Consider the following 144,179-nt stretch of genomic DNA (forward strand, 5'->3'; position numbering starts at 1 on the left):
TGGAATTTGTCCTCTGCATTTAACCCATCCAAGTTAGTACACACACATAGGAGCGGTGAGTAGTGAACACACACTGCAAACCGTGGACACACACCTGGAGCAGTGGGCAGCCATTTTTGCTGCTGTGCTCGGAGAGCGATTGGTGGTTAGGTCAAGGGTCAAGGGCACCTCAGTTATTTCCTGCCAGTATTGAGACTTGAACCTACAACGTTCAGGTTAAAAGTCTGACTATCTAACATTAGACTGCCACAATACTTTCCAACTTGATCTTTATGAGAAAACATAACATTAAAATTGTACAAAGTAGCAATTTCATATGAATGTGTATGGAAATGTGATTTTAAACCTAACCGCCAATGAGCCGTAAGCAGATCGTACATAAACATAGCCTATGAATTGAACAAATTAACCACCAATTTGCCAAAACGTAAGAGTTTGTTGGTAGCATACCTTCACACCAATAATTTGATGATTACCAATAACAAGAATGAGAAATTACTTGTTTCATTCAACCTATAAAATCTAGGCTATAAAGTTGTAGCCCAACCTAGTAAAACAACACAAATGTTCAATTCAAATGCTATGACGTTGTTTATTGCTGCTTTTTATTTGTCTGGCTCATGTGATTAAAACCTGTATGGTGTGATTAAAACCATGGTACACCACTCCACGTAATCACATTCTGTTGAGTTTTTTAAATAAATAACATCCGTTCTTCACCATTCGATTTCTGATACTGCGATTGAGTTCCCTGTGCAGTCTGCTATAGTAGAAGAGACCTGGGCGGCCAGCCTGCGGAGAAAGTGTAGCATAGGGAGCTGCTTGGAAAAAGTTACCCGCTAAGACACAAATCATTTTTAATGAGAGGAACGAGCGGAACATCGAGCACTGAGGCAATCCTAAAGCGGTATGGATGTGCGATAGATGAGTGGTGAATGTCTGAGCACTGCAGGGCCGCACTCAGTGTTTCTCTACAGAACATTGCCTAAATTGCTTGCATACACTAGGATTCATGAATTAAACTGAGCCATTATGTTGTACACTATACTGTTCAAAAGTTTTGGGTCAGTAAAAAATACCCTATATATCAAGGTTTCCACATAAATGTAAGAAATTATAATAGTCAGAAATGTTTCTTGAGCGTCAAATCAGCATATTAGAATGATTTCTGAAGGATCATGTGACAGTGAAAAATTGTAATAATATTTCACATTTGATTAAATAAGTACAGCCTTGATGACTTGTTTCAAAAACATAAAAAAACATTGACACAAAACTTGCCTTTGGTTTTGACACTTGGCCCACTGGGAAATGTCCCAGTGCTCTTATGGTTAGTCCATTGCTTTACATTGTAAAATAATACTGCATTTCTCATCTGAAAATGACTGGTATCACCAGGCCAACATCAATAAATTGAACTTATATGTGCATGTATGAGATGAGAGATTTGTTTGCCTTTGTCCCACTAATTATTGCTGATCCTCTTCAACTGTATTGAGGAAAATACCTGGAGGAGTTCATTTAAGATGTCTACACAATATCTGCAATTTTCCTTGTAACCTACTTGTTAAATTGTGTTTTTCCATCTAAAATCGATGTGCGCATCTCTGAAAATCCCCTAGTACATTTGTTTTTGTGTCCTGAATGTTATTTTCTGATGTTCAAGAGCTTTCACTACCCACAGTTGTTGATAGTGGTGATTCCCCAGCATTTAACCTCGAAACACACAAGGATGTCACAAGACTCATTCATTGCTGGAGTCGTTCAAGGGATTGAGATCGTGGGTGTGAATTGGTGTGAAAAGTAGCCGGCAAATGGCGTCACAGGCCTCAAAGATGGCTATTCCACTTTTTTTTTCCACAAATGTTCTCCTTCCTCTCACAAACCATTCCTGTTTCTCCAAAACTTTGACTTGAATATCCCTGGCCTGCATGTGTGAACCTCATCTTTTAGTCTTGTCCAGAGGTGTCCCGTCCGCTCTGTGCTGTGACAGCTATGACGTTCCTCATTACCGCAAATAATACTCTGCTTTCCCCTCAGGGTCCTGTACTTTAGGTACTGCAGGTCCCCGACCTTCTCTGCTAAGTCCTGGGAGTTCTGGATGTGACGTTCCACATTGCCAACTAATGGTGACAGGAGTGTGGCCAAGTGTCTCGCAGTGTTGTACGTGTAGGAGTTTCGGATACTGCTGACAGTCTGAGTTGAGCTCCCTCTTTATTTTTTGGGAGCCTGTGAACACTAAGAAGATTCCCTAGGGTAGAAAAAGAAGTGGAAGTTGCAGTCAGTAGATTTTTATTACTCAGGTAGCACTTCAGTAAACGCACACAGCCTCCTGAAGACCTCCTGAATTGTATATTATGAGCTGTGTATTCACTGAGAGGGAACGGTGAGCCCAGGGGCACTTGTGATATTGTGACGTGGCCCCATGAGGGCCACAGGCATTACTAGACCCAGTTTCAACTCAGCTCATGTGTGAATGTGAATTCTCTGTGGAATGTTCAACTTCTTGCCTAAAAAATGTGTGTGATATTGACATTTCAGTCTGAAAGTGTAAAGGGGTAAAAGTAAGTCACACGTCTATAGTGAATAACTTCTTTTTTCATTTGTGCTAAGACTCTTAAAGAGTCAAGAGTTATAATTTTCCTTTTTGCCTGTGGAGAGGAGAGACAGTTTTACAATTTTTCACATTATCCCCCAGACACAGGAATATGTCTTCTGGATTGGGTATAAAATTTCCTCTCATAAACTTCTGTATATACACATTCAGACTATTTTATTAAATGGTGGTCAGTAGAATTTGCTCAAAGACAAAAATCAGCTATGTAGTTTAATGATTATCAGTGCCAAAACAAATACTGAAACAAGATCCAAGTTTAATACAAGACCAAACAAAAGCATCTGTCCAAATAAAAATTGAAGTAAAGTTTTTCTCTGTGATCACGGCACGTGTTTATGTTGTATTCTGTTATTATATGAATTTATGCACATTACTCAATAGGTTTTAAGCAAATTTCCAGATCTTGAGTTGTGGTTTTCTGTAACGAAGACCACTGGAGGCAAGTTGCAGAACCCAAGTGCAATTTATTTAAATACAAACATGAACAAACTAAACAATGACTTGACCTTAACTTGACAACATGAACTAAAACATAAACTTGGACCAAACATGGACTCACCAACATTGGGTTACAACATCAATACTAGACAAAGACGCATGGCAACATGCCTCATCGGGGTCTCGACCTGACTTGAAATGCTCACAAAAGTGGGCAAAAACAAAAGTGTTTGGTTTATAATTTTGTTCAGTGTATATATATATATATATATATATATATATATATAGAGAACATTTGAAGAGTTCAGATGCAAAAGCCTCTAAAAGCCACTTCGGTCAAAAATTAGATAAATTAGTAAATGCTCTCCGCATATAGTATACGTTCATAAAATACTTTCACTTCAAACCCACTAAATCCCAGCCTCAGCTCATTCAGAAGTACCAGTACTTAGGTAGAAACCTATACATAGAAGCCTGACAAAAATACTTTTTTTTTTTTAAATGAAAAACATCAGACAGACTTAGAGGCTTTTGCATCTGAAGTCTTCATTTCTAATTTTTTTGTATCTAATTTTTTTAATCTTATATTTTATTTCAGCTATATTTCAATCACTGAATTTTTTTTTTAATATCTTTAATTTAAGTTAACAATAACAACACTGATATTTGCATGTTTGCATCGTGTGAAACCTCCTCTTGTGAGCTCTGGAGTGGAGATGATGGAGAGCCAAATGGCAGATGTGCATGGAGGCAAATCCATTGGCGTTGTGACATCTGTGTTTGGGAAGCTGCCAAATGATCCTAGAGACACATGTTTTTCCCAAGAGGAGCTCAATGTAGATGCTAATTTTCTCCTCCAGGGACAATCGCTCTCTTTGATCAGGTTATTATCAACCACTCTGTCTCACAGGGCATTTTGACTGACTCTAAGGAGTTGCTTTTGCATGGATACTGGCCAAATCTGTGGAAATCGAAACACAACACATGCCCAAAACACTCATAAATGTGAGCGAAACATGTTGCTTATGAATGAAAGAGACATTTATATACCACTTTACTATGTATTACTGTAAACCCAAAGTGGTTACAATCATTTCAGATGGTCTCTCCACACCCACCTCCAGTGTGCAGCATCCACCTGGATGATGGGACTGCAGCCACAGTACAACAGTGCCAGTGCGCTCACCACACACTGGCTAGGTGGAGAGGAGAGCGAGTGATGGAGCCAATTCAGTGAATGGGGTTTATTAGGAGGCTATGACCAGGACACCAGGGTTACACCCCTCTTTATGAGAAGTGCCATGGGATTTTGAATGACCACAGAGAGCTGGATCTAGGTTTAATGTCTCATCTGAAGGATGGTGCTTTCTGACAGTATAGTGTCCCCATCAGTACTGGGGCGCTAGGACCCACACAGACCACAGGGTGAGCGCCCCCTGCTGGCCTCACTAACACCCTCTTCCAGCAGCTACATAGCTTTCCTAGGTGTCCCATCCAGGTACTGACCATTAGCTTCAGTGTGCAACCATGCACTCTTGGGCTACAGGTGATATGGCTGTGGTACGCTGTGAAATGATAAAACAGTGACTCAAAGTTTTTAATGCAAACTTAATTTCTAGACTATGACATTTAAAAGTATGCATTTAGCAGACTTTTTTATTCAAAGTGATATATAAAACAGCAGTCACAAGATCAGCCTCACAATCGTACTTATTTACAGAACAGAAATCATAATTCCAATCGTCTTGGAATTACACAGATGTATAATCTTTTTCGGTTACTGGTTAGTGTGGTTATCATTAACCAAAACTTTTATAAAACTATTAAATAAAATTGTCAACTGAAATAAAACAAAACGTATATTTATTAAATAATAAAAAAAAAAAAACTATGAACGTACAGTTGCAAGAAAAAGAATGTGAACCGCTTGCAGAATCTGAAAATGGGAATAATTTTTACAAAATAAGAGAGATCATACAAAATGCATGTTATTTTTTATTTAGTACTGTCCTGAATAAGATATTTTACATAAAATATGTTTACATATAGTCCACAAGACAAAAAAATAGCTGAATTTATTCAAATGACCCTGTTCAAAAGTTTATGAACCATTGATTCTCAATACTGTTTGTTGTTCCCTGGATGATCCACGGCTGTTTTTGTGTTTTGTGATGGTTGTTCTTGAGTCCTTTGTTTGTCCTGATCAGTTAAACGGACCGTTCTTCAGAGAAATCCTCCAGGTCCTGCAAATTTTTCAGTTTTCCAGCATCTTTCGCACATTTGAACCCTCTCCAGCAGGGACTGTATGACTTTGAGATCCAGCACTGAGGACAATTGAGGGACTCAAACACCCCCCAGCTCTTAATGCATCGTGTTTCCTTCTGGAGCATCAGTGAATGTTTGAACCTTTTTTAATAGTTGTGTTTGAGACTTGTGGACTAAACATGTTTTTAATGTAAAATATCTTATTCAGGACAGTACTAAATAAAAAATAACATGCATTTTGTATGATCTCTCTTAAATTATTCCCATTTTCACAGATTCTGCAAGTGGTTCATACTTTTTCTTGCAACTAGGCCTACGATAAAATAAATAATATATATAATTTTGCTTTGGCAACTAGCTGAAATATTAAACTAAAATATATAAGAAATAGAAGCTAATTATACATCTTAATAGTGTGTAAATAATAATAAAATAACACTGTAGCTGAAATGCGCTATTCACATAGCAACGCTTATCCGTGTTAAATAATGAGCATTGAGTAAAAGTAGTATTCAATTGGTCATGTGATCTCAAGAGGGCAGCCTGGTTATACTTTTCAGAGCTTCTCACTGTGGCCAAATACATCCATTATGAACTCAACTTGTGTTAAAGCACACAGAAGCATGCTGGGAGAATGTGATGTGTCGACTCCCACACTGTTATTCAAGGAACTTGACCAGGTGCTTCAGTTCAACCGCTCAGAGAGAAACAGTGAGATGAGACGCCGGACAAGCAGTCCACTTGAATTTATATGTAACCTCTATGGTGGGCGTTCGGTCACTGGACGGCAGAACTCTCCTGCTGGAGCTTCAGTCTCTTTCCAGGTGAGTCTGGGACTACAGACAATGATTTTACTTGACTACAGCAATTTTAGAAACAACAGAAAAATGTTTTATAGAATCAGAAATCTAGATTATGCGCTAGCGTTAATAATAATGTTGTCTTCATAACATGGTTGGATTTGAATAGTCTCTTGTTCACGAAGGCAGCATTTATTTGACATAAAATATAGTAAACATTTTAAAAATGTATATTTTAAAACGTAATTTACTTCTGTGATGCAAACAGAATTTTCAACATCATTCAGTGTCACGTGACCCTTCAGAAATCATTCTAATATGCTGATTTGGTAAACATTTCGTATTATTATCAATGTTGAAAACAGTTGTGCTACTGTTTTGTGAAAGCTGCGATACATTTGATATTTTATTTGATAGGCTAAATATACATTTTAAAATAACAATTTATTTGAAATAGAAATATTTTGTAACATTATCTTTAGTAATTTTTTTAATCAACTTGGCTGAAGATAAATATTTTTTTCAGGAAAATTTTTTTTAACCCCAAACTTTTTCCAATGAGGAGCATCAGTTACATCAGAACCAAAATGAGTGCATGAGCTGAAATGCTGACATCTAGTGGTGTATTCATGGAATACCTGTCAGGCCGGGCGGTACTTATCCTAGCTTTGAGAAAATGTCAAATTGCCAATATTACAATCAGTAACGTTAAGAAAAATATATTTTTTGTAATGCGATCTACACGTGATCTCAGATGCAGTGTTTGTGCTTAAACATTTACAGGGGAAATCGTCACCTCTGCCTTTAAAAGCAGACTGAAATACACGTGACTTTTCAGATGATTTGAGGAATTGAGACGCAGTACACATTTGAGAGCAGTCACTATACTTTATTTGAGGGGAGTAGTAGCATAAAATTTAATCTGTACAGTATGTAACAATTACGTCTGATCAGGCCCTGAATGCGTTAAATACTCAAGAGTAAGGTGGACAAAAATGGCATGTCCAGCACAACAGTAATACAGCTGCTCGCACCTAAAATGGAGAGTTTTGGTAAAGTGGAGACATTCACTCAATGAGAAGAAACATTGTCACTGAAGTGTGTCAGAGAAAAGACTGCTGGTCGAATCCCAGGAGCAATACTTGCAACGCTGCACCATGTTGTCTGTCGTGCTACACTGTTAGTTCAATCTTTTGAACGCTGTGAGTGGAAGTCTGAGGTAAAGGATTGATTCTTTTGTAGTGTTTTATCTGACAAGTTTTAAATATAGAGAAAGCGTCACTTGTCGTTTATCCAGAAAAGAAGAATGACAGTTGGGCCATGATATAAATTAATAAAACTAAGATACAGATGTACAAAATTAACATTAAAATATTTAATAATAATAATAATAATATCAATAAAGGATTTCTTTCTTTGAGACATTAAAAAACCAACAAAAAAAAAAAAACCTCATGCTCTTTTCACAATCTAAAACAACATTCATATGTACATACGGTGCGTTTACAATTGAGTCTTCTACTAAACGGGGTTTTTAAAGTTTGGCTTTTCATCTTATTCAACCTTCTTCCCAGATTCCCCAAATAAAACACCAAAAAACAGACAAGGGTACAGGGCAGCACCTGGTGAAAACACTCTACAGGCCAGCAGCAGTCGCAGCACATTTAGCGAATCTTCTGTAGTGTTTACAGTCAAAAGGGAAATCGCAAGAACCTCACAGGAGATGCTCTTGGACCAAGAGCATTCGTCCTAACCCTAACCTGCAAATTAGAACTTCTGCTTGGTCTTATAACCACCTGGCCTTCGGTTTTGCACCTACAGAGTCCAACTGAGGGCCTTTGAAAGATGGCATGGGCCTTTATTACTTTATCATTCTGACAGCAGTCAAACAGAATGAGCTGGCTGAGAATGCTACAGTAAAGAGAGAGAGAGAGAGAGAGAGAGAGAGAGAGAGAGAGAGAGAGAGAGAGCTTTCATTGAAAGGGCTTGATTGCATACGGTTGTATGAACCTGAACATTGTCAAATGCATCAAATGGGGTATCACGAAAGCGAAATTAACCAAAAATGAGCCACTTAATTATATTTCGGAATTTGTTCAGACACGCAACAGAAACCCCATTTTGTATCATACTAAAATCAATTTAGATGTCCGTAGTCTGAATGGATGAAACAAACACACAAAGGTCAAAAATGCGGGTTACAAACCGGATTCAAACCACATCCATGTGTGGTTTGAAATCAGATTAAAATCAGATTTTTTTGGGTGTCAAATCTGAATGGTCAGATCAGATCTCAATTTTTTCACCATTCAGGATTTGACGCGAGTAATATCAAAAGCAAAATGAACAAAATCACTGAGCCACTGAATCATATTTCATGTTTTGTTCAGACAGCAGAAATCTGAAGAAAAAAAAAAAACCCACATAAAAATAAGATTTTTACAAACCCGATTCAAATCACATTCATATGAGGTTTGAAATCAGATTAAAATCAGTTTAACTGCAGATCATTCATCATCTGGGATAGGTATTGACTACACTGTCTGAACAAATGGATCCGATTTCTTGCAAAATGATTGGATTTGAGAATCAAAAATGGATTTAAGCGCAGTGTGAACAAAGCCTAAGAGCAGCAGCAGAGAAGCTGTTCATTTGAAAGACTGTCAGCCAGTCGGCAGAGAGTTACTGCATGTGTTCGGTCCCCATTACAGCATATTATTAGCTTAATACTCTCAGTCAACCGGGCATCATAACATATGCATAGCATGTTGTAAGCTTGACGTCAGCTTCAGTTCATGATGTAGATTATGGTCTAAGCAATCCATTAGGCGCTTGTATTTTTTACCACACTGGAAGTGGCCTGTGAGCTGTGAAACAGTCCCTGCTTAGGATGTTATTGCACATAATATGACCACACTAATAAGGTGTTATATATATCAAGGGCCCTTGCATACATAATACAACAAGGGTCACCAGAATGGCACCAGAGGGCTCAAAGCAAAGGGAAACGCTTCCTGAGACATACTGAGAGATACAGTTCTTGTAGAAGTGTGTAGAAGGTCGCCTGGCTGCTGATCTGAAACCAGTTTGACATGACAGACAATGATCATAGAAGACCAGGATTGGACGATTCCAAATGAAAACGAAAAAAACAAAACAAAAAAAGAGTGACGCCCTGAAGACAGGAAATACTTCAGATTAACAAATAATGAAGGGGTTTCCATGACTGCTTATGGGATCTCATGCACAAGCTCCACGTGATAACAAAGGTTTGAAAAACAAAAGGAAAAAGAAAAAAAAGAAAAGAACACAAGGCATGCACATATACGTGGACACCGCAAACCTATATTGGTAAGTGCTTCTGTATTATTTTCACAAAATTCATATTTTCAGGGATTTTTTTCTTCTCAACAGGTCTTGATAAAGGTCAAAAATTGTTTCAACAAACAAACGGTATCACATTTTAAACAGCAGGGCAACACAGAGAACAACTAAAAGAAAGAAGGCAGAACACTGGTTTATGAATGGCCATCGTTTCTTGGCATAATCTGTCATATAAAAAAAACTTTTCCCCGTATTTAAAAAGCTTCCGTGCCAAATGGAGGTCATCGAAAAGCCTCTTTTTTTTTTGTATCATATAGTGTTACAAAACAAACGTATTATTAGGATGAGAAACTGAGGTATACCTTGTCGAGAGGTTGGTGGTTATCTGACAGAAACTCTGAAAGCTTTCAGAGAAAACACGTGTTGATTTGGGTTGTATCGTCACCCTTTCTGTTGATATCTGTACAGCAGCGTCACACTACACATTCAAAAAGCTGTTTCTTATTGGCATTACAATAGTCATTCATATGAACACATTAAATGTGTTTTTTTACATGGACGTTGCCCTTTTTTATACTGAAATGACACGAGCGCCGTGCGGAGGAGTCTCGTTTACTCCTTGAACGGGAAAGTTTCTTCTCCAAGCAGAGAAAGGGCAACAACGTTTTTGATTCCGGCATATAATCTTCCGTCCTTACCGGAGTGCCCCGTGGTACTAGTTTATATATACACACACATACATTAACATAGCTGGCTCCAGGTATACCTGTATTAAACCCAGATTCGGCGCAAAATGTAGAGTCAGCATTTGCTCCAGCCGTAAAGTATAGGACAATCATCCAGCATGTCTGAAGCCGGCTGTCAGAAAAGCTGTCCACCACCATTCCCGACGCGTGTTTTCTGTTCGGTCAGCCCGCAATTCACATGCTGATATCCTCTAGTCATAGACTGGACTCCTTGGGGGGATAGTCCACGTTGGTCACCATGGTTACCACGGTGACTATTTCCTCTGGGGCAGAGACGCTGGTCTGCCGCTGCATTTGGACCACACGTTCCTCGACACATCCCGCGGAGAGACGCGCCTCGGCCTCATGGTCCCAACACTCCTCTATAGTCTCGCACAACATGGCCAGACCCTGTAAAACAAACGGATGCGTTTCACATCTAGCATAATATTCACTTCATTGAAATATTTGGCGAGGTTTAACGATGGACATTGTGTACCGGATGTTTCTGCCAGCACTCCCTGAGAGTGGGCCGAAGCTTTTTGTGGACCACCACCTCCTGCATGTCCTCTAGAGTGGGATGTTGGCCCACCTCCTCCTCAAACGGAAGCATGTACTCGTCAACTGGACCTTCAGAAAAAATGAACAAACATCTGCTCAGATCAGGAAGTCCAACCATTGAGGGTGCTTTCAAACTGGGTTCAGGGAGCTACAAGGGGTACACAAAACATTTGCAAGACAAAAACAAAAAATGAATTTATTGTAGGTATGTCAGAATAATTTTTTTTGCATTTACTAAATTCTGCTTTCTAAAGACAGAAATTCTGAGATTAATTGTGGTTATTTTATTCTATTGACAGCCCTAGTTTTTAACTATTCTGAAAAGCATTTTGTAGGAAATATAGTTTTTTGGGGGGAAAATGTGTTCAGCTCTCCTTCCCTGCAATGTACATTTGTTTAAGAATTGTTTGTTTCTTTCTAGATAGTTGAACAACACTGTCGACTTTATCTTTCTAACTGAGGGTTGTACTGCAACTCTGTAAAGAAGCCTTTGAACAATATGCATCGTGAAAAGTGCTATACAAGTAAATTTAAAATTTCATTGAAAACCTTTTTTTTTTCAGGTTTATTCATTATACATTATTTTATTATTAACATAGTAGGTAGATTTTTTTTTTATCATACTATTTTATAATATATTTGTTAATATTTAAATAATTTGCTTTGGCTTTACTACATTAACAACATTAAAGGCAATTATTTAATAATTAACCCTTACAGTATAAATGCGTCTGTATACACAAACATATATAGCCGCCATTCAATTTTAGAGAAGGGATAGCGGACACAGTATTAACTTGGGCGAGGAGAAAGTATTTTAATATCAAATGAACATTCTTTTTTGTTATCAACAGAAACGCAAAATAAACAAGGGAAGAGAAGCTTTGGACAGAATGACATTTAACCACCTGATCTGCCATCACACTCTATCATCCATTTAATCCCATCATGCACTGAAGTCAATGAGGTCATCACACATGACGACCACTGTCACAACAGCCCCAGTCTGCTTCACTGTCCACACCTGATCAATACTGTTCCATTAGACCAGACAGCAATAATCAATAATGGCGAGCATACTGCACTTACAGTGACAGGCTTATTCAGGAGCTCGAGTGGCAGTAAAACATACAGAAAATGTGTGTGTGTGTGTGTGTGTGTGCGAGAGAACGGGGAGTGCTGCCAGACATCAATCAAATATCTAATATCAATCAAATTTCTACTCTATATGTAAGGGATAATACACAGCTAGGTGTGCATAACAAGATTTTAATGGAGGCAAAGAATCACCCCAAGGGAAGTTAAAAAATGTTAGTTATTTTCGTCAGCTATGATTCATAGATCTATCGTTCTGCACAGACATAGAGAGAAAATAATGCAGTAAGATTACATTTATTTCAATGAATTGACATTGATTTGAAAAAAAATATTGAGAGTGAGCGAGAGTGAGAGACTGTGTGTTTGTGAACTTCCTGCATCTGTGCAGCGTCTTTCTACTAATAGTGAAGCTTTGAGTTTAATTACTTCTAAAAAATTGACGTTACCACCTTTTGTAGCTGAGAAATATAATGTAGAAATTCAGTAGCAAAACTAATTTATTAATAAAAATCGCAAGGCAGCTTTGACAAGTTTCCGTGCACCTGAATGTTTCTGTGCGATTGATGTGCCTGCTTGCTTCAATTAAGGCAGTGTGTTAATAAAGAATGTGTTTGAACGCACATCTTCCAGCAAAAAAGACCGTAGTATAATAACTGATATAACTGTAGAGTGTGTGGTCAAAATGCTCTTAGAAGAACAGCAGCTCACGCACTCGTACCATCAGAGGCAGTGCAGCGGGCCGCCAGCTCCCACAGCACCAGCCCGACTGCATACATGTCTATCCTGAGGAAAGAGTCTCGCTGGAAGTTGATGGCCCCCTCCAACACCTCCGGGGCCATGTAACGTCTGGTTCCCACCTGGAGCACACAGAGAGACCAACATCTGATTAGCACAACAGTAAAAACGGTAATGTAAGATGTAAATGCATATAGTCTGCCTTGATGAGTATGGCGTCAGTGAATCATGGGCCAGGATACAGTTGCCAGAGCAACTTTTACATTTAAGTATCTGAGAATGTTTTAATGATCAAGATACACTCTAACGCTTGAACATATTTTTATTATGCAGTATATGTAATGGGTAATTAACGGTACTTCGGTACCAAGTCATTACAATAAAAGCAGTATTAATACAAGTCCTTCTACAATCTTTCTGCCATCACTGCAGTCAATTCAGTCATGGCTTCAATATGGATGGTCCAGACAGCTGTTATTTATAGCATAAAAACACTAGTGAATATCTTAAGTATTGTACGTCTTGTATAACACAATAGGACAAGAAAGTTGTTTTTTACATTTGATTACTTTTGTATTTTATTCAATTATTGAATATTTACTTCAGGCTGTTCTTAAAAACCAGAAAAACCTCAAGCTTTGTTTAATTAATTTGTATGCATTTTCTATTGTTTTTAAATGTTCTCTTTGTTCATGATTTTATTACCACCTGTTTACTTGAATCATTTCTTGGAGAGACTTCAAGATGTGTTTACTTCATCGAGAAACATTTGAAGGCTAAGTGCCATGGCCATAATTGAATTTGTTAGCATTTATATTAACATTTATTTATCATATTATAGCTGAACTTTTTACATAAAAGAGTGTGTTCAATAGCATATGTTTTGGTATTGAGAATGAAAATTCACTGCTCATATGGTATCGACAGCTGAAATTTTGGTTTCATGACAAGTCTATTATGTGGACAGCACATTAGGATTTGAGGTACAGCCTGTGATACACCTCCACAGAATCATATTCATATTTAAACACACTTAACACATCCAACCCTCGCACAAAGGGCGGCATTTTACAATCAGCACCAGCTCCAACACTTACCTGCCCATGCGTGTCCCCAGCTGACTTCCCTGCCTCAAACCTCAGAGCCAGACCAAAGTCAGCTACACAGGCCGTCAGGTTTGTCTTCAGCAGCACGTTCTTGCTCTTAATATCCCTGTGGATGTTTAATACAAGTTTAAATGTAAAAATTCTTAAATTGATCACAAACAAATATATTTTAAAAACATGTGAGACAAGATTTAGACCAAGTGTCCACTGTTCAATATATCCAAGAACCACAAATGTTTTTAGATAGCTGTATATTTCTAACCTGTGTGCGACGGCCGGTTTGTGGCCATCTCTGTGTCCAGGGAAGTCAGAGTGCAAGTAAGCCAGTCCTCGAGCCATGGTCTGAGCGATGTGACACAGCTCATTCCACGTCACTACGTTGGCCTTCAGGTAGTCCGTCAGGGAGCCCTGCACACAGACAGCAGAGACATGTGGCTGTGATCAATCATGGCTGTGTATCAGCCTGCAGTATAAACAACCAAAACCTTTTAAGTCACAATAAAAAGTAAAAGCTCAGCAATAACACACAGACTGACTGGCGATGAAGTAAATCGCTGTAAGAACTACTGTAGCACATATTGACTCAAATAACTTCAATCATCTTTTTATAGAAAGAATTTCTTTTGTATATTTGGATCCTACCGGGCATCAACCTGACCTATGAAAAACGTTTCTTTTGCAGTGCATCTTTTGTCACTTCATTATTTCTGTCCCTTAAGAACATCTCGAACAGAAGACCTTCATAACAAAATGTTTTATAGACGACACTGCAAATTTATGGATAGATGCATTACACTACATCAAAACTAGCCATGCAATGTGATGTATTAATTCTCTCTTTCTCATTTCTCATCACTTATTTGAGTGTTCAGATCATTTCAATGAGCAAAACTGAAGAACTAAAGTTCAAAGTCTTAATAAAAATTGATATATCAAATAAATAAAAGACTTTAAAATTTCATTAGCAACACTGCAAAAGAGAATATAAAATATAATCCCTGCTGATAATGAAGGCAGATAGATTTATTTGTAAGCTTTTGAGAAACTAAAATATGGATCTAGAAATGTTCCTCCTTTTAAGTGCAAGCTAATGCTGTTCAGCCCCCCTTCAGTTCCAGACCTTCTCATGGTAAGCTGTGATGAGCCACAACTCAATGTCCAGGTTGCTTCCTCTCTTTTCGGCCCCGATGAAGTGCAGAATGTTTTCATGCCTCATGCCGGGGAGATTGTAAATGTCATACTCATTCTGCCAAGACAGCTTGTCCTGAGAAAGACAAAGCACACAGTTATTACAGCATACTGGCAAGATGGGCAAACCACTGAACACTGATCCACTGGTAAGTGGACATCAGCAGGGCTGCTAACTGACCATTAAAACAATTGATACATCGAGTCTTAGCTGACATTCACAATCAACTCAGACTATGTAAGTAAGCAGTCATTTACCAGAGCAAATTATTACATGGGTGATTGATAGATGAAACAAATGATTTCACCAAACTCTAAGCTGTGGAGCGAGACAGGTTTGTTTCCACTAAGGATGATACTTTTCAGGAATTTTCATCTAATTTCAAGAAATACATATTTATCTTTATACAATTTTTATTTAAATGTGGGCGTAAACTAAACTTTATATAATATATATTTAATATTGTATCTATTGTCATATATTGTAAGAATTTTCAGCAGTCATTTCTCCAGTCTTCAGTGTCCCATGATCCTTCAGAAATCATTCTAATATGCTCAACTTTTTCCAGATAATTTTCCCAGCATTTATTTGAAATAGAAATGTTTTGTAACAATGTAATGTTTATGTGCGTCACAGGCTGACACATGGCTCAGCTCCACGTTTGGCTGTGTAATTGGTTAAGCAGGTTAGATTAACTCATCAGCTTTAGAAGTTGATTCCCTGGCCTTGGGTCCGCGTGGTACCTGAATGGGGAAGATCTTCACTGCCACATAGTCATTGAGCAGCTGAGCCTTCCACACACAGCCAAAACGCCCCCTAGCTTTGATTTCCAACAACTGCAGAGGCTTCTGGACCAGGGTGGGAGATGGCGGCATGGGTCCAGGGTCCTGCAAGACAACAAATAAGGAAGTGTAAGCTATAGAGTTGGTTGAAAAGACCATCTGTAGTTATAACTGCTCACTATGGTGACCATCGTCAAACAGCACATTTCACGGTCACTCTCTAAATAATATGCTGGCTGTGCTGATTTCTAAACACCCTATGCAGGGTTATTAGTGACATCATTAACCACCATAAGGTCATTTCAATAAGATGTGTATACAAGGAAGGGCCATTTAAAATTACCTTTACAGAAGGACACTTTCCGAAATTCAAACCCTGACTCATAAATAAAAGAATCTCAATTTTGTTTATTACTGGTTCCACATGTGAATTGTGATCCCCACTTTAAAAGAGTTAAGGGTCGGTTCATGCTAGATTTTATTTTTAATTTCATATACATGCAAACGCAAGAGAATGGGTACACAAGCACATGCACATATTTTGTCTTCATTAAACTCTTAATTGGCATAGAGAAAATTTGTTTGATCAATACAGGAATAAAACATTCATATTCTTGGATTAACTCTTTTCCCGCCAGCGTAAAAAAAAAAAAAAAGTTGCCAGCCACCGCCAGGGTTTTTGATCATTTTCACAAAAATGTAATGGCCCAGAGAATATTTTGTTGTATGAATATCTGAGCATGCCATATATCAAAAGAATATTTAAAAATGTAGTATGTATAATAAAAGTCTTATTCTAGCTTCATGCATTCCTTTTTTTATCAACACTTAAATATGGGTAAGTTTCATAAAAAAAGCAACATTTTGAACAAAAAGCTGAGAAAATCTTTGTCGAAGACTACATCCAGATCAGATTCAAAACGATGCTCAAAACACAGATGGAGTAGACTGAGTCCATCAACACCCCTAATGCTTGCACAGTCCTATAGCTCATCCTGGGTCGACATTTCATTCAGTAACATTAGGCAGTTTTGATTTATATGATGTTTAATGTTGATGATCACGATATTTTACATATGCATCTGCTTACATACAATCGCTTGTTTTTTTGCGTCTTCTTCATCTTTGTTTTGATCAGGAGATTCTGTACTCCTTCAGAAGATGCGATAGCGGCCCCTAGCATATAACAGTGAAAACACCGAAAATTCTGTGTTTGGCAGGGAAGTGTTTTCTCACAAATAATGAAAAGTTCTGTGTTTGGCGGGTAAACTCAAGCAAGGAGGAAACTCTCATTTTGATAGTTTTAGGTCCTCCTGTTTTACCTACACTACCATTCGAACAATAGGGGTCAGTACGATTTTTTAAATGTTTTTGAAAGTAGTCTAAAAACTATTTTTTAAAGATATTGTAAAAACTATAATATTTTAAAATATTACAATTTAAATTTAAATATAATTTATTCCTGTAATCTAAAAGCTAAACTTTTGATCAATTTAATGTCCTTCCTGAATAAAGGTATTAATTTCTTTAAAAACATTTTTTTAGCTAAACTTTTCAGCGTTTATGCAAGAGAAGTTCAAAAGAACACAAGCTACAGTTAAGAAGAGAAACTGCATGAATTTATAGTGCTAAAGTAATCACCAATAAATTGTTAATCAAATCGTGATATTCCAAAAGATTCCCACCCCTAATATTGTGCCAGATACCTTATATGAAATAACATGCAAATAATACTAACTGAATGTGGTGATGTGGTGGGGTAAAGGTGGACTCATGTCATGCAGCTGAGCTGCATAAAGCTTTGACAGAAGGGGCTTATGGGAGTTCAGAGCTTGTTAAACAATCCACAGCTTCTGTAAGTGGACCACAGATTTAATAATCAGCTGACCTAGTTTGTGGGTGCCGTGAAATGCACTGACATGCCATTACACCTTTAAGGCGTGAACCTTTCTGAGCATGCCTTATGTAAGCAGAGACCATTTAGAAGTTCATCTAAATGCATGAGTGTGCCCTCAAATCCTGTCTACAGCCGACATGACCTTTTCTGACCAATTACCCTTTGTCAGCAAAACACAATAGGCTGTTTCCCGCTTATCAAATAAGCTAATCCCAGTTATTCAAGTGAATCAGTGTCGGAAAGCTATATAGATGGTATCCTGTCGGCACAAATCCAAACCCTGCCGCTGTGCTGGCTGAGCCTGGCATACTGCTCACCTAATTCTCAACGCAAAACAAATCTGAATCTACAAATTTCACGCTGAATTTGTTCCCCCAGAATATAAATATAAAAATATATAACTGATTAAATAATATAAATATAATTTAACTGAATAAGGTGTATACATAAACGTGGTTTTTTTTTTCAGCATTGATTACTGCTTAACTTAATGTTGCAATGCAAACATACAGCCTCCGTTTTCTTTAAGAAAATATAATTTTGTATTATTTTTTTTTAAATTCTGGGAATAAAAATGACCCAGGTACATTCTTTACAGGTCTTGTGAGTTTCACTTTAAAAACTCTTGAACAACCTACTTCCCATTGTTAGTCTTAAGTGCTCGAATAGGGAAAAACAGCTTAATTTGGCCTCCATTAGAAACAAATGCTCAATAAGTAGGTATGATGAAGAAATGCTGTCCACAGAGCACCTGCTGAATTGTGGTTTGGAGTTCAGGCAAAAGTAGGACAAACCGAGAACAGGCATGTTTTTTTATGTGGCCTACATTCCCACCAACTGAACATGGGGGGGGGAGAAGGCACCGATTGTTCTGAACCGAGACTTCTTAGCATATGGATCTGGGTTGTTAACTAACTTTTTTTCCAAGTCCTCAAGGAAACAAATGCCGAAGAAAAGTACATTGCATGACTGTGGGTGGGAGGAGACGAGGTTAAAGAACAGAACATCCATCATACAGAGAAGAAAAACACGAAACGGTTAGGACGCAGGCGAGAAAGCGAATACTTCTGAGATGGCAATGCTTTGCTGTTACACAAACCGAGAGACCCGACACGTAATGAGGGAGGATGGAGGTACGGGAGGGACTGAGCTCCTCAGGGGGGATGTAAAGAAAACAACCCTCACCTTGACCTCACACACCTACACCCACACAGGTCAGGGTCATGTTTACTTTTCCATTTGCCCAAACGTCAGTCACTAAATAGACACCACTCATAAAAATGATGACAATAGGTCTTAAGGGAAGTGTTTGCCCCTGGGGCAGCAGCCGTGGATGGAGGCAAAGGCTGACATTTTTAAAGCATTCCTTTTCCAAAATAGAATAAAAGAAAGAACAACACAGGTAATTTAAGAGGGCTATCCATCTACCCAGATGCCTGTGGCAGATATAGTATTTCAGTGAGCAGGTTACTGGAGTTGTTTGTGTTGTTCAATGTCTGAAAATAAAGAGACCAGTGGAAAAAGTCCAAGGAACATTTGTTGTACGTGTGAAGCATTCATAAATGTATTTAGTGTCATATTGTGACCACAGATGTCCTTGATTTTAATTTCTCAACTTATAATTTGTATAACCGGTTTTAAAAAGATAATAAAAGCAATACATTTTCAGATATACAGTATTTCGTTCTCATTTGCTTTCTTATTTAATACTAGGGGTGGGAATCTCTAGGCACCTCAAGATTCAATTACGATTCAGAGGGCTCCAATGCGATGATAAAACGATTATCGATGCATCTTTTTCTCTATACAGATTTTCTTTTTTCTCTCTTGGTAATTTTAAAGCAAAATATTTGTAATGACCCATAATGAATTTACTTCCAATATCTTTTATTAAAAGAACAAATGGAAGTGTTTTACAAGTGTTTTTTTTACAAGTCAAAAGAAAGGTTACATTTGCCAGAATATGTCCCAACATTGCAAAGAACCAACAGGAAAAGTGTCTGTAGCAGCATACTTGTAGTTAATTATTACAGACTTTAGCATATTCTGAATCACTAACATAAAGTAATAACCAACACCCTCCTGTTATGTGGAATGAGCAATATAATCCTTCAGACAAAAGAATAAAATAAAAATGTTGCTGTACCAAAATCACAGCTTTTAAACGAAAATATAGAATTCTGTACCAGCAGCTCTCATACAAAAGTAATGCTTATGGACTTCAGCATATTCTGAATAACTAGTAACATACATCTGTTCTTATACACAAATAAATAATAGAGTCTAGCTCAGACAATTTTTTTGCTGTATACCACAATCAAAAAATCTTTTATGAAATGAACATCTGAACACTAAATTAACATCTGCAGAGAATACGGACGCAAATCCTTTACCATAAAATTTGCGATAGAGTTTGTGGCCCTCTGGTTGGCAGCAACTAACGTTAACGGTACAACCGTGCGTTGGAAACATGTAATATGGTTTCTCATGTTTCGAAAATATTTTAGTTTAGTTTGACACAACTTGCATATAGTGTGGCTCTTGTCCAGGTAATTTTCCCCTTCAACTTCATAGAAGCCAAAATGCTTCCCACGCTTCAGAGTTGCGCCTTTTGCGTTCAGTCAACATTACGTTATCAACATTTAGAAAATCGATTTTTTGACATTTGTGAATCGATTCAGAATCGTCCACATCCACATCGCGATGCATCTAAGAATCAAATTTTCCCCCAACCCTATTTAATACACATACATTCTGTAAAAATCGGATCACATTCAGTTTGTTTTTGCATTCAGCCCACAAGGACAGGTCACAGAAACGCTTGCTTTCATTATTTTGTGGTACATCACATTCAATTCAGATGTATTAGCTTGAATGTTTTGATTGCTACACTTTTGATGATGCATGTCTGAATAGTTTTTCATGGATCAAACTAATCTGATGCAAATAATGGTTTTATTGCACTCAAGGCTTTAAGGATTGTTATTAAGTCTACTGTAAATTTCTGTATGAAAAATTCTATACCAAAAAGCCATCCATAAGGTCCATGACTGTTTACCAAGACAATACTTTTTTAAGAACGCAAGTGTATTTGGGGGCTTTTGATCTCTTGTGAATTATTTACATACAGTTGTTCATTTAGAAGACACATTTAGACCAAAGCAATACACAGTGGTTTGCTTAGGCAGCATATATACAATGTAATGCAAAGCTAAATCCTCACAGAACTGAACAGAGTGCATCTTATAAGTATTGACACAAGGATGGATAAAAGCATCAATGTGATGTTTTGTAATAAACCTTCAGGATGAACTAAATCTCTCCAGCAAATTGAGCAACAATCTTTGGATCCAGAATCACAGAATGACCACTTGATTTCCTTTACTTGTTCTTGGACTGCCCAACATTACTGTTCAAGAACCATCTGGGAACACAAGGCGACTAAAAAAGGTTTTAAAAGGGCAATATCTTACACTTTTGCAGCATTTTATTTCCCCCCTGAGGTCCACTTATAATGTTAATCAAGGTTTCCTGGATCAAAAGTTAAATATCCTAATAATATCATAATTCAGTTTTTCCTGACCATTTTAAACTTTTTTTTTTCTGGCCCCAGGAATAAAACAGAACGTTTTGCTGTTAGGGTGATATGGTAAATGATTGCTGAAAAAACATAATATAATCAATACAATCTATAAATATAACTATAGGACTGCATTTCTTGCTGGGATGGGAAGAAAAAAAATCCAGTTTTATATAACATGACCCCTAAAACTAGCAGGGCATTTTAAATATTTTGCTGTTGCAGATTTATTTAGCTCATGGACGAACATCTGTCATGAAGCACATTCATGCAAATGTAAATAAAGCTCAAGACTCACTAGGGAATAATCTTAGTTCATTCCAGTTTTTAAGAGTTTTGCCTCTCTGGCAAAAAAATACCACACAGATTGGCAAATGAGTGCTGGACAGACCCACAGCTTCACATCCATTAAACTGATCAAACCACTGATTTTTCATGTGCATTTTGTGTGCTGAAATGGAGAATGTCCAAGGAGTGACACTGATGCAATATGCCAGTTTGCTATGAATCTTTCAATATGACTGCAAATGTTTCATATGTTAAGTACAATAAAAGCACTTTAAGCTGTTCCCACATTCCCACATTCATAACATTCATCTTTGCATACATTTACTGCATGCTTGGAGACGTGCATTTATCAATCTCAGTATTGCCGTTTTACCATGCACCTAAATCAAGGGATCTCTGCCTGAATCCCCTGAATCAGAGGGGATTTCGTTTTTGTTATCCGTGCACTGAAATTCAGAACATCACAGATTGATGAGGCAATGTGCAGGGATAAACGCAAAATAAAACCAGTGGGATATTATAGGAAAATGTGCTAACGAAAACAAAGGGGTGCTTTTGATAGCAATGAAAAAAAGGTTTAAAATGAGGTTCCAACATAATCTTGAAAAAAAAGATGAATGAATCAGGCTTCTCTTACCTCTATCATTATATGAAAGGCGTGCTAGTTGAGGAAGGAAAGAGGAAATCAAGCGTTAGTTTTAGTTTAACGTATATGAGATGGAAAGACGAGATAGGGAATTTCATGGTTTCTGGAAGAACGAGTAAATCCCTTTCACTTTCAGTAGGAACTTTTACTTGCTGTCCAACAAACACATATCAGGTTAACACATATACAGGTTAACCCAATTTTGTCAGTCCAAAATATCGAAGATTTATGTCAAGCCAAAAGACAGGAACAGGATTCTATTATAGTGTAAAATGCATAAAAAATTAGGTGTCATTCGGCTGGTAAACACCTTTGTACTACCATTGGTGTATGGCGATTACGTAATAGGTGGGTGTGCACAGAGGCTCTGCCTTCTTTCACAATGAAATATTTTCTGGTTAATTTCTCCTGTTCAGTCTGTCAATGTCAGACATCCGCGAGTGAAAACATGAAGACACTGGAGAGCTGCTTTATAGTAGAAAATTAAGTTGTACTTCCGATGAAACGAGAAACTGACACTGTTTTTCATGTGTAATACGGTAACGCTTCTTGATTTTAAGCCATCTGTTGTATAAGGCGTTATATAAATAAACGTAACATGACTTTACTAGAGTGCCGAATTGCAGAGCTTGTGCAAACATATCCATGTTGATCAGATGCTTTTCTTATGCTTTATTAAAATGCTTGCTGTTTTCTCAATTTTGTTGTGTGTTTATTTTGTTATTGAGAGAGGAAAGCGTGCAGCACATTTACATATTCATCTAAACGCCACTCTCAACAGTTTGGGCGTCGTCGGATGTTCGCTAACATTATATCGCTGGTCACGCATTTCAAACTTCGTTTTACCTCCAAGCGAACAACAAAAAGTATAGCGGGGTCTTAAAAGTAAGCCATTCAGAAGTTGACTTGCCCGAAAACAAACCAACATAGCAACACTGACTGAACCAATGTCTTATGTTTGGGATGGGACAATCTGTTTGTCCAACCAATGATTTGGGGATTTTGTATTTTTGGAATTCTTTTTGGTGTAGCTTGTGCTGCAAAAAGCATGTTTCATCTTTAAGATGAAAAAGGAATATATGGGTGCAGGCGTGGGCCTTAAGTAGATATTCTGATTAAAAATCTTGCCTTATGTGGGTGAATTTCTGGCTTGTGTGCAATTTTAACTATGCAAGTGAATATAACTGGAAAGAATGAACCTTCTGCCCCAAGGACACCACTCAACGGTTGATGCTCTAACCTGAGGCCAAATCTGCATGTTACAGCAACTGCCAGACTTCCACAAGATAGTGAGAGAATTCACTAAATAAAACGGAAAACTAGGAACATTTTAGAATCTCAAAAAAGAAAACACAAAAGATATAAAAATGGTGATTTAGATGAAGACAGAAGTGGCACATGTAAAATATTATTTACTGCCATAAACAACACCAAAATAAGTTTGTTGAACTGAGCATGTGAATGCATAAGAGCTAAAACCTCAATATAAAGAAATGGAACAAGGCAATGAGTTGCAGATGAATGCAGGAGCTGACCTCATGGCCTTAAACACTGCAAAATGCGTGCAGTTGCCTGAATGGCCGTTCTTTCCTGAAACAAAGAATTCCCTTCCTCGCCGTGAAGCTAAGCACTTAATGCGGTTAAAGCACACTGTGCTCTCTCCTGAGGGGCATGTTGGGTCTTGGGCCCTTGAAAGAAAACTGTTAAATAATCAAGAAGCGTCTCTCTGCCTTTTAAATGGTATGAGACTCTAAAGTGGAGGCTGGGGGCCAAATATTTCACATTATTTTTAACTACATGCTTTAAAATGGCCTGAGAATTGATGGAGGAACGTTTCAGTCAGAGCTATTCAAAACGATGTTGATGACAACTGCTAAGGGCATCATAAAATGATTCTTATTTATGTTGATAAAATGCCCAACCACCAACAGGCTTCCATACACATTTAAAGATGGACCCATTTAAATGGGATTTACAGTGCATTTCGGAGTAGCAGTGTAGTTATAGAGATAATATCAGTGAGTAAATGAACTAACTGACCAAGTAACAGGGAGACAAGAGAGTCTTTAACCAAACAAAAATACCGAACAAATAGTGATAAAGTCAGGCAAATCTTGCATTACTTGTATTTAGCTTTGGTTACACAATAAAAATTGTGAAAGTTAAATTCAAAGCTTAGTATAAAATGCTAGAAAGTAGGAATGCTTCGATCAATTGGCCGCAGATTGGTTTCGGTCGACAATCACATTCTTTGACTCGACCAGTAGTCACTAAATTTTGGCGATTTCACAAACCGATTCCAATTTGATGACATAAAACACGTGATGACATCAAACTTTAGTGCCGCAGTCAACTGTCATGTTGTAAAGAAAAATCATGTGGAGGAACAGTGGCTAAAGGATTTAATACAACGAACCTGATTCGCTGCCTCTGTCATCTGCTCTCTGTGTCTGAGGTGGAGCTCAGGCAGCTCTCACACACACACACACACACACACACACACACACACACACACACACACACACACACACACACACACACACACACACACACACACACACACAAGCACGCGCACACACACGCACCTTTGTTCATTCACGTATGAATCAGCATTTTTAAGTGTGTTAGTTGAATTAATGGTTTATTGATTACTCATTAATAGAGACAGGTCCTTGGTATCCTAATATGGGTAGTGTTTTGTGTAAGCTCTTATTTTTAAGGCCTATTAAAATTTTCATTGTAAAATGAATATTTTCTTTGCTTATTTATTTGATTTTCAATTGACACAACATTTACAACATTACTATAAATAATATAACCAAGGCAACATCTGTGGTATTACTTTATCTTAAAAAAAGTTAACAGTGATAGTCAACATCACATCACTTATATAAAGCTTGAATGATCTGGATTGAGATCAGTATTGTGATCATGATGACCAGAAATCAGTAGTCGGTATCGGCTGCAAAAATCCTGAGGAGTATCCCTACTAGAAAGGGAGGTTATATCAGGAATATAATGCAGCAATATTAGCTCTTCTGAAAGGCAGGATAAAGCAAAACAAAAAAAGCAATATTTATTAACAGACATTGAGCAAGCTCTTGGAAGGTAATGGTTTCGCCATTGAAGAAGAAAGAGAACTATAAAGCCTTTTTCTGCACTCAAATGTCTAATTCACTGAAACAGATTTTTAAAGAAATAACATTTCTAAGCAATTCAAAACAAGCTGATTTCTTTGTGGCATCTTGCGAAATGTCACACCTCTCGTTACCACGTTACAAAATCAAGGCAGAAGAGCTTCTAAGCTTGAGAGACAAAATTCTGGAGGAAATGATCGATCAAAACAAAAAGTAAATTAATATACTACCATTCAAAATTGCGGGGTAAGATTTATTTGCTTACAAAGGCTGCATTTGTTTAATCAAACATTCAGTTAAAATGGAAATATTTTGAAATAAATATAAAATACCTGTTATCTATTTTAACGTATTTTAAAATGCAATTTATTCCTGTGATGGTAAAGTATATGCTCAATATTTTCAGGTTTCGTTTGATGAATAGAAAGTTTTAAAAGAACAGCATTAATTTTAATTAGAAATAATTTGTAAGCATGTCAAATGTTTAAAGGGGTTGTATGTAATTTTTTTACTCTACTAAAGCATAAAAATAACATAATATCTTGTAGAGATTTAGGAAACACGACACCCCGGGTTGCCAGTTGGCACAAAACACAGCGTATTGCAATCATGGAAGCCAGCAAAAAAAAAAAAAAACTGGGTCAGAGATCGTAGATTCTACCCGACCTAAAGAGCCTCCATCTTAAAATCTCTATGAACAGGAGTATTCTCCTTGCCTTCCATTGTCAATTGTGCTCACTCAATATTTTGAATTTGGACTGCAGTACCCATTTCAACAACAAGCTGTCAATATTACATACTACACCTTAAATGTGTCCTTTCTTAAAAAAAAACAAAAACAAAATCTTACTGACCTCATAAACCTTTGAACGGAAGTGTAAATAAATAAATACGAAAAAAAACTTTCTCCACCTCCAAAACGAATTTCCTTCGACATCACCAAGCCTTATTTTCAGACACGTTCCCGGCCACCTATCATATAGAGACTGCTTTTCACAATCCAATTAAGAATAAAATTCCTACAATTTATGTAGTCACAGAAAGGTTACGGTAAGAATATACCGTTACGGATGTTGCAAACACAGTTTTATATTGACTAAGTGTTGTAATAGTCCCAGAAGACTATTGACTGCTGCTGCATTAAGAACTAATAAAGCTTCCAACATATCAAAAACAAGTTTGGGCTGATTATGATATGTGATATCAGCAGTGCTGTGGGGATGGTTTATCCGTCAGATCTGCCCTACATAACACTGAAACTCAATCGGGGAATTCCAAATGCTCACCTGACACAAAGGTAACCCTTTGTGCTACCACATCGTCCCATATATCATCCCAGCACACGCGCTTGTAAATGCATTTATTCTGAGCTGCCAAAGATGTCCTGCAAAGCTCAACAGTAAGGATTTTTACCCCCCAATGGCCCAGTAGTTCAGATTTTCACTTCACTGGCTGAATCTCCAAAGATCTATTGTGTAGTTCAGAAGTAGATTCTTAACACTAGTCACACACAGGGGGTAAAGGTCACTTGATTGCTCGTGTCTTGTGTTATGTCAGTTTTGTTATCTCGTGTTTATTGTGGGAGAAGAGGGCATCAAAACACAACAGTGTCCTGACAGATCTCATTTGATTTCAGCTGACAGTGTGTTTGAGCTTGACTGAGTGTGACATTGAGCACATTAGATCCCTGAATTCACTGTTATTCCCGTCAACAGGAGGTTTTGCCCAAGGGAAATAACAGCTCCCAACAGCACAGTTTCTAGTGACATGAAGAAGTCCGGATACACCGAAATTCAAGAGCTACACTGATAAGAGCAGATGGATTTTACAACATTTTGTTGCATGCGATACATTTACATTAGCGTTTCACACACATACACACTAAAAACCTCATAGAAATTAGACTTTTATTCCCATTTTACTCAAATTGAATCAAAATACATGCATAATATATACGAAAGGTATCAAGTTACCTGGGTAGGCACCAGAACAGGTGGATATGCCAGCTTGTGATGGCGATACATCCAGAAAGAGAGCAGGACAATGGCAGCGATGCCCATGATGGGCACAATGGAGTACAGGAGGGTGCTGAACAGTGGTGGCTTCTGGGTGAAGGGGTTGGATGTTGCTGGGGAGATAAAAAGAACGAGAGAGATCAGTACCAATCAATACTTTTTATTAGGTGCACAATGTACTCTACTGTTCAAAAGTTTGAGGTCGGTAATATTTTAAAAAACGTCTCTTATGCCCATCAAGGCTTCATTTATTTGATCAAAATACAGTAAAACAGTAATGTTGTGATCTGCCAGCGATTTGATTTCGCCCGGCAACTCAGTCTGGAAACCCGTATATTCACTTCTAATTCTTCTGTTACACTTTTACGGGAACCAATCACAGACTGGCTTATCCACCTGGCCCGCTATTGGAGGGATTATCACAATGACGGATAGAGAAGCGATGGGTCGTTGCCCGTTGATCACGCCTCTTGTGGTCTGATTGGTTGAAGGACTATCCAATTGCTTACAGAGTCATTTAATTTATGCGCGTTTATGCTCACGCGTGCAGTAGAAAATACAGCAGACTCCCCAGACCAATGTTCAAACTTAAATTGAGCTTGGTCTGGTGATAGCCAGACAAGTTGTGAAACATTATTACAATTTAAAATGTATATTTAAATATAAATATTTTTTAAAATATAATTTATTTCTGTGATGGCAAAGCTGACTTTTCAGCATCATTACTCCAGTCTTCAGTGTCACATGATCCTTCAGAAATCATTCTAATATGCTGATTTGGTGCTCAAGAAAGATTTCTTATTATTATTAATGTTGAAAATAGTTGGGCTGATTAATATTTTTATGGATGACCATGATACCAACTATAATTTTTCAGTAAATAAGTCAAGAGGTTCAAAAGTTTTTACTGTCACCTTTGATCAATTTAATCCTTGTCCTTGCTGAAAAAAATATTAATTTCTAAAATAAATAAATACATAATTTTTTTTTTCCAAAACTTACTGACCCCAAACTTTTGAACATTAGTGTATCTGTGACCAAAATATTACTAACTAGGAAATGACTATTCACACACACAGCAGACATTTTAGCCATTATGACTTAACAATAAAACACAAACGTACAAAAAAATATATAAGGAAAATATAAGGAAAAATATGAAACATTAAAAATTCTCAAGACCCCTGTGTTTGATTCAATGTGCTTGTGTAAAGGTCTCCAAATGTTACACTTTATTACAATTTATTTATACAAATAGGGTTACAATTTATTTTAACCTTTTACAGACATATCAACTGTACGGTCACGCATACTTTTGGAAAATTATGGCAAAAAAACAAACAGGGGGGTGGAGCAATAGAGCGGTAGAAGATTTTTTCCTCATCTCCTTTTGACTGAATTTGTTCACACTCAAAGTAAGATCTACCGTACAGTTGAGAAATCAGTTAAACGGTTAGGGTGACCTTGTTACAGTGTAATTATACATTGAAGTACGAAGTAATATTAATTAACCACATATACTTAATATAGTGTTAGGATTACATTTGGTTTAGGGTTAGATACATTTAGATACATGAATAAATTAGTTATTACTATAGTAACTATATGTAACGTGTACATGACACTGTAAAATAAAGTGTTACCACAAATACTTATGAGAAAGAAATATGCTGGCCCTACTTTATATTAGGTGGTCTAAACAACTATATACTTACATCAAAAAATATGTACAATGTACTTATATTGTATTGCAAAACACTTTTACTGATATTGAGGTAGGATACGGGTAAAGTTAGGGACAGGTGTGGTGGTATGAGTAAGTTTAAGGGTAGGGTTAGGTGTAAGGGAAGTGTCAACAGTGTAATTACAAATGTAACTACAGAACTTATTAACAGATGTAATTACATGTTGGTAGTTTCAAAAATGTAAGTACAATGTAAAAACATGTATGTACACAATTAGTGCATTGTATCAAATTATTAATTAAAATGTTAGTACACTGTAGTTAAGGCCACCAAATATAAAGTGGGTCCAATATGCTTGTTGTACTAGTTAAGACTGTTACAATATACTGATGTGATATAGGTCATTATATTTTTACACATACCAATTATGATCATTATAATCATATTTCATAAATTATGAAAGTGAACATTTCTAATTTGTCTGTAAATAAAAAAGCAAATAGGAAAAGGATCTCCTAAATGCATTTAGGAGTCCACATTTTAAGCTTTTATTATTTTTTTACATTTTCAGTCAAATTAGCGGTTTTTAAATTTAGTAAACTGCTCCATCTGAAAGGGCTAAAATAAAATAAATAAATACAAATGAATAATACAATTAATTAAATAAGTAAATAAAATAAATATAAAGAAATATCAGTATTTCCCTCCTTTTTAATACATATATGCTCTTTGGAAACAGCTGAAACTCACACGTTATTATTATTGGTTTAATAGAAGATATGAATGTGAAAAGGGATGATATCAGCATTACTAAGCAGAACCTAAGATGAGAGTTTGCTCCCAATTCCCTCAAGAGGTAAAGCACATGAACATAAGACGGATGTGAAGTCTAGCATACACCTTCTATACGTCGCATTAGCGAGATACATGGTGTGTGCTGAGAATCTCTCACTGCATACTTATCTTACACACCTTTTGAACTCGCTAATTACAATTCTTACATGCTAGCCTTGAAATTCAAGGTTGGTTTGATTCCCTAAAGGCTGTTGACAGATCCTGCCTTTTGCAAACAGTTTTATTCCAATGCAAATGCGTCTATGCAAATGCACATTCCCGTTAAGAGTGGTTCAACAGAACTGCAAGAGTGTGTGCTTGAGGGAGAATGGTGTGTATACTTAGAGCACGCGGTGGCCTTTGGTTTCACTGCATCTAGTGCCAGAGATTGGACTGGGCCGTGGCTGTTTGCCAGAGATGCAGTGATCCCTCACTCTTGTGTTATGGCAGAGCATTTCCCATTCACCTGGGTTGACTGCGGGACCATGTGCGCAACCCACCCGGTCGAACTTCGGCTGAACCCGTATTAGCGTTGGTCCAGCAGAGATCCCATTCGTGATGCCATTTCTTCCCTCTCGTGCCAGCTATGGACTTGGAAGTGGGTTAAGGACTTTGGATTAATCCACAAGCAGAGGAAAATACACATCCACCCCCAACAAACCCACTCTCATCCGACCCTACTTCACCCTTCCCCCACTCAACGGGCAGAATGGCCACATGCAGCCGCAGGGCAAAAAAGTACCCAGTCACAAGGTCATGAAAAGCACACAGCTCTATGCTTGCAGAAAGAGAGTTCTGAGAAACTCCAGTGTGCTTTGTGCAACTCTCTGCGTCCCTGTGGGTTTTTGTATTTCATATCAAGATCATTCCATATGGAGTGAGTCAGTGCTGGAAATAGACCCATTACATAAGCACGAGTGAGACCCCCCCCAACCCACCTCCTCTGCTACTGAAGTACTAAAGGCTCTACCCACCACATTTGCACTGATACAGACAGTTGTAGTGTCAAAACTCATCAGGCGGAGCCCAACCAGCACTGTACACAACTAAATCGGGCATCTTTTAAAGCGGCCGCGGGCAGATGATAAATCACGATTGCTGAAACGTACAACAGCCCTCCTGCAGGGAGCTGAGAGCAGTGGCTCGCTGACATGCCTCCATCCCTCATTTAGTTAAGAGGATGTTGATGTCAGTGTTTACTCAGAAGAGATAAAGCAACCAGATCAGCCTCTGTAATCTAAAAGACACGTCATCTCTGGGGCTGCGAGAGCACGTTATGCTGTTAAAAGCCCAAAGACAGCAAAGCAAACTGGTGCAACGAAAGCTCTGATGTCTTCAATATGATATGCTAGACGATCATCATTTTTGGATGGATGGATGGATGGATGAAAGCAGCACTGAATTGCCAAATTACAGAATCGCTCAAAAAATGGTTGTTCAGAAGCCATGCTCATTTCACTTCATGTATTTTGAGGATTTACTGCAGTGGATGAAGACCTACACAGGCTCAAACTCTAAAAAAATTGAAGTACTGCTATTTATTTAATGTATTTCCAATGATTTTAATAAAACAACTTTTCAAGTTGTATTCAGCACCAATTTGTGTTCCAATGTGATGCTAAACAGTACCAAGTACTATTTTTGTAACATGAATGTTGCTTTTCTTTTTTCTTTACAACAAAAAACTGTTGTTAATGTGTATCCTAGCTATTGTTCATTTGACAATGTGAAGTTAATTAGACTGATGCAATTCTCACAAACACCAACTCGCCAGATCTGATCTAATCTGAATCTTACACAACAACATAGACACACAAAGTTTTCCAATTGTTACCAATAGCAACTATAACTAAATGACAGTCACTATTGTTTTTGTCACATCTGTGTGGTAAACCGCGCTTCTACGGCATTCAATCGCACAGAAACACGCAGGATTCGTATTTAAATAGTCTTTTTGCGGTTTAATATTCACAGACACTAGTCTATATCACCAGATGCGGTCTCAGGTACAAAATTTGGTACCGATTGATTATAATGTGAATCGGAGTACCGACGTAATTCGGTCGGTGCCCTTAAAAGTAGAGTTCGGTACCCAACCCTAGTATTAAATGGATCAAAAGTGTCAGTAAAGTTACTTTAACGTACAAAACTTTTACATTTCATATAAATGCTCCTAAGTCCTGAACAAAAATATTATCATGGTTCCCACAAAAAAATAGAAATGATTACTGTGCACCAAATCAGCATATGATTTCTGAAGGAACATGTGACACAAGACTGGAGAATTCAACTTTGCTTTCACAGGAATGTATTACTTTTTCAAATGTATTAAAATGGAAAAAAATATTTTGAATTGTGATCATTCACAATATTCAATTTTTACTGTATTTTAAACAACTGCAGAAATTGGTGAGCATAAGAGATTACTTTCAAAAACATTTTGAAAAATCTATACCATAGCAAGTATACCATATAATAATAATAATATCTATATAAATCTTTAGATACAAGGCCAATGCAATCATTCTGCCTCTAAAACAGATTTTGATAAGTTTTACAGCTACTTCATTATTATTTTCAAAATGAGACAAGAAAAAAGCTTAAGCCAGAAATTGAATGTTCATCTCTTGCCCCTACTTCAGCTCCATCCATTGTGTCTGAGCTTAGTTTCTTTTTTTGCGTTTCCGATGTCAAAAAGCACCTGAATTTATAAAAGCCTCTGGTAGCAGCAACATCACAACAACCAATTTCGATTCTACAGAGGAACCTGCCGCTCTGAAAAGAACTTCAACCGCACTAAAGTAAAGCAAAGGTTATGAAAGATGAAGTCTAATGAGCTGTATCAATAAGGTAACATAGGAGACAGACAACAAGTTCTTCATTCAAAAGCGGAATAATCCACAGCCATTGAGCTGTGCAGTGGTCACGAGAAATGCAGATGTGTATAAGAGCCAAGACATGCAGAAACTAACAGAGATTTTCTCAGTGGCGATTTGTTGGCTTGGTCAATAAGCATATCAAAGCGTACCTTCTGATCAAAGAAATAGAGTATTATCTGAACAAATGAATAAGGCAACTTTCAACCAACTTGTGCATGAAATGTAGTGTGTAACAGTTCTAAGAGAATGAAAACATCAATAATGAAATATCTGAAACAATTCCAATACAAAATTTTTGCTGAATTTCTCACTGCGCTTTCTCATTCTCTCATGATCTCTCCGACAGCGAGTTGACACACAAACCCGCCTCCCCTTACTCATTTGTTTCATTGCTCCGGATGAATATTTTTGGTGTTACAGGTCTTGAATTTCGCCGTGGGATTGCGTGTAACTTTACTAATTTCTGCAGATTTTGTAACTCACACCAAGTGTGCGCACAGAAAGCTGCCTCTCAGTACCAAATTGAGTTCTTTTTCGCTGCTCTTTGACCTTAAACAGTCAAATACACACAAAATAATGTCAAAATTCAGTTATGTTTTATGATATGTAAACATTTGAGAAAGAAAACGCATGTGTAACAGTATAATGGATCCATGCGTCAGGTCTTAAAGTGACAGCAGCCTAATATACCCTGCTGCCAAATTATGAGATAATATTAAAAATATCTATTTACTCATAGTTATTATTGCTGTTTGAGCTGCATGTGCTGAAGCGCTAAATGAACTCCGGTAAACTGATGCCCTTTGCTAGCGGGTTATTTAAATCAATGAGATCCTATATGAGATTAATCAGATATATAAAAAATAAAAAATATTACAAATTATATCTGCACAAAATGAAGAAAATGCACAAGTGAATTTGAACTAAGTTACGGGCTATTCAGAATGTGTAAGTCCTGCAATGGGTGCGCTCTTCCTGGAGCTACGCGATGAAACATGGCAACTAAACCCAAATAATTCACAATGTTACAAAGACACATTTGTTACAAGGCAGGTATGAATTGGATTGTGGTGCTAAAACGTGGCTACACAAATACAAATTTGGGATATGAAAAAAATGAAAAACTAAAATGGATTGTAAGAGGATATGAAAAACACAGTGAGTGTGTTAAGACTTTTGACATGAATAGTCATAAAAAACACCTGAGGTGCTTTGAGATAATCTGATGATTTTGGTTATGAGGGAATATAGGCTATGATGATACAAAGACAGAAAGGAGAGTTTCACACTGACAGAATCAAACACCAGCACAATTGACCTATCGGTAAACCCCGCCCCTCAAACGCAGATGAGCCAATGGCAGTTGAGTATCAGTTGCGCTGGGACCTGAACTCGGACATCTTTAGGTTTAGGGTTGGGCATCGAGAACCGGTTCCAACTTGGAACCGTTTAAAAAATAACGATGCCATTGGAATCGTTTAGAAATTTTGTTTTCGATTCCGATCATCGGTTCCAAACGCGCAAGTTCTCGGAAGTGCTTGCCGCGCCCGTTTGTTCTGTTGCAGCCATGGAGCACGGTAAGTGGCGCTCAAAAGTGTGGCTTTATTTCACAAAAAAAAAAAAAACCTGGGTCGGCACAGTGCAACACATGACAAACTTATTTCTTGCACGGGAGGATGCACTACAAATATGTGGTGTAGCTATAAATTAACGAGTGTAGCGTGTTTGAAATGCTGCGCAGGTCTGTCCCTCGGGCAACCCTGCGCTAACCAACGTTATTAACGGGATAGTTCACCCTGAAATGAAAATAAAGCCTTCTTTTACTTACCCTGATGTTGTCCCAGTGCCCTATGTCCTATGACATTTAAAATACTGTTCCTGCACGCGCTCCTTCCTATTATGGCAGTGAATGGCGATCAGCTAAAACATTACAAAAAGTAAACAAATGTATCACGCAACGATACAGGGAGACGCGCGCCATATGGAAAGTGTTCAGTGGGCACACTATAGGTTTTGCGAGAAAGAAACCGTATTATTCAGTCAAAACACTGAGCTCGGCCGTTATTCTGAGCGCGCTCCTCTGTGTACAGAGCCGTCAGCAGCCGCCGGCGCTCATGCCTACTATAATAACTCGCACTGTTGTCATTGCACCCACGATAAGCACACACACACACACACACACGCGCGCGCACCATTTTGAGAAATCAAGCTCAATAGAAAAAAACGCGATTCTCGTCTTTTCTATAACGTATATGATAAGAAATAATACTAATAATATAACCTCCTTAAGTGAATATTGTGTACCGGTTGTCATGACAATATTGCACGAGGCAACTGCGGCTTGGAGTGCGCACACACTGGAACACGCGCATTTGAACAACAGCTGGGTGAGTAAAAGATGGCTTTATTTTCATTTCAGGGTGAACTAACATTATCCCACCTCATCATAATCAGGTAAGTGATTGTAGTGTAAACCCCTTGACCAAATTGCGAATTGTGGTGAACAACAACGTTACTGAAATTATTTTCCCCCCTCGTAGATAAATGTAGCTATACGCAAATTGCCCACGCTAGTAGCAGTCCTAATGACTGCTGTTAATGCTATTGTTAAACCGGGACTCGGTGAGGAACTCCATTCACCTTTGCAGCAAAGCAAGTGAAAATGCCAGCGGAGAAAGTCCCAAAACTAAAACTCATTATTGAATCAAAATACAATTTTCCTCTGTGAAATGAGCCTGTGACATGTTGTGACTCCACCCCTCAAAGAATCGGAATCGAGAATCGAAAAGAACCGTAATCGAAACTAAGAATCGGAATCGGAATCAGAATCGTTCAAATCAAAACGATGCCCAACCCTATTTAGGTTTCAGCGCCATAGAGAAACATTGGAAAATCCGAAGCTCTCATGGTTTGATAGTGTTAATGCTACAAAAATGGTAAAATGATGTGTCTGGGGTACTGTAACCCTGATTCCAGGTATCCTGAGAGGATTTTATGGTTGGCATACTCTCATTAAGTTACGATTAAAGTTAGTGAGTCCCTGCTAACATACAAACTGTTCTCACGTCATGTAACGTTAACAGTGTAGTTCAAAAACACATAAACGAAGGTCTACATTTCAGTGCCTCTTGAATGCTCCTCGACGAGAAGGTGGTCCTTCTGTGTCACAGACTTTATTGTGGTTCATTGTCTAATTGTATTTTTTTATATTTCTGTGAGTTTAGATATACGTTTAATGTCTACATTATCTGTCTAACTAAGGAGGACTCCTATTTTGATTGGTATTATAGTCTACGGGTAGTGAAATGGAGAGCTCGCAGTTAATCAGAGTTGTTTTCAGATACAAAGTTTACAGTTTATTAGCACCCCCGAAAAGGCATTTGGTTGGTATATGTTTGTTTACTGTTAGTTGTATGAGTGTTTTGTATAATTTGCAGTGCATGTTAATGATAATGCAACGGAGAGAGAGAGAGAGAGAGAGAGAGTTTGTGAATGAGACGTTAATGCACACTTCTGCTTTGTTTGTTCAACTCTTACAGCGATTTTTTTGTAGTGAAAAACAATGTAATAAACTTCATAAACCATCAGTAAAGTTTGGCCATCATTCGGACAGGATCCGCTACATTCTGTGTCCAAAAACATCTTGGGATAAGGTTTTCACACTGGCAGCTGTCATTGTAAGACTGTTAGCAACTCTAGTTTGTTTGTCCGAGTTAGCAACAGTAACTAAGGGGGGCGGGGCTTACTGATAGGTCAATTACATCAAAGGAAGAGGTATAACTAAAGAACTTCCAATACCCTTAAAGACTTTGCTGTTTGTGTCGCTGAAGGGAGCCTTACTCTGAACTGGCTGCGTGTCAGGGTTGTAGAAGAACTTCTCGTTGCACATGTTGCCCTCACAGCAGCAGAAGAACACGTCTGGGTCCTCCTTCTTCTCCACACACTCAGTGCTTTAAGATAAAGAACAAGCAGAGCTGTAAGTCATCAACTGGTGTTCATTCTTTTTAACCACTGAAAGAATGAAAATTTTCAATATTTCATCCGTTCACCAAATAACATTACATACTGATCACATACAATTCATTTGATTAGTTAAATTTAATGTAATGTTTTTTTTTTTTAATTGTCAGCACTCTTTTTTGCTGAATCATAAAAATAATTTGTGCTGCAAGGTTTATTTGGAATTTGCTCAGGTTAGAGCAAACAAACGAATAAATGCACATGGGCGGAAAAATGCCTGTGCCAAAGAGATACTTTTTCAAATCTGGCAGCCCACATCAAAGCACAGCTCTCAGGTTGGCTTAAAGAAGATAAACAAAGCTTAGCAGCACACCAATAATCCTTAAGATACACACACAGGTGCAAATGAAAAAATAAGAGGGGAATGGATGACATTCCAGAGGCATTTAGTCAGAAAAGTGAGTCGGTTACTGTCTTGCGACGCACACGCGCCATTAAGAGGTCGCAAAACTTGCTCATCTACCTAAGAAATTGACATGGCAGAGAAAAAAAACAAAACATAAATCCTTCCAGCGAGGGAGGTAAACAGGTTCAGCAGCATGTTAGGACAGGAGAAGTGCAGCTGCCTTTGCACGCAATCAAAACACCTTCGTTCAGGAGAAGCACTTCCTGATCTGCCGGCAGTGCTACCTGTTACATAGGGGCAGATGCATTGATAAACCTGTTTTTAATATCTCCCCTTTTATGGCCGGAGGTTACAAGGTTCACAATCAAACCTCAACATAGAACCATGTTTACACTAGATATAAGCCGCGTTTCCACCGCAGGAACTTTCCCCAGGAACTAGGAACTTTGGGGTGGTACTCGGTGTGTTTCGACCGCAGGAACCAGGGTCTAAATGAAGTTCCGGGTAAATATTTCCCCCTCCTAACGGCCCTGCTCCCGAGGTAGTACTTTTTCAAAGTTCGGGAACTTTCGGGGGTGGGACTTGGGCGCTGAACATGCTGATTGGTTGAACTCAGGCAGCATTTTATTTCAACCAGCATTTTTAAAAGTCTTTTGCGAGGTTCGTTCTGCGTGCCGTTCAGTAATATCAGTCTTGCTCTTTCTGTCCGATGGCGCGCGTTCGTCTCAGCAATCGCACGATCAATGTCCGTAATAGCTGATAATAACATACGTTGTCTTATTTTAAATCTAGCTTTACGAGCTTTCAGAATACGCTTTAGTATCATCATACTTGTCTCTTTTCCGCAGTTTTGTTAATGACCTCTTTAGTAAAACAAAACATAACCAGCAACAGCAGCGCTGCTTGCATCTCCTACATTCTTGGTTGCAGATAGTGTCGCGCAAAAATTATTACTGTCCGTCGCTGACTGGGAGGAGCAGCCGAGCACAGTCCTACATCACCGGACTAATTTGCCTTATCTTCACGGTACTTTAGACCGCAGTGGAAACACAGACAGTAGCAGATCTGGGGGGAAAAAATGTCCTGTAAAAAAAGTTCCTGGTACAAATTGTTCTGGGTAATTTCGGTGGAAACGGGGCTTTTATCTGAAATACTGTGAAATCTTGAGAAGGAAGTATTTAGACCAAGTTAAACAATGCTTGAAATAATAATAAAAAAATAAAATACACTACTGTTCAAAAGTTTGGGGTCTGTAAGACGTTTTTGAAATAAGTTTCTAATGCTTACCATTGCTTACTAAATTGATTTGATCAAATATTAAAGTGTAATTTATTTATGCGATGGCAAAGCTGAATTTTCAGCAGCCATTACTACACTCTCCAGTGTCACTTCAGAAATCATTCTAATATGCTGATTTGGTGCTAAAGGAACATTTCTTATTATTATTAATGTCGAAAATGGTTGTGCTGCTATTTTTACATATTTCTTTCAGGATTCTTTGATAAATAAAAAGTTCAAAAGAACAGCATTTTTTAAATAGAAATCTTTTGCAACTTTATACATGTCTTCACTGTTACTGTACAATTTAATGCATCCTTGCTATATAATAAAAGTACTATTTCTTTAAAAATAAAAATCTTACTAAGCCCACATTTCTTAACCGTAGTGCCCCTCACAATACAACATTTTTACAAAATGACAATAATTGTAAAAATGCTGATGCAAAACAAGTGAAAAACTGCATGTGAGCAGCAAAAACCTCTCTAATACAGTTACAGCTTTTGGAACTTTGATATAGTCAAACATGAATGCTGATCGAAAGGGCAGTGCTGGAGGGTCTGACCACATCTAAGTGAAATCAAAACAGCCGCTCTTCAGAGGGGAAAGCTGTGCCATACGGTTAGCCCTGAACCTGACACTTAAAATTCTGCTGATTAATACTGATGGAGTCAAAAAGCCTCACAGACTGCTGGGTGATCAGTTTGATTCATTCTAACAAATAATTTACTAAATCCATCAGAGCGAGCACTGAATAAACATACAAGATTAACTTACTGAGGCGCAACTCATTTTCTCTTTCATTCATATTTAACTCAAAAAGATCCAATTAAAGTTTGTACTGTTAACGGTCAATACACCACATTATGATAGTGAATTCAAAAACGATGAAAATGGCTGCATTCAGTTTTTAATCAATATATTCATTTTAAAAACTACCGGCCAATTAATCAGAAATTGACTTTCCCCCCTTCACTTCAGTTATCTGTACCATCTTGGTTCCTTGGCAATGTCAAACAGTGATATAAACACTAGAGATTACCTGTCATAGCAGTTGACATCGTCAAGCCAGCAGCCTTGCTTTACTATTTCAACTGATCCTGACACATTTCTCCAAGTTGCGAAGCAATGAAGCCTCTTGTCCTTGTCTCCCACGCAAGACTCAATACCGCTGCGGTTACCTCGGTTCTCCAAGCTGGGGTTGTAGTTGTAGAGCACACACTCTTGTGTCTCTGAGCGGCCGAGAATGGCACCTGGAAAAAAACCACAGGGGAAGCTGGTTAAGACATGGACTGCCTGCAATGGAAACAAGACACCTGCTGCACTGATCTCTCAGAAGACTTTACACACAACACAAAGCGTAAAGCTCAAACCCTAACCATCAGTCACTGATTGGCAGCTGAATATCAATCAAAGATCACAGATATTGGAGGTTCATAACAGATGTACAACAATAACAATAACCCCAAAAATAACCCCCAAAAAAGTGAAATCCACAAATGGGACTCATGGGTTACCGTATGGTAAAAAAAAAAAGCAAGCAAAACACTAGCAAGTATTGCGGCTAACCAAAAAAACAAACGTAAAGGAGTGAGTGTGATTAACACAGAAGGGCCACTCTGAAACAGGATGTGGTGGAGGGCGGTTTCCCAACTTCTTCCTGAAACAACCGCAACTCAGATCATGTTTGAATATGGCACTGATGTGATGAGTGTTAAGAAATTATCCAAAACACACCCCATGTCATCCCCATCACTTAACAAACACAACAAAAATCTTAAAGGATTTCATGAACAAAATAGAGAGCAAATAGTGGATTGAGATTCTTACTTCACTTGCTAATCCTGATCAAAGACACTTGGGATCTCGTGCAAACTTGTACGACTATTTCTGTCTGGACGTTTACATAAGATGCGTTCTTGCACTCAAAAACATATACACGGAGCATAACAGAATACAACAGAAAGTCAGGTGTCAGGTGCAATCTTGCATCTATGGTGATTGCTGATAGCTTATGTTCATATATTGTGCCACAAGGAACAGTTTATGCTTTGGGCAAAGTTTTTGAGGACTGGTTGCACAGGTTTAGTGGCAGCATCACGTTGGATACATTTGAATGGAACACACTGTGCATAAAAGCAATGCAGTGATTACAAACTGCACTTTAGTATGTTCCAAAAATACATACACCACTTCTTACAGGAAAAGCAATTAATAATTAAGTATATGCATTCCACAACTACAGACAAGGCATCTTCAGTCCAACAATTCACATCAGTGTTTTTATTACTAAAATGACATGAAACCAGTGCTTCCCGTATCACTTTTTAGGAGCGGCACAGGAAAACAAGCAAATATTACATAAACTAAAACATACAGCTCTGGAAAAAATTAAGAAATCAATGTTAAGTGGTCTCTTAATTTGTAATGCTTTTCGAAATTAATGCTTTGCTTCTTTTACATGAATTAGACTCAATTGATCGCAGAGCAGACTGAATCATGGAATTGAATCACAGAAAACTCACTGGTTGTACACATGACAATGTATATTTAAACATATGTAGCAGGTTTTGTTTTAATGAAAAGTATTTCAAGAATACATTTTCGTTTTGTTTGTTTAAGTTTTTAACGCCATGGTAGCATCAGAGCTACTGTATTTACATGGCAAACACAAGGTCAATATCACAATCCATAACATTTTAATTATTATATAAAACATTTTAACTTGACATAAGATAGAAAATCTAAAATACAATTGGGGTGATACATTCTGAAATATTCCATGTAAACATATTTCTGAATGAAAGCATTTTCTAGTAGTATAATGAGAATTAGTCCAACAGAATACGCTCATTTCATTTATAAAAAAAACAAACAATAAAAACTTGTTGGGAAAAATTAGGTTTTGTTCCTGTTTATCACACCACAAAAACAATATCCTGAAGGAAAGGCGTAAATTATTTTGGTGGGAATTAATTTGCTAATTGCCCTTTAGTGGGGATAAATCCTCAGGATTTGTTCCAGAGACACAAGTTACCGTTATTGGGATTAGGAGGAAATCTGCAGGAATTACTGTCACATCCACATCAAGGCAGAAAAGAACGATGGTGCACAATACAGGCAATGATCAACAGAGGAAGAATCACATTTACTCATCTTAAATGACAAAAGGAGCACCCCAAATTGCTCCAATGCCTTGAGCATATGTTAGGAAACATCTAGAATAAATTAAAAACTAATTACAGGTTGTAAACATAAGGGAATTACTCACCTGCCCTCTCCACTAACAAGTAGATGGCTTAATAAATCTTTGACCTATATTCTACGACTGCTCTTCCTGACAACAGCCCTTGCCCCTCCGCTGAGCTGCTCTCGGTTTTTTAATATGAGACGCTGGGATACACAGACTCCTCTGAGTCAGCAGGGTTACACGAGGTAAAACAGGAGAGTGCACTGTAAATATATTTTAGCTGGTGGAAGAAGCAGCTTAAAAACATGGCCCATGAATGACAGCCAACGGTATGAATGAAAAGACCACATTAACCAGGTATGGTGGTTTTCTTACACAAAATAAACTTGACGACCGACACTTTGCCTGTACATTAGAAACAAGCTGCAATGTCTTTTGAAAGATTTTGTCTAGTAGAGGTGATCTTGTGCTTCACTGGAAGAACAACATCTTCCCATCCATACAAAGGTTCACATGATCAATGCTTGATTATTGCAGAATGCGAAATATTTCAGCATTTTACATAAACACTTTTCTGTTTTAAACTTGTTGTGCTGTGACAAATTACTTACTCTGCACACAGACTTTCCTTTTAGACACTAGCTGGGTTTACACAGACCCTAATAATCCATTTGTAATCGGACCACGTCCAAACCATGCTAACCGGAATGAATTGGCCAAATCCAATTGAAATGTCATTCAGATTTTAAGGGATGGTTTAAACCTGTTCTAAACCATTCGAAAGGACACGTAAACACTTGATCAGATTAAAAAAAAAAAAAACTGGAAAGGTCTGTGCATGTGCAATGACGTAGAAATGGCGTAATGATGTATGACAAGCTGTTGTTGTTGAATAGTGTGATAAATGACTTGTGTCATTCTAAAATTCTCATTCCAATTATTGTCTGTAAAGTGCTGCAGGAGAATAGCCTGACGTTTTCATACTCAGATTCTAGTCAGAATAAGAGTATGATACTGCTACATTGGGCTGTGATTATGGGGCATTTCAACCGAACCAGGAAAGAAAATGCCTCTGCACTCAATTGGATAGACCTACAACCAATCAGAGCAACGGAGTAAGTGACGCATGTTGAGCAACGCATAGTTGTCAACAGAACTCAACTGCATGCACACTGGAAGAAGTAGAAGAAGAAGATGAGTGTAAAGATCTTTGCCGGTGTCGTAAAAATAATTTAAGGATACACAGAGTTCTTACCAACACAATCATCATTTTTGAGATAAATAGTAAAGGTGAATGCACATAAGAACAAGTTCTCCGTTAAGTAAACAAATTCAACCCAAGCGCTCTTTGGTGATGTGGATGATTACGTTACTGTTGATCATCTGTCCATCATCGAATAAAGCCCGCCCTGACAATTTGATTGGTCCGAACAGCTCTGGTTCGAGCATAGTTGTTCCACAACGGATCAAGTCCAGAACGTACTTCCCGACCTCAAATGTTGTGGGCAGGGCTAAGTTCAGCTGGCATCCAGGCTAGCAGGAGACCAGTCCTTGCTTCAGACTCTCATCCACAGAGACCTTGTTTTTGCTTCTTGATAAATAGAAGCAGCAAGAGACAAAATTGAATGTGCTCATCATCTCCGAATCAGGACCCGAAAAAGATCAATATTAAGCTTGCTTTTTAAAACAAAGAAAAGAAGCGATGGCCGGATGATAATTAGTATGCGCCAACAGCGGGAAACTGTATATTCTTGTAGTGTGACCATTTCAAAAGATCAATTCCGATTTGAAGCTTGTGACATATAATCCATAAACCCGATCACTTTATTTTGCATACATGTAAACACGATGTTTGGATTCATCAATCGGAATGATTTCATTGTAAAAAGTGTCCATGTAAACATAGCTACTGCTTAAAGGGTTAGTTCACCCAAAAATGAAAATTCTGTCATTAATTACTCACCCTCATGTCGTTGGACACCCGTAAGTCCTCCGTTCATATTCGGAACACAAATGAAGATATTTTAGTTGAAAGCTGATGGCTGAGAAAGGCTTCAGACAGGCCTCCATTGGCATTCAGTACATTGACACTTCCAAGATCCATGAAAGGCACTTAAAACGTCGTTACAAAGTCTATCTCACCACAGTGGCTCTACAATAATCTTACGATGCGACGACAATAGTTTTTGTGCGCAAAACAAAAATCAAAATAACACCTTTATCCAACTTGTTCTCGACTTCCGCGTATGCCTCCACGACGCATGCGCGAGAATATGACGCAGATCCGGCGTTCGGACATATGACCCAGAAGCGATTTGTTTACGAGCAGAGGAAGACGCGCATGTCTAAGCTGTTGGATTCTACATTGATCGTGCTTTAGGTCTTGGCGTAGTGCTCAAAATGGGGCTTAAATGTGTATTTCATGGATTCCCGAACACCGGCGCTACGGCATCTGTTGGTTTGAGGGTGCTCGATTGCGCGACATGTTATTGGAATGTCTGAGAAATTACATTGACTTGATTGTCCGCGTTTGTCAGCGTGTCAGTGTGGTGTGAATTGGTCTTAAGTGTGCAACAATTCAGCGATAAAGAGAATTACCTTCACTACTTCCTAAATGAACAAACTCTTCAATGAACTCTTCAATTTATACACATCTACATGTTTATATTTTCAGAGGCCACATTAGACATGGAATAATGGCAGTACGACTGCATATAGAAACGATATGGTTCTGTTCTATTTATCAACACATGAACTATAAACACCAAATACCAACAAAAACTTGACCTCAACAAACAGGGAAGTATGTTATTTTGTGTTCACTGTCAAATGTTCATTCTTAGCTGTCTTGGTCCATGGACCATTAGAAAGAATTATGAACCATTTTAAACTATTTCTGCACACTGCAACAAATAAACTGCACATCATAAATGGCCTATTTGTTTTGCTAAATGTGATCTACAGGGCTGACTGCCCACACATTTGTATGTGATCAGACTGAATGTTTTTTTTTTCAGTCATTCCTATTGGTTGCTTCAGTAATGATGCAGTATCAGTGCTCAACTACCATACCTGTATGGAGCAAAAGACACACAGCGACTAGTTGTACTCATACAGTGCATCGGACACCAAGGGACCTCATTACATTTGGCATTAAAAAGTGAGTTGAGTAATCAGATTTATTGGTTTAAAACGCATAAAATCGTCCATGTAAACACACCCAAGTGCTTTTATGTGGTCTAGGACAATTGAATTGCAATCAGATAGCTATCCAATTACTTAAGATGCAGATTCATGGCAAGAGTAAATGGGACCCAAGCAGTGGAGGAGGGTGGCCTGAGGCGCTCTGTATCATGCCACCCTCACAACTGCCATTGCTGTGGTGTATGAAGTATGCCAATGCTTTAATTGCTATATGAATAGAGACGGCTGATGGCTTTATTTTGGCTGTCTGTTCTGGACTTGTACACAAACTGCATAGCAATAATTTTCCAATATGACATTTGTGTGGAAATATTATGACTGTAAACATGACATGAACACAGGCCAGAGACGGGTCACACTGAAGCAACCCTCTCCGCACACTTTAGCAGTAGAATAGAATATCTATTATGGAATACAATATATTTATAAATCAGCTTATCTTTGTAAAATGGCACAGCTTTTTACATGAAGATACATTCTTATGTGATATGATCTGAAAGTAGGGATGCACCGATCCACATTTTTTCACTTCCGATCCGATCCCGATACCTGAATTTGGATATCGGCCGATACCGATACTATTCCGATACCAGAGCTGTGTTTGCTTTAATATTATTATTATCATTATTGTTGATTTTATATGACGCTGACATAAACTCCACTCAACAGGCAAGTATGATATGAACATAATAGTGACCCAAATTATCACGGTTATCAATTTATATTTGAAAATCAACAAACAAAAAATAAATCAAGCAGCTCTAAGCACTTTTTTAAGCAAGATTCTGTGGGATTTCCTTCCTTATAATGGCCGTCGTCAATGGCAATGCATAATGCATAAATCTCTAATATTATATCTGTAAATATATTCAAGCAATATTCTCATCAGTGTTCTATCAGCTATGACACATTTAAATCTAGCATATTTTGTGTAAGAGCCCATACAGTATTCTAGTGAAATAAAGCATATATTTTCATATGATTTGACAGTTTATTTGATTAAATTTCAAAAATCCAAAAGGTGTGCATCATAACTAACACCTAGATGAACACTTTACAGTCAGTTTTATGTCATTCTCTTCAAATGCCATTTAAGTTAGAAACGTGTATAGCCTACCAATGTTGTATGTAACTTTAGAGACGGTCCCTAGATTCGCGAACGTCAAGCCAACCTAATGCCAGTCATATCAGATGCGCTGTGGTTCTGCTGGGTTTTGTTTGAAACTATTTTCGGTGCTGAAATATAACAAAAACTGTCAATCACTGTATGTTGAATGAATCTCCTGCGTACATCGCACGTTTATCTCTGCTTTGAGTGTAGATTTCAACGAGAGTGAGAGTCGCGCGCGCTCTGAACAAAACTCCGCTAATCTGAATGCCTCTGATTATTATATTCATAAGCTCAAAATAAACACGTGTGATTGGTTATAATGCGCAACGTGATTATAACAGATGGCTTTTGAGAAGACCATAATAAGTTCAAAGTGGCTGGTGTGAGTGTTACACAGCCGAAATACACGCAGATGGCGAATGTCAATGTCAAGCCCTGATTATTATCTCTTAAATGTCACCCTAGTCTTGTCTGCTTTTTTAAATGTTTGATTGCTTTCGTTGTGTTGTACGACGCGAGGGAGCTTCCACCTCTCTGAATTACGGTTTTGCAAACATTGTCTTGCTCTGCGATGTTTCCAGTGTGAAGTATTTCCACACAGCTGACATGTTGGCTAGCCACAATGCTGCTCAATGCTATCCTGCTGCAAACTGCGGAATGGATTTCTTGAGTGGGGCGTGTCTCATAACTCTGTGTCTCATTGAGCCGCGCCTCCGTTCAGGAAATCCATTCCATAGTGTGCAGCCAGCTAGCAGACAAGCCGGTGGGAATCACTTTTGGAAAGCGCAGACGTGGCTCATGGGTATCGGATTTCTCCGCAGGTTGGATCGGGAAAATCCGATACGTGAATTAAGCTGGTATCGGTCCCGATACCGATACTGGATCGGATCGGCCCCATCCCTATCTGAAAGCAAAACAACCCCCAAAAAATCTGACAATAAAACGGGGTAACCATGTATGAAAGTCAGACCATGCTGTTTTCGCTTTAAATCTTGAAATAATACAATCTAAATTTAAATAAAAAAAACAACTGCTCATACTAAATGCAGAATCTTTATTTGGATTGTGATTAAAATGCAGTGGTTGCCTCTAATTTCAAATGGCTACATATCTTTTTTGTTTAAGGCCAGTTTGGACCGTAAAAGAGCGAATAAAAAACAAATAATTTTTCTACCTCTAGAAATATCTGGACTTCAAACCATCTACTAATGGGAAAAAAATGGGAATTGGAAATCTGATTCCAAATATTATATTTGTCCTGTTCTGACCACATTCAAATACTCATTTGACTGAGATATTCAAAGACTGATTTGCAATGCCACTGTAAACACAGAATTAGAGTCTGTGTCCACTGTACTGTAAGCCCTTTTTAAACATTCCAAACCTTTATAGAACAAAATAGAATATAAAATTATGAATATAATGCATAAATAAATGTGAAATATTGCATATAAATGCTGAACTTTAGTTATAAACCGTCTCAAATAAATCAAAAAAAAAAAAAAGGTGTTTAAAAAAAAAATTTCCCCAGCATAATAGGAAATCTTAGGATGTGCTCCAATTGAGAGGCACAGACAAAATCCCTCTCAGGCAGTGTGAGATCTTGCACTTTACCTTTACAAACAGACTTCCTGGCATTCATGTCTCTAAAGTTCCTTCCAAGAAATGTTCAAACCCGGATACTAATAGAATGAAGCAAATATTTGAGGAATTGTTGCACATTTTAAAATGAAAACTTCCCCAGATTCAACAAGCTAGGCCCTGTTTACACCTGGTATCAAGATGCGTTTTGGTCGATGGGATCATAAGTAGAGGTCGACCGATTCATCAGTTTTGTCGATTAATCGGCACCGATAGCTGATTGGTGGAACAATTGGTTATCGGCAAAAAAATCCACACCGATAGTTTTTCAGGGGTTGCGTCCGTTGCTGGAGCAGCTGAGACGGGTGCGCTGTTATTACACAGTACAAGAGCGTTGAGAACGGTCTGCTGGCATTATATAGCACGAGAGCGGCCTGTAGAGGCGAAATAAAAACTCACTGATGCCTTGTGTTGTTTACATTAGCACGTGAGGCTGTGGGCTGCACAGAGAGCGCTGACACATCAGAGGCGCGTTTAAAACACAGGCAGCGAAACGGTATGAATACAGAACACTACAGTACTTGTTGCCAAATCATTATAAAGTTATTAATTTCTTGACTAGATGCTGCATTGGCAGGTAAAGATCAGCAGTGTGTATGTTTGTCAACGAGGCTGAGAGGACGCTAACATTAGCAGTACCTCAAGCAGTTAAAACAATGTGATAAAAACACACGCAAGTCCGACCCAAATGTTGCACATATAAAATTAGTGATGTAAGAAAGCAAACTGTATCGTCATGCTGCCAACAGAATTATAAACAAAGCAGAAGCGCATTCGTTAATTTATTAGATAATCTCCTTCTAAAAAAGCAGACTGGTTGGATTTGTATGAAATGGTAACACTGTACAATAAGGTTCCATTTGTAACATTAACTAAGGATAATAAATGCTGTGGAAGTATTGTTCATGTTAGTATGTTAATTTCAACATTAAATAGTTTGAATTTGTATCTGTTAACCTTGGTTAATGCACTATGATCTAACATGAAGGTACAATTGTATTGCTCATATTAATACATGCTGTAAAAATGCATGCATAATGCATTAGGGATGGGTCGCGATTTTCGAATATACGATAAGTTGATTTAAATATAGAATATTGAATAGTTTGTGCGATTATAGTCCCCCAAAAAATCCCCATGTTTTCGGTGCTGATGTGGTGGTGACGAGTGTTCATGTAACCAGAGGGAGGCGCTGCCAATAACGCACCTAAAAGTTGTCAGTCAGCTCTCAGGGTGTTTTATACTGGGCACATTTGCTGCGGTCCGAGCCGGATTCTTCCCTGCGCCTCCGCAGCGTTGGTCTGGTTTCACACTCAACTTGAACCCTTGTGCGTTTGCGTTCATCTTACGTCATCACAAACGTGCACGGGCATGATAGAAAACAGAACGCGGGTCAAATATATTGGGCTTTTTCAAATTGATTTGGTGCTATTATGTGCAGCTGAGTAAATGACACTTGGGTTTACCGTATATGTGTCGCTTGAATCCTGATTTGCTGCTTGAAAACAGACTCTTTTGAGGAGAAATTGAATTGCCATTCATTTGCTGCCCTGATTGCACTCTATGCGCGAATACACTGCAGGCTCGCTCTCAAGATCGTATCCAAGGTAATTCATCAACACTATCATCACTTACATGTATGTTATTGAACTAATGACATTGTAATCGGCTAAAACGCATGCGCTGATTACTTTTCTTCCTGAACAAGTGCGCACCCGAGTGTTGTTTTCACATTCACGTGAGTCGTGGCACAGTTCGAGTGGAACCGAACTCCGGTTGTGTGTTCTCGGGTTCGGAATGAAAGCTTTCACATTAGCTATTTTTCATGCGAACTGTGCCCTATTTCGAACTAAACTGGAGAGTAAAAACGCCCTGAGACAACAGAAGAAGAACACATCGTCTCACGTACACACTGTAGACTTGTGGCATTTAACGGTTACGGTAACTTTGGGCGATGTCAAATAACAGTCATATGTTTCAGCATGTTACAATAATGATATAGCTTGAGTTGATATAGCCTATTCCCTAATTAATTAAACAGTTTGTTATCATACAGATTGAGAGCGTGAATGGTCTCTCTCCCTCTCTCTCTGTTTATATGTGTGTAGCCTTTACATGCGTGCATGCGGGGGAGGAGTTGCGATTTTCGAATAAAATCGAATAATTCCCAGCGATCATCGAATATTATTTTTGCTTGAAATGCCCCTCCCTATAATGCATATAGTTCATGTAAGCATAGGGACTTGCATAGTGTTATGAATTGTACATGCATGTTTCTAGGTTATTGCTAAAGAAACAAATTTGACCTGTAATAATTTAATGTTTAAATTATTTTCTGAAGAATTTGTTCTGTTAGAACGTCTCATTTTAATATTCATATTTATATGTTTTTAATTTAAATTGTATTTAAAATTTAGTCTTTTTATTTCTTGTTATAAAGTTCAGCACTGTTTTACTTATTAGATTAGATTAGATTCAACTTTATTGTCATTACACAAGTACAAGTACAAGGCAACGAAATGCAGTTTAGGTCTAACCAGAAGTGCAATAGCAGCAAGTGCAGGATATACAATGGATGCGTAAGTGCAGGACATGGATATGTACTGAATATGTATAAATATGTATAAATAGAGAGACGTTATTACTATAAACAGAACTGAATTTACAGGTGAATATGTACAGTGAATAAATATACAGATGGCTATTACTATAAACAGAATTTACAGGTGAATATGTACTATGAATACAATATACAGATGGCTATTACTATAAACAGAATTTTACAGATAGAGGTATACAATAATATGTTAGGCTAATATGAGGAATAGCAGTGGATTAGGGTAGTGCAATAAATTATGGACAGAGCTATCCGGAAAAAAAGTGTAAAGTGCAGTGGAAAGTGGTTGCATATTACATTTAGAAGTACAGTGCAAAAATGCAAATGTAAACATTGGTACTATAAATACAGTCGGCAGTGCAAATGAGCATAATCCAGTTAAGATATGGCAGTGTAAGATGCATATGTAAACAGTTGTTACTGTGATAAACAGTCGGTAGTGCAAATAACAAAGTGAAGGAAGATGTGAGGTAGGAGAGTTATCAGTTTATGAGGGAAGTGGATCAACGGGGGTTTGAGTTCAATAAAGAGACAGCTCTGGGGAAAAAACTGTTCTTTAGTCTGCTGGTCCTGGTCCGGTGGATCCTGAAACGCCTGCCGGAGGGCAGGAGAGAAAACAGTCTGTGGGCTGGGTGAGAGGAGTCCTTGAGGATGCTGCGAGCTCGATGCAGACAGCGTTTCCTCTGGATGTGTTCGATGGCAGGCAGTGGAGTCCCTGTGATGCGCTGGGCAGTTTTCACCACCCGCTGCAGTGCCTTGCGCTCCGCAACAGAGCAGCTCCCATACCACACTGCCACACAGTTGGTCAGGATGCTTTCTATTGCGCAGCGGTAGAAGTTCACCAGGATAGCCGAGGAGAGCTGATTCTTCCTCAGTGTCCTCAGGAAGAAGAGGCGCTGGTGAGCCTTCTTGACCAGGCTGGAGGTGTTGGTCGTCCACGACATGTCCGCCGAGATGTGGATCCCCAGGAACTTGAAACTGGAGACACGTTCAACAGCCATTCCATTGATGTGGATGGTGTCGTGTGTGCCTCTTGACTCTTTCCTGAAGTCCACGATGAGCTCCTTCGTTTTGGTGGTGTTGAGGAGCAGGTTATTATCAGCGCACCATGTGGCCAGGTGCTGGATCTCTTCCCTGTAGGCAGTCTCATCGTTGTTGCTGATGAGCCCGATCACCGTAGTGTCGTCCGCAAACTTGACGATAGAATTAGATCCATACACAGGCTTGCAGTCGGCGGTGAAGAGGGAGTAGAGAAACGGGCTTAGCACACAGCCCTGTGGTACGCCAGTGTTGAGTGTGATGGATGTGGAGCAGGTGAATCCTGAACGAACATTCTGGGGTCTGTCAGTTAGGAAGTCCAAAATCCAGTTACACATTGAAGTGTTGATGCCCAGGTCTCCAAGTTTAGCTATTAACTTGGATGGGATTACAGTGTTGAATGCGGAGCTGAAGTCAACAAACAGCATGCGTGCATACGTGTTCTTATGGTCCAGATGGGTGAGCACAGAGTGCAGTGCCATGGAAACGGCATCCTCTGTGCTCCTATTGCTGCGGTAGGCAAACTGGTGTGAGTCCAATGTGGATGGTAGAGAGTCTTTTAGGTGTTCCAGGACCAGCCGCTCAAAGCACTTCATAACGATGGGTGTGAGTGCTACAGGGCGGTAGTCATTAGGGCACCTCGGGTTAGAGTGTTTTGGCACTGGCACAATGGAAGTGCGTTTAAAGCATGATGGTACAGCTGCTTGGGCAAGAGACAGGTTGAAAATGTCTGTAAAAACCCCAGCGAGCTGCTCCGCACATGCCCTGAGCACACGTCCAGGGATGTTGTCTGGTCCAGCAGCCTTGTGTGCGCTGATCCGGCTCAGTGCCTTGCAGACATCTGTGGAGGAGAGTGTGATTGGTGGGTGGTCAGCTGAGGGTTTGAGCTTGGTGGCAGTTTCTCTGTTGTCTCTTTCAAAACGAGCATAAAAGTAATTTAGCTCGTTCAGGAAGTTGACATCAGTGGCTGCGGGGGTGGAGTGGGGGGGTTTGTAGTCACTGGTGGCCTGGATGCCCTGCCACATGCGTCGAGGGTCAGAGTTGGAAAAGTGACCCTCTATCTTTAGCTTGTAGCAGTGCTTGGCCTTTTTGATGCCCCTCTTCAGGTTAGCTCTGGATGTACTGTAGGCTTGTGCATCACCTGATCTGAAGGCAGTATTGCGTGACTTCAGCAGGAGTCGAACTTCCCTGTTCATCCAAGGCTTCTGATTAGGGTATGTGGTGATCTGTTTCTGGGTTGTAACACTGTCGATGGTGGTATTGATATGATCCAATACAGAGGAAGTGAATGAGTCAATGTCCGTGTGAGCGCCACTGGTGGCTTGAGAAGCAAACATACTCCAGTCTGTGTTTAGAAACCTTTCCTGGAGTGTGGAGTCTGCCCCCGCAGGCCACACCTTGATGGTCTTTACTGATGGCTTCACACGGTTGATGAGGGGTGAATATTTGGGTGATAGAAACAAAGAGAGGTGGTCTGACTGTCCCAGGTGGGGGAGGGGTGTCGCAACGTAAGCTCCAGCCATGTTTGTATATACATGGTCTAAGGTTTTGTTTCCTCTGGTGTGGCAGGAAACATGCTGGTGAAACTTGGGTAGCACTGACTTTAGGTTTGAATGATTAAAGTCACCTGCAACAATAAACGCAGCTTCCGGGTGATCAGTCTGTTGTTTACTGATGGCTGCGTGAAGTTCTTTCATAGCAAGCTTGGCATCAGCATCCGGGGGAATATAGGCTGCAGTGATAATAGTGGAGGTGAACTCCCGCGGTAGATAAAACGGTCTACATTTAACCATGAGAAACTCCAGGTTAGCTGAACAATGACTCCCAACAATAGCAGAGTTTGTGCACCAAGCTTTGTTAATATAAATGCACAATCCACCCCCTCTGCTCTTCCCGGAGCCATCTAGTGTTCTATCCGCCCGGAGTGTGTGGCGTCCCGCTAGCTCAATAGCGGTGTCCGGTATTCCTCTGTTTAACCAGGTTTCAGTGAAGATTAGGACGTTACAGTTCAAAAGTTTCTTACTGTGTGTAATGCTGAGTCGAATCTCCTCCATTTTGTTCACTAGCGATCGTACATTGGCAAGGAAAATGCTGGGTAAAGAGAGCCGGTAAGGAGTTAGCCTTAGCTTAGCTCTTAGACCTCCACGCTTACCCCGTCTTTGTTTACGATCACAGCGCCGCCTTCTAGCACTTCCGCCCGGCCGGGCAGAGCGCATCGCCTCGGGCGTCCTAGCGATCTCAGGAAGGAGTTGAAGATTGTCCATAAAACTGTCGGAAATTCGCAAACCAATATCCAAAAGCTCACAACGGGTGTACGATGTAAAAGCACAACTGTTCTGTACGAACAGACCCGAGATGAACAAGAAAAATACCGCAAAATTGCAGAATCTGGAGAGACGCTGAGCCTCGCGATCTACTCGCGCCGCCATCTTGGTCGTATATATTTATATGTATATATTTATGTTTTTTCATCCAGTATCAATTTTAAAAACTATCGATTAATCGGTTATCGGCAAGTGCGGTCCAACCTAAATATCGGTATCGGTAAGATCCACTATCGGTCGACCTCTAATCATAAGTGGATGACTCTAAATACAGGTGTGAACCGGGTCTAAACGTTTTGATTTTTGATGTAAATTACACAAGCGTATATATATATATATATATATATATATATATATATATATATATATATATATATATATATATATATATATATATATATATATATATATATATATATTATTTTTATAAATCACGACAGCCACCATTTAAATGTTTATATTTCAAAAAACAAATTTGAGTAGAAATATGATTATGTAATTGTGAAGTTAATATTATAACTTTATTATTATAAAAAAAAATCAGTGAGTGTAAAATAGTGTTTGTATACAAATTAGTTAATTTTTACCTTCAATATTATAGCTATACAACTGACTCCCATAGTTTACAGCATAAGTTAAGAGATTAAATAGAGAGTGATTGAGATGCAACATTGTTAACATTAATGTTTTTCTTGTATTTAGCCCACGGGTATTCCTTACTAATTGGTCACACTCATACTCATTGGTGGTCAAATGTACACTCATGCAATCATTTTTAATCAAATGTTTCTCAAACAATAAATACAAATTAATAAAATGTTTTAGAAGTTTTGGGGCCCTTTAGAAGTTCTGACATGCTCTGACATTTGTGCTTTTTTCAGTTGCTTATAAACATATTAAATTAAAAGCGTCATTACACTGTATTCAGCACAAACTGGGCTACCATAATATGTGAGCAACATGTATGTACATTGCACATTAGAGCTGCAACTAACGATTCTTTTTTCTGTCGACTAATATAACGATTTTTTTTATTTTTTATTAGTTGACTAATCTAACGATTATTTTTCCAGATTAATCTGATGATTCTTTTTTACTGATTATTGTATTTCAAAGAGGGTAGTGAATTTGTATAATATTTTAACATGAAATCAATGAATGATGACAATATTAATTGTATTTCAGGAAGGGTAGTGTACTTAAGCCATTTTATAATGAAATATATGAACACAAGAATCTTTTTAAACATTATGTATAATGATACTATTCATCATAAAATGTATACAGAGTAGGCCTAATTAGGAAAAGTTGTTTACTATATTAGTTGAGTATGATTTACTTATTGATTTGTGTCAATAGTAAACGAAAATGCACTTGTATTTATCTGCAAAAGGTTCACATACAGGAGCTTTCAGCATAGTTTTCATGTATAACTAGTCGTCTATTTTGAATATATAGCCTACATGTGCATAAACAACGACTAAAGCTGCCAGAAGTTTTTGCCCACACTTCAAAGACACATTTAAATGATTAAAACTAGAGGCATTTCTTAACTTTAATGTTACTTTAATCATGTAAACTACCTATATACAGCATTTTATTATGCATATGTCTTTGGGACAGAGGGGAACCCGGTTGCATTTGCAGCAGATATATGCTGCCCATCATAAATAAAAGCACGAGACGTACTGGGGTCGGAGAAGAACAACGGAAAATGTGACCGAATGGGTAATATTCGTCGGTATTTGCAATACACACGCCACGGTTCAGCTGCGCAAGACGAACACTGGCAGTGTGAAAGCCCAACGTGCGCGCGTGGCTCCCGCTCTCCACGTGCACAGCTTCTGCTCTGCCATCCGTGCAGTGTGAAACAGGCGTTACAGAGCGAACAAAGCACTGTTTTATTCGGCTTCTGTTTAAAGTACTCCCACACTTTTGAATGTCGCGGTCTGGCTTTATATGATAAATGATCATTTTCACTATGCCCGGGAGCAGAAGCCGCCATTATTCTAGATCTTCTGTTCTATTCTAGAACGTAAATAATGTGACGCCGACGCGTCGACGCATTTCACGCATATCGACGTATTTTCGTAGCCGACGTCATCGATGACGTCGACGCGTCGCTGCAGCCCTATTGCACATGCTTGTATTTTTGAGAGAATAATGTTTATGTTAATGTAAAATACAAAGTAAGTCACTGAATTAAGCACACAAAACACACAATAGATGTGTGTCCACAATACTTTTGACTAATGGGTGTTGTTGCCTAGCGTTTTTGCTTCAAACTGATGTGAGAATCATTGTGCCTACTTATTCACATAAAAATATATTGATTTAAATTTTGTAAGACACTTTTTATTTACAAAGGCCGTATGCAAAGGGGTGTGAATGATCATGAATAATGATGTGATTTACACCTGAGGAGACAATGGAACCCATAATGAGCTGCATAATGAAAAAGCCTTTGAGTCAGGTATGTGACTTAGGGGGCTAAGCAACAGGACAAAACAAATATTTTGTTGTAGTTTATTTAGAATATAGTTAACAATATAAAATGAGAGCCAAATGCACATTACAAAGGCCAAAACTGTCCAAAACAGGTCAAAGAAATCTTGTCTAAACAGTCTTACGTCTATGACATTTTATGTTGCAGCAGGATTCATATTTAAACCATCTTTTTGCGGTTTAATATTCACAGAAACTAAAAGAATAAACTTGCCTCACAATATTTGTTTTCGATTTGACTTACATTATTTAAAACCTGAAATTTCAACGTTTCTTTAGACATACGGCTCATGTTTGTCTGACAAGTATTCACTAAGTTACAGTTCATTTTCTGAAGACTATCAGATTGGACCTCATTGACTGAGAAACTTAAAGGGTTACTTCAGTGATTTAGCATTAAGCTTTGTATTTAAACTGGGTAATTTATGTAGTAGAAATTAGGGCCCATATATATCGCCCAGCCCTAGTAGAAATGTGAAATTATTTTTGAATTTGGTGCCTTCTAGACTGTGAAAAGACAGAACATTTATTTTTGTCTCATGGGGATGAAAGACAACAACTCCCAGAATGCACTTGCTTCACTGCCCACCGCGGCTCCACCCCAACGTCGGTTTCATTTTTATAGTAATACAATCATTTCGTTCAGCTAGAGAATAAACACTACAATTAAAAACTGAATGTGTCTTTTCAATAACGTGTGGTGAGTCGAACGAAAGTCACGAGACAAACGCAGGAGGAGCAGGAGTCAGATTTCATTCATCACGAGAGCACAGAGCTGAGGTAAGCACGGCAGTCATTTACAGAGCGTGTCCAGCCTGGCGCGTTCTCTGATCGCATATGGAAGCTAAACTTTCATAGGAATTCATTGAAAAGTTGAAACACTCACTTTCTCCGTTATGAATGCCAGAGACCGAGCCGAGCGCATTTACATTCTGTGAGTGAGATGAATTCGCTCCCCTATGAGTGGGTTGAAAACATGCGGAACATCTCCCTCTACTGGCTGTAGTCTTTAGGCTCTGGCCTAAATGATAATATTTGCGTCATCGGAGGATTTTTTCCAGAAATAAAACTGCATAATTCTCTCGTCTCAGGGGGATATGAGGGGGGAAAGTACCATAATTCGAATATACTACCTCGTTTCCACTGATACAAAGATTAATGCTAAATCACTGAAGTAACCCTTTAACAGATTATAATGATGTATAACACTTGCCTGAATGAAGATGATGAGTCTCTTTGGCACTGATAAGAAAGAGAAAAAAAAAATTGAGGCGGTCACACCAGCGTGATCTTCGACCTCACTCTGAAGCAGTCTGGATCTCTTCCCTTACCATCCCTTCCTAACATTTGTCTCGTTTTTATTCATTGGCGAAAATGACAGTATATTTTCGTCATAGTTTTTGTCATTCATATATATATATACACACACTATATATCAGGGCTGTACAGTGCGACATATATGTTGCACGTGCTACAAAAAAAAATCGGTCTGTGCGATGAATATATTTACCCCAGTAGCACGCGTGCGATACAGTTTAGCATGTGAGAGAGAGCTCGTTTGAGTGAAGGGAGAATTTGTTTTGTGCTCGTGTGAGGTTAATCTAGGGCCGCACGATTGACTGAAATCAAACCAAAATCGAGATTTGTCTTTGTGAAATTATGAAAAATCGCTTAAATTTTTAAATAAATAAATAAATAAATAAATATATGTGTAGATGAAGCGCAGCACTGTTCAGGGCGATCGGTTCGCAATAAATGCTGCTCTATCTCTGCATGCACTGTGAGATGGAGTCATTGGCATTTTAGTTCGAAAAGGGGCACGGTTTGCATGAAAAATTGCTAATGTAAAAGCTGTCAATCGCGGCCTTGGTGCGCACCGGGGTACCCGAGACTATCTGAAGGAGGTGGCACTCGAACTGTCCCGCGATTCACGTGAAACGGACTCGGGTGCGCATTTGTTCAGGAAGAACCATAACCTGCATATGTGTTTTAGCATATTACAATGTATTTAGTTCAGTAAAACACATGTAAGGGATGATGGTGTTGATGATTTACCTTGGATACTATAGTGTATTCGCGCATATATGTGCAATCAGGGCAACAAATTAACTTCATGCGACGCACATACAGTAAACCCAAGAGTCGTTTACTCAGCTGCGCATAATAGCACCAAATTAATAAAAACACAATATATTTACTGCAGTGTTTTCTATCATCCGACGAGCACATTTTTGATGACGTAAGATGAATAAATGCACCAGGGTTCGATAGAATCAAGTTGAGTGTGAAACCAGAACAGCGCTGCGGGGGGCGCCGGGAACAATCACGTTTGGACATGAGCACAGCAAACGCGCACAGTGTTAAAGCCCCCTTAATGTGCATTAGAAAAAGCAACAACCTCTTTACAAACTTGTAATGAGAAGCGTTTACAAACCTGTTGTCCAATAAAAGAGAACATTTAATCGAGTGTTTGAAATAACCTATTTTTGTAATCTGACAGGCTTCACAACACAGAATGAAATTATATTATTTTATAATATTCTGTAGTACAGTGATAGATTCGCGGTGTAGAGACGTGTACAGTACTTTTTTCTTTCTCAGTGAATACATAAGATAAAATAGGACAAAAATTAAGACATTACAGTAGGGCTGTACGATTAATCGAAAAATAACCGAAACCGACATTCAGAACCTCTAACCGACGTATTTTCCCCATGCCGGTTATTTCGGTTTTCACGTGACTCCGCCCCGTCAGTCACATCAAGTGAAGTTTGAAGGCACACAGAGAGATGCAGGAGCAGTTATCTGTGTTTATAGATGCCCAGAATCACTATAGTAACTGCATGTTTTTCACAGTTTATACAGGTCAGTTAATTGCTGTTCTTATAGCCTACGCTCTGACACAGACGGCGCGCGCAAGCCCCGAAGCCGCTTTCACTTTCGTCCTCATAAAGTTTGCGTTCAAAGGCTTGCCAGTTTCAACATTTTAAGCGATTGTGCACTATTCAAAAACAACAATACGGAAAACTTATCCGTTCAGTGCTCAGCTGTTTTTTTTGTGACACAGAGAGCCGAGCCTTGGGCGTCTCTGACAACGCGCGTGCGCCCTGAAGGCAGATCTTTCACCTGCGTCCTCACAAAGCTTTGTCATTTGTATGTGGTTTAAGCCCTGCCAGTTTGAACATTAAAGCGAGTTTCGACCATCAGATGTGTATTATGTTGAACTAATGCCTGATATATTGTAACACACAAACACTCGCACATCACGTGAAGATTGCGCGCAGAGGAGAAGCAGAAACGCAGTGTCAACGCCATCCTGTGACTAAAGTAAAGTCACTAAAGTAGCTTAGAAACTCAACCGTTATAGGCATACATTTTAATACCTTTGCAGTAAGTACAAACCACAGCTTCATAATATGAGCTATAATAGAGATGGTATGAGTAATTCAAACACACAATCACGCTCTCATTAATGCATTCAAATAAATGTAATATAGGCCTACTGTGTTTATCTGTATCTGATGTACAACAAACAGAAATCTGCCCATAGACAATAACTGCTGAAAGTGAACCGTTTCCTCAAAGTATTTTAAAATCACAAAGAAATTAACTTTTTTATTAGAAAAAAAAATTCCACCTTCAATAGTATAAAATATTTACAGTACAAACCTTTTCAGTGAACTTACTCAAAAACCTTATGAGGGCAAAAAAAAATATTTAAAAAAAATTAATAATCAAAATAATCATTCATTAATCGTAATCGAAGTCAAATGTTCAATTAATCGAGGTTTTTATTTTTGGTCAAATCGTTACAGCCCTAGCCAATATATAATTTTTTTGCAATCAAGTCAATCAGCTGTCAATCATGTTTAACACACTTTTTGCTGCAAATCCCTTTAATCTGCTTTGATTCCCATCCACCCTCCCAAACCAGCCAGCACCAAAGGACTGTCTGAAAGCTCTGCTCTTGACAGTGCAAGATCGCAGATCTATGCTGCATGATATGAACGATCACACTCAAAAAACAAACTGGATCAGCCTTTGTTCCTGTGTCTAGCTGTCAGAAACTTGACTTTGTGTCGCATTGAAAGTTGATTGCAAACAAACACAGTGAAATTCATGTACAGATGATGTGTAATGAAATTTATTGAAGATACTTGGAAATCTTGTTCAGGGGTTGCAAACGCGTTGAGAGATGACGGGTTTAATCTGCTATCATTTGAAAAAACGTTCAAATACACAATATTTAGGCCAAGCTAATTTTTTTTACGCTAAAAGCCCTGAACATATCTGCTCTTACAGTGAGAAACTGATTGATATATATTTAGGCTACGTCTACATTAATCCGGATACATTTGAAAATGACGTTTTCATTTAAAAAACGCTCCCTGTCCACACTAGCGTTTTCAAGCATTTTCCAAAAGTTGCTCATCCACATTGAAACATCACCTTACTGCACATGCGTAAAACATACTTAAAGCCGTAGTATGAAGGCCCTACCCACACTCCTACAGAATCGGTCAGTACCGTTTACTACAGAGCAGCTCATTATGTTGGTGTGAAATAAAGTTATGGAAATGCAGAAATTAAAGTTAAAGCTCCAATCTCGCAAAAATCTCGCAAAAAATCTGTTGGTTGCTCAGTGACTACTTTGCTTAGAGAATCTGTCAATCTCAGCTGTCAATCATGATGTCACACCCCTGTTTTTATAGCATCAAATAACTAACTAAAAACTTAATAAAAAACAAACAAACACTTGAACTTACATTAGCGTGATAAAAATAAAAATATAATAAATACTTAAAATGAGAGAAACCATCTTCGGAAAAATTATTTGAAGTATTATTTGATTGTTTAGTGTGTCTCACGTCCCATTAGATTAAATAGAGAGGGCGGGTTTATGTCCTATACGGTCCTATACTCTTGAAGGACCAGTACCACATCCTCTTGTACTATTTGAAGAATCCATCTTCCAGAATCTGGCATTACGTTCATTTTTAGACTATTTCCGCAAAACGGACTTCAGGATAGGAGATGGACAAAAAATGAATCCCCAAAACGTACTGCCAGATTCTGGAAGATGAATTCTTCAAACAGTGGTACAAGAGGATGTGGTGCTGGTCCTTCAAGAGTCACTCTCAACCTATCTGTCTATAAAGCCTATAAAAAAAAAAAAATTGTTCTGTATTCACAACACTTCAGATTGTGATTCTTATGAAGTGGGGGTTATTTTTTAGGATTCTTTAACTTAAGTCTCTGACTTTTGACACCTTTTGGAGACTCCAGGTAGGTTGCAGTTCTGGAAAATGGTGGCGCTGGAGACTAAAGGGTTCCTGATGGTTTCACACTTAATTCTTCACCTTAATTCTTTTTTTTTTTTTTTGGTTGCAGTTAACATGCGTCTTTTCTTCACCATCTGTTTTTGTCTGACCCTGCTGACCCAATGAGCATTTCACTGTCCAATGGTCATGCCTTACCTGCAATTTCTAGTATTGCATTAGTATTGCATCCTTCTCGTCGGCATTTCATATTTTTTGGCTTCTCAGTCTGAGTTAAATCTCTTTTTTTTGGCTCATTTTATCTGTAAAAGAAAACGTGCCTAATAATTCAGCACAACTGAATATAAGGTGTTTTTCCACATACAGCCTTCATGAACAATTATATATCACTTATAAATGATTAAATACTAAATTAATAGTAGTTATTAAGATTAATGTGGTTTGGAATTGGTAAAATGTGCCTGAAGAGAAAAAAATAATTAACAGAAAATCAATGTGCCTAATAATTCTGCACGCAGTGTATTTCTATGCTCAGAACGATCTCGCGACCAAACCAGCTGAGAAACATTTCTGTAGAGAACACCCTCTCACTGGGACTCCAAGGTAGCATTTATCCAACCTGGCTAAATGGGGAAACTGGCTTTCTTTGCCCTTCCACCATGCAACTTGAGCAATCGATCACAAAGTCACGTGACATGCACTTGGAAGACACAAGTTAGAGTATAATTAGTAAATAATATTATTATAATAAAATTTAGTAAAATACAGCTCTTATTAGTTGTTAAAAAGTGTAGTAATTACTATTTAATCAAATATCAAGGAAGAAAAAAATTGTTCTGTGGCATAAGTGAGAGCTGGGCTGGGGCAGCAGGAGGCGGGCACGTTCGGTTCGACATGAGTATCGCGGTTCGTACTATGGTGTATCGCGGATATTCGGTTCGAATATCGTTACACCCCTACTTTTCAGGACTTGTGCGGCACGCTTGGTTTACACACAGCACAAGAATGCTTGATTTCAACCTGGAATTTAAATTTACAAAAAAAAAAAAAAGACAAAAACAAATTACAAGCAGAAGCACAAATAAATACAATAAAATATAAATACAAATTAAATAAAGAGTGCTTTAAGATTTTCAAGTCTAACAGTATTCAGGTACAGGAATACTACAGAAATTGAATAAATCGAATGTTTCATTGTATAAATTAAATACAGATGAATTCTTCTCGCTATCTTTTGTTGTTTGATTAACATTATTAAATACACAGACAACAGCAGGTATATTAGGCTTCTGTCACTTTAAGAGCTAATGCATGGTTTCAACATGATACACACTTGTTTACGTTCACTTAAGACATCACCGACTGTGTTTATGCGAGTACTCGCCAAGAAGGCATTTTAACATAATTTTCGGACCGAAAAAGCGCTCAGTTTGGTACTCGAAAGCCGTTTTAGAAAACCATCTCTCAGAGAGCGCATGAGTACTATTGTGAATGCTTTAAAATCGTTGAATGCTAAAATTGCCCACTGACAAGTCATGCATATGATAAAATTTAGTAACGATGCAACACTGGCACAATTAGACAAGTGAACATTCTGTCCCGAAACGCGTGCGAAAGTCTAGTTTCGCAGCATGCAGCTGGCTTACAGACGATGTGGTGATGTGAAGCCATGTGCGCATTTTGAAAGAGAAAGACAAGACAGGGTAGTGCTGAATCACGGTCTCACAGAAAGTTTTCAAATGACTGATTTGATTTGATAATTTGTGTGGATTAATTTGCTCATTCAACCAACAAGCCCACCTTATAAGTGTGAAACCTGCAGGAATGAGTAAAAGTTCATAAGATGATACCAAGAGAGCAGACACAATAAAGGTCTCACGCTATTCTTCTGGCACGATCATTTTATTAGCAAAATATCCCACCACTCAGTGTTGCGTCCAGGTTGCAATCAAAATAGCATGGTCTAAAACGCAATTGTTTTGCCACAGGACAGCAACTGCAAGTACATTTTCACATTTCTTTTTGCAACACTATGAAAGTATATAACAATGCCGGTATAACCATAGATATCTATGGGTATTTGTACCCATAGATATCTATGGTTATACCGGCATTGTTATATACTTTCATAGTGTTGCAAAAAGAAAAAGTTCCTTTTGTACAGCATGTTCATCGTGCACACATCGTTTTCAGTCCACACTACAATGCGAAAATGGGAGAGCATTTTCAAAAAGCTCCCTCTTTGTTGACAAGAACGGCGTCTTAAATGTGGACGGAAGGCCAAAACAGTAAGAAAAATATGCATTTTCAAACGAAAACGTGGACAAAGCCTTACTCGATCATGATTTAATCGTCTGTCAACAAGAAACAGAAAAACTACGACAGGTCAAAGCAGACTGTTAGAGGACAAAGGCAGCACATTTGATTTCAAATAGCCCTTCCGTCAGCAGTGGTCAACCGTGGTTGTAAATTATTCACAGAGGCATCTGCATCTTGGGCAACAGTGGCTGCAACCTGCCTATGTCATGGAAGTCCAGTTGGCGAGGATCAAAATACACTGCGAAGCAACACAAGGTCACGCTATCAATCACACATTAGCGCTTTGGGCAAACTAAAAAAATGGGAAGAATCAAATTATAATGTGTTTGTATCATCAAGATTGCATGGATCAATACAGAATAACTTTAAACAAAAGACTTTCCATTTTTAAACCTCTCTTCCAGCGCACGGAAAGTCTATTCTTCTTTTGTAGCCCATCCGACCTTCTGTTTGAAAATTAGTGATGTGACTTTACTTAACGGGGTGAATGAGTATTGTTTTATAATGGTGCGACAAACTGCACAGCACACAGGTTCATACAGACATTTGATACTGGGACGAAAACATCCATCTGACTGGCATTAAAGAAACATGGTGCAGCCGAGAACACTGATTACATCTGGGTGAAGATACTTTACTGAGATAAACCAACTAAGGAAGACTAAGGTCAAGTACAGTAAGGAAGTTGTGACACCTACTTATTTTGCACGTTTATTTCCTAATGCAACAAGAATGCACACGAGTAAACCAGTAAATCAGGATATTTGATCAGCTACGAAAAAAAAAAAGAGGAAAACTTGAACCACAAATTGTACTGTAAAATAAGCGATCAAATTTATTAATAATAATAATAATAGTAATAAGTTATTATTATTTTAAAGAACAGCAGTAAAATTACAGTACTACTATTCATGCATGTCTTAATTTCTTGGCTTTCAAATGTTAAAACATAGGGCTTTTGGTGGAAAAACAACAGGTAGAACTAAAGCTTCTGATTTGTTGAAAACTGATTTGGATACAATTTAGGAAGATGGCTGGCGGATGCTATATTTTGAAATGCATGCTATAAGCAACCCATGCACTGACTGCACTTGCAGAAATGTAGTTTGTGAGGAGCAGCATTTACTGTGAACCGGGCCGCTGAAAACACCATCAACTTCTGAGCATCAATTCTCCCTCGGGATTTCCAGACAATCAGATAACAGATCATACACAATATAAATGCACTAAAACACATACAATACACAGATCTAATCAGTTGCAGTTCGTAAATAAATAGTGAAATGACCCCCGGTTAACAATTTAACCCAAAAGCGTAATAGACTTAGGGCTTCAAATATGCAATGATGTGAAATTCATTTGTTTAACCCTTTAGATCTGCTTTCACGTTTTGGCTGGCGCTGAGCCAGAGACAGACTCACACTCAGCGCTCGTCATTTATCACAACTAGAACTGCACGATTAATTGTTAAAGATCCCGAACTCATTCCTAAATGACAACGATTCACCTGTGTCTAATTAAACCTGTGACAATAATCACACAGGAACATTCAAATCTGCGTTGGCGCTGCCCCAGAGAGAGCAGTGATCATGTTTAGGTATTAAACAGCTTCACAAACCGTCTTTTCAACCACACAGTACCATTATTTCTGTGTTATAAATATTCATAGGATCACAGAAGAACTGCAGGGCTCGGCTCAATGCTAAGAATTTTTTCTACTGGCCCGGTCGCATTCACCCACAGATCCACCGGTGCTGCAGTGGGTGCAAGCTGCGAGGCGCACGGCTCAAACATGCTCTCTGCACTTGGTTACTAAGCATTTCAAGTCCTTTTTGGTTGTTTGGAATATCTGATGGATGAACTCACACCTCGATTGGACTCATTTGTTTAACAACACACTGTTAACTGTGATAAAACTTCCCAATGTTAAAGACATCGCCATTTTTTATAATGTTGCCGAATAAAATGCGCAGGCTCATATTAAGCAGAGCTGCAATACTAGCCATTTGCACCTATCGCATGTTATAAATCAATTAACATGATAATTATAACGGGGTTTAAATGACAAAACACATTCACTTGCACATATTTGAGAATCTGAATATATCAAAGAGTTAATCCAAATGAACATGTACTAGAAAGACTAAATTAGCACATTATTCCAGAAATGACAAGACCATTTAAATAAAAAGAAGAGAGCAACCAATAGTTTGTGACTATTTCCTTCTGCACCTTCATTACAAACAATAGCCTTGTACTAGTACGTTCACTCATCACATACGTAGAAAAAAAGAACTAAGCAAATGAGATGAAGGTGAACAGACTTTTTTTAGTCTCACAACAAAAACCAGCCACTGTATAATCCAAATGCACATTTATCAATTTGCCCATCAGCAACCCTGTTGTGGCTGTACAAAAGAGGATTTCTGGAGTAAATATATGTTATCCACAACAGAGAACGATCTTTGTTTTGGGGATTTGTTTGAGAAGTTGTGTCGCTGTACAATGACTCCAGTTAAGCTGTCCGGTGTTATGCAAGGGAAATAAATGTAACCCCTTCATACCCACAACAGCTGTGCTGACAGATTACAGTGAATAAGACAGTTGAAGAGGAACCACCCTTACTTCCATTCTGCACTCCAGTCGGTATGTAGTCTAGAACAGTAGCACAACCACAAGCGCACATAACGCTGTGCATAAATGTGTCATTTTAATGCATCCTGCCAAATGTGGATGCATTCTGGAAGGCACACAAACTTTTTTTTCTTTGCTTTAAATGTTAATCTCGCAAGGCACTCAATTCCATCAAAGCTCTCATGAAAAACAGCTGACCACGGCATTTATAATAGCTGGTAAATATTTAGAAGAAAAACAGAAGCTACTAAACAAAGTTTGGATGTTCAACTAAGAAGATTGCGGTCAACATTATAACAAAATAAAGCACATTACTTTACACTTCTGGTATGTTATCATTAGGGTTGGGTAGCGAACTCTTTACTTTTGAGGGCACCGACCGAATTACGTCGGTACTATCGAGTACCGATTCACATTAAATCAATCGGTGACAAATTTTGGTACCTGAGAAGGCATTTTGTGATATAGACTAGTGTCTGTGAATATTAAACCACAAAAAGACTATTTAAATACGAATTCTGCATGTCCTGCGTGTCTCTGTGTGAATGAATTAATTGCGCAAATGCGTAGATGCATTTACCACACACACTGAAGCGCACGTTACGGTCACGTATTTCCATCTCTGCCACCTGAGGACATGAATGCATAAACATCATCTTCAGATCCGCTCTGAGAGACACTTCATGAGCATTTTACCGTTTAATTTGAGAAAAACTCATATCATAAACACAGAAAATAAAAAGTTTCAAAATAAAAGTTTGGTTTAACTTGACAAATATAGTAATGTTGTACAGTAGAATTCGGATACGTCTCAATGTAATAATAATACTAACACTAATGTAATAATAATAAATTATCAAAACGTTCTTTAAGCAATAATCACTTTTTTTTATAAATATTACAGTAAACAAACATCAAAGACAATGGCAGACAGCAAACAAGGCAGCTCTTGCATAATGTATATAACTTCTATAAATGACTTACAGTTTCTTTACGGTTATTGAGGTAAATATCCCTAAAGCGCAGAGAAAAAAAAACGTACCGTTGGGTACCGTCCCCGTATTTCAGGTACCGGTTAAAATGTGAACGGTACCCAAACCTAGTTATCATCCATTAGGTCTGAGGGACTGTGACCACCACTCACAAAGTTAAAACTGTTATCATCATTATTATTGCTGTTATCAGTAATAACAACATTTTTTTATCTTATAACAACTTTCAGGTTGTAGGTTTATTACAACTTCGACGTAATAGGTTTACCAGTGGCTTTATACTTCATGTACCAGCATGAATGCATTAAGTGTGTTTGCTAACTGCTACTGCTGCTGTCTACAAAATGTAACTCCATGCCAAATCTCAAGTGTGGATTTCTAATGCATCAATACAAGCTTCAAGCGTAAGCTTTTCCCACTAATGCTTTGATTTCAACCAGAGCACATAGTTCAATCTGATCGCACATAAAATTTTTAGACTAGAAATTGAAAGTCATAAATAAATAAAAACGCAAGTTATCCTATCAAACGAACATAAAACAATCTGTTTGAAAACAATAGCAAATAATACAGAATAAAACATATCTATATTAGAAACACACGGTTTCTGCCATTCTGCATTGATAAATCTATTAAATAAATTCACAAATTCCTCTTTAAGCTTTCCGTTTCTCGGTTTGCTTTTGGTCAGATGTTGCCAGTTGTGATTTATTTTAAGAGTCGTGGCATTTAAGGCACAATTTACATTTGGCTGGACAGTGGACAAGCGCTCAGACTTGATTCTCTCAGCAGGCATAAACTCATGCCTGGGCAAAACTTCTGTGAAAGCTTACATGCAGCACACAAAATCAATTATTTCTGGTATCTGATTCTGAACAGTAACAAGCATGGTCCAAATACAGACAAAACACCCAGTAACACCCTGAAGTAACTCTAATAGGCAGTCAGTTGTGTAACACAAGTATACGACACAAATCCATAAACACGATTCAAACAACAATCAGGTGAAAGGTTCCTCATATCACTGCAAGCAGGTCTATAATAATTTATATATGCTCGTCCCATTAGTTTACACCGATTCCTCTGAGAGAGAATGTGCAATGTGACCCATAAGATATGGTTTCTTATGTTACCCAGATGCTCCTGAATACATCTGCCTTTAGACCGATATAAATACAGAAGCGATGCGCTCAAATATAACATTTTATCGATTAATTGTCTCTGTAGCCAAAAGAGTGCAGGGCTGTGTGGGCAAGTGCGATCCAGGATGAGGGATGTAGTTGGGAACACATTGTACAGTACTTAAGCATTTTTCAATAAAAGCTAAATTCAAACTTTGATCACAGTCTGTATAAAAACATCCCCTGTTTGCCTGGCTATTGCTTAAATATTCCTGAATAAATATAATCATAAAAATGCACATAATGCTCATGTAACTTCAGCCATATCTTATCTAATGCACTCACATGCAAATATGACCTTTGGCCTAGCCGGCCTCATCAAATGATTTTTTTTCCACTCATGTACTAAATGTAACTGTCCTTATCCATGAATAATTAAAAAATAAGAGCTACCAGTAGAGGGGGTTTACATGCAACATATAAAACATGCATTCATGCACGAGCAGCAGCAGCCAGCACAATGATATTGGTCAATATTATATGAACATACAGTAGTTCAATAAACCACTAGTGTGTTTTCTAAACTCAACTGAACAGGTCTTCATGTTGGAAACTTGTCAGACCAGTCACTGAGAAAATAAGCTGCACAATCCTGGCAGTAAACGCTGCTCCTTTATGGTGCATGCTCAGATTATATTCAGATGGTGTTATGTAGCTATTTTACGAGAAACCAGTGAATTCGATCTCAATGCGGAGTAACACGAGACACAGCCTCCGGTGGCACATACATACACAGAAAGAAAAAAACATGTCATGATACAAAAGAACACTCTGTATATGCATATTGCATTTAAAGGGGTCACAACATATAATACCCACCTGAGGAGCAGGAGATGAGGAACACTCCAAACGCCAGCTTTGTTGCAGGTCCCATTTTTCAATCTTCTGTCTTGTCCTACAAAATCCAAGAGTCTCTGCATTCAAGTTTCCCCTCGAACTACTGATCAGCAGTCAGTGAAACACATCCATGTCACCGAGTCAGTGATATATGGCAGTGCACAAATCCAATGGCAGTTTATAGTCCTCAGATTTAGCGACTGGGAAACGGCATCAAAGTGTCCACTAGTGATAGTTGATTCAAAGCAGACGAGCTTTTAGAAATAAAGTGATATATGGCTGTCTATGTAGCGTTCCTGAAAACCCATATCAATAACGAGGAAATTCCAACGCGTACGAATACTATCTGTACAATGTTGCCCTGTCGCGCGCTCAGAATAAACGAGCCCGTTCAATAAGATCTTTCAGTAAATGGGCCATCTCCCATTTCCAGTGAACAGAACTGGACAACCTATGCATAGAACCCGCCATAAAATATATATATGAAATATTGTTATTAATGCAAAGGAACTAATATTTCAAGCAGAGCAATGCCTCTAAATCACACCCACCTGAAAAGTCTATGGCAGAACACTAAATGCAAGCACATTTACGGGGATAAAAATGGAATTAACATCCCTAAACGATATTTCCACATCACGCTTACTTCGCTTATGTTTTCTTTTAAAATATAATATATGTAGCACAAATGATCATAGATAAAGAGAAATAAATGGGGTCACGCGCACGATTCAGCGCACGCGCGAGCTCAAGTTGACAGTGAAGGACTTAAATATGGCCAAACGCGCTATATCCACATTCCCTTCGGGTGTTAATGACTCAAACCTGCAATTACCAACCTCACAAAGCTTTTCCAGAACTGCCAAGGTAGGTAGTTAAAACAAACAGTCGTTTTAAACTAAGACATGTCGACGGCTGAATAAAGCTTAGCATGTACAGCCTCTGAAATAACTTCATCAGCCCCGTCGGGAATATGACGCCAACAATGAGACGGAATTGTCAGATAACGTCACTAAATGCAATCCTTCAAAATGTATTTTCCCGGTGTTCGCAGTCGGTTGACTTTTAGAGCGGTCGGAACTCAATTTATCGCGATTTCGCTCTCCGTTGCTGTCAGTCACCGTTGGCTTACTGTATTCAAGATGGACGCCCGGGCGGATTGTTTTTGTTTTTTTCTGTCCTCCACTGCCTTTACCCGCCCATTCTTACGTAGGCTCAGCACCGTACCGATTGACAAGCATTTTACCCAATCAGAATCACATATGTAAATAATTGAAACCAACCATAGTGCTGGGTTCACATAAACCCAGCCCTCTCTATGAGGGGTTTGTATGTGGCAGTAGAGTGACAAAGGTAGGCAGTAAAATATTCACTGTATGTTAATAGTAGTGTAGGATACCTGTGATGTAACATCCTCTAATTTATTAAAAGGTCAATTCAAATGCAGAATTGTCTTTCATTTTATGTTGCACTATATTGGGAAGACGGGGCTAGTTCTCACATGGGGAAGTTGTCACCAGTTGTATATCTTAATAACTATAGCCCACGCTTTTGAGTGAGAATTCCAGTGACAGAAGTGTGTATTTTCTCTATGCACAGAACCCAGCATATAATATATGTAAAAATGCTGTTATTAATGCAAAGGAACTAATATTTCAAGCAGAGCAATGCCTCCAAATCACTCCCACCTGAAAAGGCAGTAGAAAAAGCACTTAATGCAGTACACTAAATGCATGCACATTTATGGGATAAACATTATGGGAACACTTTATTTCTATAATTCACTTTAGACATTCTACAAGCGATAAGTAACTTTGCAACATGTCAACTAGCAGTCATTATAGTCTGTTGAGGGACCATTAAAATAAAGTGTTTATGAAGATATTAAGGAGACAGTCTCTAAGTAACTTTGCAAGTACATGCAAATTATTCTTCTAACCAAAACAGTCTACTTGTACTCGGAGAGTTCGTTGACAATGACATGTTTTTATTTATTTATTTATTTTTAGATAGATTTAAACATAGTCATAAATTGCATTACTAATTACAGAAGTGTTACTTAGTCCGTGTTCAAGAACTGCTAGTGATCTGGAATAGATTAATAATACGCTATAGTTCTTGAAGATTGTCTTTTTTTTTTTACTCCGAACATGGTTATAAAATACATGATAATTACTAAAGTATTATCTAGTCACTCTGCAGTGAAACAATTGCTCATGTCTCAGATACACGTTAATGCTGTGATTGGTGATCAAATGATCATTCTTTATCATTTTTCATAGTTATTAGTTCTTAATGAGGCCAATCTCATTCAGTACTATTGATTACCCAATAAGGAACTAACTACTAAACTACTTAAGTAACCAATAAATTTGATAATACTTACTGATTAATTATTTGCATATTAGTTCATAGTAGTAACTGAAGTGTTAATGTAGTGCTACTCATTTGTCCTGCATTACTTCCTGCATAGTTACCTATTAATGATGGACCATAAATGAAGTGTTACCCATAATTATTATACTATACAAATTTTGCTGAAAGCAAAGCTTATAATCCCGTTGTAAAGTCTGCTGTCACTGTTTCTGGGTCCAAATGCTCTAACAACAAACGTACAAACGTGCTAATATACACTTATAGTGTGCAGTAGTACTACTGAAAATCATAATCCTAACATTTATCTCCATAGCAAAATCTCAGTTGGCCAGACAATGATTCATCTTTTCTGAATCTCTAAAATTTTGGTGTCCAGGCACCGTGAGTCCGGAGACTACACCTTGTCATAAATTTGTGTTATAAAAGAATACTGCTCATACATTTTTTTTAAAGATCGTATTCTCACTTGAAACAGAGTAGACGCTTGTACACAGAAACAGTTTTCGATATGTCACAACTTAACACAGGCTGTTCGATGGCATGCCCCTTATGACAACTTGGTTGTCCCCCATGGTGTGACAATAGTCCCGCTATTGACATGGTCAATAACAGTGAAGATGTTCAAAAGCTTTTTTTATAGCTAAGACTTTAACCCCCGGTTTCCCAGACAAGGCTTATTAGGCTTATTGAAAGCAACTTTAACTGACATATCTTAAAATATGTCAGTGCCATTGTTTTGTCTCGAGATGCACACCAGTCATTTTTCAAAGGCATTTTTATAAAAGCTACTTAAATACCCTAATTGAACTAAGGCCTAATCCTGGCAAAATCGAAGCCCTGTCTGTGAAACCGTGCCTAAGATATCTGCATACAGTAATTCATTTGAACAGGAATCATATGAAAGGGAAACTATCACAGAAAGACAACGAGGTAATGATTAATTTATTGTTTCTAAAAACCATTAAATGCCTGCATGGTTAATGAGAAATCATTTGCCATTGTTGTTGTCGTCAGCATTTGATGAAAGAAAAACAGCTTGTTGATGTTTCGCCTTAATAGCATTGTTGCCTTTAAATAAAATATCACTCAATATTTTCTTTTGCTTCATAAATGTACACCCAATGAGTTTTTTTTTCAGTCACATTTTGACAGGAACGTCTGAATTCATAACAGAGGTTAAAGTGCACTCATACATCAACTTTAACTTGCATTATAAAGCAGATTCACCTTCACATGAGCTATACAACTATTTTTACACCTCTGTGCTAAACAGATGTTCATTTTAATATGCTTTTGCATACATTTTAAATAACTGTTTTGATGTTGTCATGATCAGGACTGACCTTTTTGTGAAGCAGCTTTGTGTATTTTAATTGAATTTAATTCAAAACATTTATTTTTATTCAGACATTTAAATATACTATAACAAATCATCTAGTGGCACGAGATAGGTACTAACCAGACAATTTTTAAATGAAAAGCATCATAAATCTACATTACAAGGTCTCCACAGAGGACTGTTCTTAGTGATTTGTGTGCTGCTCTCATTGTAACATAATAGCAACTCCCAACCTGGCCCAATGCAGCCTATGTAATCTGATCCACAAATATTCACACATAATCCTGATGCCCTATTTAACCATAAGCATTTTTTTTTCATTGCTGCAGTGATCTGAACCTTTGTTGAAGTCTTTCTGTTTCTGATTCAGTGCATGCAGTGAAAGCTGGACGTTTTGGAACTAAATGTAAAAAGAGCACTCTGGAGCATATATTTCACAAATGAAATGTCCATTTTCCACCAACCTGAGGTGACTTTGGAAATATTCAAACTAAGCTATTGTGAAGGTCAAAGACATATGATCAATGACAGTGCCCACCGCACTTTGTCTCCCTCTCCTGATATTTCAAACCCGAGAGAATGCTGAAGAACGCTCTTTTCTACCAACCTCCACACCTCCTCTTTCCCTTTTAAAATGACCAATGCAGCTCCATAGATAGATAGATAGTGTGCACATCTGTTTTAACATTATTGTGAAAGGCCATGTAAAAAATATATTATACTTTTGACAAAATTGCCCAAAAAGTATATAATATTATTAATAATAATAATAACAACAGGGTTTCTGGGGACCTTAAAAAGTTTTAAAAAAAGGCATTAAATGTTGCATACATTGCAACAAATGAACATTTTCCTTACTTTTGTCCTGTTTTCCAATACAAATATCTAAACATCTTTAAATCAAGATACATTTACTTGAGAATGCAAATTTAAAAAGTCTTGAAAATTTGAACACAATTAAGTGAGTTTATGCTTAAAACAAGAACAAATATCTGTCAACGAGTTATGAAAACTTTCCTTTGAATTCAATAGATTTTTCTCAGCCCATTGGCAGATATTTGTTATTGTTTTAATCATAAATTCACTTCATTTTGATAATTTTCATATTTAATAATCTTTATCTCCAGTAAATGCATCTTGATTTACGAATCTTTAGACAATTGCACTGAAAAACGAGACAAAATACAGAGAAAGAACATCACTTTTCTGTAGTGTAATCAGAAGGTACAGTAAATAATATTTTCACATTCTAATGATTGGGAGCAAAGCAATTCAAGTAATGTGTTTTTTTTTATTTTGTAAAACGAATGAGATGTAATAGAGATTTATTGTAAGTTGTATTTTCCAAACTCAGAATTGTTGCTAATACAACTCGTTGGGAAACTTTCTCCCTATAGAGAACATATTGACATATCGTTTTTCCTTCAGTTTATTTCTTAAATTTCCCTTACTTGGTGGTCTTAAGAGGTTTAGTAGTAGTAGTATAATACATACATTTTGGGGTATATATTTCTGTCATGTCCTTCCACAGTAATGTAAAACAGTTGCATGCACAGACTACAGAGCATCTTTTCTACCATCTCGCCACACTGGCATTGATAGCACTAGGCCGTCATCTGCTCTGCACTGATCAACAGGGATTATTTCTCAATTGCTCAAGGCCAGAGCAGTGTTGTCAAGCAATTACAACGATTCCATGCCATTGTCACTACCAACCAGAAACATCATTGGTCCATATTGTGCAGCTAATGATTTTGAATTTATGGTTTATAATCTAGAATGGAATTACTCTTTTGTGGCCTTTGAGGGACTGTCAACTTGACCGTGAGTGGCTGTTAAGTGTTTATCTTTTCTCCAGCTCATCGTAATTAAGAGTTGGAAAATGGAATTTATCTGCAGCAGCCGTGCGCTCCCATGGAAGGTCATTACAATAACCCATTGAAATGACATTCCCTCACGACACGTGCCGTTTTATCGACCTTGTGACACACAGGAACCTCTTCGCTAAGTCAATCACAAGCACAGCACAATGCTCGAGTGGATACTTAACACATACTTCGACTGACATGTTGTCAGCACAGTGTCTCAGTGACAGCATGCACACATGCTTTCTACTGGACCATGGAGAATATTCTGCCTCGTGGGTTGACCGCCGCATTCTGCACATGCCTAACATATCTCTTCCTGTGAGTTCATTAACTTTTAATCAAAGTTCTAAACGTGCCGGGGATTATCCTGATAAGTTTCAAAGGGAGCGTGTGAGATGGCAGCGCATCTGTCAGTGCTTGTCACACCGGTCGGACCGGGCGTCCTTGGGCGGATGGACATGTGGCTCTTCTGTGTGGCTAATTAACATTTCCCTTGGTGCTTTGTCTGCCACTGCTGCCAATAATTATGCACGACCTACGACCAGGCCCCAATCACAATGGACCTGGCTCTGTGTATTTGTACGAACATCAGGTTAAATCAATGAATTACCGTGTCAAAGATGAAATCAGCCAGATTGCGTATTTGATGCAAACATAACCCCTGCCTGGAAAATGAGCTCTAAGCCACATTCTTACGTCTTATATTACCTCTTCCTGCTCGTGGCTAAGCGCACAGCCTAAGCGCTGGCAAATCACATTACATCCTGTTCTCTTAAAGCACATTAATGCTGAGCCTTGACACGTGACAAGAATACCCCTATTCATTCACCATAACAGCAAATCAAGGCATCATCTTCCACTTCCCTTTCATTTTCCTTTGATTTAATTATTTTATGGCAGCCTTAACGAGGCCCTATCATTTATCTCTGAAAGCTGTAATCAAGTCTCAAATGCTAAATTACAGCTATTCCGCTGACCGACGTTCTACAATAATAGCTAGAGCGATCTGAAAACAGTCCTGAAATGTACTCTGGGAAATATACTGTATGTGTGCTTGAGATATCCACGATGATGTGGGTTTAACCATGCATAACATACTGTGGTGAATGCACTGCAGTCTCTCAGAGCATAGGCTATATTCTGTCCCCACCTCTATATTATACAGTAACCTTTAAAAATGCATGCATCTTAGGAAGATGAACTTGCTTTGAAGAACATTTGTTATTTCAGTTTTACACTATTGCAAACTCCTAAGGCCCCGATCAGACAGAACACATTTTTTTGCAGTGAGAGGCGCCTTTTTGAAATAGTTTTCTATTGGCAGTGAGCGTTTTGAGTGCTGTTTATGCGCCCTGGGTGCGTTTTAACCGCCTGCCGCGACTCACGTTTTTGTAGGAGTGCAAGAAGTTGAAAAAAAAAAAAAAATCAACTCTGAGCAGAAAAGCGCCCAACGTCATTTGCGTTTTTTCCCCCCATCGTCCAATCGAATGAATGGAGAGGCGGGACTTCCATTGTGGTGACGGTTACCGATTAAGGCCCTTTCACAACGGATGCTTAACGAAGAACCGAAGCGAAAAAGCGAATATTTAATGTGCGAATAGTTTGTGTTAAACCATTCACATCAGCCGTGACACGAATTTGCGACGTCTGTGACATTTCAGGGCTCCAACATTCCAAAACATTCGCGGCAACAGCTGAGAAAACCATAGACAGTAAAAGAAATGGACAGAGCGATCCCATAGACTTCAACGGAGATAATTGAAGTCAGATAGAAGCACTCACTTCCTGATGGCTGAGCGTACTGCGCAGCCTCAGACTGAGCTTGACGACGTAGATGTGACGTGAGCAACCTGTCCGACAGTGGCAAGTCTTCTAGTAGTTGTGCAAAGTGAAATCTGAATCATCGAATCTTGCAGAGACAGAGAGGGTGAGCAGGAGCAACTTTTGATGAATGAAGCAGGATCTGCAACATCTCTATCTGGGTTTATGCCTCCACGTCCCCCCGATCGCCTCATAGACAGTAAAAAATTGCCTACGAGCTTCTCCTCGGGTCTATATGGTAATTTGCTCAACAGCGCGACACAGTCGCGTGGTTATGACGCAATCGTTAGCCTATATTTTACTAAAAACAGCTTCAACGGGGCGATAGTGTAAGATACAAGGTAATGAAGCCTTTTATACATTGTCGTGTTTGTTTAGAAATAAACAATGGATGAATGGAGTCTTTAAACGCCTCAGATGTAAAGATATTCACTGTCAAAGTGAGGCCAAAATGAATGGGAGTCAATGGGATGCTAACAGCAGGTGATGGCTTGGTTAGCATAGCAATGGCCGCGCCTATGGAAGGTACGGTTTCCGGGGGCTGGATTACCCCCTTGGAGAAAACACGGACACTTCCTCATCCAGTGAAGACGAGCTTTTCATTTTTATTCACAACGAAAAGAAGGTTTTGGGTGCACCCAGTCTTAAAGAACAGAGAGTCTGAAGGGGATTATGCTAAAACTAAATCATGGCCGGTTCCGTACTTCCTTTCGAATGTCCGTGGGACAATCTGAGGAGCTCCTCCAGAGACAGTAGCACCGCATCTGACTAGACAAACCACAAACTTCAGGAACCAATCGATCCGGAGCAGCTATGTTTCCAGCTATGTTTCCAGTACAGGCGTACTGACACATTCGCTTTCCATAGTCGCGTACACAAGATTTAGAAAAAAATCAATGAGTTTTAACTGAAAAGGTTATATTATCGTTGTCTGTAGCTTACAGTGGGCAAACACAGCTGCATCTGTACAGCTGTAACTACAACTACAGCTGTAATCTTGTGAGAAATGCGATACCTGTCAAACATTAATGTTGATTGAAAGGCTAGTGACATCAACTGGACATTTCGTCACCTTTTTCTTTGCATGTGATTGGTTGAAGCCTTTTCTGTCACCGCTAGAGTAAAAAAAAAAATCGACATCAAAGCGAAAAAAAAATAAAAGTTTTTTCGCCGCATTACATTCGCGTTCAGTGTGGAAGCCCTCATTACACAAACAGCTAATATTAAACCATTGCGCGAATGATTCGCGTGTCAAAATCGCGTCCAGTGTGAAAGGACCTTTAGACTGACAGCACAGATGATTCGGGGGTTGCCTAGCAACAAAAAAAAAACCTGCAGCGCACTGCTCTTTTCTTAATTAAAACGTCAACCAAAAAAAGGCAGTGTGGTGCAGGTTTGAAAACACATTCTGTCTGATCGGGGCCTAAGAGGCCATTAACACAGAACGCATGTTTTTTTAAACGCCGTGTCATACGCAAAATAATGCAAGAGACACGAGCATAACTGTCAAACATGTCTGTCTAGCGTGTTTATATAGAAAAACAATGGAAAAGCATTTTTGCCTCAGTTTTAGCTCATCTATTGTTTTTGGATTATTTCATTTTTTGGACAAAAACTGGTGAAAGATTCTTAAAAATATCTTCTTTTATGTCCCACAGAAGAAAGTCATACAGGTTTGGAACAACATGAGCTTATTATGAGTAAATAAGCGAGTAATTTTAAGTGAACTATGCGTATATATTCTCAGTAAACAAGTCTCAATATATTGACTATATTTTTCCCTTCAAGTTTATTTATCATTTTAAAAGATGTTTACTTGAAAACAGGCCCAGATACTGATTAGGATATGATTTATTGCAGTATTGCAGTTTTACCGCACCCCCAAAATGAACCATCAGACAATTATAGGCTCATTTCACAGCAGTGACTCTCTTCTATGCATCTTTAATGTTATGATATAAACATAAAGGGATGTACAGAAAACACAAGGCAATGACAGCGCTAATTGACCAATATTATTAGATGAAACGAGCGCTGTTATTGCATACTACTATGTAGAGTAGAGATTAACGTGTGCATGAAACAGATTTGTTTTAAGGCAGAGGCTTGAGTGTGACTATCTCAGAGACTAAAGGTGACTGGAGATTACCTGAGTGACCCAGGCCAAAATGACACATGCCCAATTAGCTTTAATCTCACTAATGTAGTGCTGTGCATGTGTCTGCATGTGAGGCAGAAAGAGAGAGCCAACATGTTAAAAACTGTAACTATGTGTTTAAATTGTCTATAGAATATTTAAAGAATTACAACCTAAACATATCACATCAATCTTCCAATCCTTGGCTATGGCATTAATATGCAGCTGGGTTGCAGACTGAAATGTGTATTTCAATTGAAAGCAGAGTTTAATGCTTTTCATGATCTGACTGCCATCATGTTTTTTTCAAATATCACTGACCTTGTCATTGTCCTGCTGTCTATGTCAGGCTACAGTGCTGTAAATAAATCTGAAAAGCATATGGAGAAGCTGGTGCCTTACAGCAAACACATAATAAGCAGAAAGAGCTCTTAATTATTTTTCAGTTCTTTGGAATCAGTGCCTCTGGGCCACAGACACAAGAGGAGGAATAAATGACTTTCCCCTTGAGGATAAAACGGTAAATGAAAAGGTAGGAAAATAGTCGCAGCATATGGTGAAATGCAAGAGCATGCACGCCCCACAGTTTGACTTTACACTAAAACGTACTTCACATTTCATGCTGCCTCTCTGTTTTTGGTGTCAGAGCTCATATTGTGCCACAGAGACCCGTGGCTTACTGGTTAAGACACATGCTTCAGCACATTGAGCCATGGTGGGTTGCAATGTGATGTGAGTTTCCGCATTTAAATCTCCTTCCACCTTCTTCTCCCCATCAATTTTTCTTTGTATCAATAAAAATACATGAAACTGTACTGGTACCTTCCATTCGCCCCAATAGTGCCCTGCAAAGTGGTTGTCACAAGGTATTCGGCTGTCATAACTGAAGTTTCAAATTGCAGGAAGCATATATGTTCAGTCCAGATCAGGGCTGTGTTTCCCAAAAGCATCGTGAGCAAAGTTGATCGTAAAGAGACCATTGGTGGCAATGGTTCTACGATCTAGGCTTACAATGCTTTTGGGAAACGCAGCCCTATGGTCGACAAAAGTTAAGGTGGGATCATATTAGCAATATTTCGGTTGAAAAAAGATCCATTGTCTATGGTCATTGATAGTGCAGCAATGAAATTATGTTCAAACCAAGCAGTTTTCTCTTGGTCAAGGGGGCAAATTCGTATGACCAGCTTCAACCCGTTGCAAAAATTTGAATGGGGAAATCTTTCACCCGCACACAAATTTTCTGATCGCGTGGATTCCTATTGACATAACTGGATTTCTCTCATTAAAATTTGCAGAAAAATGGTAAAATGTGACCACAACTTTACATACGCATTTTATAATTTAACCAAATCACAATTATCATATTAAATGTCACAACATTCAACAATCACTTGAATATGTACAAAATTCGGCAGCCAGGATCCTGACTTGGACCCGGAAAATTTTCAAAATCATGATGCTGAAATGTAAAGCATTGCATGGCTTGGCCCCACATTATTTATCCGAATTATTCATTTCTTGCATTCCAAATCATAGACTCTGTTCTTCACAATCTAATTTGTTGGCTGTCCCTCAAACCCACTTATGATCTATAGGTAACAGGTCTTTTTCTTCCTATGCTCCTATCCATTGGAACTCTCTTCCTCCTGAACTATAGGGAATCTCAGAAGCTCAACTTAAGACACACTTTTTTTAGACTAATACTTGCTTGTTGACTTTTGCTCCATTTTATTGCCTGGGTTTTTATTAACTTTTTTTTTTAAAACTTATGTATTGATTATCTTGTGTGCAGCACTTTGAGAAGGTTCTTTAAAGGTGCAAAAGTTTTTATTATTATTATTAGGCCTATTATTTATCACTAAATTTAGTGGTTTCAAGAATGACAAAATATATTAATTTACATATATAACAATATGCAATATGTACATTTAAATCAATTATTTTAATATATACTTTATGTAAAAAAAATATTGCAATATTTTTACATATATCATTTACTTAAGAATCTTTTGTGTCTGTGTTTGATGCCATTCAAAATGAACTTTTAATCAAGTGAACTTCTAAAGAGTCCTCTTCTGAAGGTTTAGGGAGCGGAGAAGGGACCCCACAGATTATGTTGGTACCATTTCTTTTAAACTGCTTTGTGTTTCATTCCCTGATGGTTCAGTTTGTCCGTGGCTGAAATGAAAAGCTAGTGGTCGGTGCCAAGTGGGGTTTCATCCAAAGACTGGCAGCTTGGCTGGGCAGAGACTGATGGAGCCATAGTGATAAATTCCTCACAGCACGAATGCGTCTGTCACTAGACATGCTGTTCCACTGGACATCTTCACTTCATTGTTATCTTGACCACTACTGACAAACAGTGAAGCACTGAAACATTTGTTTAATAAGAGCCGAGGCATTATTGATTCTCCATGTATGTGACAGTATTTTCACTTTGGCACTGCTGCCCATCCATAATATAATAATTAATTTATAAATAATAATAATAATATAATGGTCCCCCAAATGATATAATAGCATTTAATCATTATATCAATAATATAACAGCTATCACAGCATGTCAATTGAACCACGGTAGCTTTAGGTATTTGTAAAGTGCAGTTTTCTTTGAAACTCTCATAAACAGCTCACATTGGGAATCAAAATGGTTTTGACAGCATGACTTTCAAGGAAAGCTTGCCTGATCTAGCCTCGCTTTAAAGGTTGTGAGCTACCCCCTGCTGTGGTGTCGCCCCACACCTGGGCATTCCGGCAGGGGGTCACTTTTGTGTTTGTCTTTACCTGGTGGTTGTGGGGTTGAAGGCTGTATTGTGACTACATGACCTGAGAAAGTGTTCCTGGCTGTGCCTCTTGACATCCACTAGACCCAACATCGCTAAACACTTCAGACACTGAAGTGTTCTGCCCTCGTCTTCACTATTTCAACTCTTCGAGAGGGATGAAAGAACATTGGACAATTTTCAAACATAGACATTTAACAGTACGGCCAGCCAATAAAAAAAAATGGGATTAATTACATAATATTTACATTTATTTATTTAGCAGATGTGTTTATCCAAAGTGGCTTACAATTGATATGCTGATAAATTAATTAAATTATTTGTAGTTAATGTTTTTTAACTATGTAAATATTATCATATAATTAATTGTGCTAAATTAAATGATCAAATTGACAACCCTATACGCTACATACTACACAAAAATTAAAGTAGTAACAGGTAAGGTTGTAACAAAAGGAAGTCTGTGGGTATCAAACAGGATGTGGTTAGAGAAATGGAAAGTATATTAATATCTAGGTCAGCATCTGTGGAGTTCAAGTGTGAAGTTAGATGTTGCTTGAAAATATGAGCAGCAGAGACCAGGATGTTGTGAGATTATTGTATTCATACATTTGTTGCTGGGGCTTTCTTTTGAAACCACAACCCCTTTATGATGAGCACTTATGTCTAATGTAGCATTATGGGTTATAAAAGTGTCATGGCACCTCATGACTCAAATGTGGTTATAAAGGTTTCTTTAAATCTCAAAATTTGAGAATTCTAAAAAGCAAAGGATTTTTTTTTACACGCATATAGTAATTTAAATACATACTTTCTCCAGCATGTGATGGCTGATTACCAGGCTCAGGCATATTTTTCGCACTTTCTGCATTGGTTTTTGAGAAACTGCGCATAGAATTTGGTAAAATGTGTTAAATGGAAATGAGAGTATACACTCTTACAGGGATGCACGATATAGTTTTTTGCCGATATCCGATATGCCAATATTTTTTAACTCATTTTGCCCGATGCGATATACGTTTATTTTTTCCCTTTGTTTGGAAACAACACCATTTTGAGCAAAAACTTCTTTTTTTCCATTCTGGTTTCAGATTTCTGAGGTCTCCTAACTAAAATGATACTTGTTAAAGATAGATAAATGTTAATAAAGTTCTTTTTATAATAAGAGTACATTAAAATCTCTGAAAATAACAATATAAAGTCAGTAATTTTTCACCCCAGACAGATGCAGTTGTCACCTAAATATTTTATTTTTGGATTTAACGTTTGTGCACATGAAGTGGGGGTGGCATGGCATCAGGTGATGCTGTCTTTAGCTTCAAATAAAATAAAAAATCTACAATTATACTTTTTTTCCGAATAAATAAAGCAGTAATGATGTCATAAATCACAAGCACGACACTTGTAAATTAAATACTTTTATATATAGTTTAATAATCTGTAATAACATGTTATGAAATGGATGAAAAATAATCCAAGGAGCTCTAAAATAATTGTAGAATTTTTATTTGAAGCTAAAGACAGTATCAACTGATGCCATGATGCCACTTCATGTGCACAAATGTTAAAATTATTGACTTTATTATTGTTATTTTCAGAGCTTTTAATATACTCTTATTATAAAAAGAACTTTATCAACATTTATTTATCTTTAACAAGTATCCTTTTGGTAAACCTTCTGGGGCCCGTTCTTCGTACCTCGCTTAATACATCTAAGATGATTTGACAGATCCCAGATCTTTTAATCGTGATAACTGATCTCTGGCTAATTTGGTTCTTCAAACGAATTTGCGGATTGGATTAAAATATCTGGATTAAATGATCTAAGATTACTGAGCGTTCTTTTTTCCCCTGAAGAGGGCAGATGCATCGATACTCGAAACCACGATCAGCAATGCAGCAATTGGCTGGCGTCAAGACAGCAACGTAATGACATCATATAATTAAAAAGCCACCTGGCAAAAAACTTGACAAATTACACAAAAAAAAACCACGAATTTCTGAACCTTTATAAGGAAACAGCCAAACGACCAAACCAACATAAAAGTTATAATAGATAAATGATAAATGTTTTTTTTTTTAAACATGATTACCACGATTTTATACAGTATTTGTACACCCTTTACATTTTTATTTCAATGTTGTAATTTAATTTTTAATTTAATTTGAAGCAGATTTGTAACGTGACAGTTTCTTATGGGTCAAGATAAAATTATCCTCTCTTGCGCTGCATCAAGCCACTCCCATAATATCCGTGATCACTTAATGCACGGCTCAGAGTAACTGTACAACATGTGTGTAAACCAATAAAAACAAAATTATATAAAGTAATTATTCCATCACAAATAAATCGCTCAATCAAGTGGCTGTGTCTAGTATTATACACAACATTATACATTCCCATATACATATACAATATAACATTTTTATATTATTTTTTAAAATTATTATTATTGCCCCTGGTTCAGTAATGAACTCTTGTAATAAAGTAGCAGTGGCTGGGACAGATTTTAAGTATCACCTCAAGATGCAATCTAATCCTGTTTACATGAAATAAGCCTGCTCCCGAGCAGGTTTAATCTTACGGACCTGCTACTATGACAGCAAGTCCAGGATGAGCTTCGAAGAACCAAACAATCCAAGATCATGCCAAATCGTCAACAATCAAATCCAGCTAACTGAGTTAGCGAGGTACGAAGAACGGGCCCCAGAATTAAGAAAAATGCTCAAAATGGTGTTGTTTCAAAACAAAGTTATACGTTATAAATAAACGTATATCGGCATCGGTCAAAATTAGTTGAAAAATATCAGCATATTGGATATCGGCAAAAATCCAATATCGTGCATCCCTACACTCTTATTGGTAGCTGAAAGCATTTCAACACCCAAACATGTGCTAGAACTTTGCAAAAGACGGATGTTCCAATAGAAATCTGCAGAGTTTTGTGAGCACAGATTCCATGTGGACCTGCTAATGACCTTCAAAAGCACAGCACAGATGGTACATCTGCACATCCCCCCAATACAGCACTGCTGCAGTCTTTACACTGCACATTTAGATATAAAACATCAGAAAAGAAAGATCATAGGAAATACTCATTCTACAAGAAAGAAAGAATACATTAGGAATCTGTGAGTAAAAGTAAAGATCTGAAAAGTAAGCTTGGCGAGTCATGAGGACTTGGACTTTCCGTTTTGTCACACGTTAAAGAGTAAACAAAGGTAAACTTTCGAAAATGCCACATGTCAGAGCTGACACATATAGCAGATGACACCAGAGTAAACTCTTCAGGAACATTTTGTTTACCCTCCTTCACCTTGATCTTTGTTTAGTTTTCTGACCTCATTCCACGTCTTGTTGTCCCCACATTTCGTCTTGCCCTTTTCTGTAATTATTATATCTACTGTCTGTGAGTGAATCTCCCTGCTGTTTTTATCGTCTTTCTTGCCTTTTTTATGGTTTAATTATTTATTTAGAATAATTTGCAGTGAAATGTGCTAGCGATGGCCGAGCGGAGCTGGTTATGCGTGGGCACTTCACTAATAGCCTCTCTCTTGCAATTAAAAAACCACTTCATTTGATCTCCTTCAGTTATTGTAATCTGCATGTCGTGAGTACAGAACCATGTCTGAATGGCTGGAAAATGGCTGTCCTTCACTGCTCTTCCTCTTGGGTCTGTACATTTTACACTGGGCACAAAATTAATGTGATCTCAATAGAAAATGTAATTATTTTACAAGGTGACAATTTTGTATGAATTTGTGCGATGTGATTTCATACAGAAATGTATGGTTTTTAGAAAAAGTAGGGCTTAAACGGGTCCACCATTAGTTGGGCTCAGTTTAATAACCATGGTTGATGGTTATTATTTAGTGACCTGATACATTGATCTCATTCAGAGTCTTATATATGATAAAATGGGGGATACATTATTAGTTTGGTTCAAAATAGTATAACTGTGATTCTACAGCATGAGATCCAGCATTGCGACAATTGGATATTAAATATTTTACAAATACTTTGAGCACAAAGTTGATAAATATGGTATTCTTCAGACTCACACAGACATCAAGAATCAGAATATGAATCTCAACAATGGTGACAATCAAAAAAATGCTTCATGCCGCAATGCATGCTGGGAGCCATGGATGAGTTTTCTGCTATGCTGGCTCCCAGCATGAAACATTTTTGACCTCACCATTGTTGAGATTCATATCCTGATTGTTGATGTCTGAGTGATACCAGATGAAAACTTGCTATGCTCAAATTTTATAAAATCCTTCATATCTGATTGTCATCACTGCTGGCTCTAATATTGTAGAATCACAGTTCTACTATAATGAATAATTCTAAATAATAATATATTACCCATTTTATCAGATATTGGACTCTGATTGAAATCGGTGTATCAGGTCATTAAATGATAATCAACATATGACCATATTTTCTCTTGACTTTTGTCCCATAACAAATGCATTTTACATAAACAGTTACAGCAGTCAAAGAAAAGCGAATGTCATAAAGTCAAGGGTCAAGAGCCCAACTAAAGCAAACACTGATCACCATAATGGTAACTCAACGAAACATCAAAATCTAAACCTCTGTTATTCTCAATAAGAGCTTCAGGCGATGACAGAAATAAAGTAAATCTGGTTAGAAATGTGTGAAGCTGGTAATGCTGTTTATGGAGTTGTTTAATCCTCATCTGCTGAGATCTTCAGAGATTTAATGTCTTGATTTCGGCTTTGACTGGAAGTTCCTCTCTCTCTTTTCTCTTGTTTCTCTTTCCTTCAGTGATTCCGCTCATTATCATCAGGTGTTCATCATTAATGCTCAATCATCACTTAATTATCTCATTAACTTGAACACAGCTTCAATGGTACTTTATCTCAGTAGTGTGCACTAGGCTGTGTTAATTTATCATGGCCACTTTGCTGTGTACTATTACATAAAACTTACCTATTTCATTTATGTATGACTGACAAATATGAATCAAATTAAGTTTATTAGTTTGTTTATGTTAAATCTATGTAATCCAAACGGATGGAAAATTGTAACGTAATTCCAATACATAACACTTATATTTAGACCGAAATATTTTTTTGAGTGCAGATTGTACCAAAATGTATGCATGAGAATGTACTAATTAATCGGAATTAGCCAACAATTTGCCAAAAACATAAAATAGTTATGAATTGCTATAAAAGCATATTGGCTTCATCAGAGTTAGTGGATTATGTTTGTTCAAGCAATGGAAAATGCAATGAGCTTAAGTCAAAAATGAATAATTATCTTATTGATATCAAAGTGGGGGTATTATGAGAATGGCTAACCAAGATATATCCATTTATGTCCATAGCACAAATGCTGTAGGGCGAGTTACATGCAAAAGTTTATTCAAATCATTAACTGTATGAGCAATCATAATTTAAGTGCTGCTAATTACATACAGGCATGTTTCAACTTAACTGTTTGAATGCGCATGTACTGTATAGCTCTAGGGAAATCTGGCGGTTATTCACCTTCCTGTAATAAATTAATTTTCTGCTGAATTTACAGTCATATATGTACTTACAGGAAAATGCCAAATTCTTGGAGGGCAAAAAGAGATTGCTCAACTCATTCACATTGCTGTACAGAATGATTCTTAAGATGCCACACATGAATTTAAAGGCATAATCAACCCTGCTGTTTTCAGTCTGAATAAATGTTGGATACTATAAATGATCACTAAGAAAATGAACTGTAAGGAAACCCATTGATTCACCAATAGTGCTGAGTAGATGCCAAACAGTGCACAAATGTGCACTTTGGGACTGCATCCTCAAAACGCAGATACTTTACCTTCAGGCCAACTTGATCGTGTCTCTCCAGAGGAATGTTCTGGCCTCAATCCCCATGCTACTCCTGTCCTCAGCTGAACCCAGTTACCAAATCGGCTATACGCTTACTCGCATAAACACACTTCTGAGAAACTTGTCCTGGCAGGCTCTCCTGATGTCTCTCTCAAGCGTGGCCAGCATCAGAGTCTCTTTAATCTCGGCCCATCGATCAACCAGCACTTTAGTGCTGATAAAAGAGCCATTTCTCAAGTTCCTGCTGATCCCCTCCCCTCCTCGTACCTTCCTGCCGAAGTAGTTTTGTCCAAGGTAGTTGATTTAAATCATACTGAATGTATCAAAGTGCTCCATGTGAGAGCAAGTGCCAAGGGGGACTGGTGGGGTTGACAGGCTTCAACCATTTCAGCCATAGATTGAAAAAGATATTGTTCAATATGTCAGCTTTAGAAAATCGCATATGCCTTTGCTGTGTTGATTCATTTAAGTTGTTGCTGTCAGCCGTGGCCACATTCTGGAAAAGTGATATTGTCAAGTCTGAAGGGATGCCAGATGGGTTTCAATTCCCTGTAGTGGCCCAACGCAGCCTGTTTTTCTCAAATTCACACCTGTTTTATTTAAATGAAAGAATTCACTGTGAAAAACATACCAAAATGAAAATATATATATATTATAAAATGCTGCAGTCTATGCACTATTGGGGAAACAAGTCTAAAGTCTCTTTTAGTGGCCTGGTGACCAGGAGGGGACACCTCCCGGGAGTTTGGTTCACTTAGTTTTGTCGCGGCCACGACATATAAACTAGTGGGAATGTGATAATACATGGACATGAGATCATTTTGTAGAGGTAATGACATCATTTTGCAGCCACGTGATGTAAAGTCATGGCCTGGAGATTCTATGTTGAGAGAACAATATATTTTTCTCAATTTCATATGTTGCGGGAACGACATCAATTTCTTCATGGCCACAAGTTAAATGCGTAAACAACCTGTGCGACCGCAACCTAGAATTATCAGAAATGAATAGGTCTATGCGTTTTGTTTTGTTTTTAATGATACTGTATTATTATGTTTATTTAGGTTTTCCATTATTTGTGAAGCTAGTTAACCAGGGGCCTATACCATGAAGCCAGTTTAGCTGGCTAGCCAGATATGTTTAAGTTTAGTTTGTGCCAATCCTGGGTTTTAGGTACCATTAAAGTGGTTTAGCAGTGTTCATCGCCACAGTAACTTACGCTCCACGGCTAACCTGCTCCAGGGCAGGTTAAGTTCTGGATAAGAGAGCTCAAACTGAAAATGGACCAATCAGGTATGAGCAAAGTAATACACCTCTGATGCAATAAAGTCACTCCCCCTTTTTCCACTCCAAATTAAAGGTCACTACATAGCAAACGATTGTTAAAGACTAAAGTGTCTGGCTTTTAACAATGCTTATTTATAAAAAATAATAATAATTTTGAATGATTTTTTGACGATATCATTTGTAATTATTATACCCTTAATCAATTTTAGGCACTTTGTTAAAATGAATATAAATAGCCTATATAAAAGGTCATACAAATCAATAAATAAAGCTATAAAAATTACATGCGAGCTTAAATGTTCAATTCTCTCTCTATATATCAACTAAACTAACTTCATAACTTTTACTTGCATTGACATATACAATTTTTATTTAAGTTGCCCTCTTTCATCTTTTCTTCTTGCTGTGTACATTTGTTAAAAATTCTTAATATTTTTCAATCATGTAATATTCTGCAGAAGAGAGAAGTGAATCTCGCTGCTGCTCTCGCGAGAAGCGAATCTCAGTTTCACTGATCCACAGCATGTGATTGGCTGTTCACTACTGATGTCAAAGCTAAACTCCTAAACTCCGGATCAAAGCCTGAGTTGGCAGAGAATGCTGATGATCAGCATCATGGGACCAACAAAGCCTGAATTGATTGGTTTGGTTTTGTCAACTCAAAACTAATCCTGTAACCCTGAGTTTGTCAAACTACTATCATCATGGTACAGGCCCCAGAACCAGTTAAAACCAAAACCAGTTGATGGAACCAGAACCCATTCATTCTCTCATGGAAGCTGAATTTGAAAATATATTTTTAGAGAAAAAAAAAAAAATAGCATAAAAATATGATTTATTAATATTAAAATGTAATATTAAATATTTATAAAACAATTAATAATTCTAAAGGTTATGGGAAAACAAAAAAAGAAGAAAGCTTTTATCTTCTATCTCTAGTATATTCAATAAAATAAAATCTATTCTGAAAAATATTCTAATGTACAAAAAAAATAATAATAATCTAGAATGCTGACACTGGATTACAATGTGCAAATTTTTTCCTGATAAACAGAATTATTAGAATGCAAAAAGCTCAGAGATCAGCACTATTCTGAGATTTTTTATATTCTGTATTCCAAAACTGCAAAATACAAGAACCGTACGTACAACTAATTCCATCTGAAACAATAGAAATCTTTGTATAGTGTGAAATATGCTGTATGCCTGCCCAGTTGTCCCTGAAAATGACACATTGGAAACAACGTTGGGGTGCATTTTAATTGCTTGTCTGCGTGGTAATGATTTTGAATAATGAGTCAACAGTTATGAATAATGTGATTTGCCAGAGGACATCAATGCAAAGTCAGTTACCAGACCTGAAAAAGGGGAAAAAATTCAATTGTCAGATTTATTGGTGTTTTGTTTTGTTTCTTGGCAGAAGAACAAGCACTTCGCTGTAAGCTCGTCAGACAATGAAACGTTGGCATTGACAATTACAACAGAATCTTGGAGCAGATGCTGTGAAATCAAGGCTTGTTCTCATGAGCTCTGCAAGTTATGTGAAATCTGATGTTATAACCTAAAGCAAGGGTGTCATTTTGTTGTTTTGTGTGAATGTCTTACTGTAAATACAATTTTGCCATAAAAAAATGACAAATCAAAATTATTTTGTTTGCCAATCAACATTATGGCATGTTCAGGCAGAACTTAACTTCTCTTGAACCCGGAAGTCTCCTTTAATGATTCTGGTTCTGTCCTGTAACCACATATAATCCCTTCTAGAGAGATAAAGTCCTCAAATCTGCACAGCTCTTTATCCCGAGGGGACCGACAGCGCGGACGACACACTGACAGCTCCTTATGTCATGGGTAAACACTTATTCTGTGGCAGGCTTTTTGATGCCTGTCTCTTTTTACAAGAGCCTCTGATATCAGATTCTCACTGCGCTCGAGATCAAACACGCAGACCAGGAGACGAGATGGCGTCTGCACATTATTTGTAGATAAAATCCTGATCAGAGATGCAAATGAAACTTGAGCTTGGGGCCTGTGTTCCCGGCTGCTGAAGCTGTCTGCAGTAAATGTGGTAATATATGGTACATGGTTTATGTGGATGACTCCAGGGTATTTTGGGATGTACAGAAACCCTTCAGATCAACCAGAACCTTCTGTTATCAGATATCACTTGAATTTTCTCATTGCGCTGACTGAACATGCATCATTTGATGAAGACGAATTGCAGTATTTTATTTTTAAATTGACATACTATTTATATACAATATATCAGAGTTAGGCTATGTGTGACTAAGTGAAAACTTAAACAGTTACTAGGGCTTTTTCTCTGAATCAAATTACGACTTCAAACTTCAAATAAAGAAAAAAAAAAAAGAAAGAAAAGTGTTCAATAAACTAGAGTAATTTACGTTTCAGATACTACATAGACAGTTAAGTCCGGTTTACACCAAGAACAATAAATATTTATAAAGATAACTACATTATTGTCCACACTGACTATGAACGCAGTACAGCTTACATTGTCTGCCACTTTAAATGCTTGAGCTCTTAAAAGCAGGGTGGATTCTGATTGGCTGTCAGTGTTTTTTTTATCACTTATCAGCTCTGAAAAAAAAATCATTCTGAAAGTGATTCCAAAAATATTGTTCCTTTTATCGTTATAGCTGTGGTGTGGTCTTCCTTGTTATCATAGAATTAAAATGATTATGGTCCTTGGAGTGAACAGAGCTTTACTTTGTGCACTTTTGCTCCACCAAACAAAAATAGTTCCAAACAAAGTCACAGCATAATTGACTGTTGCTTGTTGTTTTTGGGATTTATTTTCCGATCTTTTATGAATGTTTTGAACCGTCAAGAGTTTTGGGTGAACAGACTTTCAATTGACATGATCAAAATCTCTCAGATTTCATTAAAAATATCTGCATTTGTGTTTTGAAGATGAACGAAAGTCTTATGGGTTTGGAAAAACATGAGTAATTGATGATTCATTTTTGGGTAAACTATCCATTTAAGGAATATTTGAGACTTGATGGGGCTGCAGGGGCAGCCAGAGACTAAACAGGCTGGGAAACACATAATCGGCATAGCAACACACAATAGTTTTAAAACAGCGTGATATTAGTTTAGCTACTTCATTTTGAATCTCTCCATCGACACCCAGGAGATGGATTTCCTCACACCTTTAAACTTCTCACTTCACTTCGAGCTTCAATTTCTCACTCCAGTCACCTCATTTTCATTTCGCTCTGCTCGCAGTCACCCTGAAGCTGGCAAAACCCCTTTTGAAAATGTGCTTATTCAAATCTCACTGAAATTATTCAAAGCAGCGAACTGTTGTTGCTTGGCGAGAACTCCAGCGTGACAGCTGCTGCGGATCTTTGAGGCGGCGTGCGTGGGCCCCTCTGACGGACGGACCTCTTTGTGACTTGTCCCTGGGAAACCCTTTCAGTCTGCAAGGTCGAGAGGCACTCTCCCACACTGCGCCGCTTGCGCCGGCCAAACCTACAGTAAAAACCAGTCACCAAAAGTGTGCGAGGCAGCTGTAGTGAGCTCGAACAATATTTTTTGCGTTCACATAGCTGCCTCTCACCGTGTCTTTGTCTGGAGCCGCTGTGTTGCCATTGAAAAGATGTAAAGCTAACTGTATTGACAGCATATAAATAAAAGCCTTTTCTTTCGAAGGTATACTGTGGTGGTCATGCATTATGTGGGTGCCACCTTTTAAATAGTGGCTCAAGTTTTGTTGTTGTTGCTCAGCTGTCACCCCCCGATGCGTTGGTCCATTTGCATCACAGCTTCACCATAAACTTGATGCTTCTTGCCTATTTATCCCATTAAATAAACCGCCATGTGCGAGGATGGTGACATGAAATGAAAAATGACAGCGTGGCACCTGCGCAAGGCCCTCTCAGAGAAACCTTGTATATCTAACAAAAAGTCCCTCACTGTTCTCTTTAACTGTCTAATATAAAATGAATTCCATAAAAACTCAAGGTCAAGATGATACAAGGAAATAGGAAAGTGTGGGAGGAGAATGAAGATGGTGTATACCAACAGGAAATAATCATACACTAATATTTCCTTTCAGCAGATAAGTGATACAGTAAAAGCCCAGCAGCCTATGGTTGTTTATTTGAGTGAAACTGAACCATGCCAATTTTCTTCTTGTCAGTCAAACATCTGGAAGACAATTCTTTTTTTTTATGTCTCAAAGGAGTCATCTCCCACCCATTTAAACGATATGTTTCCTCTTTCCTCAGCAGTTCCCAGAGCTATTAGACATCAACTGATGTGATTTTGCACACAGCGCGAATGTAACTGAGCAATAAACCTGATATTATTTGATATCCCACCGCTGCCACCATGTGTGATAGAAACCCGAGGTGCAAAAAGGTGTTTATTAAAGTGGATGTGCAAATAAATATGGTTAAGAGAAGTAAAACAGGTTGTCAATAAAAGCAGTCTAAAAACTAGAACTGTTGTGTACTAAAACAGTACAAACTCTCCTCTTCATTGTGCACTCAAGCAGCACTACAATAACCAAATACACAATAATCAAATTCCCTCAAAAACCATAATCCGTCCTCCAATAATCCTTCCACTAGTGATGGCTGCCATTTTCCCACTTGCTAAATGATATTCATACTCCAGAGAATCTTTCTGCACCGTTTTGGTTCCGATCAGGCGAAAAACCTATGGACTAGTTCGCAAAAGTGGGTATTGGACAAAATTCTATATGGTGGAAATTGTTTTATGATGGAGATGAAATCGGTTATATTGACCAATAAACCAATACGGCTGAGCTTAGTTTGGAAGCCAAAGGGGTTCTTAAAAGGTACAGTTCACCTAAAAAATGACTCCTGCCATCCTTTACTCACCCTTATTAGTACATTCTTTCTTTCATGAAATGAGTCATGGAGTATTTTTGTCTTTTTGGAGTCTTAAAGCCTAAGTGTCCTTTTTTGTGTGTGGAAAAGAATGGCTTGTATATTATTTTTCTTTTCTTTTGTGGTTCATAGGAGAAAAAAAGGAAGGATGGATAAAAAAAATGGAACGACATGAGAGTGAGTGAACGATGATTTTATTTTCATGATTTAATTTTAATATTTAAAAAAAATATCAAATTAGTCTGTCTTCTCAAAAGTAGCGTTCTGCATAGATGTGCTGTACACTGGATCGGTAATAAACATAACTCTGTTTGTGTAAGTAGTTGTGCATTCATTCTTATGGAATTCTCCCTCAGACATGTTGAAATCGATGTTACCTGCGATAGTTCACATTTCACTGCTAGAGTTCCCATGAAATCATTACATGCCAAAGGACTCTCTTCATCCCACCTAAATAAATGGACATTTATGATAAACTTTGTGTGACCAATAAATATGTTATTTCTATTTTCCCTTACAAATAAGTTGACATCAAAATTTGAACTTGTAAAGACAACGAAAAATTCCTTTTTTTGAATGCTGGTCCACTATGATACTTAAACCCTCTAAATCATTTAATTCAGGTGTTCCAATCACTTCAAAGACCAAAGGTGTATAAAATCAAGCTTGGCCACTTAGTTCAAGTGAAAGAAACTCTTAATGCTTCAGCATACCAAGACATTGGACAATTTCATGCTCCCAACTTTGTGGGAACAGTTTGGGGACGCCCCCTCCTGTTTCAACATGACTGCGCACCAGTGCACAATTCAAGGTCCATAATGACATGGGTGAGCGAGTTTGGTGCGGAGAAAATTGAATGGCCTGCACAGAGCAGAACTTGAAAGGACTGCGAGCCAGGCCTTCTCGTCCAACATCAGTGCCCGACCTCACAAATGCGCTTCTAGAAGAATGGTCAAACATTCCCATAAACACACTCCTATACATTGTGGAAAGCCTTCCCAGAAGAGTTGAAGCTGTTAAAGCTGCAAAGGGTGGGCCAACTCCATATTAAACCCTACAGTTTAAGAATGGGATGTCATTAAAGATTGTGTGCATGTAAAGGCAGGCGTCCTAAAACTTTTGGCAATATATATATATATATATATATATATATATATATATATATATATATATATATATATATATATATATATATATATATATATATATATATATATATATATATATATATAGCTAGTTTGACCCAGTTCCCTGTTGAGTTTGATTATTCATCTCATTCTCCGGGCCCTTGTTAATTAACTCATTAGTTCCCTCATTTACTTCTAGTATCAGTACTCCCTGTTTTTTCAGTCCATTGTTCTGTCTCGTCTGTGTATGTTGCGTTCAGATCTATGCCTTCTGTTTGTTTTGCCCTGTGAATTAGTATTAAAGACTCAGTTGGAACTTTATCTTCATCATTATGTGCCTTCGACAACAATGTGTGACTATGTGTGTATATATACAGTGGGGAGAACAAGTATTTGATACACTGCCACAAAGCATACAGCGGTCTGTAATTTTTATCATATGTACACATAGGTACAACTGTGAGAGACGGAATCTAAAACATAATTTTTTCAAAAATCCAGAAAATCACATTGTATTATTTTTTTAATAATTCATTTGCATTTTATTGCATGACATAAGTATTTGATCACCAACCAGTAAGAATTCCGGCTCTCACAGACCTGTTAGTTTTTCTTTAAGAAGCCCTCCTGTTCTCCACTCATTACCTGTATTAACTGCACCTGTTTGAACTCGTTACCTGTATAAAAGACACCTGTCACACACTCAATCAAACGGACTACAACCTCTCCACAATGGCCAAGACCAGAGAGCTGTGGAAGGACATCAGGGATACAATTGTAGACCTGCACAAGGCTGGGATGGGCTACAGGACAATAGGCAAGCAGCTTGGTGAGAAAGGAAAAAGAAGGATGAGTACAACCCCAAGAACACTTTCCCAAACATGAAGCATGGAGGTGGAAACATCATTCTTTGTGGATGCTTTTCTGCAAAGGGTACAGGACGACTGCACCGTATTGAGGGGAGGTTGGATGGGGCCATGTATCGCGAGATCAGCAACCTCCTTCCCTCAGTAAGAGCATTGAAGATGGATCGTGGCTGGGTCTTCCAGCATGACAACGACCCAAAACACACAGTCAGGGCAACTAAGGAGTAGCTCCGTAAGAAGCATCTCAAGGTCTTGGAGTGGCCTAGCCAGTCTCCAGACCTGAACCCAATAGAAAATCTTTGGAGGGAGCTGAAAGTCCGTATTGCCCTGCGACAGCCCCGAAACCTGAAGGATCTGTGGATGGTCTGTATGGAGTGGGCCAAAATCCCTGCTGCAGTGTGTGCAAACCTGGTCAAGAACTACAGGAATCGTAGGATCTCTGCAAACAAAGGTTTCTGTACCAAATATGAAGTTCTGCTTTTCTGATGTATCAAATACTTGTGTCTTGCAATAAAATGCAAATTAATTACTTAAAAATCATACAATGTGATTTTCTGCTTCTTTGTTTTAGATTCCGTCACTCACAGTTGAAGAGTACCTATGATAAAAATTACAGACTTCTACATGCTTTGTAAGTGGGAAAACCTGCAAAATCGGCAGTGTATCAAATACTTGTTCTCCCCCCTGTATATATAAAATAAGGACTGTCAAGCAATTACCTTTTTTTAAATCTAATTAATTACATGATATGCCGATTAATTAATCACACATCAAATTTGGCTGAGAAATTACCTCTAAAATATTATTTAATTTAAAGTAATTATTGTGTTAAATTAAAAGCATCAAAGACATTACAAAAAGGAGCTTTAGAAATAAAGATTTTATTTGATTCAACATAGAATTTACTGCACATTTTTTTAGGCTACAAAAGGCCACAATTTTTTTTTTCAAAAGCTGCATCTGAATCAGTATTTAGATATATTTACAGACAAAAAAATTTTGGTTACCAACATTCTTCAAAATATCTTCTTTTATGTTCCGCAAAACAAAGGCATACAGGTTTGAAACAACAAGTAAACAAACAAAAAAAAATTTCAGCAAACATTTTTTTTATTTTTATACTGTAAATAAGAAACTCAAAAAGCTCAAAACGCTGATTCATTCAGAAACAAAACACTGCTGTGTGTTGCTCAGAGATGCACAACAGTTTTGCTTTGGCTTTACAGGTAATATTTTCAGACAATATTGTGTCCAAAATATTATAAAATATAAATGTATTAATTATTGAACTGTTGTATAAAATCAATATCACATTTGCACTCGTGCTATTCGGGTTAAAAACAGCACTTGTGTGATATTGCTTCACTACAAAAAACTCATACAGGGGCATTTTTGTCCCAATATCTTGAATTTTAGGGGCATTCTAACGGCATTCTATAGGCTACATCATGCAGAGAGTTGTTGCTCTGCTTCATCGTCACCAATCAATTGTATGAAATGAATGGATGACCTACCTAAGTCTAGAGACGGATGGGGTGCACTGCATTCAATTATTTTATTTACATTATCTTAATATTGTTAATATGCATAATAACATTAATTAAGATATATTAATACGCAGATTATATTTAAATTAATTTATTTATATTTACTACATATTTACAACTGTACTATTCAGACATTTAACTGTTCTGATTTATACAATTTTATATTAAGATTATGTAATTTGTTTTCTGCTCTGTCTTTTTAAGTATGCATGTCTAAATATGCAAAAAATCTTAAATATAAGTATAACTACACTGAATTCCAGTAGAGGAACCAACCGGCCTTAATGGCACATTATCCTGAAAGCACTTCAGCTGTCATGGGACTCCAATTTTCCTCCCTTGTGAAAAATGTCAATCTTTTTTAACTAAGTGCCTTCTAAGCACATGAAGAACTTTACTTCTGGACTTCTTTCGGAGAAAAAAAAATACAGTGTATCAATTGCACAGCCTTCTTAGCTTGAAATGCGTTATTTCAGGGCTGTTGGCCCACATTTCTAAATCAATTACCAGTATTTGTTCAAAGTGAGAGGGGGAGATTAAGCAGGAATGTTTACTGGAACATAACCACAAACGCAATCAGAAAATGGAGTTTGTCAGTAAATTACAGAGATTAGTTTTCCAGAAACTACCTTTCAGTGTCAGCAGTGCAGGCCAGCTGTTGACTTGTAAGTATTTGTGTTTATCTGCTGTTCTTGCTATCTGACTCATTTGGCATCAAATGTGTGTATGTTTGTCAATAAGAATGGTTGATGGTTCACCAATCACATGCTCATATAAACTGAAGAGGTGTAATAATAGTCACACTGGTGTGGGGAGGGGGTTTACCCTCCCTCTGGGGTAGCTCATTATTGGCTGGTTGTAATTAAGGAGCAATTTATACAAAGATTACTTTAATTAGCCAATTAGCTGATCATTTGCAACATGAGAGTGCTGAAGCGAGTGCCATGTGCGAGGCTTTGGTCCCGTCAGAGGAGCTTAGCCTACTCTTACCAGCTCTCTGCTTAGATCCCTTTGATCGAGTGAACGGCTGTGCCATTGATGAAAGCAGAGCGGTGACATTGTCACGATCCCGGCAAATGGCTCGAGGACATAGGCTATCCGAGACCGTTAGCAGAAGGGTCACGGAGTTTAAAGCTTTGCTTTTAACGTGGGTTCCAGTTATTAGTGTGTACATGTTTCTCTTGACTTATACAAGTTTATTGCATTAAGTGACAAAGTTGTATGTATTGGTCTATTTAAATGAACATATGTATGGCAGGGTTAAGCAACCTTTTTGACATGAAATACAATTCATATATGTATTTGTGTAGGGTTGAGTGGGCCACAACCTAACGTGGGGTTAGTTGTAACACAAATGGTTTAAAACTTTCCACACATGCCAGCATTTCCCATACCTACACTAGAGAAAAATCTTGGAAGATATCACTGAACCTTTATTTAAGCATAGCAAAAGTACATTTCTTAAGTACATTTAAAAAAAAAATTGTGTTTATTTAAAATGAGACAAATCTGATATTATTTGAATCTTATATTAACAGTTGAGATAGATCTTTAATGCAGATCTAAACAGCAGAAGACACAAGCCGGGGGTTAAATCCCAGTTGCGTAGATGGGGCATGTTGTATCACTGCTTAATTAAAACTGTGCTATTATATTCTATACTTTTATTCATTCTATTGAGAAACCATGAGAAAAAGGTGAAAGACTGAAAGTCAATGTTTAGAATTTATTAAAGGGATAGTTCACCCTGAAATGAAAATAAAGTCTTTTGTATCATTTTTGTAATGTTTTAGCCTGGTTGCCATTCACTGGCATCATATGTAGGAGCGTGTACAGGACTATTTTTTGAAATTTCTGCTTTTAAGGTCCGAAAAAGATAGAAGGACATAGGGCATTGGAACAACAGGGTGAGTAAAAGATGGTTTTATTTTCATTTGAGGGTGAACTATCCCTTTAACTATTATGTTTTGAACTATGCTGTTTTGCGGTGTTTGTTGTCAAACTCAAAAACTCATGTATTTTTAATTATTAAAAAATGCCATTTTATCTGAAAAAGTTAATAATTGTATTTTATTGACAAATTTTAGTTTGCATATTTTTTATTAGATCAGATAACATTTTATGCTGTCATTTGGTCGTGTTACATTGTGCCCCTCACATGTACCCCACCTATGGGGCATGTTGTCACATTTCACTTCCATTCTTGTACTAGACATGTGGGAAATTAATGTGGGAAAAAAGAAATACTCTGAACCCCAGTGAATTTACTCAAACTGAGAAAGTCAAAAAGTGTTAAGTTGTGCCCCATCTCCCTTATATAAATGGATATGTAGTAAAGATGTATACTTACTTACATCTCATGTTCCTGCAAATTACTGCGCTAATTTGTAAATGTAGTGTTTACTACTACTTTTTTTTTTTTTACTGATAACTATATTGCTTGTAATGGTTTTTGTGCTTGATTAGAGTGCATTTTCCCATTAATTATGTAGTTTTGAGTGCTACTGTCAGTGTGTGAAAAGCATTTCTGTCTCTGTCTTGAATGCTAAATACTTTGTATACATTGGTTAGAAACCTCTCAAACTGATCATGGTGACTTTATTTGAATCAAGTAGACCTAGTGTTCTGAAAACAAAAACTGTACAGCATGCCTAATAGCCTACATAATGAGCCACGAAAAATACAGCGCTGACTAGGGCTGAACGATATATCGTTATCGTATCTATATCTAGATATGAACTTTCAAGATATTACTATCGAAAAAAGCAACGATATAGACGATATAGATTTCCCCTCTCCGCGCTCGCCCTGCATACAACTCTGGCAGTCACAACAAACAATTTTTTACGAGTGCCCTTGAATGCACCGCTAAAGCCAGCGCGCGCGCACTACAAGGACTTGAGAGGGGGGCGGCGTTTCCATGGTGACACGTCATTGCTTGTCACGTGACACCGCAGCAGCAACAGCGCTGAATGAATGATGATCTGCTTTTGTCATTTTTTCCTTTTTGATTCAGAATATTCACAAATGTGTTAGCTATGGCATGAAATATCTGATATTCCGATTGTCAAGTACATGCAAGTGGAAGTATATTGTTGTTTAAACACCTTTATAACGATCGCGTTAGTTGAGCTGTATGCGCGATGGGCGCCGCCTTCACGTGCTCTCTGAATTATCGTAAATACGAGTTTCCAAGGTAAACATTGCACATGAACACTCTCACATTTTGAAACTTATCTGATATGAATAAAACGTGTCGAAAGGATTATTATTAGCCTACCTCTTCCATAGACATCAGTGTGTATTTTACAAACTCTAAATGTATTGTTTTTTTAGTACTTATGTGAATTTATACGTTTGAAACCTAAAATAAACAGTATGTGGTTGAAAACACTGAAAAGTTGTGATATATGACAGCTCTGAGCGCGCCTGTCTCTGTTGATCAGGTGATGCACTTGATCATGCGCTCCAGGGCCAGCCTAGACTGATTACACCTGTGTGATCGAACGTGCCAAAGGCTTAAAAACAATACATTTTCTGACACAAATTTTTGAAATGTAGGCTTAAATCAAACACATTTTAATTCAGATTCTGGTTTTCACCGAACACGTAGTCATATCGTATTGTATCGATATCGAGATATCTGGCATGAAAATCGAGATATGAAATTTTGTCCATATCATTCAGCCCTAGCGCTGACCAAATTAGCTACTTGGATGCTTCAAAATGTACTTCCGAATAGTGATGGGTTGTTCATGAACAATTTGAATCATATTGTCTGTCTTTGCCCACAGGCGAAGTTTAGATTTTTTTCCCAAAATCAAAACTGCAGATGGTGATTACACACCTGATTATACATTAAAATACGCTCTCTTTATACAAATTGTCATGTGAGGATCATTTTAGTGACTTTATCTTTGAGTCTCATTCAGCACAATGATCAAATCTTTAGTGAAGTAATTTTGTAAATTATTTTCAAAAGCCAAAATCCATGTTCATGCAATCTTTGATCCAATTCCAAGTTAAGAAATAATTATAATTGAGCAAAGATAAATTATGAGAAACATAAATGATTAGTTCACCTCCCGAGTCATTCATTTGTCATGTGACTGACATTTTCAACACTAGCTTTGTATGTTGTCTTTCAAGTTCAATGGAACATTGTGTTTTCAAAGCTTAATTCTAAAAAAAGCAGAGACTGGCAAACATATGCCAAGAATATTGACTAGATCCTCACACAAAGGTCTGTAGCAGATATTTCATCATATATCAGCTTGAACTGCAGTTCACAGAGGATTGAAGAAGACTAGTAATGGGTGTCAGTGCCAGTGCTCAACTATACAACTACACTCTTCAAACACTGCAATGTGTGGGAGAGGAAAGAGTGATCTGATGAACTCATGCATAACACATCTAATATTAGGTTCTGAACCAACACACACATATATTCAATACATATTTATTTGCTTTAATCATAAATTAAATAAACTATTTATCTAATATAAATGTGTTTGTTTTGTCAACATTCTATGTTTATTTTTCAGGTATTCCCTACATTGTGGGGACGAAATGCCCCCACAAGGATAGTAATACCAGAAATCATTGGCCTTCTGGGGAGTTTTTTTGCCCCCATGAGGAAAACGGCTTCATACTAAATTATATTTTTGAAAATGTAAAAATGCAGAAAGGTTTCTGTGAAGGTTGTGCTTAGTGGATAAAATAAACAGGTTTTTACAATATAAAAATCATTGTTTATGGAAAGTCCCCATAAAACATGGAAATCCAACATGCGTGTGTGTCTGTGTGCACACACAAATCCTGTTTATCAGTAAATAATGAATAAAAGCACATTTCTCTGCGCCTTCTTAACAGCAAATGTATTTCTAATCTCATTATAATATTTATAATAAGCTCAACATGTGAAATATCATCAGTGCGTGAAACACACTGTTAATGAGAAGGCCAGCAATGTTGCTGCAGGCTAGTAGCAAAAATATATTCTATTTATTATTCAGGAACAGAATCCACTACATTTGGAAAAGAAAATATGTATTTATAGGCAAATTTCAAAAAAGTTAAACAAGTCCATGCCAAGCAGGACATCATTTGTGCCTCTATGAGGGGGTTTATGATGCACTAAATGCGATATATTGTTTGTTACTAGCCTGCAGCATGCGGTTTAGTGGGTTGTGCAAATGATTTCTCAGTGCAGTGCAATTCTGTTGAGTAGCACATTTTATTTACACTTCACTATTGTTTTTTCTTCCAAATCAGCTCATAACTAAATAAAACAAGCTTTGTGACTAAAAAGGGTTAATGCATAATAAAATACTTATTGCTCTCTTTCTCTATCGCTCATGCAAGTTTGCTGATCCCTGGTCTACGGCAAACTAAAGAAACATTTTCACAGTAAAATCAGCAGGATACTATTTATTCATCAGCCCCTTGGTTTCCTTGGTTCTGTCTCTCCATGGGGATGGAATCCGATGCTAGCGATACACTCAGCCGCAACCTGGCAAGGCCTTGCGTGGGCATTCTTACAAAGACCATGCTGCTCTCTCAACAACATTTTATCTGAAAACAGGGCTCAAGAGCTACTAAACAGGTCAAAGCATGTGCGTTACGACTGTTCGGGACAGCAGGGGTGGAAATAGGTAAGCTGCGTGACATCTCCACAGCTGTAAGATTGATGTTGTTTCCCTCCTACACGGCTGCGCTTTCCCCGTGTAACAGATTAAGCTTGAATTGCAAAGACTAGGTGCAACAAGGGTATCTAAGGACAACCTTGGCAGTAACAAATCTAGTCAGCTGACCAAGCTGAAAAAAACCCCTCCAAACAAAAGAGTAAATAATCAGGAATATGTAGCACAGTATGCCGAGTTTGCCAGGGGATCAGGGGCATGTGATCCTACCCTTATAATGAAGACCTGAAAAAATCCATGGAGGCAGTAAAAAGACTAATAGCTTTTGGTGGAAATTAAATCCAGTTCTACCTGCCTTAACTTGCAACCAACAGCTGCAGAAACCTCCATTCAGCATCAGGCCATCTGTTAAGAGCATGTAGCTAGAGATCAGTGTGCCAACAATCAATTATTAATGCAGTCATTTACATCACCACTGATGAACACAACAGATGACTGCGAGCGCTAATTAAGAAGATTACAATTCAGAAACGCGTCCTCATATGATAATCATCATTAACACCCTCACAGAATCACCAGAACGATTATAATCCTCAAAATGTGGCATTAATATTTAAACAAAAGAAAAAAAAAACAGTTCTGCTGTGTTGCTGAATACACACACACTCATACACAAAAGATATTTTGAAGAATGTCGGTAACCAAACAATTGATGGGCCCCATTGACTTCCATAGTATTTTTTCCCCATACCACGGAAGTCAGTAGGGCCCATCGACTGTTTAGTTACAAACAGTTATTCTTCTAAATTTATTCTTTTTTTGTTTTCAGCAGTAGAAATAAATTCATGCAGGTTTGAAACAACTTGAGGATGAGTAGATGACAGAATTTAAATTTTTGGGTGAACTGTTCCTTTACCGGTTGCAAAACCATCCACAATCCAGTTTAACCTTAAGCTAAATTAATTGAAATCGTGCTGTTCTGTGATTATTTTAATGAAGTTTGATGCAAACACACTAGCCTGGATGCCAGCCGAACTTAGCCCCGCCCACAACATTTGAGGTTGGGAAGTTCGGTCTGGACTTGATCCGTTGTGCTTGAACAAGAGCTGTTCGGACCAATCAAATTGTCAGGGCGGGCTTTATACAATGATGGACAGATGATCAACAGTGATGTAATCATCCACGTCACCAAAGAGCGCTTGGGTTGAATTCGTTCTAATCCTAAACGGAGAACTTGTTCGTATATATGCATTCACCTTTACCATTTCTCTCAAAAATTATGATCGTGTTGGTAAGTACTCCGTGTATACTTAAATTCTTTTTAACAACACCGGCAAAGATCGTTTACATGGTCTACACCATAGACCGTAAAAAAATTGGTTTACGGTCACTCATCTTCTTCTTCTACTTCTTCCAGTGTGCGTGCAGTTGAGTTCTGTTGACATCTACGCGTCGCTCCGTTGCTCTGATTGGTTGTAGGTCTATCCAATTGAGCGCAGAGTAGGGATGTGACGGTGAGGAAATTTTCCCACCGGTTAATCGGCGTGTGACAACACCGGTAATACCGGTATCACCGGCGGGGGCTTGTAAATCACTAATTCTATCTAACCGAAAGTAACATACACGACCGCAACTGAAAACTGAACTGAAAACGCACCAGTGCGCGCACACACCGTGAATGACAGCTCCTCTGTCCGTAAATGCGCGCTCTGTGAGACCATGAATGAAGTTCAACCGTAAATGCGCGCTCTGTGAGGCCATGGGTGCGTCTCAACAGTTCCCTAGTAGTCAGGGCACTGATCAGGCATTGATCGGTCTATGTGTGAGACGCACGCCATGAATGAATGACAATTCGTCCGTGAACCCTTGTTTATACTCGACGCGTCCGCACCATGGTCCGAACGAACGAGCGAGAGGGTGCGCGCGACAAAAATTACATCATCTCAGAGTGTCGGACTCGGAGACGGAGTCACAGACGAAAGGAAACAATGCACGCTCTGTGCGGCCGTGCACATTTTACTTTCGGTTTTGAATTAGCGCCAATTCGGTGGCAGGTTGCTTGAATTGTGGGTTCATTAGCCTATTATTTTATATGAAAAACACAACAACAAAACAAATGACAAACTCCCTTAAATAGGCGCTTTTACGTTTCGCTTTGAAACCAAATCTTCCGCGATCATCTCAGCCAGCTCCTCACTCCATGATGAATGAAATCTGATGAATGACTCCTGCCGAGACTCACGGTCGGGTCATGCTTTATTAAGCAGACACGTTCAGTTTTAATTTGTATTGTCTGTTCTCTAACTGAACTAAATTATTTTATTAGGATTAAAAAAAAAAAAAAACGACGGTGCGGCGGTGCCACGGTGAGCAAGTGATGTAAGAGGTGTTGAGTCTGAACACCGGTAACACCGGCAACACCGACTATCGTAGCAAGCCTAGTGCAGAGCCATTTTCTTTCCTGGTTCGGTTGAAACGCCCCATAAATCACAGCCCAATGGAGCAGTATCAGACTCACATTCTGACTAGAATCTGAGTATGACGACGTCTACAAACACAGCACCTTTATATGTAAATTCAGCTCATTATGAATTGTACTGCAATCTGAGCAAATTGCGTTCAGATTTTGGCTTCCAAAGGCCTATTTGGCTTCTGCAGCTATACGTTCTCCAGTAGTGAGTATGTAAAGTACACTGTCTGTGCACATATCAGAAAGGAATATATTTGCAGCACTAGCATGTTCATGCTAACGGAACAGATCTGTTCTCTTTAACACTGGGCGGTGTTGTGAGGAGCGTCCCGCTGGGTTGCGTGTCCATGCTGGCTCCACAAGCCACTTCAGCTATGCAGCCTGGGCGAGATGGTCCAGGCAGTGTGCCAGGCGAGGGTGGTTCAGGCCTTGGCACAGGATGCACTTCCACAACAACGACGGGAAGAGATGATTAGCAGCCACTAAACGCACAGACCATGCAGTCACTCGGCTCGGCCAAGAACAGTGGGAAAATTCACACACGTTCTCACTCTTTCCGATGATCTTTCTCTTCTAGGCCGGAGAAAAAAAGTGCCAAAGATGACAAGACAACAGTTGTCTTTGGTTCCCAGGGCTATGCTGGACTATGCATTACTTGGTCGGCTGTTTTCTCTCTCCCTCCCTCAGCATTTTTTCCCCTCCTACATTTTGTGTCTGTGAAGAAAATGTTGAGAAATGGATTGGGAATCAAGGAGTTCTTATTCAGAACTGAATATATTGTTGATGGTTCATGAATGTTTCCATTCTTATGAACTAGTTCTTTTTCGTCTTTCACAGCAACTCATAAATGAGTCACAGGCAAACTTGTTGGTCTAAAGCGCCTCACTCACTCACTGAATCAGTCAGAGCTGTTACTGAATTAACATCTGATTCAATCACTCAAACTGAACCGCAAGTCATTATGGTTATATCTATGTTGTACCGAGACTTAAATCAGTGCAACTGGAACCTGATTCAATCAATTTCTTGTGATTTTCATCCCTAAGGAACTTCTTACACTGCCTTTACTGCTGATAAAGTCCTCATCGCTCCGGTTACTAAAACGGGAACATGTCTGTGAAACTGTAAAATATTGTTGAACCGTCCTTTTATATGTAATCTATAAAAATAAACTACAGGACACAGCTGATTTTCATTAATGGTCTGACTGGCCATTTAGTAAAATAGTGGTCTAGTTTCCCATTAATGAGGTTTATTTTTTCCACGTTTGCAATCACTCTTTAGCACTTGAACAGCTGATCGATTCCACACGGTGATGCAGTGTTACTGCTACATATGAAATCAATAGCGATCCCTATTCCTCTGCCAAGGCAAAAAAAGGAAGGCACACGTTATGCTTAGCCTTTAAAAAGGTACTTGATTATGTTTAACAAACTGACACTGAGAAGGAATGAGATGTTTATAGCCAAAAATCTCTGTTCTTTTCATTTTTAGTGCCATACCACCTGGTGCTGTCCATGCCCGGTTCCGTACGTTATAGATCACAAATCGATTACAAACTGATCAAATTAATTTCATGACATGGTAATGAATTAAATAAAACACAATTGATATCTGCTGCAAAAGCCCCTAAATCAAGACAATTTAATGAATTTCAGTTATCACACCGTACATACAAAATCTGTCAGTTTGATTTAGCGGGACATTTTGTGCTTCCAATGTGCCTCTGCAATTAAATAGCAATTTTAAGTTTATCAACCACAGATGGTGACAGAGAGCCCAGAATTACGTACTGTACCTTTAAGGCATTACATTTACATGGCAGTCAAAAGCGTAGCACTTTTTATATTTTCAATAGCACTCGAATGCATTCACATTCGATCTGCGTTAAATGTTGGTGTATGCATATGTGCAGACAGACAGTCTTTGCTCAGTCTTTAACGCTACCGGATGTCGCTATTCTTTTCACATTGAGAAGAATAACGAGATCCGGTAGCATTAAAGACTGAGTTAAAACTGTCTGTCTGCACATATGCATCTCACCACCACTGAAACCAAGTTGTGTGTTGAATTAAAAACAATTAGACTTTGAAAAATCTGTTCTGTTTCGCCCCTTCCAGCGTCAAGGGACATTATTAATTGCATTCATTTTTACTATAGCCTGATCAATTGTATTAAATTGACATCACTAATTATGACTAAAAGATAAATTAGAACAGTTGTCTTTATTTTTAATAATAAAATGACAGAGCCATTCTTTCCTTTCCTTTAAAAGCATACACATTAGCTATATACAATTACCAAGGTATTAAAGCTTAACAAATCATAATCTTCACCATAATAAGGACACCTAAATTCTGATTTCAGATCAGCACTGAAGGCTTTTAAGTTATGTGGCTTTTTCCAGATTGGCCCCTCCCTTCCACTTCCTCGTACAGTACAGTACAATGCAGCACTCAAACAACCTGAGCTCCAGCCAACACAGAAACAGTTCTTTACTGATTGTGCAAGTAATTACGGGTAGGATATCTGATGAGGCTTACATGTGTGTTACTTCAATACACAATAGCATCTCATTTGATTGTGTTTGCATTAGTTGCATGATCACTGTACTGCTGGTAAGCCTTTGTTCTTGTCAGATGCAATCTACCAACCTTATCACGTGATACAGTGCTTTAGAGGTCACTTTGTGTATTAACTATTGTGCCCAATACAGTACACCAAACATCAATAAATATCAGAATGGTAACCAAGGAGATGGTGATTGAAATGAGCTAAGCTAACTAGCTAATCCTTTATTTGAAAGCGAAGCGATTTTTATTAAAACATTTTAAGCGTATGCGCTTATATATACAGTGAGGAAAGTATTTGAACACCCTGCTATTTTGCAAGTTCTCCCACTTAGAAATCATGGAGGGGTCTGAAATTGTCATCGTAGGTGCATGTCCACTGTGAGAGACATAATCTAAAAAAAAATCCAGAAATCACAATGTATGATTTTTTAACTATTTATTTGTATGATACAGCTGCAAATAAATATTTGAACACCTGTCTATCAGCTCGAATTCTGACCCTCAAAGACCTGTTAGTCTGCCTTTAAAATGTCCACCTCCACTCCATTTATTATCCTAAATTAGATGCACCTGTTTGAGGTCGTTAGCTGCATAAAGACATCTGTCCACCCCATACAATCAGTAAGAATCCAACTACTAACATGGCCAAGACCAAAGAGCTGTCCAAAGACACTAGAGACAAAATTGTACACCTCCACAAGGCTGGAACGGGCTACGGGGAAATTGCCAAGCAGCTTGGTGAAAAAAGTCCACTGTTGGAGCAATCATTAGAAAATAGAAGAAGCTAAACATGACTGTCAATCTCCCTCGGACTGGGGCTCCAGGCAAGATCTCACCTCGTGGGGTCTCAATGATCCTAAGAAAGGTGAGAAATCAGCCCAGAACTACACGGGAGGAGCTGGTCAATGACCTGAAAAGAGCTGGGACCACCGTTTCCAAGGTTACTGTTGGTAATACACTAAGACGTCATGGTTTGAAATCATGCATGGCACGGAAGGTTCCCCTGCTTAAACCAGCACATGTCCAGGCCCGTCTTAAGTTTGCCAATGACCATTTGGATGATCCAGAGGAGTCATGGGAGAAAGTAATGTGGTCAGATGAGACCAAAATAGAACTTTTTGGTCATAATTCCACTAAACGTGTTTGGAGGAAGAAGAATGATGAGTACCATCCCAAGAACACCATCCCTACTGTGAAGCATGGTGTGGTTGTTCTGCACATGGGACTGGGCGACTGCACTGTATTAAGGAGAGGATGACCGGGGCCATGTATTGCGAGATTTTGGGGAACAACCTCCTTCCATCAGTTAGAGCATTGAAGATGGGTTGAGGCTGGGTCTTCCAACATGACAATGACCCGAAGCACACAGCCAGGATAACCAAGGAGTGGCTCTGTAAGAAGTATATCAAGGTTCTGGCGTGGCCAAGCCAGTCTCCAGACCTAAACCCAATAGAGAATCTTTGGAGGGAGCTCAAACTCCGTGTTTCTCAGCGTCAGGCCAGAAACCTGACTGATCTAGAAGATCTGTATGGAGGAGTGGGCCAAAATCCCTCCTGCAGTGTGTGCAAACCTGGTGAAAAACTACCGGAAACGTTTGACCTCTGTAATTGCAAACAAAGGCTACTGTACCAAATATTAACATTGATTTTCTAATTTTCTCTTTTTAGTTCAAATACTTATTTGCAGCTGTATCATAAAAATAAATAGTTAAAAAATCATACATTGTGATTTCTGGATTTTTTTTTTTTAGATTATGTCTCTCACAGTGGACATGCACCTACGATGACAATTTCAGACCCCTCCATGATTTCTAAGTGGGAGAACTTGCAAAATAGCAGGGTTTTCAAATACTTATTTTCCTCACTGTATATATATATATATAAAAAAAAAATAGCAAAAAATGTAGTAAATGATTCTCCCCACTGAGCAGTTCATAAGACATCAAATGTAAATAAACAAACATACGCATTTTTATAAGCACTGCGCAAACAAACAAACAAACAAAAAACAGGCGGATTCAAGCATTTACATGCTTATTAGTCTTTACCACCCCTTTCATTTGGATTACATGAAGGCTTTTCAGTCAGGATGAGTCAATTACTAATGGAATATTTGGGCCCATGTAAAGATATTGATAGGATTTTCAGGTTTGAATGAACTTATTTTCAATGAATTGTAGTTAAACGATTCAGTGTGTAAGTAAGTTTCAGAATCACTAACCGATTCACACTGCTTTCCTAACCCATGTGGCCAATTCAATTGGAAATCGACAAAACCCAACCCAAGTGATTCATTTGGGAAACAGACAATAGCCAACAGAAAATATTGGATGGAAATAATGCCTAATCATTTGAATATGTAAAAATACAATCTACTCAAATATCTTGCAATGCTGGAAATCTGCAGCTTTAAAGTTTGTATTCTTTTAAGTCAGTTCAGAAGTCATGACACACATCACACATCTTCACAGCACGCTATAAAAAATTCGCAGGTCAGAGTTCACCAAAATTGAACTTTGAAACGCAGCGAAATGCCAACTTCTTCGCATGAGCGTTTCCAGTCTACAGTATTTTCAAGCATATGAATGGAACAAAAAGTGTAGTGTGAGTGTGACTGGCCCTTAACGCTAATTATATAAGGGAATGAATCGTAGTATCTAGTCATTATAGATCTGTTTTATAATTTTGATGATGTTTAACATTACTGATACTTTAATAGTTACACTTCATGGTGAACGGGTTTTCATTATGATAAGGGTAATGCAATAAAACTCCACCTTTTGCCACAGGCTTGTTTCACCTGGGTGTTCCATTTCCAGAAATGGAAATGTCTTATGCCATCAGACAGAACAACATGTCCTCCTCCTTCGTTTGACGCCAATCTAGCCTATCCAACCATCTAATGAAGACGACTCACGCCCCTAGGCCTATATATCAGTTTGTTTTCTTTCCCTGCTTCAGCGGGTAGATGCGCTCTTGTTATCCTGTTACTTCAACTCATTGCTTTTCTGTAACTATATACAGTGAGTCAGATTCTGTGGCTACAGGTTCACTTTTTCTGATATCGATTAGCCTGTAGGCTTTCAGTCTGGTTTGCATCTGTTGTAAAACCATAGGTCGTGGAGAGCAAAAATAGATGCACAAGCTCTTGTTTTCCTCATGGGCGTGTGAGCGTGTGTATGTGTGCTCTTGCGTGTATGGATTACTGCGCTCGCTGAGTTCCGCTCTGACTCTCGCTGAAGGAATCTGCTGCTCGGGCAGTTTGCGCTCCCGTGAGTGAACTGATTGAATGATTAGTGACAGTCGACTCATGCTGGAAGAATTATTCTCTGGAAGAACAGCTAGAGTTGGAGCTTAGAGGGATTAGCGTGCGCATTTACTGAGGATGCGCTATGTTGCGGATGTGTGTTTTAGCCATCATATTGAATAGTGTGGCGTTGTCACTGATACTGACGTTTGGTTTCAGTGGCACTTGGTCTGTAAATGCACCATTCATCATTTGATCAGAAATGATTGACTTTGGTTTGGTTTTACACATTATACACACATCTGTGAATAAAACTCTTGAATATTTAAAGTCATATTCCAGTTTAGTACAAGTTTTAGGCCTACTACGGGCTATTGAATGCTTGAATCTGATTAGTTGCCGAACGTTCGAAGGTGTGCAATTATTTTCAGGGAAACGCACGGCTAAAGTAGTTCGAGTTACAGTTCGATATCACTTCGCCAAATGATTTCAGTTATTTCAAAAGGTCCTTACAGCCTAGCACAACAGCAAAAGAACCAAAACCCACAACAACACTGACCAAGCAAATAAATATAGTTGGCTAAACAATAAGATAAAAACCGGGGATGCACCAATATGGCAATTTTGGCAGATAGCGATAATTCTTTATATTTGTAAGCCAATAACCGATATATTGGCCTATAAGTCTAAATACATTTTTTTATAGAATTTTTTGAGAGCCTGATTACAAAAAAAAAGTCTCACCATTAAAGCTGTTAGAGCCATAACTACATTAATAATTTTGTAATAATTTGCCTTATATTAAGAGTGATTATGTTTTTTGATAAATGAATATTTTGTGTTATTTGTATTGTATCACATGATTTTTACTAGTTTTAAATGTATTACATATGCATACTAATTCTGAAGAAGAATAAGGAAAAAGGTGCTAGACAGTCATCTGACCGTGGAAACAGTGGAAACGTGTAAATAGTTTGTGAGTTAAATTTTTTTTTAAATGTATCTTGACCAAAGAAAATGTAAAGCATTGCAAGACTCCAAGTTATGGATTCACCCGCCAAATCCTTTGTGCTCCGGAAAATGGCTCAGATTACCATTACAAAAGCCATGTCCCAAGCACACAATTATGATGATGATGTTCTTATTATTATTTTATAGCCTATATGACAGACTTACACTGCACGTTGCACTTAACTATATTTTCCTTTTTGAAGTGATTCCAATCATATTTCAAGCAAAACCATCACGGTGAACAGTGTGCATCTGAAGTGTCAGAGCTGTAGGAAACAATCCATTATTTATCAGCTTTAATATATCGGCCACATTTTCTTATCAGGCCGATAATTAAAAAAACATTAAAAATAAACATATCAGCTGATACTGATATTGTGGCCGATATATATCATGCATCCCTAAAAAAAACACAAATTATGTTTTATTATGTACGCAAAGCACATTCTCTCTTTCTCACATACTTGCTTCGAGTCGTGGCTGCATTACCACCTCGGGTGTGCATTATTTTTCTAATAATTCAACGGCCCGTCATCAATTATTCTTTACTTAAGCTCAATCAATAGCACTTGTGCCATTACATTGATTTGACAAAGCAAAAAACAAGGCAACAGTGGGTGAGGCCTTTACAGTGGAAGTGAATGCAATGACATTTTTGAGGGTTTAAATTCAAGATAAAAATTTTGTTAATGCACTTACATAATTTCTTCGGTTAAAGCTTGCGTATCATTTATTTAAGCAGAAAATCTGTTTAAATGATCATCATAGGATACTGGGTTTAGTGTTGCAATGTCATGGCAACGAAGTTGAAAAAATGGATATAACAGAAAAAGTATTTTTTTCCACAATAAATTCATGTTAACATGCATATTGTTTATGTTTAACATACCATTCACCTCCAATGTAAGTACCTAACTGTAACCCAGATTTTTTTTTGAAGAAGAAAAGGGACAAGTGGAATTAGATTGTTGTGGTAATCTACATTATGCCACAAATGCAGTTGATTGAGCTTAATTCGTACTGAACCAAGAATATTCCTTTGACCTGACAATTTGCCATTGAGTCCATCAACAGTGAGCAGGGGGGTCAGAAAAAACGTGATCTCTTTCCGACAAATGTTAGCGAATCCAAATCGTGTGATCTTCTTAATGCAAGCATGAAGATCTTTCTATAGTGTATCTGTAATGTTCCTCGTATGTTAAGAAACAGGATTTCTGCTGGGTGGAAATTGCATAATCTCTCTATGAAAAGAGCGCGTGGGCTGCAGGAAGCACAGCATGGATAATAGATGACTCTCTTAGCAGCAGAATTTAGATGCAATGTGTTAGGTCACATCGACCCTCCCCACTTCAACAGAAAGCTGCGGTCAGCTTCTCTGATCTGATGAAAGAAACACCCAAACCTAAATAAACAGTCACAAACCTACTTGTGCACCTTCCATTTTATTGTGCTGTTAATAAGCTTATTTCCAGCATTCTGGATTGTGTACAGATCATACATGTTCAATTTCCTTATAGGAGTGCTGAAGTGTTTCCATTTGAACTGTAGACAAAAACATGGCTTCTTTTCACTAAATCAAAAACAACAAAATGCCTATTCGGTGAACATTTGAAGTGTCAAGATCAGGCAATGCGTAACATATTTACAGGTTTGAGCGTGAATCCTTTGAGGACGTCCGCTGCATGAATGTTTTATGTCTACTGCTTTAAACAGTCTTGACTTCAATAAGGACGATTTTTAGTTTAACTATGACTACAGTAAACCCCCATCAATATTGACTGTTCTTTTGCACCATACTGTCGGCCACCTGAATGATACACTATGTGGTTGATCCAAACCTAAAGATGCACGCAAAAATAAAGGCCTGTAATGAATAATTCATCAAGCTCCTGACAACATCACGCATGGATGAGTAAGAAACATTCTGCATGCTTCCAAGGAAATCGACTCCTTAACTCCTTAAATGAGATGAAGTAAAAATAGAAATGCCACCACATCTCTGAAGCTCAGCACTGTCATTTGCAATTTGACAATAAACATCTCTCTTTTTTTGGGTATTAATTTATGAGTATTTAATTACAAATATTTCAGATTTTCAGAGTGTGATGAAGCTTTTGGTTTTCTTTCAAATCATGGCTCTTTTTTTTTCTTCGATTTAGTTTTGGGGCCTGTTCTTCGTACATGGATTACTCAGACAATTTAATCCAGATATTTAAATCAAATCCACAAATTAGTTTGAAGAATTAAATTAGCCAGAGATCGGTTATCACGATTAGAAGATCTGTCAAATCATCTCAGATGTATTAAGCGAGGTAGCAGCAAGACATTGGTAAATTAAATATAAAAGGTAGATTATGCGTAAAAATAGTTGTTTTATTTAACATTTAATTATTGGAGGTTTGCATAGTACTCTTATTTTGCATTCGACTGATTTTATTCATTTTGAGGAGTACAGAATCTTTATTGTGCAAGTGAGATAAATAAATGCTCACATTTAGTCCAGAACTACAATAACCATCATGTTTACACACAACGCCTCTGCACTTATTTTTCTCAACATGGGGGCAGGAGAGCTGTCAGTCAAATTAATGTGAAAAAGTAACTTGCGTTACTTTTTTAAAAAAGTAACTCAGATATATTGTTGTAGATTTGAAAAGTAATGTGTTACTTTACTAGTTACTTGGAAAAAGTAATATTATTATGCAACTCAAGTTACTTGTAATGCGTTACCCCTAACACTGCCGGCCACTTTATTAGGGACACCTGTTCAACTGCTCATAACGCAAATATCTAATCAGCCCATCACGTGGCAGCAACTCCATGCATTTAGGCATTTGGTGAAAATGCCTTGTTGATGCCAGAGGTCAGACTGGTAACTCAAATAACCACTTGTTACAACTGAGGTCTGCAGAAGAGCATCTCTGAACGCATGTTGAACACTGAAGCACATGGGCTACAGCAGAGGAAGACACCGGGTGCCACTCCTGTCAGCTGAGAACAGAAAACTGAGGCTACAATCAGAGGCGGACAGTAGTTTTACATACTACTCAAGTACATTTTTCAAGTATATGTACTTTATCAGTGTTCTTCTTTGGAAAACTTTCACTTCACAATATTCCAAAGCATAATATTGTACTTTATACTGCACTACGTTTCATATTGAATATAATTTAATCCTTCATTACATTACAATGTTGTACTATCTTTTACTCAAGTAAAAGTGATTCAAAGTTGTACTAAGAAAAATGTACTTGAGTAGAAAGTAAATCTATACTCTCCACCTCTGGCTACAATTCATACGTGCTCACCAACATTGGACAACAGAAGATTGGAAAAACTTTGCCTGGTCTCGCTTTCTGCTGCAACATTCAGATTGGTCAGAATTTGATGTAAACAACATGAAAGCATGGATCCATCCTGCCTTGTATCAGCGGTTCATGCTGCTGGTGGTGATGTAATGGTGTGGGGGACATTTTGGGCCCTTTGTACCAATTAAACATTGTTTAAATGCCACTGACCATGAAAACAAAACCTGCTGACCATGAAGTGTACCCATCTTCTGATAGCTACTTCCATCAGGATAACATGTCACAAAGCTCAAATCATCTCGAATTGGTTTCTTTAAACGGCCTCCACAGTCACCAGATCTCAATCCAATAAAGTATCTTTGGGATGTGGTGGAATAGGAGATTTGAATCATGGATCTGCAACTGACAAATCTGCAGTAACTGCATGTTACTATCATGTCAATATGGACCAAAATCTCTGAGGAATGATTCTAGCACCTTGTTGAATCTATGTTACGAAGAATTAAGAGATGGTCCTCACTGCAGAACATGAGATCCAGGGGGCGAGTTTGGATCCAGATCCAACTCCTCCCACTTTACATATACCTAAACCTACTTGTCTCTGCCTCCTGGACCCTAAACCTACCAATCTCTACCCCCTGGATCTGGAGCCAACTCCTCCCAATTTACATATCCGTAAACCTACCTGTCTCCGCCCCCTGGATCTCGTGTTCTGAAGTGAGGGGCTACTGGGAATTAAGGCAGTTCTGAAGGCCAAAGGTGGTTCAGCCAAGTACTAGCAAAAAGAACAAAACCAAAAACCAAGTAGAACATTGAACAGCATTTAAGAAATATATATAAAACCATATTGCACTGTGAAAAAAAATTGGGGGGAAAAATTGTGTAAATTGATCATTACATATTGGCCCAATAAATGACTTCCAAATAATTATTGCCATGCAAAAAGATGCATTGTACTAATCATAGCTTAAGGTCTTCACTCAAAATTAAAATTGTATATTCACGAACATATTTAAATTGTGCTCAGTCAATCTATGAAGTCGAAGTGAAAAATCCATGTTGGCTGAACAAGTCCTACGTCCGAGAAACGGTATACGCATGTGCAAAATGCACTTGAAGAAAACCGTTTGTGTGGAGATTTCAAATGCGGAGACGCGGGAGCGGCAGCGCGAGCGGAGCCGAACCAGCAGGTGCTGAAGACCAAAACAGACATTCCCAAGAGAATAGAGAGATATTCATCTCAAAGACGTTGGTGATTATTTAGCACTGAAATTATTCTCCAGAGTTTTGCTTTATGACCGGGTATGAAGTATAAAAGACATTTTGTAGAATCACGAGTTCATGCATTCATTGGTTTCATGAGTGTGTTCTCGTTTACCACATCATTATCTAATGGTAGCCTGTAGCCAATAGTTTTATTTTAAGTCATTTGTGTGATATGTGCGGCATGCGACTGTTGAACACGGTGCGTTTGGCGTCGGCCTCTTTCAGGGCTTAAGTTATTGCCTTTTAATATCAAACACGTCAAGCTCGTGATTTTCTGATGTCCATTCATTCGTCTCATCCTCATTATATAATGAAGAAACTTCTGTTCGGTCTCTTGCCAGATGTGATGCAGGGGAGCTTTGTCATTAATGTTAGTTTTTATTTTTATTTGCAGGTTTTTAGCTTGCAGTGCCGCGTTTTCACCACCACAACAAGACATCCTGTTATGCAGAAGACTTCTTGAATGTATTCAGAGTTTTTCCTTATTGAAAATAAGATATTTTCACCCAAATATCCTGTGTTGGAATTTACTTGTTAATAAAGTAATGTGATAAAATGTCAACCCTGTTGTCTGTTTCTGTATTTTGCTTAATATATTTATGTTTTTAGTCATTTTTGTCTTTTGGGACAGTGAGAAATAAACAATTGTTACTACAATTTAAAATATTTAATTGGACCAACCACACAGTTTCACTGTAAAACATTTCTCCAATTCAAAATTTTCTAGTGACTGATCACATCAAAATTTTTTAGTTGGCCAAATTGAAAAATTTAGATGTGATCGGTCACTAGAAAATTTTTAATTGGAGAGGTCTGACATTTTTTACAGTGTTGGTAAATTACATTTTTCCATTGGCTCAACATATTATTTCTAATTGAGCCCATGTTAACAGGCTGTTGCCACAATGGATAAAATTCAATTCACAGAAATTCAATTTGGCCAATTGAAAATTTTAGATGTGACCAGTCACTAGAAAATTTTGAGTTGGGAAGATTATAATTTTTTTCCATTGGCTCAACATATTTCTAATTGAGCCCATGTTAACAGGCTGTTGCCACAATTGATAAAATTACATTTACAGAATTTCACTTGGGCCAATTGAAAACTTTATATGTGACCAGTCACTAGAAAATTTTGAGTTGGGAAGATTATACATTTTTTACAGTGTGTGTGTTTAAATATTCTTTTTATTTTAGATGCGGTCAACACTGCAAAATGGGCCAGATTACAAAGGCTGATTCAGGCTAGTTTGTGCTTATTTCGTACAAGTCAAGGTGGTGTATCCATACACTGTAAAAAAATTATAATCTTCCCAACTCAAAATTTTCTAGTGACTGGTCACATCTAAAGTTTTCAATTGGCCCAAGTGAAATTCTGTAAATGTAATTTTATCAATTGTGGCAACAGCCTGTTAACATGGGCTCAATTAGAAATATGTTGAGCACTATGCAACCGTTAGCAACCGCTCCCGCGTCTCCGCATTTGAAATCTCCACACAAACGGTTTTCTTCAAGCGCATTTTGCGCATGCGTATACCGTTTTTCGGACGGAGTACTTGTTCAGCCAACATGGATTTTTCACTTCGACTTCATAGATTGACTGAGCACAATTAAATATGTTCGGTGAATATACAATTTTAATTTTGAGTGAAGACCTTAAGCTATGATTAGTACAATGCATCTTTTTGCATGGCGATAATTATTTGGAAGTCATTTATTGGGCCAATATGTAATGATCAATTTACACAATTTCCCCCCCCAATTTTTTTTTACAGTGTAGCACAGTCCTTCTAAGTTGGTTGACAAATAATGTCTTGAAGGTTTAAGATGGAAGCCTGAATGTACACGATAAGCAGCATTTGATGTGAAAAGATTGAAGATCCTACTCATACAGATGTGAGTCTCCCGTGTCACTCTGTTAATGGCTGTTGATTATACACTTCACAACTCTATTAAGCTTTGTGAGCCACGGTGACCTACATGTCACAGAGTGATTACAAAAGCAACGGTGACAGAGAATGATGCCATTTTCCACCCACCCATGCTGTTTCTGGAATCAGTGTTGAAACTTGTTGAGCACAGCAATTTTTGTTATTATCTCAAACTTCATGCTGAAATAAAGGAACTGTGTATGATTAACATTATTAGAAGCTACAGAGATACTTCCATATAGACAATTCACCTGCAGAAGTAACTGCACTAGAAGTAAATTGGATTGCAGATACACACACACACACACACACACACACACACACACACACACACACATGCACTAGCGTTCAAAAGTTTGGGGTTGGTAAGAATGTCTTAAAAGGTGCCCTAGAATGAAACAATATTTTAAATTGTTCTCTGATATATACATAGAGGGTATGTGGCTTATTTAAGGGCAAAAATTGTCCAGATACGGTTTTACAGGTTCCTTTACAAGAAATTGTCCATAGAATGAAATGGTCTGTTTTTGCCCTGTTTGGAAGGGTCATGAATAGTAATGTGGAGTTCTGCTCTGATTGGCTGTTTCACTGCGCAGCTCATTTCAGTAGCAGCAAACACATCTCTACTGTCCAGCATGACAATGGAGGGATTAGGCAACCTTATAGACCAATTTTCAGCCTACGTCACACAGGTTCAACGGTGCATGTCGTTTGCAAAAGACGATAGGGAAAATGTTATAATGTATTAAACACGTTGGTTTAAATCATGCTTTAGGCTACATATAACAACAGTTGAATGATTTCGGCAAATAAGCAGTTAAATTTGATTAAATTGCTGACACAATGTAAATAATACGTTTAAGATAGATATATATATATATATATATATATATATATTACATAGCCTACATTTTGAAAATAAAAAATATAAACAAGGCTCAACATCCATTTAAGCATGCGTGTTTATCAGTACCTCCGTCAGTGAAACAACATAGGCCTACTACAGCCTGTAAAACATTTAAAGAGCACCTATCATGGAATTTTGAAATTTACCTTTCATGTAGTGTGTAACATAGATCTAAGTGAACAAAAACATCCTGCATAGTTTGAAATATGACAGTGCACCGTATATATAGTCATTTTCTTTCAAAAGTAAGAGTCGACTCTGAGTCATTTTTAAGAATCGTTAGAAGACCGAAGCTTTTTCTCTGACTAGATGACGTCAACTTGTCAAGTTATTTGAATACGATACGCCCACTTATTGCGCTCCAAGACGCCAGTGAAAACTAGAAAACATCATGGCGACGAGACGAGGTGTTCTGAAGTGCCACTCAAAAGCAAACTTCTCATCTGCCCAAGGATGAGCATTTGAAGACTAAGTGGCTTGAAGACAAACCATACATCGTCGCGATTGAGTGTTTATTAGTCGTCAAATGTATGTTTCGCGATCTCAGGAAGCTTTTATTATGGACTTCTATTATGGCACATGGTTCTTCTTCGTCTGTCTGTACATGGACTACATGTGCACAGAGCGCCCTCCGGCTGCCAGTATGAATTGAAAACAACACATAAGAGACTCAATCGCTCATGATTAGGCTATATCTGCGCATTGAGGAAGTATTGAATAAAAAAATACTCCTCTGTTTAGAAATTTGACACAGACATATGAGAATCTATCAATATGTCTCCTCATCTGCACACTTTTGAACTAAAAGCCCTGAGGGATGTTGATTTGTCGCGAGTCTTCGTGAGGAGAATAGAGGAGTTTTTTTATGAATGAGATCAGCTGAGGCTCATATTACAATCAAACGGTACCGACGCGGTTTTCATATTCATAACTCCTGACACATATTAACAAATTACTGTCACTATAAGACTTTGATGGGCGTTCCGTTTCCGAAATATCTGCACAGACTATACCAATCACAACTGACTGTGTCATCCGACCAATCACCGCAGATTAGCGTCATGTAAAGGCGGGGTTTTGAAAAGTGAATCACTAAAGGAATCATTTGAGAATCGCTGTCAAAACAGGTAAAAATAAATGCATATTATAAGAAAACTAAAGTCTTTTTTGTCATTGCATGCATGCAAAACTGTTGTTGGGGACTTCTAAAACAATATTTGGAACATTTTAAATGCCATGATAGGTGCTCTTTAAATAAATATCAGTAAATAATGGTAATATAAATTATATAAGAAAGTTAAATATTAGTTAAATATGTTTTACATTTCCCCACTGAGGTGCTCATATGCCGCTTAGCGCGGAAAGAGATGTGGGACACGAGCAGGAAAGAGAACATCGATTTTTCGTTTTCTCCTGATGTTCCAAAACTGACACTTGTAGTAAAAGATATGAAGAACAAAATTATCTTCCGCAGGGTCAAGAACTTTAGGCTTTGTTTTATTATGCCAGGGTTCCTCAAACTTGGTCCTGGAGCGCCACTGTCCTGCAGAGTTTAGCTCCAACTCTGATCAAACACACCTTCCCGTGATTTTCTAGTGATCCTAAATACCTTGATTAGCTTACTCAGGTGTGTTTGTTCATGGTTGGAGCTAAACTCTGCAGGACAGTGGCCCACCAGGACTGAGTTTGAGGAACCCTGGAATATGCGCTGTTAGAGAAAGCGGAACAAAATCTCTGGCGTGTATGAAATGCGCTATACACGTAAACTTGACGCACCTTAAAAGGTCCCATGGCATGAAATTTTCATTTTATGAGGTTTTTCAACATTAATATGAGTTCCCCTAGCCTGAATATTGTCCCCAAGTGGATAGAAATGTTGATCGGTGTAAACCAGAGTTCTGGCTGTCTCTCTCTGCCTTTGAGAAAATGACAGGCCAGACGAGCCAATCCTGAAGTCTCCTGGTTTGACGTCCAAGCAGGAATGGTTACCTCCCTTTCCTCCACCCAGAGAATCTGGCACGCCCATGCAAGCGCTAGAGAGATCATTGCTTGTGAACGAGTGAACGCTGGCAGTTTCTCAGTGTTTGGATGTACAAATGAAAACAGAAGTCTTTTTTCAGTTCCTTCTGATCTGTGATCAGTGATTTCTGATGTGTAGCTAATTATTTATTATTCGTGCACACACTGCGGCTTCTCTCTCTCCCGACAGAACGGTGTTTTCTATCTTGTGAGTCAGTGTTTTTGTACGTCCTCGTCGCGTCTATCGGTTCTAAAATGTGCATACAGTCATGAGTTTCTGCTCAACATCGGCCTCACACACGCCGAAGCTCGGGCTGCACTGGCCGGTGGCCTTCAACATCCCCGACCCCCAGTACTGCATCTGGCCCACAGCGGAGGCACCAAACGCAGCGTGAGATTAAGCAGAAGGGGGGTAAGCGTGAGCATATTCGGGCTAGCAAGCCTAGCCCCACAATAAACTGGATTACATTCGATTACTGCTGTTGTGTCTTTGTTTGCGCTGTGTACTCAACGCGCGTCACTGACGCTTTTATTTTATTTTAAAAATAATGCTATTATCAACACTTACTTTTAACTCGTTCATCTCGACAGCTGTAATGGTACTTTGCATGTGTTACAAAGTTGGTAATAATGATGAAGACGGACTCGGTGTGACTGGGACTCGTGTTTATTCAGAACTCTCAGATACAAACACAATAAACTCGCGCTGACTGACAGCGCTCTCATAACTCAGTAGTAACTATAAATAACTTTGTTAGCAATCGCGGAGCTCAGTCTCTGGTACATTAGTGATGTCCGGTTCGCGAACGATCTTTCTTTTGAACCAGTTCTTTTTAGTGAACCGAATCAGTTCACCAAATCGGACTGAATCGTTCTAAACGGTTCGCGTCTCCAGTCAGCGCTGATCCATAATTTACTAAAGTTACTAACTTTCTGACATGAGTGACAGTCCCTCCGACTAGAAATAGACTAATAACCTGAAGTATATGCTGTAACTACAACAGTTCAGACATGCTGAGAACTGATGTGAAGTGAACTCAGGTCCATCCGTCTCTCTGGCAGCAGCTCGTGCCTGCTCGTGCCTCGTAGACCTCGTTAAACCACGCCCCCTCCGCTCATTTAAAATGCAAAGATGTCAGCCAATCACAACAGTGGGCGTTTTTACTGAAGTTTCACAGCAGACACGCCTCTTGAAGCAGGGCATTCAGCCACAGGGCAAACAGTATAGAAAAAATGCCTTTTATTTCTAAATTATGACATTTTATGATGTAAAAGTCATACTAACAATAGAAGTACACCTCAGGAAACATTATAAAATAATAGAAAAATGCCATGCCATGGGACCTTTAAGTCTAAAAACAGGCACAAACTGTGTTAAATATAATTTGAAGTAAAAATGTATCTGTCATACAGCACAGTTTTCTACTTTACCACAGCAAATGATGCGAATATACTCATAATTAAAAGCAAACTGTAACGATTTCTACTGGCGAGGCAAGTATTTGGACCCAAGTACAGTTCTTTTATTTACAAAAATCCAAACATAAAACAAAGACGTTGCAAACTAACTTGACGTGGCTTGACTTGACAAAGAAACACTCACCAACACAGCAGGTTACAACGACAATACTCGACCAAGACACATGGCAAACATGAGGGCTTAAATACACACAACAATGATGAGACAATTAGCCAATGACATGACACAACACATGAGGGCATGGGAATCACATGACAAAGAACCACATGACAAGACCATGAAGCAAGGTAATGGGAAAACATAAACGTGAAAACGAAACTGTGACACAAACAAAAGGAAGAAATGTGTATAATCCCCTGTGAGAGATGTAAATGAAGTTTGGGAAAATAAGTAAGAGATTCCATGTCCAGTAGAATAAAATGGAGTAAGCCTATTCATGGAAAATCGGGTGACCAGATCGCAAAACGCAGGCAAAGCTTAAATTTAGCTCACCTCACAAAGCCTACCTCTCGTTCGGCATGAATCCATGTTTCAATGGCTGCGATGTAACATTTAATTGCGAACCTATTATTTATTTTGTAAATAAATGTTTGTGCTTCACTCGTGTCATAATATTCATGTAAAACAGCATTCACATACAAAAAAAAAAGTGTTTTGGCCGACCACCGCCGGTGATAGCCACCGCGGTAGTGCGGTTGTCACGCACAGCCTATCGCTGGGTAACAAACTATTGTAATATGCGGACAACATTTTGAAAATGACATCTAATTATCTATAATTAGTCATCTATAAATATACATATATATCTATAAATAATACATTTTGTACCATATCCATGTAACTTTCTACGTATAAGTAAACGCTATCTCTCTTGGGTTTTCTGCAACCTAGCAGCGCGCATCCTGTATGTTTACAAACTGACAATTGGTCTATAGGTTTGAGCCGGTTTCTGACGAAGATGCAGATTTTGAGGAACAACCAATTGTTTTGTCCATTGGAAATGGACGCTTCTGAGTGGTAAGTTTAGTCTTTATTTTCAGTAAGAACCTGCAAAATGCAACTGTTGTCATTACTAGAACTTCAGCCTAAACGTTAACTAGCATATATAAAAAAGCTGCTGGACGTTCAACCCCGGGGGCATCAGTATTTGGTCGATTGAGAGGGCTACGGTCCTGAGGAGAGGTGCTGGGTGCCGGCCCGGGATGTTCTGGACCGCTCGCTCATCGAGGACTTCCTTCACTCTCGTTAGTCCCCTTCCTTGGGAGGGAGGGAGGGGGTACAGTCATGAGTTAGATTTGACTCTCTCTCTCTCTGTGGCTTTCCACATGTAACCTGCCTCTCCCCTCGTCTTCTCGGAAATTGACACTCCGTTTCATCAGACCCTTTCCCATTGTTAAGGTTCACTCTTTGTGGCGTGTCCACCCTGTATTTCACGTCTTGTGCATTAAACCTGTCATTCGTGCTCCTCCCAACCCCTCTCCATGTCGAGTGTTCTCCCGTATATAGGGTCAAAAAGCTGCTGGACGTTCGACCCCGGGGGCATCAGTATTTGGTCGATTGGGAGGGGCTATGGTCCCGAGGAGAGGTGCTGGGTGCCGGCCCGGGACGTTCTGGACCGCTCGCTCATTGAGGATTTCCTTCACTCTCGTTAGTCCCCTTCCTTGGGAACGCCTGGGGGTGCTCGTTAGGGAGGAGGTACTGTCATGAGTTAGGTTTGAGACTCTCTTTCCCTCTTCCAACTCCATTCCTTCCCACCTGTTTGCTATCGCAATCAGCGCGCTCTCTGATTAAGACCACACCTGTTCCTCTTTTTGTTCGTCTTCCGAGCTATTTAGTGCCTCCCTGTTTTTGGCTTCTTTGCCCGATTATTGTTGTATGCTTCTCGCTCATGTTCACATCTCTCGTTTGCTCTACACCTTTGCTAGAAGCGGTTTGCCTTGTCTAGTGTCTGGTCGGATCTATATTGTCGTGTTGGTCTCACCTGTTTTCTGTCCAGTCTCCTGCTGTACGTGAGTTGACCATCCGGCCGCTGTCTGTGGTCCTGAGTGTATTGACTGGGGCTGTTTCGCTCACCACTGTCTACTTGCTCCTCAATGAATAAATCACCATCCGAATGCACAAGTTTTATCACTGAGGTAGCATGCAAATTTATTTTTACGGACTTCCACGTGAGAAACAATTGACGTCCAAATAGGGCTTAAGACTATAATTTCAACTCAAACATAATTATATTTCATGCCCATTTATTTATTTGGTGAGTAGCCATATAATAATTGTGATAATGTGCAGTCAGCTGGTGATTATCTCAAAATAAACCCATTTACTGTAGGGTGATACAAGACCCCTCCAATTCACCAGGGTCCTAATCACCCTGTCAAGAGTTTATTTTGCAGTAATCACTTACTGACTGCACATAACCGCTTACGTAGTTCCTTACTGTGAGCAAAGGATTGGTCACATGAATGGTATTAACAAGCACACAGTATTTAGTCTTTTAGTGGGTCACTGACACAGATGTGAGATTGTACTGTGCCGCTGCCTCACCCACTGCTGCAAGTCCTACTGCATGTAGTTCAGATTGTATTAAATATGGTTCATATCACATGACCAGAAACCACAGTCCCATCCCCCCCTCAGCCCGGCAGGACTAAGCCATTGTGTAGTTAACCAGTCACATATCCATCCAGGAGCTTACAGCTATGTGTGAGATGGCAGATGTTTCACTAACTGAAGAAACGAGAGAAGAAAACACTTGTGAAAACACAAACACAACAAGAAGGTGGTGGTTGATTCACTGATGCAGACACATGACTGTGTGTTGGATTGACGCAGAAAATTAAGCTTTGCTGATTACACAGAATACACCCCCCCCCCTCTTTTTCACATACACCCATTCCCGCCGCCCTGCTCTCTCACACATACGCCGACAGTCACGCTAATTATCCTACACGCCTATGCACATACTAACCCTACAACTGGAATGTCCATGCACACAAACACCCAAAACACCTTAAAAGATGGAAATAAGTCATGCAACTTCAAAGTAGGAGAGTTCAAAAACCTGTAGCCTTTGACTTTCTTTCTACTGTCTTTCTAACACAAAATAAGATATTTTGAAAAATGTCCCTTTTTTTGTCCATACAATGAAATAAATCGGATCCAGCATGGTTTTGGACCCCATTGACTTCCATTGTATGTATAGAAACATTCTTAAAAATGTCTTTGTGTTCTGCAAAAGAAAGAAAAAAATTCACATACACTCTTAAAAGGTTCAATGGATTTCTATAGAGCCCAAGGGTCCTTGCCAAAAAGGATCTGTATAAGGAGAAATGTCTTAAAATGATTGCATAATACTATGTTTAACGATTATTTAAATTTTTTCTAATGATAAAGAATGTTTATGAGCTTTTTAATTCATACAATTTAATTAATTGATAATGATTACATATTACATAACCCTAAAAGCTGTTCTACAAAGAACGCTTTTGAAAAAAACGATTTGGTGGACACAGGGCCTAAAAAAGGCGCCTCTCACGGCAAAAAACGTGTTCTGTCTGAAACTTTTTTCTGTCGCTAAGCGAACCAGGACTAAATGGATTTTCTTTTTTTGTTCTGGACCAAATCCAAGCGAACTGAACTACAAGTGTGAACACACTGTTGGAAATTAGCTTAAGAGTCACAGAGGACATGTGGTGACAAAAAAAAAAGTCCTGCGTGTTAAACAAGTTGCACTCAGATGCCAACCAATATAGTGGGATCAACCACAGCTAAAAAAGCAAACCCTGCCTCAGAGGGAAGGGTGCTTTTATCCCATCCTCACCTTCCTTTTTGGTTTGAGGCTTAGAGGGAACGTGGCTGGACAAACACATGTCTCCCATCATCTTAGCGCGCATTCTGCCATATATAAATAGCCCAAAAACACCAACACATGCCCTGGGACACATTGACACTTCATTGACACCACTTTGTCCCAGTCAATGGATTATAATTTCTCTATTTTTAAGGTAGAGCCACTGAAACGGTTTAAAAGGATCTACTGTGCACAGAAGCGGCTAGAATATTTAGTTATAGGCAGGATGTTGGTGGTTGGCAGCTTTTGTTTAGCTGCGGTCAAACTTGAAAGGGCCTCTCACAATACAGAATTTGGTGAAGGCTCAAGTTTAACATCAGAGTTTGGTTTGTTTTGTGTGGTGACAAACTTTAGCAATTTAGAATGAGTTGATACACAGTTGTCTTTGCTATTTAAATTCAGTTGAAATTATAGAGGAAGACAAGTTTTTTTTTGTCTGAAAGTGAGAAGTGAAAAAAAAACGTATTTGCATTTTTCTAATTTACTACCATTTTGTTCATCATAAATTAGATTATGAATGAAGAATGAATAAATCATTTATTATTAGCATAATTTGAAAAAATGTTTTCAAATGTCTTTGTTTCCCTTTTGCTTTAATGTCAGCATTGAATCTGCATGAACTCCACAAGTTTGTGTCAAACCTGATGTTCTCCAGCTTGATTTGAGAAGATCCAGAGCATCTTAAGCTTCAATGGAAAATTAAGATCTGATCACCTGTCCAAAGTAATTCACATGATCAGTGTCACAAATTTGATAAGTGATGCCTTAAATATTTTGACTTTAATCTCAAAATTCTAGATTTTTTTTTTTTACTTTGCGGTTCAGGGCTTCCGTATAAAGCAGAATCTGAAATATTTATTGTTATTTTAATGCCAAAAGTTTTTATTTCCAGGTTTAATCAAAATGTTGAATATTTTAATAAAACTGTATGTATTTGTCAGATAGATAGATAGATAGATAGATAGATAGATAGATAGATAGATAGATAGATAGATAGACAGACAGACAGACATGGAACTGTAAACTGTAAAGCACTTTAATCTCTGAAAAACAGGAGTCATATCTTTGATCCTGTGGGGCCAGCCTTCATGTGCGGTTACATGAAGTAAAACGGCACATAAAAGAAAGGTTTAAAATGGCACATGGCTTCAGAGCTTTTCATCCCCGCAAACACACTGTTCGATCACCGAGGACATCAGTATTTATAGTAACAGGCAGCTCAATAAAACACAATTTAACAATAGAGCAATCTTAAACAACATTTGATGATTTGATTACATCTTTTATTGTATTAGTCACAAAGTGGCCTTTATAAATTCAGATATCAAAAGGCTTTTTAAATGAAAGCAAAATGCCAACATAGAGTATTTGTAGACTGCTGTTACCAAAGAGAGAGCCGCTATACTTTTTCAGATCGAGTTTTATATATAAAAGTTTGTACAAGACTTGTTCTTCCCTAACGGCATGACTTTCCACCAATATCCCTCGGCCTCATCTTTTATATAATCTGGTCAAAGCCTTACACACGGTTGCATCATGCATTACATCATCAGGCATCAATAGGGGGTCTTGCGTTCAGAATTATGTTGCATTAGATGGAGCTATAAGCGCTGCCAAGAAAATCTCATTAAGGTGGCGGTGGAAACTACCCCATTACACAAATCTGACATCAGTTTTGTGGTTTCTCTTCTAAAGGGTGAAGCAGGGTTTTAGTTATAGAGATGGCTCTAGCGTAGCTTTACTCAAAAACCCTCATTAAGATCTTTATTCTGTGCTCCAAGCGCTGTGCTTCAATGGAGAAGATCTCTTCTTGAGAGGGAATAACATTGCCAATTTATGATAATTCATTATTACATTTAATTGAATGAGAGATCAATTAGTCACTGTTGTCACTTTCTGTTTCTGGATTAGTATATCTAGTTAAATTAACATTTGTGTATGCATCTCTATTTTTTGCTGCGTTTGTTTAAATAGGGCCTACAGACAGTCAGAAGATGATGAGCTCCCCCTGCTGAGAATTATTTCCTCCCAAGGTTTTTTCCTCGTCTATCTATCTGAACATCTCTGAAGGAGCCACATTTGACAATAACTCACTGTGGGAATTAAAAAAAAATTATAAAATATTACTTTCTCTTTCTGTGGACCACAAAAGGAGCTGCTGAATGAGTCTACTTTCATTGTTTGTAAAACATATTCAATGCAAGTAAATTGTGTCTTGGTCTGTGGCTATAGCCTACCTAACATTTTGCCTAGCATGTCCTTTAGTATTTGACTGATGAAAGAATGTTTGGAACGACATGAACGGCATGAGTAATTGATTACAGAATTTAAATTTTTGAGTTAACTATTTTTTGAGGCACTATAGCCCACTGTAAAGCTGGTTTTAAATAATATCTATGAACACACTACAGGCCTACACAAACATTTAAATGTTAGAAGTTACACTGACAGCGCTTCTGCCCCGCCCCTCGAACGCAGATGAGCCAATAGCAGTTGAGTATCAGTTGCGCTGGGACCGGAACTCGGATATCTTTAGGTTTCAGCGCCATAGAGAAACATTGGAAAATCCGAAGCTCTCATCGGTTTGATGGTGTTTATGCTACAAAGATGCTAAAATATCATGCCTGAGGTACTGTAACACTGATTCCAGGGATCCTGAGAGGATTTTCTGTTTGTCATACTCTCATTAAGTTATGATTAAAGTCCCTGCTAACATACAAACCGAAATAACTAACTGTTCTCACGTCATGTAACACTGTAACATTAGGCCAAAAACACGAAGTTCTACATTTCTGTGCCTCTCCATATTAAACTGGTTATATGTAAATAAATGTAATTTTAGATATGTTTAAGGTCTACATTATCTGTCCTACTAAGGAGGACTTTTATTTTGATGGGTGTTATAGTCAACGGGTAGTGAAAGGGAGAGCTCGCACACAGTTTATCGGAGTTGTTTTGCAAAAACAAAGTTTACCAGTTATTAACTGCACCCCCGAAAAGTCATAAGCTCAGTGTATATGTTTGTTTACTGTTAGTTGTATGAGTGTTTTTGTGTAATTTGCTGTGTAACGGAGAGAGCAACGGAGAGAGATAGTTTGTGAATGAGACAATGCGCACTTCTTATGCTTTGTTTGTTCAGCTCTTATGATGATTTTTTGGAGTGAAAAGGACATAATAAACTTGATAAACCAACAGTAAAGTTTGGCCATCATTCGGACGGGGTATAGGCCTACACTATGTCCAAAAACATCTTGGGATAAGGTTTTCACACTGACAGCTGTCATTGTAAGATATAGCAACTCTGTTTGTTTGTCCGAGTTAGCAACAGTAATTAAGGGGGGCGGGACTTACCGATAGGTCAATTAAAGAACATTTAAGGAATAAACTGAAGGGAACATAGCATGTAATTTTCTTTTCTCTAAATGTAAACTTCTAAGTACACAATGAGTTGTATTAGTGACACTTCAAAGTTTGAAAAAACATTGCTAAAAAGTTTGAGATAATAAATCTTGTGAAAGTGATTTTATGATTAAAACAAGAAGAAATATCTGCCAATGTGTTCATAAAAATCAACTTAATTAAGATGCAATTAATTTTCATACCCAATGACAGATGTTTGTTCTTGTTTTAAGCATAAACTCACTTAATTTTGTTCTCAGGAATTTCTCGATTTCTAGTAATAGTAAAGTAAATGCATCTTGATTCAAGGATGTTTAGATATTATACTGGACAACAAAAATCCTTTTCTTGAGGATTTTTTTTTTTTTTGCAGTGCATGCAATTTAATTAAATTTATGGCCCTATGAAATCTGTTTTATTTATTTTAATTTTGGATTCTGCTTTAATGGTTAGATAAAATTTGACTGACTTTCATTCATCTTCGGAACACAAAAGATATTTTTAATAAAATCGGAACGATTTATGTCCCTCTGTTGACAGTCTAAGCAACTACCACGCTTCAAAAAGTTCATAAAGAGATCCTAAAACCAATCCAAACAAATCAAGAGATTGTGGACCAATTTGGCCTGTCCAACACCCTGCAGCTGTTAACATAGGCCTACCGTGAAATGCTCAGACTGAGCCAAAAGACAGGAAGTGGCTTGTATTTAGACATCGAGTTGATAACCACCTTCTTTTCTTTTTTTATGAGAGATGAAAAAAGAGATCAAGAGATATTAAACATTTTCTGAAGAGACTTGATTGCTTTATATGATGAACGAAAGTCTTACGGGTTTGAAACAACATTAGGGTGAGTAAATGACATTTTTCATTTTTGGGTGAACCACACCGACCTACTTTTTATTTATTCATCCAAAATTTGACAAGTTCTGTGACTCTGTATTAAACAGTAAATTCCAGATTGTAGGGTAAAAAATTGAGGTTTGTTCTGCTAATAACCAGTTCTGATGTAGAAACATGGCATGAAATAAACCACCAAGTTCACTTTTATTTTGGTTGTATAATTTATTTAACTAACTATACTCTGTCTCTGTGTTTGTGGCCTTTCCAAAAATGTCTAAAACAATCAAAAACTTCCATGTGACACGAACGGAGATATCAGGCATATAGACAAGGCTTTACTGCCATCTGGTGGCTAAATTTTGCTGCACTACTGCCGTCTTCTGCTGTTTCTCAGGAATAGTTCGTCCCAACATCATAATTTACAACGAGACACACCAAAACTTTGAAATATTAGAAAAAACAAAAAACTATTTTCATTGCCTCTTTTACAAAAGTTTAGAATGAAAGGAAGTGGTTTTGCTTAAGTGAGCAGCTATAGCAGAAGTATAGCTAATATGTTTTGAAATGAAATAACATCAGATTAGTGTTTATTTCCCCTTTTTTTTAAATTAAATTGTGAGAACAGTTTCTTGCATATAACCAGTCTGAAACATCTCCTGTTGGTTTCCACAGAAAAAAAGAAATACATAATAGCCTGTATTTTATATTTTCATGTTTAGGCCTATGTTGAACCTCTGTCTGATTATTTATGGTCATATCAATTGAACTTGTTATTGTAATTAGTTTTGACAGTTTAATTAAAATCAAAATGGGTGTGTCGTTTTCGATTGATTTCTTATATTTTACTATTTCTGCTGGAAATGTTTCCATTCACAGTAAAGTGTCTCTTGAACACTAGAGGGCGGCATGTTGACATTAACGCTATATTTCAGTGGCTAGATTGACATGCTTTAACACATGGTTTTTAAAGCAAACAAAAACACTTTTCAGAATGTTGATGTATTGCCTACTGACAGATTGAGCGTACAATAACATGTTATGAATGTAATTTAAATGCACATCAGTAATTTCAGTTTGACCGTGTGTAATTGAATGTTTTTCTGAACTGTTTTTTATTCTTCCTGTGTAGAATTTTTTCATCTCTCATAAAAAAAAGAAAAGAAGGTGGTTATCAACTCGATGTCTAAATACAAGCCACTTCCTGTCTTTTGGCTCAGTCTGAGCATTTCACGGTATGTTAACAGCTGCAGGGTGTTGGACAGGCCAAATTGGTCCACAAGTGAAACATTAAGTAAGCTTTTGGACATGTTTTTCAGTTCTACACAGATCCTGGTCGCAGTGTGTGCTTAAGATTTAATAATCCACAAGGGTCAATCAAAAGTTATCAAATTCACACGGTGCACAATGTCTCCTTAATATAAATGTTTAGTTAAGCAACTCCTACCCCGGCTGCTTCAAGTATTAGTTATGTCATCTACTAATGTGAAATGGTGTATGTTGTCAGTAACTATATCTTCCAAATGAAAAGAGTCATAGTTGTGGAAATAACTCAAATATTTATATAAATGCAGGTGACATTATTTATTTTAGGCGTTCATCCATGCGTACCAAAAATCTTACCTAAAATAACAATTAAAAAGCCATAAGTTATATTATAATGCCGTGACCACTTTTTGGTGCCAGGTATTAATTATTGCTCCACGAGCAGCATTTATAACAAAGCAGCCTGTATACGAAGCACTCAGCAATCTCAGCACAAGTGCAATTGTGCAAAAATATATACGCATTAAAGAGGTTTCCATTTCTGTCTGGGTGACTTGCACTTGTGAACTTGTCTAAATGTTGGCCAATGCCAGTAATGTGATCTGGTAATACTTCAGGTTTAAACAATCTCTAATTGCAGACTAATAGTCCTGATCCCATTATACTCTTAGAAAAGCACAGGTGTGCTTCAGTAGAGATGGCTTCGGGGCTCAGCAGGTCACTAAATTACCATTCTGAGTGGCTTTTAATGGAAGCAGATGTTAGAGGTAAAGAGTGACAGCCATTTCTGTAGGAAACCCTGCACTTGACAAAATCACCTCAGATACTGTATAGCAAACACTGGCCTTTACTTAAACCCTGCAAGTGCAAATTAGTATTGTTTTCTCTCTCTCTCTCCCTCTTCCGCTTTAAAATGTCTCAGATGTTCACAAGGCCGAGCAATACAAATAATAACGCTTTAAATAATGTACCATTATAACTCACAACAAACAGAATTTTGCATATAGAAAACAATCAGGCAGAAATGTTCCTCCTCCTCTTTTACTGGTGAAGCTTTCGAAGCTTTTCAAATCTTGGCTTGGGCACACATCTTCTAAGCCTGGCATTATTCATCATAGACGGATGCCTCAGTACCACAGTATAATGCCACGGTATCCCCCACCTCACTGGCACTCCACTGATAACACACACACAAGACCACTACGGACCTTGGATTGTTGGCATGTTGGTATTTTCTTTTTCTACTTTCACAGGCCGAAAACAGTCTAATCCAGTTCTTACAGTTCCCAAGCCACAAGCCAACAGCTTTAGTCCAATATCCACTTCATAAATCACTCTGATGGTCTGCACAATCACACAAAGAAATGAAGATGCCGTTGTAATATCCATTAATTATTTGTAAATAAATTCTCATCTTCGATAAATAAAATACACCCATAATTACAGGGAACAAAAGAAAAAAGTCGAATAAATCAGACATTTATTATGATACTACACTGCAGTTCCTTACACATCTTTCAAATATCCAGTGCATAAATAACCGTAACATGTCAGAACTCAAATGAAAATTCCAGAATCCACATTGTTTGTACGATTTAACTGAACGGCCAACAACACTCATCGTGCTTTGTTACTGTATCAATGAGAGCCTGGCAGGAATTCATGAGAGTAAGATTTTTCGGACCACTTCGAGTCCAACTGTTGACACGATCCTACTTTCAAAAAAGAAAGGAGGTAAAAATAAGGTTGACATTGAACAATGCAATTGTTTATGCAAAAACTAAACAGTAGTTTGAAACCCTAAAATGAAGGATTTTTGCCAACACAAACTAACTGAACCTCTTGAGCTACTACAATAGTCCCAATCTCAAACACAAAGGCTGCTGGGATCCGTCATATAAACAGTCACCAGACATCCTGCACGGGTAAAAAAAAAGGTAAAAAGTGGTATACAACTGTGTTACTGATGAGAAATGATTAGATGTAATCATAATGTACACAACACAATAGAAGACAATTATTGCATGACTGGGTCAGTCTTGCACCTGCAGATAGGAGTTCGTTTACATGTCAACGATGTACTAAAAACCGAAAAGTTATTCCTTTGCGATTTTTCCAGTTAGACACATGGCTCTGTTAAAGGGATAATTCACCCAAAAATGAAAATTGTGTCATCATTTATAAATGTCTATCTTCTGCTGAACACAAAAGAAAATATTTTGAAAAACATGGGGAACCAAACACCCATTGACTTCCATAGTATGTGGGGAAAAAATACTATCAACCCATCAACTGTTTGGTTACCGACATTCTTTCAAAACATCTTCTTTTGTGTTAAGCAGAAGAAAGAAATTCAAACAGATTTGGAACAAGAGCGTGAGTAAATGATGAAGGAACTTACATTTTTGGGTGAACTACCCATTTAAAGCGACTAAAAATGCTGTATTCTGCTAGCCTGGTTCTACCAGACTCACGTACATTTCATTTGTACAGAGTCTGGTTACTCTCCATTGACAAGCGTTAACTTCCTTGAAGGCGGGTACTCTGTTGAAGTTTAAAACTATTGGATCTGCCCAGAGCCACTCTGGATCTGCCATAACCAATAGCTAACGTTTGGTTGGATCTCAAACTAACGCACGACATCAACGTCATCGTTCTCAGCCACTCCCTCTGTTCGCTGATTGGACCGGTTAAAATTGGACCGGAGAATATACCGCAATCCTAGACGAAGTGCTGAAGGAAAATGAAAATTGAGCGGAAGTACGTAGAAGGCTAGTATTCTGCTGCCAGGCCAGTAGTTGGCGATGTCACTTTGTATAGACACACTATATGCCTATAGAATGAACATGTAATATGCATGAGCACCGTTTTCACAAATTAACATTTTTGAAGTTTACACAGAGAAGATAACGGTATTTTTTTGTTTAAAAATCCTGCACTTTAGCCGTGTTTCCACCGCAGGAACTTTCCCCAGGAACTAGGAACTTTGGGGTGGTACTCTGTGTTTCGACCGCAGGAACCAGGGTCTAAATTAAGTTCCTGGTAAATATTTCGCGAGGTAGTACTTTTTCTAAGGTCGGGAACTTTCGGGGGTGGGACTTGGGCACTGAACATGCTGATTGGTTGACTCCATGCAGCCTTTTATTTCAACCGGCATTTTTAAAAGCCTTTTGCGAGGTTCGTTCTGCTTTCAGTAAATATCAGTCTTGCTCTTTCTGTCCGATGGTGCGCGTTGTCTCAGCAATCGCACGGTCAATGTCCGTAATAGCTGATAATAACATAGCCTACGTTGTCTTATTTTAAATCTAGTTTTACGAGCTTTCAGAATACGCTTTAGTATCAGTGCTCGTCTCTTTTCCACCGTTTTGTTAATTACCTCTTTAGTAAACCAATACATAACTAGCAAAAGCAGCGCTGCTTGCATCTCCTCCATACTTGTTATTGTTGCAGACAGTGTTGCACAAAAATTATTACTGTCCGTCGGTGGGAGGAACAGTCGGGCGCAGTCCCACATCTCTGGACTAATTTGCCTAATCTTCACAGTACTTTAGACCGCAGTGGAAACGCACACAGTAGCAGGTCTGGGGGAAAAAAAAGTTCCTGTAAAAAAAGTTCCTCGTACAAATTGTTCTGGGTAATTTCGGTGGAAACGGGGCTTTTGAAACCTGTTTTTAAAAGTTTTCATTTTCAGGACCCAAAATGCACAAATGAACAAAGCGCATTTTTTTTTTTCCATTTTTAGTTGAAACTTTAAAGGACAGTATTTAATGCACATTCCTTTTTCTCTTTCTTCACATCTTTATTTAATTAAAAATATGACCTAAAATGTTACTTTTAGGGCATTTCAGACATCTCTAAACTAGTCAAACAGTAAAAATAAAAACCCTTTCAATAGAATTTCAATTGAACTATGTAACTTCTCAAGTCAGGCAATGCACAAAATACATAAACAGTTTATACTGCTCTCTCTCAATAAAAGGAAATGGCAGCCAATTATTCCACCCAGTTCTGTGTATCAGGAAACAAAAAAGAGGGGGAAAATCCAGCACGAATTCATTCATTTTGTAAGGAAGAGGTGTGTATGTGCGTGTTACTGGATGTGATACTCTGGGTCTCAGTATGTCTGTAGTTCTGCAGAGTTGACTGCCCAGAATTCATGACTTGTTTATCCACCTTTGGAAGGGAATAGCTGGATTGGAATCACAGAGCACACTGGTTTCCTTTAGAAATGTCACAAAGGCGATGTGGATGCCAAATAAATTGAGGTCTGACTGATAGTTGGATCCAGAATGATATATCGTCATTGTGATGTTTGATGGCTCGTGATTTGGTTTGGATTTCATTCAGTAAGTGAAATGTGTCAGAGGCAGAGCTCTTGAGGGTTCCCATCCTTTATTCCAGAAGGTGAGGAGAGGCTGACAAACACCATGAGATCGAATTAATCTATTTTGTTTAAAAGTAGGCTAAGTAGCATATCAAGTCGAGCATGAATCATTAAAGTCAAACCTTCACTTAATAGACAATCCTGCTCAACTATAATATTAAAAATGAAAATCATATGACATCATTGTATAAAAGTTGGATAAAACATCAACATGTCAGGGAAATAATCCAACATTTGAATCAAGAGATTCAATTTAGAAATTTCAGTTTAGAGAACATTTGAGAAGCTGTAAAAATGTCTGTTTGGATGCTATGTGCGAATTAGATTCCCATTATGAGAGGGCGGTCACAGTACACTTTTCGCATGCGTCTCATGTTTTTAAAAGTAGAAATGTGCTCTGTGTGATCCGCCCTCTTACGCATGATACTTGGAAGTCAAAAAATTTAGCCACATTGGACAGACAGGCTACATCTGAAGACGCATACTTCCCTATGTAGTAGGTGAAAAGAGTAGCATGTCCAAATTCAGAGTATTCATAAAACAGCAGGCGGAAATGATCTGGGTGACCTACTACTTCCGTCGAGATTCTAAAGTTTGCATCCACTTAATGGCAAGAAGATGGAAATGAGTTGCTTTACCAGGAAAGTCAATCGTAGATTTGAATATGTCAAAGTGGCGATTGTCCATTCAGAGACACAAAAGAAAAGTGCAAATATAGGGTTTATTAGAAGTGGCCAGAAAGAGTCATTTCTGTGATTTCTTATTAGAAGTCAATAAATGTTTATGGGAACTACAGAGGGCCAGTTAAACATTAATAGTCAGTGACAGCAGCCTCTTGGGTGATGCCTGAGATCAGTCAATGACATTTCCCACCGTTACGGTCAAGATTTGAGACTAGTGGACCTTATTTAGACCTTAAATTACGACTTCCACCCAGAATGTCCGAAACACCTAATATCTTCCACTGTCTTCTCTCAGGAAACACGGCACAGGGCGTTTCATATGACCTCAGCATTGAAACGACATGATGTCACTTGGTTGGATTTAGGACACAATTCACTTCACAGTTTAGATGTTGCCTTTCCCATGAGCAACCTTATTATGCACAGTATTAATCGACTGAAGAACAGGCTGATGTTGAACGTGATAAAACAGCCATAATCAAATCCACTGCGAAAGGCAACTTAGCGCACCGTACATTCGTAATGCATTGTAGCTGATTGATTAAAAATGTCTTTTTGTTCTCTGCTGGAATTGCTAACTATAGACTCATTAAACATCCCATGAGTGATTGTTAAACAGATTTCCTGATGCTCTATTTATAGCTGCAGCACCACATAAACCCGTTTTTCCCACAAGTTCTCTCTCACAGCCACACGGACGCAAAGTAAAGGTCTCCGAACACCCCCTACACAGATCTCTGCGGATGAAAACTCAGACGCTCACAGCACTAATCACTAAGTGACCATTCCCAGCAGCCGAAGGAGGGGGTCAAGCACAGGGCAAATGGGCATGGGAAAAATGCAACAATTATATCATTTCCTGCTCTGCCTTCACTATGAAAAAATGGAGAGCGTTTACTGCTGGGTGGAGCCATCGAGTTGAGTGAGACTGTTGTGTGTGAGGCTTGTGACAGTTATGTTGAAAGTTATGTGCTCTTCCGCTGAACTACAGAAAGGACGCTCTGCTGAAGGGGGCTCAACCCAACCGCTAATATTTATTTTATTTTAACATATTTTAAAATATTATTTTTTATGTAATTTTTGTAAGACAATTAATGTATACTAAATACTGTCATTTAATGTTTAATATAGTGGTAAAAAATATAAAATGTAACTAAAATATTTCAAAAAGACATTACATTTTATATTTTTTACCACTATAATAAACATTAAAGGACAATATTTAGTATACATGAATTTAGAAATTTCTAAGTATAGTAAAATAGTAAAAAACGTAAAAGACTAAAAAAGACTCTTTTTAATAAAACAAAACAGTATAATATATATTATGTATATCTAAACAGTTGAGTTACTATGTTGACACTTCAGAAAATATTAAGACACTGAGATGATACATGTTACAATCATTATTTGGTTTTGTGTGTAAATAAAAAATAAAAATAAAAATGATAATTATTTTATTTAAGTTATTTATTTATTTTATTTAAGTTAGTTATTTTATTTGAGTTATTTAAATATATTTATTGTTTTAGTATTAAATCAAAATGCATTATTATTGCTGAAACAGACTTTCAAGGTATTTAAGATGATTGATGACCGTTTTTTAAATTATTTTTAATGTTATTCTGGATGTCAATAAAATCTCTAAACATACTAATAATAATATATGATAAGATTAAAGGGGCTAACGTTAATCGTTTTTGACACATAAAAAGAATGCTTAATGATTAACTTAATGTGCAGGATAATTCTGAAGTAAGCATTCTGTAAGTTACTGTAATGTCAATGTCATGCAAAAAAAAAAAAAAAAAAAAGAACAAGTAAAAAAGAATTAATTAAAATACAATGTCACATAGCCAGATCTATGTCTCAAATATACTACCATAACAGTGTAATTTGAATTACCTCATTTGTTGAAATGATGTCGATGAATTGCAGAGCTTGTGCAGACATATCCACAACGCTATGATCAGATGCTTTCTTACCGCTGCCATTTTTGTTGTTTATTTTGCTACTGAGAGGAATACGCGCAGCAGTGTTTACATATATCTAACCGTCGCTCTCCCAGCAGTGAGGACGGCGTCTGGATGTTCGTTAACAGTATATCGCTGCAAAGGGATTTCCGACGTCTCTTTACTTCTAAGCCACAACAACAAAACAAAAAAAGAGAACAGAGTGAGTGTATCGGGTCCTTGAATCACGTACAGTTTCTTGTAGGTTACGTGTGTCTTGTGCACGCGTCGCGCGCACGAGCAGGTTGATGGCTGAAGTTCAAATAACGGTCACCGGTATCGCTAATAACAAGGGTGTCTGAATTCTGCACACAGCCCCTTAATTCTTATTTCTCAAAAAACTTTGCATTGCCACGTATATTTTGTCGGAAGTAGCTGTATCCATTAGTCTTTACCGTCGTCTTCAGTGGACGTCACCGACGGCAACCGAAGTGCATTATGGATGTAACGCTAGCGCCATTTGTAAAGTACAAGTACCAATGCCGAGGTGTTTTGTTTATTTTTCTTTCGCTTTTTTTCATTGGTAAAATAAAATTTTACACTCTGAAAAGCTGCAATAATGTGTCCCACGATAGAACACGTCAAAAACTTTACTACAAGACAAGATTTAGTAGGTTTCCTACTTGAAAAGTCTGTATCGGACAGTATAGCGGCAATAATGGAGGCGCCAGATTTGCAGTGGTGAGAAGCACACAAAAATCACTTTCACCACCAAGATATCTCCATTTATGTTTGCTAGCTCTCTACATTTTCACAAAGGTAAGATAGAGATTTTGGTCTTCTAAAGTAGCTAACGTTATATTCATATATTGTTTGGTATTTTAAGTGCTATGAAAACACAATCAGGAGAATGGGTTCTGTTCTTGTTACACAACTGCCATTTATTATTGCAATATAAACTGAATAATATAGTTATAGTTTATAATATATAATATAGTTATAGTCTAATATAGTTTAATTTTTGTAATTCTTACATTTTTGCTAAGGCTTGAAAAGTTCTCACTGTTTTTTGTTTTGTTTTTAATTTTTTTTTATATACTTGGGTATGACATTTTTTTGCTAATTATCCATACAAGAGTATAATTTTCTGACTAACGTTACTTTTTACAGCTGTGATCCTATGTTATGTAGCTAAAACATTTTCATGCCGTTGCAGGTCAACCTGGTTAAAGATGATGGAGGAGACTGACCTGGACACCATCCCTACATCAGGGCCACACACAGGGTGCGTCTAAATCAGCTCCCTAGTTGAAGTATTCAGGGCACTGATCAGAGAGTCGGCCATTTTAAGGGCTGTCTCAATTGCAAAACCCTTCCTGTGGAAGACCAATTCAAATACCATCCACCCTGAATAGTGTTCGAAATTAGAATTAGTGTGTCCCAAATCGTAGTATGTTTAAATGAGTATTCCAAAGACTCCCGGATTACTTTTCCGGTTAGAATCCGAAGTGCAGATCTGTTCACACTCTAATGGCTAATATTGCCCATAAACCATTGCGTGTTAGACAAGGTTTCAATAAGAACTACAAAAAAAGTGTTAAAAAACTACAAACACGACGGATGTTAAACCTGACGAAAAGATATTTATTCAATGTTATCCACGTTATATTTAATCTGCAACAGCATTGTGAACTTTTGTAATGTACGTTTGGTCATTAACTTTTAAATGCATTATTATGCAAACTGCAAACACATGAGGAGAGTTCTCCGCATGAAAGACCCACGACTGGCAGATCAACTTGCTACTACATTTCTCTCCGAAATGGTAGGAAATTAATTTAATTGAATGTGGAGGATTTTAACTGTGACAAGATGATTGACAGGGACTTACAATGGCTTGTGGATTTACAATGGCTGCTGCATACTCATGTCTGTTAAGTCCATGAGACTGTAGAGTGTCTCATTTGTCATTTTAGGTGCCAGAAGAGTGCTCACGACTTCTACTCGATAGTCAAAGCGGCATTACGTCATGAAAGTACTGACTCATAGGAAGACCACAAGTGTTTAGGGTGCAATATGGGACAGGTCCTATGATGAAGTAGCTAGTATGTCCCAAAGTATATTCACAAAAACAGTACATTCTTTTAGGGGACACAACATTAGTTCAAGACTTTGATTAGCTGCTTAGGTGTGTTGGATTAGAGTTGGACCTAAACACTGCAGGAAGGTACATCTCAGGAACAACCCTGGTTTAAACAACTGAAGGCCTTAATAGAAAAGGCCTGTGGAATGTTTGGATAATGAACTCTTGAAAAGGGGATAATTGGTGTCAGGTGTTCCAGTCAGTTCAGGTGTGGCACCCCACCATAAACATAACTGCATAATATTAATGACCTGCTGTTAAAAAGAAACACGGACCTATGGAAATTTTTTTCAAAGGAGCTGAGAATGTGACATTTTGGATTGGAAGATTTGAGAGTTGTTGAATGGTCAGTGAGTGGATATACCATAAAATAGAATTCACAGAAATACAGTAGGGATGTGGAGCAGCATTTTGATTCTACCAACACTACTTCATTAACTTTATGTTATTCATTAACAAAACTATATGTCAACATGTCAAAATACCTCACAATTTCTCAGCATTGATCAGCATTAATAGGAAGTTTCCAGTCACTGATGTTCCCAACAATTACTACATATAAGGACTCACTTTCTTCTTTCATCGCTGAAGTTAAAACGATTTGCTAAACAAAGATGGCACTGCAACATGTTGCAGGTTTTCACGTCTGTGGCTCATTCAATTATATGGTTTTAATGATTGTAATCAAATGAAGATAATTGTATAGCAAACTTTTAGGCAGAAATACAGATCATTCCAGAGAGTCAGTTTATATGTAAAAATAGTCTGTTGGATTTTTTTTAAATAGTTTTCTAAAAAGCTTTTATTTTAAATGAAAAAAAAAAGTAAAAACAGTAATATTGTGAAATATTATTACAACTTAAAATAAAGTTTCTATTTGAATATATTTTTAAAATGTAGAAATCATTAATATGCTGAGTTGGTGCTCAAGAAACATTTATTGTTATCAATGTTGAAAACAGTTGTGCTGCATAATATGTTTGTTAGTAGGATTCTTCAAAAAGCTAATAAAAACAGCATTTATTTAAAATAGAAATCGAATGGTAACTTTATAAATGTCTTTACTGTCACTTTTGATCAATTTAATTTGCCCTTGGTGAATAAATATATTAATTTAAATGAAAAATATAACATTTTAACCTAATAGAGATTTATTCTGACTAAATCAAGTCCAGTGCTAACTCACACAAACCTCCGGATTCTCCACCCTGATTTTCGTAGAGGGCTTTAATGAGTGCACACCCTCTGTCTTCCGGACTTTTTCCATTGCGCCAGTCATTCTCTGTCTCTTGTCAATTGGTAATTTGCTCACTCATTTAATAAGTCACAATACTGAAGACATTCCACGGAAACCACAGATTAGCACAGCCAGGAGGAAACTCTTCTTTCTTTAAACAATAACGAGATGTTTTTTATACAAACTGAAGTAAAAAACAGACCTCTCAATGTCAAATCTAACGGAACAATTATAAGGCAATTTCTAGAGGCATCAATTCACACTCATCTATCCTGACAGGGAAAGCCCATCTACCGGTAAACTAGATCTGTTGACGGTAAACTAGATCTGTTGACTTCAGCCTTTCAGCTCTCACCCAAAACCCGAGCTGAAAGGTATTGCTGTAAAAGCTTGAGGTAATGACAGACTTGCCTTCATTTTACACCAGTCTTTATTTTTTATTCCCATAATTCACCCCCCCTGACTTTTATATCCAATATTTCCATGTCATATATGTTTGTCACCTATGAGTCAGTGTGTGGAAGTGAGCTATTTGGATAAGTGTTTGGATACCACTATGAAAACATTTATTTAATTTGGCATGAACTGAGATGGAATTACGTCCTCTTATGAGGTAAGAACGGTTGTGACAAGGTACTGATGCCAGACCCATTGTGCTCGCAAACCCAATTATTTCTGTTGCTATGAAACATGGCAGAATCTAACACAGCATCTGAAAAATTACATTTATACTGGGAAAAGAGAGTAAGGTAGTGACTGCTAAATTAAATGTCAAAATAAAATAATAAAGATCACAGTTTGGATTGACTTTAAAAATGCCAGTTAAACACTGATAACATAAATAATAATGCATCAAGGGATTTGATTTGATAAATAATGATATAATATTTTATAACTTAATAAATAATGGCCACTAGGGCACCTTACTACTCTAGGCCTTCTTTTGTCCCTCATATAGGCTTATAAAAACTGTGTCCAATGGACAGAAAAGTTTCTGTTTCAGAACGGTGTAGCGCTCTAACGGCCTCAAAACGGCTCTTCTCTTTCTCTTCTGTGGGCTAGTTTGAGAGAGGACAAGTGGGTTTTTTTATCCCCTTCCTCCCTTGGCCTTCTTAGTCTTTTCAATGTCACACAAAAGCTGTGATAATCAAGGCTCAATTTCCCTCTCTTTCTCAATGAGTTTGGTCTGAATTTATTACGATGCCAGAGACTTACTCTTTGATGTCATTAAATCCATGAGGGAGTTCATTTTCTCTCAAAGCACTTTATCAAAGCACTTCAGATGCGTCCTCAAGCTTTCTTGTGCAGAAACGCTCTACCAGAGGGCTGTTCACTACAGACGCAGTGTGTCCTTCCTACGAGCCCTTTAAGAATAAGCTGCTGTGGCTGTGTAGCACTCAGTCACTTTATAACCCAGGGAAGCAGTAAGGGTCAAAGGTTATATCTCATTCTATCAATCTCTCTATTTTTTTGTAATCTAAAAGTTAAAATTCTTTTGTTGTTTAAGGCTTTTTGATATAATTTTCCCCAGTGGATTTGCTCTAATGTAGATTGATAAAAAATAT

General features: G+C 38.0%; 1 protein-coding gene across 2 annotated transcripts; it reads right to left on the minus strand.

Annotated features, from left to right (window-relative positions):
* Positions 1-8,475: 8,475 nt before the first annotated feature.
* Positions 8,476-70,298, minus strand: acvr2aa (activin A receptor type 2Aa). 2 transcript variants are annotated; one of them, XM_079820841.1, is made up of 11 exons: positions 69,100-70,298; positions 39,288-39,498; positions 36,442-36,551; positions 27,162-27,316; positions 15,602-15,745; positions 14,790-14,933; positions 13,932-14,077; positions 13,661-13,775; positions 12,547-12,685; positions 10,669-10,799; positions 8,476-10,580 (listed from the first exon to the last, which is right to left on the minus strand). In XM_079820841.1, exons 1-11 carry the CDS (start codon positions 69,152-69,154, stop codon positions 10,386-10,388), a joined length of 1,545 nt encoding a protein of 514 aa, XP_079676967.1. In that variant the 5' UTR covers positions 69,155-70,298; the 3' UTR covers positions 8,476-10,385. The 2 variants fall into 2 exon arrangements, with proteins under 2 accessions (XP_079676967.1, XP_079676966.1); XM_079820840.1 differs by having other exon boundaries at positions 9,470-10,580; positions 36,400-36,551; positions 69,100-70,271.
* Between the last annotated feature and the right edge of the window lie 73,881 nt (positions 70,299-144,179).

Source organism: Gobio gobio (assembly GCF_949357685.1).
Source record: "Gobio gobio genome assembly, chromosome: 7".
NCBI lineage: Eukaryota > Metazoa > Chordata > Actinopteri > Cypriniformes > Gobionidae > Gobio > Gobio gobio.

Excerpts from the sequence above, each read along its gene's own strand:
- acvr2aa (XM_079820840.1), bottom strand. The coding sequence starts at position 69,154 with ATGGGACCTGCAACAAAGCTGGCGTTTGGAGTGTTCCTCATCTCCTGC. Across the intron at positions 39,499-69,099 it reads CCTCATCTCCTGCTCCTCAG|GTGCCATTCTCGGCCGCTCA; the intron begins GTGGGTATTATA and ends GTTTTTTTCCAG. Across the intron at positions 36,552-39,287 it reads GATGTCAACTGCTATGACAG|CACTGAGTGTGTGGAGAAGA; the intron begins GTAATCTCTAGT and ends TTTATCTTAAAG.